Source organism: Rhipicephalus microplus, chromosome 1, assembly GCF_043290135.1.
Source record: "Rhipicephalus microplus isolate Deutch F79 chromosome 1, USDA_Rmic, whole genome shotgun sequence".
NCBI lineage: Eukaryota > Metazoa > Arthropoda > Arachnida > Ixodida > Ixodidae > Rhipicephalus > Rhipicephalus microplus.
This window is the reverse complement of record NC_134700.1, coordinates 134,564,704-134,682,009: the sequence shown is the minus strand read 5'-3', so window position 1 is coordinate 134,682,009 and position 117,306 is coordinate 134,564,704. Positions and strand designations below refer to the sequence as shown.

At 46.6% G+C, this 117,306-nt stretch overlaps 1 protein-coding gene across 2 annotated transcripts; it reads left to right on the top strand.

Moving 5' to 3' along the window:
- The first annotated feature begins 37,277 nt into the window (after positions 1-37,277).
- On the top strand, positions 37,278-111,441 carry LOC119178391 (chitotriosidase-1). 2 transcript variants are annotated; one of them, XM_075887391.1, is made up of 9 exons: positions 37,278-37,314; positions 42,328-42,523; positions 57,961-58,248; positions 62,368-62,477; positions 66,559-66,671; positions 87,323-87,452; positions 90,402-90,572; positions 101,842-101,961; positions 110,955-111,441. In XM_075887391.1, the coding sequence occupies exons 2-9, from the start codon at positions 42,457-42,459 to the stop codon at positions 111,102-111,104; spliced, it is 1,149 nt and encodes a 382-aa protein (XP_075743506.1). In that variant the 5' UTR covers positions 37,278-37,314; positions 42,328-42,456; the 3' UTR covers positions 111,105-111,441. The 2 variants fall into 2 exon arrangements, with proteins under 2 accessions (XP_075743506.1, XP_075743507.1); XM_075887392.1 differs by lacking the exon at positions 101,842-101,961.
- The last annotated feature ends 5,865 nt before the right edge of the window (positions 111,442-117,306 follow it).

Here is a 117,306-nt window from a genome sequence, read left to right as displayed (position 1 = left end):
TTCTGACGAAGCCTGCACCAGGTGATGATGGTTTACAAGGCGAGCTCGCTGAACAACGGGGCACAGATGGAAGGCACAGAGGCTTCGCAATTAAGCAACGCATTCTGAAGGCGTCGCGAACGCCACCGATGCTGGAAGAGCACATCAAATTAGTGATTCGCCCACGTGGTGGATTGAATTAAGACAAAGTCGGCTCTACAACCGTGGGCAAGACTATCGTCAAGGCGGCAGGCCTCACTACTGAGCAGATCAAAGAAGACGTTATTTGCCCCAGCTTCAGACAAAATATCTTGGTGACTACTACGCCAGAAAGGACCAACGGCGAATGGTATGCCAGACTCAGGTCAGTAAGAGTTACGGACAAGGATTTTCAGTTAGTGCATACAAGACTACCCCATACTCTATGTGTAAAGGGGTCATTTGCCATGTGGACGTTAGGGGTGGACCTGCTGCATTTGAGCGGAACATCGTAAATGAACGTAATTCACTTGCACTGGCCATCAGATGATTGAGGAATACCGGCTTGGTAATCATTGTTTTCGATGGATTAAGAGTTCCAAGTTTGTAATGTATGGGCCAACTTTGGTCCGTAATTACTTGTACCGCAAGCAAGTCGACGTATGCTAAATGTGTGGGAAGCTTGGTGTCATAAACGTCGTGTGTGTTGTTACCGTGTTTTTTCAAAGTCCGTTTCTCCTCACACGACACGCAAAACAACCGTTGACACGGCTGGAACGGCTGGAACGGCTGACGGCACACGGATGCGCTACCGTGTGCAACGCCGTTGAGTCGGACGTCGCGCCCAACCCAGCAGTCAGGGTCGCAACTCCTGAGGTCCAGGATCGGGCCACGGCTCACGAGGACCGCACCCGGTAGGCCTCGCCCACGAACCTGCTCCCGGCCACTGCACCCAAGCAGGAGCCGTTCAGCAGGCCCCGTCCTTGGACCTTGTACAGGTCGACGGGCTCGACCTCGAACAGACACACCGGAGCTCGACCTGGCCGAAACGTACGGGTCCCACGTCCGGCTCAAGAACGCTGCCAGGAACTCGTCCTCTCGAGCGGCGCACCGCTTCGTCTGCCTTCGTGGCCTCCCCGTCGAGCCTTTTTTCACCAACTGTGCTGAGGGCCAGATCGGCGGTACGACAGACACCGATGAGGTGCAGGGCAGGAGGCAGTGGAAAGGGGCTGTAGAATGCGCTCACTTGCCGATGTGCGAGGCTCTGGCGACGACGGCATTTGACGGCGTGGGTGCAACTACAGAGCAGTCAACCAGCATCGGCGACGCGGTGCTCTATGCGTGTAAATGGCCAGCCCGTCCAGCGAACAGCTTGCGGCGAGACGCGATGATCGGCGCAACCGTGACCATTAGCCAGGTCACGTACATTGCTGTGCCGAACGTCAGACCACGGAGACGCCTCGCCGAGATCCGCGATGCCCTCGGCAAGGAAAAGAACAGCAGGCCAGGCCGCGCCCCGAGATGCAGTACTCGTGCCGGCAATGCCGCCCCAGCTGGTGGTTGGACGGCAGCAGCGTGGACGGCCGCGTTCCCTGGCCGGAACCTGGATCGCCTGCGTCCAACTCTTCAGCCCACTGTCTTCCGTCTACCGCTGCTTCGGCTCGTCCCCAGCCACAAAGCCTACCGCCACGTGAAGATCATACGTGGCCCACTCGTGGCACGCCACCTCTATGGGCCACCACAGGTCGTCAGCTGATTGGCGCACAGTTGCCTCGAAATCGCACGTGCCTTGTTCCACACCTTTGTTGTTGTCGTTTTTTCTCGAATCCTCACAATAACCCCCCACACAAGAAATTTGTTTCCATAAAACAACTTTTCTCACACAAGCTCAGTGACAGGGCCCACTTGTCGGTTGGCCAGCCTTGGCTGGTGGCAACCCTCTCAAATCTCTGGATGTACGCATCCTGTTCGTCCGTACTCTCACTATAAGGCGGAATCTTTTTCTGTGGGCTGCGGAAACTCTGACCACCACCCATACTATCGTCCGCAGAACTCGTGCTTGGACGCTGCGCTTCTGCGACACGACGTCGCTCCTCGAGCAGGAGCCTTTCAGCCTCCATGCGAGCTATTTCACGCTCATGCTCCACCTGTGCTGCTAGACGTGCCTCCTCTCAATCTTTCGCTCTCTGGTCCCTCATTTCTTTTTCCTCAGCGCTCACCTATGCCAGCAAAGCCTCTCCACTCAGCCCCATTTCCTTCCCTAGCTCAACTAGCTTTCTCTTGTCGTTCATTCTCGTCTGCCACACGCAAACAACGTGAGGCTCTCAGATGTAACGCGAGAGCTTAATCCTGGAAGGCTCGCCATAATATTGTAATGAAAAATATTCTTTATCGATGCCGAGGCTCTTCAACGGTTGTTTTGCGTGTCGTGTGAGGAGAAACGGACTTTGAGAAAACGTGGTAACAACACACCCAACGTTTATGACAGAGCACGAAAGATAAAAATAGAACATAAAACCAGAAAAAACCACGAAGGCGAATAAATAACTGACTGTCTGATCGAAGGAGAAAACTACAGAACGCTAGTTCAAGGCGGAAAGTTCTAAAACCTCACGATGAGATAGGGGGCCCGACGAACGCCGAGGTGCAGGGCAGCAGGCGTTGACAGTCGATCGCAAGAGGGTGCGCCTCGATATGCGACGCTATGGTGACGGTGACGCTTGGCGGAGTGGGGGCATGGGTGCGACTACGAAGCAGTCAACCCGCATCGGAGACGCGATGCTCCATGCGGGGAAATGGGCCAGCCTGTCCAGCGAAGAGCGTGCGTCGAGAGGTGATGCTCGGCGCAACCATGACCATTAGCCAGGCCACGTACATTGCTGTGCCGAACGTCAGACCACGGAGACGCCTCGCCGAGATCTGTGATGCCCTCGGCGAGGAAGAGAACAGCAGGCCAGGCCGCGCCCCGAGATGCAGTACTCGCGCCGGCAATGCCGCCCCAGCTGGTGGTTCGACCGCAGCAGCGTTGACGGCCGCGTTCCCTGGCCGGAACCTGGATCGCCTGCGTCCGACGCTTCGGCCCACTGTCTCCCGTCTAGATGGGTGATGCTATGGTGATGGTGACGGTTGGTGGAGTGGGGGCGTGGGTACGACTACGGAGCAGTCAACCCGCATCGGAGACGCGATGCTCCATGCGTGTAAATGGCCAGCCCGTCCAGCGAACAGCTTGCGTCGAGACGCGATGCTCGGCGCAACCGTGAACATTAGCCAGGCCACCTACGTCGCTGTGCCGAACGGCTGACCGTGGAGACGCCTCGCCGAGATCCGCGATGCCCTCGGCAAGGAAAAGAACAGCAGGCCAGGCCACGCCCCGAGATGCACTACTCGTGCCGGCAATGCCACCCCAGCTGGTGGTTGGACGGCAGCAACGTGGACGGCCGCGTTTCCTGGCCGAAACCGGGATCGCCTGCGTCCGACGCTTCAGCCCGCTGTCTTCCGTCTAGCGCTGCTTCGGCTCGTCCCCTCCCCGCTCCTTCGGCTCGCGACGTGAAGATCATACGTGGCCCAATGTGGCACGCCATCTCTATGGGCCACCACAAGTCATGAGCTGATTGGCGCACAGTTGCCTCGAAATCGCACGTGCCTTGTCCCGCACCTTCGTCGTTGTCGTTTTTTCTCGAATCCTCACACTTGGACTCCGGTTAGATGCTGTCCTACGCCCAATTGCCTTGAATGCCGAGAATGCGGTGCTCCGAATTCTGCAGAGAACAATAACTGTGAGCGATGTTGCAAGCTTTGTAGAGGTCGACACCTGACTGCGGAGAAACAATGCAGACAACGGTACCAGGTTTCCTACGTCGTGCGTGTTCGCCGACAGGAATGAGCCAAGGTGGAAATAGCAGCGGAACAAGATGTAGTAAAGGCGGCGCAGGTGGCAAGAGCCTCTCAACGCTCTGGGAGGCGCTTGCGCTCTCGGAGCCATTCGAAGTCGGGACGACGGTATCGTATGGGAGTTCAGCCTCAAGGAACTGTTCTGCGTTTATTGATGGAAACAGCAGTGCAGCAGGAAGGGGGATCACCTGGGCTGACAAGGTCAAGGGCAGACCCATCACTGGCCAAACACGTGAGCAGAGCCAAGAACATGTGGGTTGTAATCGAGATAAGGACAGGATTGCACAGTTGGAGAAAAAAGCTTAGCTTAAAAACAGCCATTGTAGGGCTTGTAAAAGAGATAACTAAACTTAAGAGAAGTTTACAGTCTGGTAACGGCACTAGTCAGTGTAGCATACCTGATAGCCCGGTTGAAGTACCAAGGTCTGTGTAGGTTGCTAAAGAGAACGTGGCTGAGGAGGAGGCACCGGCTCCGAAAAAGAAGACGCTCTTGATTGCGCGGCCCAGGTCAAGGTTGGTTCTGAGCTCAAAGAAATGTTAGTGACATTGCAGGAAAGTATGAATCTGATAATTATTAGATTGAAGTGGATAGCAGAGAGCGAAGCTATCACGGATCAGAGATTAGGTATTATTGAAATATATCTTGACCAGAGGGTGGTTCCTGTTATAGAGCGGGAGTGCTCTCAGCCGCTGGCCCAGCAGGACAAGCTTCCTAGTGGGATTAAACCCAGCATGAGTAAACTGAACCAAAAAGCCAGTATGGCGGCAAACTAAATTGTTTATTTAGTATTTGGCAGTGGAATTACAGGTGGTTCAATCATAAGAAGGCATGCCTGCAGCAGTTTGTTAGAACGGGCGTTGTGAAACCTCAGGTTATCACGTTGCAGGAAAGTCTGTCTTCTCGCGTAACCTCAACCGGCTCTAAAGCGGAGGTTAAAGATAATGAGAAGTGCTGAGGGCTTGCAACACTCATCAGTAGAAGGTTAGCGCATGTTAGGCATTATCTTCACAAGGCGGATTGCAGGATCGAATATATTTTGGGCGGGGTGATTTTAGGTCGGCAAGGAGCATGTCAGAGGCGCGTTTACCTGCTGGACTTGTACAGCAGTCATCATCATCATCATCATCAGCCTGACTACGTCCACTGCAGGACAAAGGCCTCTCCCATGTTCCGCCAGTTAACCCGGTCCTGTGCTTGCTGCTGCCAATTTATACCCGCAAACTTCTTAATCTTATCTGCCCACCTAACCTTCTGTCTCCCCCTAACCCGCTTCCCTTTTCTGGGAATCCAGTTAGTTACCCTTAATGACCAGTGGTGATCCTGTCTACGCACTACATGCCCGGCCCATGTTCATTTCCTCTTCCTTATTTCGACTATGGTATCCTTAACCCCCGTTTGTCCCCTAATCCACTCTGCACTCTTCTTGTCTCTTAAGGTTACACCTACCACTTTTCTTTCCATTGCTCGCTGCGTCGTCCTCAATTTAGGCTGAGCCCTCTTTGTAAGTCTCCAGGTTTCTGCTCCGTAGCTAAGTACCGGGAAGATACAGCTGTTATATACCTTCCTCTTGAGGGATAGTGGCAATCAACCTGTTATAATTTGAGAGTGCTTGCCGAATGTGCTCCACCCCATTCTTATCCTTCTAGTTACTTCAATCTCGTGGTTCGGCTCTGCGGCTATTACCTGCCCTAAGTAGACACAGTCTTTTACAACTTCCTGTGCACTATTACCTATCTCGAAGCGCTGCTCCTTTCCGAGGTTGTTGTACATTACTATCGTTTTCTGCAGACTAATTTTAAGACCCACCTTTCTGCTCTCCTTGTCTAACTCCGTAATCATGAGTTGCAATTCGTCCCCTGAGTTACTTAGCAATGCAATATCATCGGCGAAGCGCAGGTTACTAAGGTATTCTCCATTAACTCTTATCCCTAACTGTTCCCATTCTAGGCTTCTGAAAAGCTCCTGTAAGCACGCGGTAAATAGCATTGGGGAGATTGTGTCCTCCTGCCTTACACCCTTCTTGATTGGTATTCTGTTGCTTTCTTTATGAAGCACTATGGTAGCAATTGACCCCCTGTAGAGTTCTTCCAGAATATTTATATATACTTCATCTACGCCCTGATTCCGCTTTGGTTATACTCTGAGCATTTCTCTATTACCTGATTGATAGTATAAATGTGGTCAATTGTTGAGTAGCCTGTTCGAAATCCTGTGTGTTCCTTTGGTTGATTGAATTCTAATGTTTTCTTCACTCTCTTATCAATTACCTTTGTAAATAGCTTGTATATTATCACGGGCTAAGTAGATGCCTGAGGATGACGACGACGAAGTTCTGAACGGGAACGTGCTCGGACTGCAGCAGCGTCGTACGCATTAGCTCGCCAGTATATTCGCCAGTACGAATTTGCTCACCAGTGTATACTTTATTCCCAGTAACATCATTGGTGGAAGGTGCGGGGTACCACTCGCTATACAGCCCAACGAGCTGGATCTTCGCAGCGGACGGCGCATTGCAGCTACCACGATGACTGACCAGGCTACTCAATGTCAACAAGATCCGTCAGCCCCGCAGCCGATCGTTGTGGTGCAACCTCGTGACCCAGGTCCATTCAACGGCACAAGTGGCATAGACATCGATGACTGGCTGGTTCAATATGAGCGCGTCAGCAGCAGCAACTATTGGGGTCTGACGCTTATGTTGGCGAACATCATCTTCTACTTGCATGGCACGGCAAAACTCTGGTATGAGACACATCAAGAAGAGTTGACTAGCTGGGACGTCTGTAAGCAGAAATTGCGCTATCTATTTGGGCAACCCATCGGAGGTCGAGTGGCCGCAAAGAAAGAGCTTGCGACTCGTGCCCAGACATCCACAGAGCCGTACCTCGCCTACATCCAGGACGTGTTGGCTTTGTGCCGCAAGGTCGACAAGGACATGCTCGACGAGGAAAAAGTCGGACACATCCTGAAAGGAATTGCGGATGACGCCTTCAATTTTCTCCTGTGCAAGGACTGCTCGACTGTGGAGTCGGTCATCGAAGCATGTCGTCGCTTCGAACAGGCAAAAAGTAGGCGCATAGTTCACCGATTTGACCGCCTTCCCAACATGGCGGCTACGTCCTCTTGCGAAGATTTGCCCACACTACACCAACCACCAGCGCCAGATAACGTAACCAGAATAGTCCGTCGGGAACTCGAGGCTATGGCTCCCGCTATGTCTAGCGTCAGCGCGCCAGGACACAACCTCGATGCTGTTTCAAAGATACAGGCCGTGGTTCGCCAAGAGATCGCGAATATGGGCATTTCGCCACCTCATCGAATTGCCCCTGCTACTTCCAGCTCGGCTCCAGTCGTTGCGGCTGCCACTCCGAACCGCACGTTCGCACCACGACGAAACCCAGCTGAATGGCGCACTCATGATGATCGGCCCATATGTTTCACGTGCCATCGGATAGGACACATCGCTCGCCATTGCCGCAGTCGTTGGACCTCATCACCTCGACCGAGCTTCTATGACTGGCGGCCTCGCTCTGAACGTGCACCTTATGCCTCGTCCTACTGTGCTGAGACAGGTGCAGAGCATAATCCAGAACGTCGGACCAACCGCTCGCCATCGCCCGTGCGTCGTCAGTCACGCTCGCCCCAACCCCGCCGTTTTCGGTCTCCCTACGACCGTCGCTCGGAAAACTAGCCGGTTCAGCCCCCGGAGGTGACGCTGCATACACGACTCGGACTTCAAATCCTCTGATTACTCCCGACCAGCGGTGCAACCTCCTTACAATTCTCGTTGATGGTTTACCTATAACTACTCTTATTGATACCGGTGCACAAATATCTGTGATGAGCTCAGACCTCCACCGCCGCCTCCAAAAAGTTCTGACGCCTGCGATTGCACCTATCGTTCGTACAGCGGATGGGAGTACTCCTGCTGTGCTTGGAATGTGCACTGCGCGATTAACAATTTCTGAGCATCAAACTTCAGTTCTGTTCGCTGTACTGGAAAATTGCCCTCATTACCTCATCCTTGGACTCGACTTTCTGACTTCACACGCTGCGCTCATTGACTGTTCCAAAGGTCTTCTTCGGCTCGAACTACCATCCTTTTCGGAGACCGTCTCTACCAGCCCACATCATCTACGCTCTGTCGATTTCCTTAGACTTCCGCCGCAAGCCGCAGTCCAAGTCCAACTCTCGCCATATCCTGCAGTACCCGATGGTGATTATGTTGCTGCCCCAATTTCTGACGTCGCCATGACACGCAACGTTGCACTCCCCAACACGGTGGTTACCGTTAAGGACAACCGAACTTCGTTTGCCGTCCTCAAATTCGGCCTCTCAGCGCAAGTTATTCCTGGCGGCATGTCACTTGCGCATCTTACACCACTGGTCGACCACACAGTTTCGGCTCTAACCACCGATTCACCACCCAATTTTTCAACAACGTCGTTCTCGTCACGTTCCTGTTCTGACCTTTTCAAGTCAATGCTATCTGACGAGCTCACCTTTGAACAAGTGTCTGCTTTCTGCCGTGTGCTTGCTTCTTATCAGGACATCTTTGACTTAGGCGACCGTAGTTTGGGCCAGACATCTGTGGTAACCCATCGCATCGACACCGGTGTCGCTCGACCCATTTGCCGATGACCCTACCGTGTGTCAGCCCCGGAGCGTGCTATTATACAGCGAGAAGTCGATAAAATGCTTGATAAGGGCATAATCGAACCCTCATCTAGTCCCTGGTCCTCACCCGTTGTACTTGGTAAAAAGAAGGACAATAGCTGGAGATTCTGTGTTGATTACCTCCATCTCAACCATAATACCAAGAAAGATGTCTATCCCCTACCGCGCATAGATGATGCACTCGATTGCTTGCACGGTGCCAAATACTTTTCTTCAATAGACCTTCGCTCAGGCTACTGGCAGATCGCTGTGGATGACAAAGACAGAGAGGAGACGGCCTTCGTGACTCCTGATGGCCTTTATCAGTTCAAGATGATGCCTTTTGGATTATGCAATGCCCCCGCGACATTTGAGCGCATGATGGACTCCTTCGAGGCATGAAGTGGACCATCTGCCTCTGCTATCTTGACGACGTTATTGTTTTTTCGACTACTTTCGACGACCATCTTACCCGTCTGTCCGCAGTGCTTGATGTTTTTCGACGTGCCAACTTGCAACTTAACTCGTCCAAATGCGGCTTGGGGCAACGCCAAATCTACGTACTCGGCCATCTTGTTAACGCTGCGGGCGTTCAACTAGACCCTGCGAAAGTCCGAGCAGTTCGCGACTTCCCCACACCCCGCTCAGCCAAGGACGTCCGAAGTTTTCTGGGACTGTGCTCCTATTTCCGTCGTTTTGTCGAGAAGTTTGCTGAAGTAGCCGGTCCTCTAACCTGCCTTTTCAAAACGGATGTCACATTCACCTGGGGCCAACAGCAAGCAAACGCCTTCTCGTCGCTCGTTGACATTCTCACCAATCCACCAGTCCTAGCACACTTCGACCCATCTGCCGCCACGGAGCTTCGTACTGACGCCAGTGGCCACGGCATAGGCGCCGTGCTCGCGCAGCGGCAACAAGGCATGCACCGCGTCGTCGCGTATGCAACCCGACTGTTGTCGGGCTCGGAACAAAATTATTCCATCACAGAACGCGAGTGCTTAGCTCTCGTCTGGGCCATTGCGAAATTTGACCGTACCTGTATGGCCGACCAGTCTCAGTTATTACCGACCACCATGCGCTTTGCTGGCTCTCCTCACTCAAGGACCCTACGGGACGCCTTGGTCGCTGGGCACTGCGCTAACAAGAGTACACTTTTTCCGTATCCTATAAATCCGAACAACTTCACAAGGATGTCGACTGCTTGTCCCGTTACCCAGTCGATCCTCCTGACACGAGGGAAGAGGAGCAAGAGGCCCTCGTTCTTTCAATTACCGACTTCACCAACATAGCTGCTGAACAACGCCGCGACCCCTCTTTGCGTGCTATTATCAATGGTCTGCACTCTCCCCACCCTGACCACTCCTTACAACTGTTCGTTCTTCATAACGACATCTTGCACCGCTACAACACCCGCCCTGCTGGTGCTGAGCTTTTACTCGTTGTTCCTGTGCATCTTCGCTCAGACGTTTTGGCCCAGCTGCATGATGCACCCTCCGCTAGACACCGAGGGGTGTCACGTACGTATGACCACATTCGCCGCCGATTCTTTTGGCCTGGCCTCTACCGTTGTGTGCGACAGTACGTTGCAGCATGCGACCTCTGCCAGTGCCGCACGACACCTGCTCTGAGACCTGCTGGTACCCTCCAGCCCATTGAAGTACCAGAAGAGCCATTTTCCCGAGTCGGCCTCTATCTTCTTGGACCCTTTCCCGTGTCGGCCACCGGTAATAAGTGGATTGCTATTGCTACCGACTACACAACGCGGTATGCCGTTACACGCGCCCTCCCCACCAGCTGCGCTACTGATGTAGCCGATTTCCTTCTTCATGACATCATTCTGCGTCATGGTGCTCCTCGTCAGTTGATCACCGACCGCGGCAGCTGTTTTCTATCTAAAGTAGTCGACGAGCTCCTGCGATCCTGCTCTACCCACCACAAGTTCACTACAGCGTACCATCCGCAAACCAACGGCCTCACAGAACGCCTCAACCGTACCTTGACGAATATGTTAGCGATGTACGTCTTCAAGGATCACAAAGATTGGGACATCCACTTACCTTTCGTCACCTTCGCATACAATAGTTCACGTCATGATACAGCTGGATTTTCCCCTTTTTACCTACTGTTCGGTTATGACCCACCTTTGCCCATGGACACCATGCTCCAATCTGACGCCCCCTCATCGACTGCTTATGCTCGTGATGCCGTGGCCCGAGCTGACATCGCCCGCAAGTCGCCCGGGATCGTTTATATGCCTCGCAGCTTAACCAAAAGAGTGCTTACGATCGCCGGCACCGCGACGTACAGTACTCTCCGGGATCACTCGTCTTGCTGTGGTTACCATCACGTCGTGTTGGTCTGAGCGAAAAACTAATGTCTCGTTACGTTGGCCCCTACCGCGTCATACGCAAGGTCACCAGCGTGACCTATGAGATAGCTCCACTCCATACCACGTCAGTACCAGCTTCAGTCCCGACCGATATAGTGCACGTCTCACGGCTTAAGCCATACTTCTCACGCCACGAGAATTGATCGCACCGGGACGGTGCTTCTGCCGCCGGCGGGTAATGTCACGGGCTAAGTAGGTGCCTGAGGATGACGACGACGAAGTTCTGAACGGGAACATGCTCGTACTGCAGCAGCGTCGTACGCATTAGCTCGCCAGTATATTCGCCAGTACGAATTTGCTCACCAGTGTATACTTTATTCCCCGTAACAATATTACAGAGAGCAAGCTGATTGGCCTGTAATTCTTCAAGTCCTTGTCATCTCCTTTCTTAGGTATTAAGATGATGTTAGCGTTCTTCCAAGACTCTGGTACCCTTCCCGTCAGGAGGCACCTCGTAAACAGGATGGCTAGTTTTTCTAACACAGTCTGTCCTCCATCGTTCAGCAGATCTGATGTTACCTGATCCTCACCAGCAGCTTTGCCTCTTTGCATGCTCTGCAAAACTTTTTTGACTTCTTCTATCATTATTGGTGGGGTGTAATCTGGGTTACTGCTAGTTCTTATAATATTAAGGTCTTGGTTGTCTCGGCTACTGTACAGATTTCTGTAAAAATCTTCCGCTATTTTAACTATCCTATCCATATTGGTAGTTATTTTGCCTTCTTTGTCCCTTAGTGCATACATCCGACTTTAGCCTATCCCAAGTTTTCTCTTCACTGCTTTGACGCTTCCTCCATTTTTCAGAGCATGTTCAATTCTCTTCATGTTATACCTTCTTACATCGCATACCTTACGTCTATTAATCAACTTCGAAAGTTCTGCCAGTTCTATTTTGTCTGTTGTACTTGACACTTTCATGATTTGACGCTTCTTAATTAGGTTCTTCGTTTCCTGGGAAAGCTTGCCAGTGTCCCTTCTAACTACCCTGCCTCCAACTTCCACTGCACACTCCGTAATGATACTCGTCAGATTATCATTCATTGTATCTACGCTAAGGTTGGTTTCCTCACTAAGAGCCGGGTACCTGTTCTGCAGCGACACTCTGAATTCCTGTACTTTCCCTCTCAGTGCTAGCTCATTGATTGGCTTGTTGCGTATCAGTGTCTGTCGTTCCTTCTTCAAGTCTAGGCGAATTCGAGACCGTACCAATCTATGGTCACTGCATCGTACCTTGCCAACCACTTCCACATCCTGCACGATTCCTGGGTGTGCCCTCATTAAAAAGTCTATTTCGTTCTTATTTTCGCCATTGGGGCTCCTCCATGTCCACTTGCGGTTTTCTCGTTTTCGGTAGAAGGTATTCAAAATCCGTAAATTATTGCGTTCTGCGAATTCTACCAGTAGCTCTCCTCTGGCGTTTCTAGTACCGATGCCATAATCTCCTACTGCCTGGTCTCCAGCCTGCTTCTTTCCTACCTTTGCATTAAAGTCGCCCATCACTATAGTATACTGTGTTTTTACCTTACTCATTGCCGATTCCACATCTTCATAGAAGCTTTCAACTGAAGCGTCATCATGGCTGGATGTAGGCGCGTAAGCCTGTACTACCTTCATCTTGTATGTTTTATTCTGTTTAATTACAATACCTACCACCCTTTCAATAATGCTATAGTATTCCTCTATGTTGCCAGCTATGTTTCTGTGAATTAAGAACCCCACTCCCAGTTCTCTTCTGTCTGCCGAGCCCCGATAGCAAAGGACGTGCCCATTCTGTACCACAGTATAGGCCTCATCTGTCCTCATAACCTCACTAAGCCCTATTATATCCCATTTAACAACCTCTAGCTCCTCGAATAGTACAGCTAGACTTCCCTCACTAGATAAGGTTCTAGCGTTAAACGTTGCCAAGTTCAGGTTCCAATAGCGGCCTGTCCGGATCCAGAGATTCTTAGCACCTTCTGCTGCACTGCAGATCTGACCGCCGCCGTGGTCAGTTGCTTCGCAGCTGCTGGGGACTGAGGGCCGTGAGTTATTTGACGTATGCATGTGAGGGTAGTGGCCAGATACTGCACCAGGGTGGCCAATCCTTCTCTGGTGAGGGAGTGCCTTCCCGGCGGTGGTTACCGGTGAGGCCGCACCCCAGGCCTCTTATTGCAGTTACATACACACGCGGATTTTTTTTAATCCGGTTGGGAACTGCGCGGCACCGCGATTTGAACCACGGACCTCTTGCATGCGAGGCGGATGCTCTAACCACTACGCCATCGCCGCTTGCCGCGATATCGTATTAGCGTTTCTCTTTAAATGCTATCTAACTGCATACCATCTAATTGGCTAAAGCTATCGAAATACTTTTTTCACAAGAACAAGCGGATTGTTATGTTCTAAAGGTAGGTTTCAGTGGTGTATCAGTCAAGGTTGTGGTTTTTTATAAAAATGTTTTAATGAAATTAGATTTCTTCTGATTACCCCCTTAATTAAGGGCCTAGAGAGTACGGAGTTGGGCCTCCGGTTAACGTACGGGGTGCTGTTTATTAATATATTAAGGGGACAAAATTTATATTCGTTTGTGAGGTGATGTTACCAAGTTAATATTTTTAGTGTTTAGGCTTAATTTTGGTTACAAAATAGTTCCGGTACTATTACTCCTATCTTGAAGAAACTTAAGCAGCGACAGGTCTACAATTAGGGCTTTGGAGTGTATGAGTTAGAAGTTTTCCGGTTAGGTTAATACTAAAGTTATAAGCGATCGTAAGAGAAAAAAAAGCACGTGGTTCAAGACTTTGATCTGAAGGGCGTACCTCTCTCCCGAGCAGTGAGCCACCCTCCTCCTCTGAGCAAGGGTTAGAGAAGACGCGGGCACCGCACATTTTTTAGCAGTTCTCGTTAAATTCTTTCTAACTCTGTATCTTCCGGTTACCTTAAGCTATCAAAATTATTTTTACACGGAAAAAACTGGGCTGTTGTGTTCTAAAAGAGGGTATTAGCTACTTTTTCGGTGGCGTTTGTAGCTCCTTTTGAAAAATTGTTTTAATGAAATGAGCATTTTGCTGATTACCACCTTAATGAAGGGCCTAGAGTGTACAGAATTGGGCCGCCTGGTAGCCTATGGGGTGCTGTTTATTATTATATAAGCGGACAAAATTTGAATGCGTTTGCGAGGTGAAATTACCAATTTATTCTTTTTAGTGATTAGGCTAAACTTTGATTGCGGAATAACTCTGGAACTATTAAACCTAGCCTGATCAAACTACAGCAGCGTAAGGTCTACCCTAAGAACTTTCAATTTTATGAGTAAGAAGTTTCCCAGTAGAATATTAACGAATCTACAAGCAATCGTAAAAAACACGTGGTCCGACTGTAGTTGTTTTCACAGATTCTCACTGTTTTGTGCTCCTAAAATTCAATTTTTGTTTGTAATAGCAGTATTTGTAGCGGTTGAACTCCTTGTATCTTCACGAACAAATAGACACCACTCTGACCCTCCTAGAACCCAAATTGCTAAAGTTATAGGTAGATATGTGCAGAGCTCACCTACAATGTGACCCCTAAAATTACTTAACTTAGGTTTTTCTTAACACTGATATTTATTCTATGCCATCGTTGGGTCGATGCTACTGATGTCAGGTTTTTCTTAACGCTTACGCGTTGAAATTGCCCACGTGTGTTCTTACGTTCCCAGGCAGATACTCAGTGCCAATCACCTGTGGCACATACCCGCATACCAGCGGCACATACCAGCGCGTGAGTGTGTGCGGCTTTCTGACGGGAAGTGTTTGAGGACGTGCAGGTCTGGATTGTCAGATTTTTCATGTCTTGACCAGCGCATGATGTTCGTCAAACCATTTTACTCTCCCATGCTAATTTTCGTTCACGTCACGTAAAGGGGGTGACCACGAGGGCACCCAAACGTAAGCAGCTGATAGATAGATAGGTGGGTAGGTGGGTAGGTAGGTAGGTAGGTAGGTAGAGGTAGGTAGGTAGGTAGGTAGGTAGGTCGCTGAAGTTCGCTGAGAAATGCTTCGCATTTAAAATAAAAAAAAGTGTTTAAGGCAACGAGGTTCGTGACGGTTTTCTGCGGCCCTGCCATCACTCCCTGCTTAGCTTCTAGCACTTTCGTCGAGACGAAAGAATGCAATTGCAGTATGAGACAATCTTTTGTAACTCCACTCGCACTGGATGGATTCTTAAACATTTTGCGGCGTTGAATTCGTGAGGCAATAAGCTTTTCCAGTGAATTCATTTTGGTTTACTTGAAAAAGCGTTTCAGAGCCCCTTTAAGGGCTCCATAAGCGCTCACTTGCGCACACTCCCTCTCGCACTCTGACCATGGATACACGTAACTCGCCATAAACGAACACGAGGCTCGACAGCAAGCACTGAGGGCTCGCAATTGGAAAGCGGAGCAAAGGCGTCTGCCAGCTGACCCAGAGCTGTGAGCTCGCGAAGCCGTGGCGCAACGGCAACGAAGGCAAACGGAACCAGAGGTGGTGAGAAAGGAGCAAGCAGCGGCGAAACGACAACAAAAATGCAAGCGTATCCAGAGTTGAGAGCTTGAGAAACTAAGGTGAAACACTAGAATCGTGCACTACCTGGTTTAAATAGCGCTGACACCCGCTTCATGCGCGAATTTCTAAACCAAAGCTTTGGACACAATTGCAGGGTGTGTGATCGTTTGTTGTATGATAATATCACCAGGACCACAAATATTCTGACTCATTATATGATGTAGAGTGGGCAATGTATGGGCACTCACGGTTATTTGATGATCCCCAGTGCCCACTCGTCCACAAACAGACAAATGTACAGACAGACAGATAGACAGACAGACAGGCTAAAATTTATTTTTCGTCAAAGGTCCCCAAGAATGACTATCGTTCTTAAAACGGTGCCCCACTATGGAAAAGTAGCTCAGACCATGTGCACTCAAGCCTTGGTGACACTTGGGTACGTGGGCACAGAAGAATGCAACAACGTGGGTGTTCTGAGAGTGTCGCACCCGGGAAAAAAAACATTTCTGCCGTAAGCAGCCATAACCACCCAAGGGAGAGCATCCCAAGAACAAAGAAGTGCGAGGAACAACAGCCCTCGCCGGGAGCCAGTCGTGGTTTTGCGCGTGCCACGTGTATGTTCTGGGACATTAAAAATACGTACTCATTCTTTTCATGAAACATCACATGAGGCAATATTAGAGGCAATGTCACAAGGTTCTGAAAACTCAGATGAGCACTCATGCTTTAAAACAAAAGTAAAATATCTTAAAGGCAAGCAATGTTTGCTAGCCATAATTGGTCAGAATGCAGGACTATCGAACAAGCTCCTGGAGTTTCCAATTATCAGTACTAGATATCAGTGAAATTCGCTGAGTACACCCATTTGCAGGTTTCCATCATTCGTCCCCAATTCAGGCTGAAGAGATATGCAAATTTTTCACAAATGAATTTTAAAGATTACCAAGCCTCTCCCAACTGGCTTCCAACAAACTACTGGCCACATTGCGAGTGTGTGTCCCAGCACTTACATCAAAGCGACGGAACTGAGGAGCCACTACATCGTCCGCTGTGCACAAGGCAATGATAGGGTGAGTGGCCTGCTAGCGATGGGTGGAAGGTGGTGTTGTGTTGTGATTGTACACGATTCCCTGTATAATTACCTGAACATTATGAAACACTCAGAGGCTACGATTACCCATCGTCTCGATATTATGTATTGTTTTAGCTAGCAGTGCCAGCCCCCTTCACAGAAACTTGATGCCGTACCGACAGAAGAGGGTCAAATGCGTGAACATTACGGTAGCGTTCTAAGCGAGCACATAACCGCATGGAAACCCTTTATATAATGAATATAGGGCGCACCCTGATCGGGCCTAGAATGTCCTGCGAAAGCGGGTGCATACTTGGCCCAAATTAATTTTCCTCAGCCCTGCCAGCTCAATTTTAAACTCAGCTATGATATATGCATTCTTCCTATAGATATATTGAGAAGCTCCAGTTAGTCCGCAAACTTTTCAGCAATAGCATTTTACCGATCACAGCCCCACAAACTTGAGCGGCCTGGACAGGTGGCGCCATCTGACAGTGGAATACACAACCAGCAATCGCCATTCCTCTCCGTCGAGTTTACTTGGCCTTCACATGCGTCGAAATCTCAGCTGTTATTTTTCGACAGCTCTGAGGAGCTTGTGCACATAGCACAGTCAGTAACAGACATAGTGCAGCTGTTGGGATGGAGTCACCTTCCCCCTGAGCATCTGCTATTGGCCACTGCGCACTGGCGAGACCAGCTTGCTTTGCACGATTTTCGGTTTGCATGGTTTTTACCAACGCTTACATCACATGAAGATACTGCTGCGGTCGGGTTTCAGTGTTGCACTTTTTTGCTTATTTAAAATTATTCTAACTTTGCCAAGTATTTTTGCTATCAGGCCCACAACAAGAGCATCTGAGGAACATAAAAGCACCATTACGCTGACATGGTCAAAAAGTCGCCGCAGTTGACCCACAAGAAATTTCGAATACAAGCTTGATGAGATAAAAACAAACCCCTCGTTTAAGAATTTTTCGCTATCTTTTCAAGCTCGTTGTGCGTCATGTGGGCATTGTGTAAAGAAAAGGTTCCAAGGATGTAGCATGGAAAAAGGAGGCCTTCTCAAGTTGCTAGACCATAATTATGGAGCTTTCACCCCCAGTAACTGTTAAGTGACAAACAATTTGACACAATTCCCTGGTTCGCTGAATACCGAAGCATCACTAAACCATTACAGACGAAACAGACAGAAAAAAAAATTGCCCGCAGCTTCCCTCGGGGGAACACTGAGGAGGATGCGGACCATATAATTGGTTAACGGGGTGTTAAAGTGCGACTTACTTGGGTCGATGGCTAAATTGGTTAACGTGGTTGTGAAATGGGGTGTTAAATTGCGACTTACTTGGGTCGATGGCTAAATTGGTTAACGTGGTTGTAGGAGGGGGTGTTAAATGAGTGAACACGTACACACGTATGCGAAAGGGCGGCGCTGGTCGAAGGGACGTCGATCATTGTGTTTGTGGATTCGTTGGAATTCATTTCACCGCGACCTTGGACGTCGACGCGCCGTACAAACCAACCGACGAGCAGCAACTGAGCGAGCGAGCGCCGACCTTGAGTATATATACAGCACGACGGCGCATGCACTGTCAGCTGTTGAATGTTCTCGAAGCGCGACGCCACATGCGCGTCCACTGGAGAATCCAGGAGAATTGTAGATGTCGAACGCGGTGTGTAGAGGAGGAAGGGTGCACAGATGGTGGAGGAGTGAAGCGCGCGCGGTGTGTAGAGGAGGAAGGGATGCACAGATGGTGGAAGAGTGGGCGACGGCGCGACGGCGCATGCGCGCGCGTCAGCTGTCGAATGTTCGAGAAGCGGCGCGGACGGCGCACTACAAGGCGTGAGTATAAGATGCTCCGCATCTAAAAAGGCCTCTAGATGACCCACCTTCATTGAAAAAGGGTGCTGCAGTAATATTAAGCAATAATGAACTTGTTCAAATAATAAGCAGGCTGTGTTCAGATACGTTCAGATAAAAACGTCAGTGCATGTCCACCGACCACCTTTTTTCGCAAATAATATATTTTGTTTTCCGAATTCCCATGACCAAGAAACCACTTTCTGCTTCTTAAAAAAATCAGAGGTGTTCAGTAAGCTGCAACCACCCCAGATTTGGTGCAAGTGACATTTCGATGAAACCTCAAACAAGATAAAAAAAACTGTTGTAGTTGTACAAACTGTGGGTCTGAGAATTTTTTTCAGCTGAAAGAACACCCCTCAAAAGTAATAACTGTTCATTTAAAAAAACAATTATCAGTATGTGGCCGAAACTATTCTGGCCTACAGCTACAACAGTTATTTTGCGGGATCTCATCGAAATATCACCCTCACAAAATTCGAAGTAACCGTTGCAGCACAGTGGACACCAGCAAATTTTTCCAAGGCGACAAATTTTTTTTCTGTAAACGAAATGTGCTCTTCTGGTCCTGGAAACTCTGAAAACAATATATATATATATATATATATATATATATATATATATATATATATATATATATTATAATGAGGCGTTTTAGAGTTGCACTCTTTTATAAAACAGGAGAGCGGTCACGACACGTCAAGTGGTAATGGCGGAACCAGCCTGAGTCCCCAGCCAACCAAACGTCGTCTTCTTCACCGACTGAGTCATACCCCCTGCCCTTCTGAGTAGCATTCATCTTCTTCACTACATTTTCCTCCCCTCCGGAAAAGAGCCATCCTGGCGACTCATGGGCAGGAGACAATAGAGGGATCGTAATACGGTCTTAGGCGGTCTATGTGGACGGTCTCACGTCCACGGCGTCGTTGATCATGGGGCTGTTCAAGCGGCTCCACGATGTAATTGACGGGTGAAGTTTGTTTAACCACACGGTAAGGTCCGTCATACTTGTACATCAGTTTCGTTGAGAGACCAGGGCTGGTTGAAGGGATGCGAAGCCAGACAAGTTCATCCGATGCATAAGAAGCCGGAGGTGTCGGGCTATCGCGGTGGTGTCTCTGGCGTTGCTGTTCAGCACTTGTGAAGGAGCGGGCAAGCTGACGACACTCTTCCGCGTATTTAGCAGCTTGTGACATCGTCGTCGACTCAGCAACATCCGGGTGGTAAGGAAAGATGGTGTCTAGCGTGCAAGAGGGCTCGCGACCATAAAGGAGGAAATATGGCGAGAAACCAGTGATTGTCTGGACAGCAGTATTATGCGCGTAGGTTACAAAAGGGAGAATACTGTCCCAATTGGTGTGATCGGTTGCGACGTACATCGACAGCATATCTCCTAATGTACGGTTGAATCTTTCTGTAATGCCATTTGTTTGAAGATGATACGCGGTGGTGGTGCGATGAATGACTTGGCATTCCTTGAGAAGCGATTCGACAGCGTCCGACAAAAACACACGCCCTCGGTCACTCAGGAGTTCACGTGGTGCACCGTGACGTAAAATGATCTGATGCAGTATGAAACGACCGACGTCGCTGGCTGACGCAGAAGAGAGTGGTGAAGTTTCTGCGTAGCGCGTAAGGTGATCGATAGCGACGATTACCCAGCGATTTCCAGCCGGTGTAATCGGAAGAGGTCCATACAGATCAATACCAACACGGTCAAACGGTCGGGCAGGACAAGGTAAGGGTTGTAGTGGAGCTGGAGAAGTTGGAGTGGTATTCTTCCGGCGTTGACAAGCGAGACAGGAACGTACGTAGCGACGGACGAAGCGATACATTCCACGCCAGTAGTAGCGGTGGGACAGGCGGGTGTAGGTTTTTAACACTCCAGCATGGGCGCATTGTGGGTCGGCATGAAAGGAGGCGCATATGTCTGAGCGGAGACTTCTGGGAATGACTAGAAGCCATTGGCGTCCTTCGGAGAGATAATTACGTCTGTATAGCAAACCATCTCTGATAACGAAGTGCTGTTTTTGACGGCGCATACCTCTAGGGATATTTTGCGAGGGAGTTCGATTCAACAAGTTGATAAGTGAAGCGATCCAAGGATCTTTTCGTTGCTCCTGTCGCATGTCACTGACACTAAGTGCAGATACGTCGGGGGCAGGCGAAGACGGCGGCTTGTCACTACATCGTAGAGGTGATCGGGACAACGCGTCTGCGTCGGAATGTTTTCGGCCAGATCGGTAAACGACGTGGATGTCGTACTCTTGTAGCCGAAGCGCCCAACGGGCAAGCCGGCTGGTGGGATCTTTTAACGAGGAGAGCCAGCATAATGCATGATGATCTGTAACCACGCTGAATGGGCGCCCGTAAAGATATGGTCGAAACTTGCCTATGGCCCATATGATGGCTAGACACTCTTTTTCGGTGACTGAATAGTTGGCTTCTGCTTTTGTGAGTGCACGGCTGGCGTAAGAGACGACGTACTCATCAAATCCAGGTTTACACTGGGCGAGCACAGCACCGAGGCCAACTCCGCTAGCATCCGTGTGTATTTCCGTCGGGGCAAGAGGATCAAAATGTCGCAGTATAGGAGGTGACGTAAGAACGTGGCGGAGTGTGGCAAATGCATCATCACAAGCTGACGACCAACTAGAAAGGTCTTTGTTGCCGGCAAGAAGGTCAGTCAAGGGCGATATGATGGAGGCGAAGTTGCGAATAAAACGACGAAAATATGAACATAAACCGAGGAAGCTGCGAAGTTCTTTTAAGGTCTTCGGCTTGGGAAATTCGGCAACGGCACGGAGTTTCGTCGGATCCGGAAGAATGCCATCTCTAGATACAACATGGCCCAAAATTAGGAGTTGTCGAGCGCCGAAGCAGCACTTCTTCAAGTTGAGCTGTAGACCAGTGGCGGTGAGGCAAGTAAGCACTGTCTCGAGCCGCTGAAGATGCGTTGAAAAGTCGCTTGAAAATATTACAACATCGTCTAAATAGCACAGACATGTCTGCCATTTCAGGCCACGGAGGATGTTGTCGATCATGCGCTCGAAAGTGGCAGGCGCATTGCAGAGCCCAAATGGCATGACGTTAAATTCATATAAGCCATCAGGGGTAACAAAAGCAGTCTTGGGGCGATCAGTCTCAGCCATGGGAACCTGCCAATAACCTGAACGCAGATCTAGTGACGAGAAGAACTCCGCGCCTTGTAAGCAGTCAAGGGCATCGTCTATGCGAGGTAGCGGGTAAACATCTTTGCGCGTGATCTTATTCAACCGGCGGTAGTCGACGCAGAATTTTATTGAGCCATCCTTTTTCTTGACTAGAACAACTGGGGAGGCCCACGGGCTGTTAGAGGGCTCAATAACACCTCGCTTCAACATGTCGTCAACTTGTTCCGCGATTATGCGACGCTCAGATGCCGATACCCGATACGGACGCTGACGTAAAGGAGCGTGAAGGCCAGTGTCGATTTCGTGAGATACAGTGGAAGCACGGCCCAAAGTCAGTTGCTGGTGGTTGAAGCTGGCACGGAAGCGCTCGAGGAGGGCAATGATGTCGGTGCGCTGCTGGGCCGTAAGGTTGGGGTCGATGCAGCGCGAAATTGCGTCGGTGAATGATGGGGAAGAGGATGACGCGCAGCAATCAACAGCATCAATAGGTAGCGTAGTCGAGTGGTCAGGAACTACACGTGCACTCGAGGGATCAATGTCATCGGCAAAGCCCAGGCACTCTCCGCACAGTAACTTGGAAGGCGAGGGAAACGGATTTGATACATAAATTGCACTTGATCCATCGTGAATATTAAGAACGGCGAAAGGAATCAGGAAGCACTTGCGGCGAACAGCGGTTACAGAAGGCGTAAAAAGAACAGTTGAGCCACTAGAGACGTCACAGGAAAGCGGAACTAGGGCGGACGAGAACAAGGGTATCGAAGTGTCGGCGGCAACGAAAACTTTTGCAGCTGAAAGGGACGAGTCGAGTGAAGCAGCGTCGCATAACGGCGCGAACTCCACTTCCGCGCGAGCACAGTCGATGGCGGCATGATGAGTGCAGAGAAAGTCCCAGCCTAATATAATGTCATGGGAACACTGCGGGAGCACTACGAACTCGACGACATATATATTGTCAGCAATAACGACACGTGCTGTGCATGCAGCAAAAGGGCGAATTCGTTGCTCGCTCGCAGTGCTTAAAACGAAGTCGTGTAGAGGCATTGTGACTTTTTTTAGTCGACGGCAAAGTTTTTCAGTCATTGCAGACACTGCGGTGCCAGTATCGACCAATGCAAAAACAGGTATACCTTCAACGGAGACAGCAACGACGTTGGACGGCGAAAAACAAGGTCTTGTGGAGTTCGAAAGATCCGCAGTTCTTGCCCCCGGAACCGCGGCTCCTAGTTTTCCTCAGGAACAGGGCGAGGCCGACGGAGCATAGGCGAAAGGGAATGGCGTTGAGGTGAAGGTGACCGGTGTGTGTTGAAGTTCCGGCGAGGTGAAAATATGTCCATGGTGGTAGTCTCGCCATATACAGCCGGCTCCGGTCGTGGGGGTAAATCATAATTGTTGGGCCTGACGTCGTCACGCCGGAAAAACTCACGCCGTCGACAAAATCGTGCCACGTGACCCGCAATTCCACAGGCGAAGCATATGGGGCGGTTGTCTTGAGTGCGCCAAGGGTTCTGAAAGCGTGGAGGTGGTGGTCGGGAGAACGGACGGGCAGCCTGGTACATAGGCTCAGTCTGTACGACAAAGGGACGCGTGGACGTAGGCGTTCGCGACAAAGAAACGTGGCCGTTCGCGACAGGTGGACGTCGGGTTCCGTTCAGTGCTTCGGCATAGGTTAAGGGAGCAGCCACAGGAGGTGCGTGAGCTGTTGGTAGCGCCTCGGACACTTGCTCCTGGATTACTCGCTGTATTGATGGCGCTAAAGTAGATGGGGCACTTTCGGAGGTATAAGGCACGAGGGACAACTGGCGTGCGACCTCTTCTCGTACAAATTGCTTGATCTCGAGAAGCAAAGTGGTGTGATCTATAGAGCCAGCCGACGTTAAAGCGGAGATGGTTGGACATGGCGCGGTAGCACGACGAGTGGTGTCACGCTGTTTCCAGAGCTCATCATAGCTCTGACACAGTTGGATCACTTCCGCTACCGTTTGCGGGCTTTTGGCGACAAGCATCTGAAATGCGTCGTCAGTCACGCCTTTCAAGATGTGTTTGATCTTCTCGGCTTCTGTCATGGCCGAGTGGACATGCCGGCAAAGGTCGACCACATCTTCGATATAACTGGTGTAATGCTCACCATTCTGCTGAGCCCTGGTACGCAAGCGCTGTTCGGCCCGTAGTTTGCGAAGTGCTGGACGGCCAAACAAGTCCGCAAACGCCGTTCGGAAGGCCGACCAGGTGGGGAGGTCTCTCTCGTGATTGCGGTACCACAGATTGGCGACGTCGGTCAAATAAAATTGGACGACAGTAAGCTTGTGTGCATCGTCCCACTTGTTGTGCTTGCTCACCCGGTCGTATTCGTCGAGCCAGTCTTCCGCGTCTTTGTCATCGGTTCCACTGAAGGTAGGTGGATCGCGTTGCCGAAAGGAGCCAAGACAGACAGGAGCTGCAGTAGTTGGAGCCGAGGCGGCCGCCTGCTGATCCTCGTCCGTGGACATCGTAGCAACTGGAGGCAACGTACGGTTTCGCAGTTCCAGGATTAGGCGTTACTCAGCACCTCCACCAATTATAATGAGGCGTTTTAGAGTTGCACTCTTTTATAAAACAGGAGAGTGGTCACGACACGTCAAGTGGTAATGGCGGAACCAGCCTGAGTCCCCAGCCAACCAAACGTCGTCTTCTTCACCGACTGAGTCATACCCCCTGCCCTTCTGAGTAGCATTCATCTTCTTCACTACAATATATATATATATATATATATATATATATATATATATATATATATATATATATATATATATATATCAATATATATATTTATATATATATATATATATATATATATATATATATATATATATATATATATATATATATATATATAGGATATGGCACAACGGGAGCGCTGTCAACAAGGACAAACACATCTATCTCCCAACAGCCTCGGGAGGGGTCCTCCCTTCATCAGGGGATAACTCATCCCCTGATGAAGGGAGGTCCCCTCCCGAAACTGACAACGCTCCTGCTGTGCCACATCCCATACCTTCACGAAGACTAACTGGCCCATTGAATAATTGCTCCCACTATATATATATATATATATATATATATATATATTTGTGTGCAAAATTAGAGAGGGTTGGCAGACATGCGCTAATGTTTTTATCTGAACACAGCCAGCAAGAAACAATTCCACAAGAAGTGAGAGTACTAAAGGTTCTTAAAACTGCTATTGTATGCAAAATGCACGTGAAGTCTTATAAATAAAAGCATGGTTACTCAAATAACTGAAGCCACACACACACACGGAACTAATACATATAAAGTGTGCATGAGCATGCAACAATTTTCATAAAGCATTTCTTCAATGATAGCTAGCGCATATATTCACGGCAGAAAAGAAAAAGCACGCCCCATCATAGTTATTTCATTATCTAGCCTCGCATGTCACTGGGATGGTTCACTGACTTGAACTAGAGCCTCTTGTTGTATCTAGAAAAGGCAGTGCTCACTAAATGACCCCAGACTGAAATTTTTGTTTAAGATCTTTTGATGCAATTTGTAACTTTGTGTCTTTTAATGGAGAAATTGAATTGTAAATGCTACAATATATCGTATGATGAAAAATAGCATCATTATTTGCAATAACTTTTAGCATCACTTTAAACTGCCGGCCTGAAATCGTAAGAAAAAAAATTGGCCCAAATCTGCAAGTTTCATTGCAAATGTCGTAGAAAGACGATTGTCTTGTGCCTGAAGAGAATGAACAAAACGTTTTCTCGATTTTATGCGCGAGAAAATCGGAGAATTGTATTCTGAAGGCGCTGCGTTAGAGCGCCTTGAGCGTGTAGCGGAGACGAACGAGCGCATCGAAGCACGTTAGACACGAGCGCCATCTGACAGTTATCTTTGAAAACGAAGGCGTGCGCACCCGCGGAGAAAGGTTCGCGCAGTCTCTGAGGTGATAAGGTGTAGAACGCAAAGCGACGGGCAGGTGCCGCCACCGTGTCATCGTAGCAAAGCGTTGGAAACACTTACCTTTTTCAACATCGCATTGCACTGTCAGCGCAGCGCGATAAACGCTACAGTCCTTAGAATTACTTGTCTGTGCCTTCTCTAGTATAAAGGCAGACATACAAAACATCGACGCGTTGTTATAGTGTCACAGATAAGTGTAATTATTGCTTTTTAATAGACAATCGCACAACAATGAACGCTAAACCTTGAGCAATATTGGTGGGCGCTGTGGTTGGGGTTGGCCGTTTAGTGCTGTTTGAAGAATCGAATAGGGCGGACAAACAGACAACTGTACAGACAGACAGACATCATCGTACAGCAGTCACAGCAACACAAAACAGAGTTGAAAAGTTCTCTTGAACAAAGCAGCCAATCTCGCTAAAGAGGCAGCGTTACTCCATGGAGAGAACTTTAATGCTCCCTATAATGTATGGAAGAAAGCTCATTGCAACACCAAAGACAAGAGACTACGACAACAGGTCCTAGACTCAGATTTATCTCTCATTACAGACCCTTAGTATCCACCTCGTTGCGGCACGTCGAAACGTAGAGAATCGACACCAGATTTTACTTTCGTTCATGGGGTGATGAATTCGTCCTGGTGAAATTCTAATATAGATTTCAGCAGCGATCATTGCATACTTATAATTACCTTAGAGGTGGTTCCTGAAAAGGAGCCACCTTTAAGCTTGTTGACTGAGATGCAATTAGAAAGTGGAACCAACAGAGAACCGAAGGTCGGGGGAATCAGTTGACCTTAGAACGGTGGACTAGTCAGCTGAAAAGTGAAGTTGAGGCAACCACAAATGAAGAGAAAGAAAGTTTAGGTGGAAAGACAGGGAGGTTAGCTAGTTCTTAGACCGGCTGGCTACCCTGTGCTGGGGAAAGGGGTGAGGGGAATGAAAGATGTTAAAAAGAAATGTTGCGAAGAGAAACAGAAATCACAAAAAAAATTGCGGCAGAGGAAAGGCAACATCAAAGAGTATAAGACACTAAAATCTGTCTCTGAGGCCATTTGTCCGCAAAAAGCGCAGCAAAGCTTTCAAAGCCTTCTGGGCTGAGGATGGGCTCAGCCAATGACCCAGAATCCTTTGTTCCGACAAAGGCCGATCGTCTGGTCTATCCAGAGCTGCAGTGAGTTCTTGTCTTTGCGCGTTGAAATGGGTGCCCTAACACAGAAGGTGCGCGAAGGTTTCTTCGCAACTATAGTAAGTGCATGTAGGAGAGCTGGCCATCCCAATGAGATAAGAGTATGCGTTCGTGAAGGCCACTCCAAGCCACAGGCGGCATAGAAGAGTCTCCTCAGCTCGAGATATCCTTGGGGGAAGACGAAGCTGCAGATTGGGATCCAAGTTATGCAGCCGCGCGTTTGTGAAGTCTGTTGAGTTCCACTGTAGAAGTGTGATGCCACGTGCAAGTGAACGAAGTCTTGTAGCTGCGTCGATTCTTGAGAACGGGATGGCTGTGTATTGGGTACCATCGTGTGCAGATATAGCGGCCTCATCTGCGCGGTCATTGCCATATATACCGCAATGACCTGGTATCCACTGATGCACTATGCTGCGCTGTTTTTCGATTGCTTGGTAATGAAAAAGCCTTATTTCTGCTACTAACTGTTCATTAGGTCCATAGCGAAAGGGTGACATAAGACATTGAAGAGATGCCTTCGAGTCCGAGAAGATAGACCAAATTCCCGAAGGTTCTTTCACTATAAGCTCCAGAGCTGCACGTATGGCCGCAAGTTCTGCAGCTGTCAACGACGTCAAATGCGATGTCATGAAATTAATTGCGATGTGCCTCGTGGGAATAACCACCGCCCCTGCAGAGCTTACTGAAAACACCGAGCCATCCGTGTAAATGTGAAGGCGTCCATTGTGCTTCCCTTGCAGGAAAAGTAATGTGGCCTGTTTCAAGGCTAGATGCGACGACTTTTTCTTATTTTGGATGCCAGGAATTGTAAGAAGGGCTTTGAGTGGGTGTAGGCACCATAATGGTATCGGCAGCTGTGCTGCATGCGTGAAGTGCAATGAAAGCACTGCGCAATTCTGAGCTACAGTTGCGCTGAACGCTGAGTGGGGCCTGGAAGTTCGAAGTGAGGCGAGGTGATGAGATGGAAGCCGAGCGAAATGTCTCATGTGCATTCTCAAAGCGTCTACGCGGATGTATGCGTTGACTAGATAATCACGCGCAATGATGACTGTCGCTGCTGTAGGCGCGCATCTCGGGAGACCAAGGCATATTCTCATGGCTTGGGCTTGGATCGAATGGAGGACGCGCAAGTTTGTTCTTCGGATCCCGCAAAGCACGGGTAAGTCGTATCGCATATAACCGAGGAACAGAACAGTGTAGAGTTGGAACATTGCGCGTACCGATGCACCCCACGTTTTTCCAGCAAGAAACCTCAGTACGTGGGTGATCATGGTGAGTTTAGTTTTCATGTGGGCGATGTGAGGGCTCCAGGAGAGGTCGCGATCAATTATGACTCCGAGGAATTGGCGGGTCTTTACGTACTTGATTGTGTGTCCATTGATTTTAATAACATATGGGCTAATAGCCTTATGCGTGAATGCTATAAGGGAGCATTTCTCTGACGACAGCTCTAGTCCCTGTTCTTCCAGGTACTTTGTCGCTGATGTAGCCGCTCTCTGAAGCCGGGCACGCAAATGAAGGCGTGTTACGCCTGACGCCCAGATGCAGATGTCATCTGCATATATTGATAGATGGACAGATTCTGGAAGTGCGTCAACCAGGCCGAGTAGCGCTAGATTGAAAAGTGTGGGGCTAAGAACACCGCCTTGCGGCACACCACGACGGTTGCAATGGTGCGTTGTTGTGCCAATCTCCGTCTGGACAAAAAAAGTTCTGCCTTTCAGATAGCCGTGGATCTATTGGTAAACCCGACTCCCTAATCCAACATTTTCCATGACATCCAGAATGGCTTCATGTGGTACGTTATTGTATGCACCTTTCACGTCCAAGAACAACGCAGATAAACGTTTCAGTCTTTTTTGATGCTGAACAGATGAGACCAGGTCTATAACGTTATCAATTGCGGACCGTCCACGCCGAAAGCCCGTTATCGCATGAGGGTATACCTCGTGGTGCTCGAAGTACCACTCTAGGCGAGTCAAAATCATCCTCTCCATTACTTTTCCGAAAGAGCTGGTAAGCGCGATGGGGCGATAAGAGGTCAAGTGCAGAGGAGATTTACCTGGTTTAAGCACAGGGACGAGGCGGCTGGATTTCCATGAATGAGGTATAAATCCGCTGCTCCACGAGTCGTACATGGATAGAAGGGCCCGTCGAGCTGCTTCTCCGAGGTTGCAAAGAGCCATGTACGTGATCCCATCCGGACCAGGCGATGAAGATCGTTTGCATGCCGTCAAGGCCGCTTGTAGTTCCTATAGAGAGAAAAAGGTGTCCATTCTTGAATCTCTGGAAACTGGAGCGTTTTCTAGGTGGCGCGTGGTGAACGCGGACGCATGACCGGCAACTTTCATGCAGAAATCATGTGCTACTTCAATTTCGGTGCGGCCTTGATGGAGAGAAAGACACTTGAAGGGGCGATGTTGATGTGGCGATGTTCGTAGGCCACGGACAATCCTCCATGACTGCGTCAAAGGCTTGTGTGGATCCAAAGATTCGCACAGATGTTTCCAGCGAAAGGGTTGAAGTGAAATAATTCGCCGCTGAATTTTTTTCTGTAGACGCCTTACCTCCCTCAAGTCGTGAATGGACTTTGTGCGCCTATACCTTCTTTCTGCGCGACGATGCATCGCTCTGAGCCGTTCCAATTCCGCTTGATATTGACAATATTCTGAAGTATGTTGTATATGATAGGTTGCTTCTTGAGTAGCACCTCTAATCATATCCTCGAGGGTGTCAAGAGGAGGCGCTTTATTTTCTTGACACCTCTTTTCCGTCAGTAACCTGAACTTTGTCCAGTCTATGCGAGTCGAAGTGTCGTAGTTTGGCAATTTTTCCAGGCCCTTGATCTTCAAATAAGTTGGTATGTGGTCGCTTCCATGAGTTTCATGGTCTGCGAACCACTTGACCTTTCCATTTTGGCTTCGTGGCACAAATGTCAGGTCAAGGCAGCTGCTTTATGTCGTTCCCCGTTGAAACGTTGGGCTTCCGTCGTTTACACAAAGCAGCTGCTGCTCTAGAGCAAAGGAGAATACTTGCCTTCCGCGACTGTCTGTCTTCTGACTTCACCATAGTGGGTGGAGAGCGTTGAAATCTCCGGTGATGATCCATGGTCCAGGTGTGGCTGTTAACAGTGCCCGTAGTCTTTCAGGTTCAAAACGGTTTGAAGGTGATACATATGCGCCTACAAGCGTGATATTGAGGTCTATGCGTTTAACTGTCAAGCAGACATACTGGTTGTCATCGTGAGGTGCTACACGGTGCTCGATATAGGTAAGGTCGCATCTCATATATACAATGATTTTACCCCGTTCGTTGCAGGTAGCGGACTTGAAGGCTTCGTACCTGAATAGTCGTATTGCATTGTGTAGCCTTGGCTCACAGTTAACAATAATTAGAAACTGGTTCTTAAACACAAATTGTCGGATATCGGAAATGCGGGGCTTGAGGCTTCGGGCATTCCACTGAAATATCGAAGCTCCTTTGACTTCTTTACGAAAGGCAACCACTAAGGAATGTAAAACAGATATGGACACAAATCAAACGGATAGTCACCTGGCATATTTGTTGGAAGCGAAGCAGTCACTGTTGGTGAGATGGAAGGGTCAGCGGTTGAACAAAAGGCTTAGAAAGCGTATAGAAATAATTAGTAAGGAAATTGAAGATCACTGTCGGGCATTGTGCAAGCAGCAATTGGAAGAGGTATGCAATTCTGCGGATGGTGGTATTAAAAGGGAGGATGCCTGGAATTTACTCAGACATTTACTGGTTGAGACAAATTCTACGTCTATTGAGAGGACGGTTGTAGGTAAGCTAGTCGATGAGGCGTCCCGAAACTCATCAGAGGATGAGGTGCTGCTGAACTTGGCTGAGAGATACCTTCCACTTGCATTATCTTAATAGTTTATCAGCATCAGGGCCGGAACGTATTTCTAGGCAAATGTTAAAAAATTTATACGAGGCGCCGATTGAGTTCCTTACACGGGAGATAAATAGCTGATGGAAGGAAGGATCTTTCCCAGAAGAGTGGAAACTTGCGACTACTGCTCTCATACCAAAACCGGGCCATATCTTAGGGCTTCAAACTCTGAGACCAACTTCGCTAACATCATGTTTCGAAAAATTCGCTGGGCATGTCATTTTAAATAGGCTAATGCGTTATGTGGAGAACAATGGGATTTTTTCGCACTCGATGATAGGTTTTTGGCCTGGCCTCTGGACTCAAGATGCTATGCTCAAGATTAACCATCACCTACTTGATCGGCGGACAAGAGACACTAAAGTAAACACTTGGACTTCATGTTGAAAAAGATTTCGAGAATTTCCGACACTCCTTCATTTTACAGATTCTGACAGACTTGAATCTGGGGCAACGGCTTTTAGGGGAGAAGCGCCTTAAAGCGGCACGCGTTCGTCCCTCGTCGTAGTCGTAGTGCGTAACAAGTCTCACGGTTTGAACTGCAAGGTGGTCCCGGTGGGAGATTTCTCCTGTGCATTGTTGAACATGAAAAAGGTTTGCAGCGTGCGCGTTAACTAAAAGCCGAATTCTCCTGTCTCTCATTTCCAATTAGCAGCCATTGGCATGTACATTCAGTACTATCTGACAAGAAAGGGTTGCTAGGTTATACTCGCTGGGCGTAATCTCCTTCGTTTTAGAAAGGTTTAGCGAGAGTTGGGCCTGTTCTGACTCTCGTCAGTAGGCGCCATGCTGTCGCTGAGAAACGTAGCCGGGCAGCGCTCCCACGCCCGGAACCGCAGTTTCTCGGATCCAGCGGCGGGGAGCGACTAAGGGAGTAGAAGATGGTCCGAGAGCCAATGTCTCTACAAGCAATTCCTACGGGCCAGCTTGTTGAGCAAGACGGCGAGTCAGACCGACCACACAGGTCATGTCTCTGCGATTCAAATATTTACTCCTTGGCTGCTCTTCCAGGGAAAGGAAAAAGAAGTAACCTAACCATCAAATTGTTCCGGGAGAGAACCTCATTCCCCCTCTTCTCAGAGGATTGAGTTGGGAGATGAAATAACCATTCAGCGGGCCGTGTGTTATTGAGTGGGGCCTTTGGGTGGTGTTTTGTGTGCGTGATTGGTGTTCCGATCAAGGAGGAGGAACCTGACAGCGCTTAAAATGACTGGGTAAGAAAACCAAATAATGGTATTGAGAGTGATCTCCTTAACCTGCAACAGTTTGTAAGCAGGATCGCTAATAACTCCCCTCAAGAAGGCTTTAATAGCAGAGCGATAGTCGCTAAATACTACAGTTCTTCCCGAATCATTGAGTGCTAGGGCTACAGCCACCTGCTCGGTGACCCACGGATCATTTATATAAATGGAAGCGGCATTTCTATCGCTTCCTTTGCCATCTACCACCACAACCGAGTAAGCACCTTTCCCTTTAATTCATGCTGCGTCAACAAACGCACACTCTTCCTCCTGATCCTTTGTCTCGCGCAACAAAGCCCTAGCTCTCGCCATTCGCCTCTCTACATTATGCACAGGGTGCACATTTCGCGGAAACGGACGAACCATGAATTAGCCCTGATGTTCACTGTTAAATTGTATAGGCGCGTAACATCCCTAGTCACTACCAGTTCTCCCGTTGACTGTAAGATATACCTACCAGCAGGCGCACCCAGCAACAGTTCTGCCTGTGCTGTACGCTGAGCATCGTTAATTTCATCAAGAGTATCATGCAAACCCAGCCGCAACAACATAACATTTACGTACCCGCAAAGACACAGAGCGCCCCTTTACGGCTTTTCTAATAAAGCTTCCAATTTGTATTTCCCCTCTTTTAGCAGCTACGCACAAAAAATGGCTCAAAATAAATTCGTGAAACCAGTGCATCGCACCTTCTTTTCCTAATCCTCTATGTCTGTTAGAGATCCTTCGGATAAATGTTATGGCCTCCTTGGTCTTCTTGGTAATACGCTGAAGAGTTATATTCGATTCATTTGCTTCAATTACAAAACAAAGGACCTTCATCGCATTCACTTTTAGTACGAATGACATATTGCTAATAACAACTTTGATGGAATTCTCAATTTCCGGTACCCAGTTCTTCGGTCTACGACATAACTTCTTAAATTTCAAGTTTAACAACTCCGTCTTTTAGAAGAGCACTGAGTCCCATAGGAGCCAAACAGTTTTCCGTATGCGTTACCACCTCCTGTAGCCGAGCCTCATGCCCTCCGCAACTACCACCGACACTCTATACAATGACGTCGTCCACGTAGATAGTATAGCCAATACCCTCGACAGCGTGCAGTACGTTATCTAATTCTGACATCGCCAGATTAAACAACGCTGGCGAGAGTACGGATCCTTGTGGGGTACCATGACAACCCAATTTAATGACTGTGGCCCAACATGAGGTGTGTCCTTCTATTCTCAAGGGAAGCCTTAACAAAGAGAAAAAATGGCAGCATATTCACGGGGTGAATGATGGAGAGTGGGGCGAAGCATTCGTCCCACTCTCACTGTAGTCCGTTCATTCGTTCTTGCTTCCGTCCGTTCATGCGTCCGTCTGTGTGATCGTTCATGCGTCCATCCGCCCGGCCGTGCGTGCGTCTGTTCGTGCGTCCGCGTGCCCATTCGTGCGTCCGTCCATGAATCTGTCTGTGCGTCTGTTCGTTCATCTAGTGAACACTCAAAGTACCACGATCTCGCCTTTTTTCCTCACATATTTCGCATAAAGAAGCGCCGCCATCCAGCGCACGTGCCAAGGACTGAACGAGAGGAGGCATACGCACACTTTCTTACGGCTTGCGCTTCGTGTCTACTTCCCACCTTTAACCACCTCGAGTACATGGTATATACTACTTCACTGTATTCATGGCACTGCTGCCCAACACTCGCTAAACCTTTCTAAAACCAAGGAGGTTACTTCCAGCGAGTGTAATGTAGCAACCCTTTCTTGTCAGGTAGTGCTCAACGTACATGCCAATGGCTGCTAAGGGGAATAAGAGACAAGAGAATTTGGCTTTTAGTTAACGCACACGCTGCGATTTTTTTTATTGTTCAACAACGCACAGAATAAATCTCCCACCGGCACCACCTTTGAGGTCAAAATCACACACTACGACTACTACTACTATAAGGGACGAACGGGTGCCGCTTTAATGAGCTTCGCCCCTAAAAGTGAGTTGCGGAATAGCCCACCAAATTACCACGCCCCTGGAGAGGGAAGGCACGAGGCCCACTGCTTTTGCCTGAGGTCGGGCAGGGGTGTTCAATAAGCACAACATTTGATAAGTAGTCCACCTTACCCCAAGTTCGGCGTCCAGTCAGTCATGCTCTGTGGCTGTCGCCATGCTTTCTCAGGTTCTGCTGCTGAGGCTACCGCGAATATCCATGACCACAAGGGTTTGGTTAACCGTTGATGATGGATGTTAGATGTCGGGATGAAGATGTATGACTGAGCGTAACTGTGGTGCATCTACGTGAAGCGGTGGTAAAATGAAATCAACAATAGGCGTTGGAAAATCTTTCTTATATCAATGTACACTAGACTATAAACCAGTTCTGCAAGGGCACGTTTTACCTTCGTGATTTACCGATTCCTATAAAGGTTGGATGAATGATGTTTTTTTATTCTTTGTGATGAAGCCTGAAAAAAGAACAAACCTTCGAAGAAGTACTGAAATAGAAAACACGCACAGCACTGACTTTTTGCAATGCTTAATGGCAAAGCGAAGAATTCAATCTCTCTATCTATCTATGCCAGGATACCATCCAGCCCAGGCGGGTTTTCGCCCTAACATCGGCACCAATGACTGCCTTTGGCTGCTACGGCGCGTTATCAATCGTACCTCAAGGAAGATGTTACCTGACTACTTGCTGGCCATCGGCATGCACAAAGCGTTTGATAATGTTCACCAATACTGCATTCTTGAAGGACTAGCTAAGCGCTACCCAAGTCAGCGTGCACAGACATGGATTCGAAGTTACCTTGCAGCTTGGCCCATTCGCTTAAGCGGTGCATCACCTGAATGCAGCCCAAAAACTTACTACTTGGACAGAGGTGTTCAACAGGGATCTACTTTTTGGGCCAACGCTGTTTAATCTGGCCATGAGCAGGGTAGCAGAAAACCTTGAACGGGACACCATGGCTACAGTCGCCATCTACGCCGTCGATATTACCATATGGAGAGAGGCAGAGGATTATTCTGACAAAGAATCAATGCAGACCGACCTGCAGGCAGCCCTACTTAGTTTAGAGTCAACTCTTCAGGAGGTAGGCCTGCAGCTGGCTCCACATAAGACAGAACTTATAAGCATGGACGGCAAGAATCGCACAAACCCGAAAATGCTCATCTCACTCCAAATCAAATCACACGCTATACAATAAAAAACGTACAAATCAAAGTTTTAGGTTTGCCAATAGCCAGCTGCAATAGCCCACAAAAGTGGGTACGTGGACTGTGGCAGGCATGGCCCGCCACGTTACATATGATACGTCGTCTGTCAAATACGGAGGTGCACGACAACAAGGCTGTAGCACTCTCGCAAGAGCTGCAGCTGTTCGAATTATTTTGTACAGCGCACCCATATACACGTTCTCTCCAACGGACATCCAAAATTTGTAACACCTTCATTGGGCTACCCTCCGTACCATCACGCGGCTCCCTAATGTTCACGGGGCTCCCTAATCACGGGGCTCCCTAATGTTCGCCCTTGAAAGCGCAGGGGGATTGCCCCCTCTGCAAAATGCAAGACGTCATCCGCGAAGCCAACACTCGACACCACATCTGCCTGGAAAACACGCCGCAAGGTCGTCGCCTTCTGGCCTGGGATTGTCAGCGGCATGAGGATGCACCTCTCCTTAATCAGTTCTTACCCCCATTGGAAACTCCAATAGCCTCTCGACTGTTCCGTCGCCCCATATTTCGTCACAATAATACTGCCTGCCAGTTTCGTGCCACGCGATAACTCAGGGAAGCGAGCTTAGATACCATCGACATAAACAAGGACGCTGCCATTTCCGATGACGAAGCTAGTATAGAATGGATCTGCGCGCAGACCACTGAGTACATTGGGGCCAACAGGTGGGGCCTTCTGCCGAACGGTACACCTATGTATGCCGAACTACTTGCCATATGGGAAGCGACTGCAAGCCTCTCATGCACTATACAGAAGCCCCTACGTGTCTTTACCGACTCGCACGCTGCCTACTCGAAATTATTTCGCTCAGCGTCAGAGGATGCTACAGCTGCTGCTATTCAAAGCATCAATCGTAGGCATGAAAAAGCCGACAGGCCAATAGAAATTATCTGGACACCGGGGCATACGGATGTGCCCGGGGACAATATGGCGGCACACGCCGCTGCTGCTTCCGCAGGTGGGTCGACCATGCTTTCTCTGCCCCCACGCCACAGTGTGAACCTGTATGAGCTCCTAAGTCAAATAACTCCCTCGGTAGCCACGATGCACTACGTACACACGTCCCTGCGTCAATCTAGTGAAAAACGCATTGCGCAAATTACCCTACGAATCCTATTTTCCAGCAATTGTCCGCTTTCATGCTCCCAAGAAGTCTTCATTATTAAACTCTGCGCAAATTCTTCATGCATACCATACTCTCAGCAAAATGGCTACAACCGGACATTGCGACAGTGATGTGCAATCACTGCTGGCTGCGCTGCCGCGCAGACCTTCACCACTTACTGCGGCAGTGTTCCGCATTTCAAAAAGGGCGAATGGCCATACAAGCTTTGCAAACCACAAAATATCGTGAAGCACTCCATACGGACCCGCAAACTCAGTTATTATTTGCCCATTATGGAAGTCAGAGCGGCCTGACCAGAGTGGTTTAGGGGGTCCGACAAACCACAGTATTGACCCTTTACCGCCTCAGTACCAGTGATGGTGAATACAATAGGTGTCAAACCCGTGACACTGTGAACTAGTAGCGTAGTTAGAAAGTCCTGCTTATCCCCACAGAGCTACTGTGCCTTGTTTTTTTTCAATAAAGGACTTTCCATCTCTCTCTCTCTCTTTCTAAATATATATATATATATATATATATATATATATATATATATATATATATATATATATATATATGTGTGTGTGTGTGTGTGTGTGTGTGTGTGTGTGTGTGTGTGTGAAGCTCTATTAAGAAGCAAGCGTACTTGGCAAGAGAAGAGATAACCTTTGTGGTTGTGTTGATTTTAAATTTTTTCGACGCTTACCATCACTGAACTGGCCTTCGTCAAGGTATATATATATATATATATATATATATATATATATATATATATATATATATATATATATATATATATATATATATATATATATGCCATTTAAATAAATAAATAAATAATAAAGCAAACCTAGCTTGGAGCTACGACTCAGCTAATAAGTTGTACGCTGGAGATTGTAATGTTCAGTGCAATCAGCGGAAAAATGTTCCGCATAGCTGACCTTTATCTGGTGGAATTTTTTCTCTTTGCAAAAAGTTCCGCTTACTTGCTGGAACATATCTGAAACTAAATTAGGAGTGTACGTGACATGCGCCAATTCTGACCCTAGCGCTTAGTCACGCGCCTGTGGCCTATCATCGTAGCTCGTTATCTCATGATATATATATGTGAGTTTTTCTGTCGTTCCCGCGGCGCGCACATCTCTTTGCCATGCTGTGACACAGGTATTGTGATCTTGTGTGTTTTTTCACGCCTTGTTTTGAAGAGCCTACTTGATGTTGTTCTTTTATTACTTTACATGTATGAGGCACTGCGCCGTGCTCTCCACCGGCTTGCAGAGTTTAGGTGCCTTTTCTCATCTTCTAACCACTACCACCACCTTTACATGCATGTACCTATATCCTACATGCTTTGATTACTTGCATGTAGGTATATATATATATATATATATATATATATATATATATATATATATATATATATATATATATATATATATATATATATATATATACATATATATATTCAGCATCCTAATTCGAATTGACTGCGGTGGAAATGAATCACAAATCGTACTCGGCTGTTATGATAGTTGGTGCATTTTCTTACAAACGCATTGGTGAGGGTCACGCTTGTTTGGACACTAGTAACATAAAACATAGGCTGTTGGCGGCCGCCAGATCTTCCATCTACTTATAGTAAAGGGGCATCCTGAACCTCATAAAAAGATTAGTCGAAGAGTTTGAACACCTGGTTACGTGTAGATTCTGGATAAGACTATCGATAAGTGGCACTTAGAATGCATTTGATAAGGGCTGTTTGCGCTACACAGTGACAGCAGCATTGAATCGGCGGTGATTTGACCGAACGCTAACAGTGAGATCAGTCATAAATTAGTGTAGTTTCAGACATTTAGTTTCATATACAAAGTAAATATCACAAGCGTTGTTTGAGTCCTAAGACGCTGAATGGCTGATCACTTCTCGGACTTTTGGCTTTTGCAAAAAAACTAAAGCTAGAAATTATTTTAATGCTCTAATGAAAGTTAAATCGTGCGGTCAGTCTATTGTATCGCACTTTCTTGTTTTTTGTTGAAGTCTAATTTGTAATTCGCGTGTCTAGAGAGAAACTCTACTCCACCATGGTGGCTCTGTTTTTGGGGTATAAACCCTGAGGCCGCGGTTTGAGTTTGGCAACGCTAGTCACATTTTGATGAAAAAAAATTAGCGGAAAGACAGGGAGGTGAGTCAGATATGCTACCTGTCTATATCATCTGTGGTTTCAGTGCACAAACTCAGGTGATCAAAATACTCCGGAGCCCTTAACAGCGGTGTCTGTCATGTACTGAGTCGTTTTGCCATGTTCAACCGCATAGGCAATGCTAAGCCCCATGACAGATGTTCATTCAAGTTATGCTGAGAGCCGTTGCGGCAGGCATTCTATCTTGCTTCTGGCATCACTGCGCTATTGTTGTCTTTTATAGGAGGTAAAGAAATGGTCATTCACTTTATCATAAATTGACAAGCTAAAGGAGTTTAGTGATATATGTACAGGCCTGTCCATGTTTGTGTACACTGTGTGAGCAGCCAACCTTGGTCTTCGAAGTGACACCTCGCGAGGGTTTAGGGTTGGACATGGTTTTTCAGGACTATGCGCAGCTTAATATCGATGCCGACCTGCAATTAACGACTGGTAACCTTGTAGAGTGGCCTAGTTTGACCACATATGCACAAGACCTGAGGGCGATTGTGGCCTCACGGCGCCAAATATTGACGCATTCAGGCCAATAACATTAGCCCAGCCCTCTCAGAACAAACACTGCGTCATTTCTGGCTGTTCCGAGATACGGTCACATAAAAAAGGTATAAAGTATAGCTTTATGCACCGAGCTGCCCATGGACACAAATGTTCTTACCTGCACCATTTTTCGTTTGAAAGAAAATGCTGTGTATAAATACAAACCCCTATGATTGCTGTTTTTAAAGACGATAGTCTTTCTTGGGGACCTTCGACGCAAAAATTTTGGTCTGTCTGTCGGTCTGTACATTTGTCTGTTTGTCCTTTTTTAACGACGCCGAGTACCTGAAATGGCCGACCCCATCCGCAGCACCCACCAATGTTGCTCAAGCTTTAGCGTTCATACTTGTGCGATTGTCAATTAAAAAGCAATTATTCGCACGTCTGCGGTTCCAAAACAACACGTATATAGTCTGCATATGCGTCTTTTACTAGAAAATACATACGTAAGTAAATTTGAGAACCGTAGCGCTTATCACGCTGCGCTGACCATGCAACGCTTGCACGAAAAAGGGAGAAATTCCAACGCTTTGCTAAGACGCAACGGTGGTGGCCCCTACCCGTCACCTTGCGTTCTACACCTTATCACCTCTGAAACGAGCGCACACACCCGTCTCAGAGTCATGCGCTTTGTTTTCCAAGAAAACTGCCAGATGGCGTTCATGTCTCACGTGTGACGTGACTTAATGTGCTCGTTCGCCTCCGCTGCACACTCAAAGCACTCTAACGCAGCGCCTCCAGAATACCATTCACCGATTTTCTTGCGCAGAACATCAAAGAAATGTTTTGTTCACTGACTCCAGACGCGAGACTATCGTCTTTCGACGACATTTGAGGATCAACATGCAGATGCGGGGCCAGTTTTTTACGCCGGCACAGCACATCAGCAGTGGTGGGGAAGATAAACCTTTGGTGACTAGCCGATTATCAATAGACACTTTTCTCTGCATGTTTAGTCAAACACCACACCCCTAAAAACCGACTCTTCTACATTAGACACAACATTACTTCGAGCCAACAGACAAGAAAGCCACGACAAGTAAAGGGGATGTTTTTAGTATAGTAAATGTGACGTAAATGTGAACAAAGAAAACAGGACGAAAACATATATGATGGCTGGCACTGAGCAAATTTGCGAACTTTAAATAACACGTCCGATGCTTTACCTAATTGAGCTACAGTGCTAGATATTTGAGCTACAGTGGCAGTTATCCCCCTCGCCTTCTTTATGTGGTGTAGAAGAGCATTTAAACGTGGAAGTGTCAGTCTGCTCTGTTAGTAGCCATAACTGTGAATATCTGACACGAACGAGTGAGAGAGATAATTTATAGGCAAAACGGTAGAGAAGTCCGCGGAAGCTACAGTTTGCTCCGTCGTGATACTCTACACAAGATTGACGAACGATGATGGTAAGGTAAGACGAGAATGTAATCTTGTTACGCTGGGTGACTCTAAAGACGTGAATGCAGCCCGGTGGCTTCTGAGAATGTTACGATGGCTCCCGTTATCAGATTGTGGTGCTGGCGTGACACCAAGGACTTAACACTACCACATCAGATAATAGTGGGGACTCTTTTTCTGCGTGTTGGCGTCTCGTAGTACGTGATCTAATTACGTGCTCACCGCTGATCATTCACCACCTGTTAATGCCACATGCCTGCGCAAAGTAATCTCACCCTGCATTTTTCTACCCCCCCTCTCTTCCTCATAAGATTATTACTACTCACTACTACTATACTACTTCTACTACTACAACTACCAATACTACAAATAATATTAATATTATAATAAAGTCCGTAATACATTCCTTGTGTCACTGTCTATAGGCTCTCACCATTACTGTGTCTAACAACAAAAAATGAGCGCCCAAGTTTCCACTTTTCTTGATTATTTTTTTTGTTATACACAAAATAAGAGAAATTCTTGAAGTCAACGTTTCCCGCTTTTTCTCTAAAACATGAAAAGAGACATTCCAGTACTCTGGGAAAGCTTAAAAACATCGTTTCCCTATATTTGTTTAGGAGAGATAAACAAAGTTACCGGAAGCTTCTTGGGGTACGAGACTTGCTGCTAGTATAGCAATCTTGGAAAGGCGACTGTACCTTGTGCTGCGCACTCTATGTCGCACTTGGCAAGATCTGCAAGCTGTCGCCCCGCAAAACAAAGCTGGTTGCTAGCGCGCTCTACACAAACGCGGATGACACTGTACGTACGCTAGTTGTAGAGCTTTCAATGTTCTTCCTTATTGGTTTCTTTCGCATAAAAAGCGGAGACTTTTTCATCATGTTCGTGCATTTAGATATATACCAATATTGGGACATCTTATATTTTAAGAAATCAGCTTGACTACCTGACATCCTACACAGTTTGCATAATGTTATTGTTTACTATGGATCCAAGCGTGCTCACGGGTTTCAATGTAGCCTTAAGTAGCTATTGTTTCATGCTGATCCTGTACACTCACAGAGCTCCAGAACACAGCTGTACTTCACATAACGGTAAAAGCACAGAACTGATCTAACCCAGTGTCGTTCCTTCTCGTAATTTTGTCTAATTGTAAGCAGTATAAAGCTAAACCATTACCTAGCAACCATTGGCACGACTTGTTCATTCGCTTCATAGAAATTATTCGTCGCGATATCAACGCAAGTTCAAGCATCATAGGAATTATGATAGCCCACCATTTCTCTTTCGCCAGAGTGTCTGCTACAGCACCCTGATTGCGTGCAAATTTATGCTCAGCTCCCTAATTTAGCCCGAAAGTGGCTATATAATCTAACCCAATTATGTCATAATGATTTTAGAAATGCCACAAATAATTGTGGTAGGTGAGATGACGAACCGATTTGCTCGTTTCTTTTTCTTACATTTGAATACAATACGGCAGGCGCAGCTCATTAAAGTGCCTCCAGCCTATCTTTGGTTCTCTTGCTCACTTTAAGCGAGAGAAAAAAAAAGTTGCTAATCATTATTTATAGCACTGCCCCACCATCAACGAACGTGAATGTGTGACATAGCTTACTTGGGATACCGGTATGGTAAGTAAACAGCATTGTCTCGTCGCTAAACGGTTGCCTAGGCTGTGGCATCCAAAATTTACCCCTGTTATGTCATCTTTCGCTTTAAGACGTTATTTTTGAGAATGCAGAAAAAGTATAGTTACACCTCGTAGTGGTCTGGCTGTTAAGGTGCCTGAACGCTGAACTACAGGTCATGGGATTGATTCTCGACCGGGGCGATGGAGGCGAAAGTGCTTGAGGTCTGTATGCTTAGATTTGGTGCCTGTAAAGAACCAAATTGGTCATGTATTCTGTAGCCCTCTACTACGGTGTCTCGTAATCTTATCGTGGCTTTGGGACGGTAAACCACAACATTTATTGCTATAAAAGAAGGCTAGATAAGGATGTCGAAATAATAATTGACTGCATTGCTTCTTGCAGGTGGTCTGCTATTTCTGACGGTCAAGCACAGCAATAAGACTCTTCAAAGAACAAAATTCTAAAGTGCTCACTTCCAACTCACAGCACTTGCAGATCTCGTCAAATCACCTTACAAGAAAAGGCTTGACTATGAAGCAGGCATGGCTGCAAGTCTGCACTTTTGTTCTCATGTTCCAGTATTTCTGGACTGCTGCTGGTCAGTACTATTGTTACGTCTTAGATAAACTATCTAAATTTATGAAAAGCTATAGACTTTTATATAAAGCTCTGTCATTATGTATTATCTAGCCGACCAAAGTATTCACACTTTGAGCGTGCTGCAAATTAGTTCAAAAGTAGTAAGGAGCAGTCATCTTTCGCATCAAATATACTCAACTTTGTGTTACAAAACATCTTAGGCAAACCGGAATTACATGGTAAATACAGTAAGAAGTGCGCTGCGACTTAATAGCACGAAACAATCGATTCAATAACAGCCTGTGCATCTTCATGGAATAGGATTGCATAGCACTTATTTACTCGTGGCTTTTTATTGTAGCTTCAAACCTTTGATGCACATATACAAAGAGAGTTTGCAAAAACAACACGCACAGGATCACCCATGTAAATTATAATACAATCATATGCATCCTCAAGACACTATGCTTAAGAAACACGCAAAACATAACGAATAACTGCGGAGGACACGTATCTGTGAATTAAAAAGACACTGATTGTCAATTAAGATGTTTCCATGCGTATTGTAAAAGCGTACGAAAACACTAAGGAACTGTTGACAGCTATCTTCAAAATGCAATGCAGAAAAGGCGAGAGAATGCAACAAAAAGTTTTAATCGTTTCATGCCGCCGGGATCTCCCTGCACAATTTTGGACAGCAGGGCTGTTCCTAAATTTACAGCATAACAAAAATAGACGGCCGTTTGCCTCTTTTTTTAGAGTACTGGTTAGCCGCGAGCACAACTCTCTTTAAAGACACATGTTATACGTCACTATCTGGTCGAATGAATATCCGATGACTCTATTATGGTCCCTCAAAATAGCTCACGTGTCTAATAAACTAAGTAGTACACTTGGCAAGGCGGAAATCACAAAAAAAGAGTAAAACATACATAGCCTATACTTTTTCTTAGAGCAAAGCTATGTCTTTCTACGACCATTTCAGTGGCCAAAAACATTAAACAGAGATGTTTGGCAAGGAATATTTTGGTTTTGCTACAGCCGCAGCGGTAGTTCGGTGTTTATGGTTCAGAGCTGCTGAACAAACAGAGGCGGGTTTTATCCTGGCTGTGGTGGTCGCATTTCAATAGCGGAGGAACGTATGAGTTCCATGCAAGCTTTCAATGCATGATAAAAAGCCACAGGCGGGGAAAATTATCTATAGAGTCCTCCATCATAACGCATTTTACAGCTCGAGGTGCTTTGTGGTGTCAAACCCTAGTACACCATCCAACGAACCAAAACATTTATGATGGATCCTCTTGAAAAATAAATGCGCCAGGGCTTCTGCATTTATAATATAAAGAATATGTTACAAGAAGTGCAACATTGCAGAAGGTTATTTTGCGATAAGGAATGCTCCAAAGCAGCAACATTTGTTCCGTGGTGGCAGGAGTTATGAATCCAGCAGCTCCATCATAAAGGCCTTTTACATAATTAACAGCTATCCTGCTATCACGCTCTCACGGTCTGGCGGCGTGCTCTATAAACTGTCCACGCTTTAGCTGCTTCCTGCATTTCCTCGACATCAAACTTTGCACCACAAATTTCTCTCTTTGAAAAGCCAAATACAACAACGGGGTTTTAAGTAATGTATTCAGAGCGCTTGTTCAGCTGAACCTGGCTGAAGTATAAAACTATGAATATTCCGCTGTGTTTACCGTTGTAACTGACGGAAATTAACATGTATATTGCGTCTGCTAAACGATTCTTCGTTGACATACGCCACTTTATAACCATTCGCCAATAGCAAGGTACTATAAAGCCGTTTAGGCTGCTTGTGCCTATGCACAGAACAAAATGATTGGGTTACAGCCTATCTATTCGTTTGATATTTATCCAAACGTCAATTACAAATATTAAAAATAACAGTTAGTTCTGAAGCGATGGCTGCAGGACGCTTCGCGTTACCGGGCACAATAATTATAAGACTTTTATGTACGAGTTTTTTCGTCTCAAATATTAAAATGATACTGAACTCTAAACCACATTTTACCAGCCTATTACGCACGTATTACCAGCAAGTAATCTCAAACATTAGAAAAAGGGGCAGATCGCACGTACAATGGGAATCGATGATATGCGAAGAACGAATGAGAAATGTTGATATGTCACTGTATCATCGCACAACATTACGAGGTGGAGGTAAATGATGGCGTACATGACTTCCGTGTCATGATTACCATGTTTGGATGTGTCGTTTACCTTCATCATTCATTCACGTCACGTGATACTAAATTTAGTATATGTAGAGGTAGCGAAACGGTCGCGAGCACGCTGTGAGCGTGTTATGTTGTCATGTTCCTATATGCACACGTGTCAGGGTTATTATGTTTGCACCATTCATATATCTCGTCATCCATTGACGTTACGTAACACCAAATTTGTTACAGCTGGAGCTAGCGAAATGGTCGCGAGCGCATCAAGAAGGGCCCTATAAACTCCTATGTAGCGTTGATGCGCGCGAACGCTGGGCACAGCAACGCTACGTTGGCAAAACGCGAGCACTCTACAGTCTGACGCCAGGTGCGACCTGCATTCGTCGGCGCAGCCGACGGCAACCGGCGTGAAACGAAACATGCTGCATTTCGCGCCGGTTGCCGTCGAGGCGCCCTTCAGTGTGGATGGCACGGCTGCCGACGCCGAAGGGTGAATCGTGCGACTAAAATGTGCTCTGCATTTGAAACAACCTGCCGCGAACGTATTGGCACACCCTCGCAGCTGCGCCAGTCACAAATGTATCAGTTCTGCTCTCGCTGTTGAAGGTTTCTCGGCGATCAGCTGTTTCTGATAAGGCATCCGATGTTTTGTCGCCGTTATCAAGGCAGCTTGTCATTTCACGTTGCAACCCTATCTGGTTTCAAGATGTGAACAGCGCATCATACAAAGACTCACGAAGATAACAGACACCGCGCTGACTTTCACCACTGATAGCAGACAGCACTGCTCACATATCCTAGTATAGCTTACCAACTTGCCTAAATTTCCGCGCTTCATAACTTCCTGCTTGTCATCAAATGAATGCATGAGTGTCGTTATCGCCTGCGTAAACAAAAGTGCTGCACAGCCAAGCATGTGGGCGACGGTCGTATTTGATTGATTGATTTGTGGGGTTTAACGTCCCAAAACCACCATTTGATTATGAGAGACGCCGTAGTGGAGGGCTCCGGAAATTTTGACCACCTGGGGTTCTTTAACGTGCACCCAAATCTGAGTACACGGGCCTACAACATTTCCGCCTCCATCGGAAATGCAGCCGCCGCAGCCGGGAATCGAACCCGCGACCTGCCGGTCAGCAGCCGAGTACCTTAGCCACTAGACCACCGCGGCGGGGCACGGTCGTATTTGCGACATACAGAAAGGAAGCACTTAGGAGAGATTATTTTGTAATGGGACTGAAATAAATCAATAAAATCAACAAAACAACAACAACAACAATATTATAATAACATTAATATTATTATAAAGAATTATATTCAAATATAGTAGTACATGGTGCTTGAGCTGCCAAAGCCGATCGGTGGCTTCTGGGGCAGAACTTGGAAGCCAGCAAAACACACAGAACGCCTAACGTGGCTAAACTTTATGACATTAAAAAAGACGATAGGACAAAAGCAACAAAAAAAACAACGCGCATTTTGAATTAAAAACACAGAGGCATCCAGGATGTAGATACTACCATTATAATGTAGCTACAACACAATATACTGATAAAAAATCGATATATAGTGATGTTCGTTAAGGAAAGTAGCACATCGTATGATTGATCAGCGACATAGTGGCAGATAAGGGCTAATGAAATAACACCAGACTTGAAATATCTTTATAGATAAATATGCCGTAGTGGTTTTGTTATATTTTAATTAGTTTTTATGCGAACAAATGGGGAGGGGACAGGTAATACATGAAAATACGGGGAAAAAAAGAAGTTACAACTAAGGGCTCATTGCCTTCGTTCGACAAAATATTATTGGAATCTAACACACTTACATGCCAATGAAAATATAGGAGGTGATATATGAAGCAATCATAACGTAACTGTGAAGAAAGAAAACTGTGTGAAAAGTAACGTGCCTTGGACTGTGACCGAACCCACGAATTGTGTACAACGCGTTTGATGATCTACCAAGTGAGATACCGCGCTTGCTTTTCCCCCATCCACTTTCTATCCCCCCTCCACTCAAAGATTGCAGGTTCGGTCCCCACACATGGCAACTTCTCTTTTCATCCACTCTTCCTTCTTCACGTTTACGATAAAATACCCTCATATTAGATTTCGTATATTTCTTTGTCATGGCTGTTTGTTAGATATCACTGTTATTTGTCTAACAAAGAAAACAAGCCCTTGAGTGTGCACTTCTTTACTTATTAATGGTGAGGGTCTTGTTCTGGCAGACTTGAAGCCTTAAAAAGGGATTCAAGAGAAAAAAATAATTTAGTTGCACGTCCGTGGCAGCCGTACGGACGCAGCATGCCAGCCAATCGCAATAGAAGTGTGTGCCCGTAAGGCAGCAATCAACGCGCAACTAAATCTGTCTATTATTGGCCAGTAGTCATCTCGTAATAAAATTAGGAACTACGTGATGTTAAGCTGGCAAGAACAGTGTTCCACACTAGCCGCCATGGAAAGAGCTGGTGCCGACTGGTGCTGCCCCGTTTAATTCACATATATAGGGTGTCTCACGTAACTTCGGCCAGAGTTTAAAAATATGCCAAAACACCTAATCATGACGCGACCGATTGCATGTTGCTCACCGCTGCCTGGACTTAAACGATTTTTTTGTGTTCTCAAATATTGTATAGTTTGATATGTTTAATTAACTAACTTTTGAAAAAACAAAGAAAAAAATAAATGAGAAAGTTGTAGATCAGTTTGCGAAACGTCCCATTAGACAGTGCTGAGCGTTATATCTCTTAGGTATTAGTGTTTTTTGGCTAAATAAATATGCCAACGAAATACAAAAAATACCATGTTACAAACCTGTGAGTACGCGTTCAGCATAAGGATGGCCGACACCACCACCTGTGCAAACTGCGGAGATGAAGAGCCAATTCGACACGCCCTATGTGACTGCCCGGAGTATGACCTAGAAAGAAAATACATTTCTAATACACTAAACACAATAGATGACCAGTCACTGTGAGAAGAAAGTATACTGCCCCATCATCATGACTCATCATCACAGAAGAAGGTGATGCTAGTGCCACTGGGCTTCTTGCGGACTGCTGGCCTATCGGAACGCCTATGCTTGGTCTAATTTGTCTGTGAGGGTGTATCCTTGTCTTGCTCGTATTAAATGCGAAACATTTCTTAGCGAACTTCGGTGACCATGAGCGTATCTATCTATCTATCTATCTATCTATCTATCTATCTATCTATCTATCTATCTATCTATCTATCTATCTATCTATCTATCTATCTATCTATCTATCTATCTATCAATCTATCTATCTATCTATCTATCTATCTATCTATCTATCTATCTATCTATCTATCTATCTATCTATCTATCTATCTATCTATCTATCTAGCCGCCTACGACATTTAGCTATCCTGGCAGCTTCGATAATGGTATCGATACCAAACTTGGCATGGCATAACATGACTGTATAAAGAACATATTTGTCTAGTCATAGCATGAAAATTATCACAATTCTATCATGAATTACATTTCATGGTTCTGCAGCTCTTGCGGTGGTTTTGTTCACATGGCATGTTTCAAAACTGGTATGGCATAACTTGATTGCATGGTGCACACAAGCGACAGACCCTAACACAAAAATCAGGACATGCGTGTCATGTAACAACATGACTACATGCCATGCTCATGGTGTGCTGGCGGCTAGCTGGCGGCTAGTTTACCCCGCACCTGGCGGCTAGTTTACCTGCTAGTTTACCCGCAGGTTAGCGGCTAGTTTACATGGCGGCTAGTTTACCCTGCACCTGGCGGCTAGTTTACCCCGCCAGCGGCTAGCTGGCGGCTAGCCGCTGGTGGCTAGTTTCACTAGCTTCTCTTATAAAAATTTGGTATTACGGAATGTGAATGGATAACGAAGTTATAATACTTGTGCAGACATGATAAACATGAGACGCAAGCCTTGTAACAACATGGCTACATGCTACGCTCATGATGAGTTCGCAGCCTTTTCGCTAGTTTGACATGTACCAAACTCAGTATTACGTGACGCGAACAGACGACATAGATAAAGGACACATCGAAACATGATAATCATGAAGTGGGTGTTATGTAACAACTTGACTACATGCCGCACTCATGATGCGCTCGGGGCCGTTTCGCTATATTCATATATGCCAAATTTGGTATCACGGTTTGTGAATGGCTGACGACAGTATATAACTGGTGCAAACATGATAATTATGAGATGCATGTCGTGTGAGCATGACTACATGCTGCACTCAAGACGCCAATACACTTAGACTTGACACGGCGCATATGTGCTCCATCGTTTGTTTCGTCGCGTCTTGCTGGCGATATTACCACACCAGGTGCCGATCTGCCTGGCATATACTCGGAGGCACGCGCCACACTGCGTTGCTTTTACGCATGCGCGTTTGAGCACGCACGGCATCCCTCCGTCCCGAAGACAGGCAGACGCAACGCATTCTGGGTAACATCGTCGGTGCGAAATGCAGCATGTCGCATGTCGTGCCGGTTGCCGCCGGGCCACACTGACAGACGCTGCTCACGTCTGGCGTCATATTATATAGTGTTCGTGTTTTGCTACTCTAGTGTCGCTGCGCCCAGCGTGCGCGCGTCAACGTTACGTCACAGTATAATCGGGCCCTTCACGATACTCTCCCCACCGTTGCGCTAGCTTCACATATGCCAAGTTTGCACGTGAATGGACGACGAAGGTAGGTGACTGGTGCAAACACGATAATCACAAAATGCCTGTCATGTAACAACACGACCACACGCCACGCTCATGATGCACTTGCGGTCGTTTCTCTAGCTTCATATATACTAATTTTTTTCCATGACGACAATAGACGACGAATATATATCACACGTCTGAACCTGATAATCATTATATGCATGTCTTGTAAAACATGACTACATTCTACGCTCATAGCGTGCTCGCGGCCGTTTTGCTAGTTTCCCATATACCTAATTTGGTATTACGTGACGTGAATGAATGACGAATGTAAAGGACACGTCCAAACGTGATAATGATGGCATGCGTGTCACGTTAAGCTGGACAACATGCTACGGTCGTAGAACGTTCGCGGCCGTTTCGCTAGCTCCATATATACCAAATTTAAGATTAGGCAGAGCAAATAGAGGATTAAGGTAAATTACACACCCAAGCATGATATTGCTACGGTATGAGCCGGGCTGTAGTATGTGCCGTGTAGGTAAAAGAGGGAGACGACGTTGTCTGGTGCGGCCTGAGGACTCCATTTTTACCGCGACTGCCGAACTTCATCCTCACCCTGCACATAAATCCACCTATCCTTTATTTCAACTGTAACAGTTTTGTGGTGGAGGTGCGGGGTAATCAACGAAGCAACACGATGCTTCAAGCGCCTGATCTACGATGAAGCCGCCGCCTTGCTGGACTGCGCCCGTTACCACTGGCAGCTGAGATGTCTCACGGTGAAGAAGGAAACCGGATACCCGCAGCTGCAGACCTTCTACCAGTCCCAGCAGCACCGCTAGTACCAGGTTCTCGTGCGGCTGGTCCCCGGTTGCGTCAGAATCTGATAGTGCCTCGCACATTCGGTGGCGAATCTGGCTAGGACGTGGATGCCTGGCTCACACACTACAAACGGGTGAGCAAATACTACCAGTGAGACGCGGCGACCCAGCTGAGCAATGTAGTATTTTTCTTAACGGACACAGCACTCGTGTGTTACGAGAACCACGAAGATGCCCTCACGTCATGGGATGGCTGCGTTTCCGAAATAAGAGCGTGCTTCGGAGACTCCGTAGCTCAGAGGAAGCAGGCGGAACAAACGTTACTGCAGAGAGCTCCGATCCCAGGAGAGACGTGCACGACCTATGTAGAGGCAATCTTGAAGCTCTGCAAGATTGTCAATTCTTCGATGTCAGAGGAAGGCAAAGTTGGCCACCTGTCGAAGGGCATTGACGTAGACGTGTATCAGTTCCTCATCAGCAAAGACAGCCTTGCTACAGTAACCGACGTTATAAGCCACTGTCGCACGTTCGAGACCCTGAAGATGCCCAATTTCGCTCGCCTACCGAATGTAACCACCGTGGCAAGTGTTGACAAATACACGCCGCTTGATCTCGCGTCGACAATACGCCAGATCGTTCGAGAAGAGCTCACTCGACATGCTCGCCCGACGCCGTACAAAGCTACACCCGCACCGCCTCCCTCTCGCCCTTCCATGTCAATAGCCGCAGCAGGCAACGATGACTGCAACTACAGGCCACTTTCACCACCAAGGTCAGAGCGCAATAAATACCCGCTGCCGAGGTATGAAGACCACTTCAGTAACCCCCATCAGCCAACCAACACCTATTACGACCCGAACGAAGATGTACCCGTACCACCACCACGTCAGCGCAATGCCTTCCAGGAGTACAATGCATACCGCCAAGCCCCTGTGTGCTACCGTTTCGGTATCGACGGGCATATAGCTCGGTTCTGTCGTCGACAGAGAGAGCTGATATCCTGATATCGTTCCTCATCAAAGTTTCCGTCAGCGGGCACTGGTCACAACAACGGTCATTGGCCCACCAATTCCAGGAAAACCTCACGGCGGGGAAATCACCGTGGCAGTTCTCCCGCTTCTGACCGTAGTTTGGCGTCTCCATATCGCCGACTGCATCGTTGCCCTTCGCCGGGACGACGCCTGTCATCACCGCCGCCGCCGGAAAACTAGCCAGCGCGACCGATGGAGATCAGGTCGCACAACAGGATTTGCCTCAGATGCCTCCGCCAGTTATAATGTCCAAGAACAAGATACGTGTGGAAATAGATGGCTTTTGTACAAGTGCTTTGGTGGACACTGGTGCTACGATATCAGTTATGAGTCTTTCTTTCAAAAGTCGCATTGGCCGCAAAGTTGTTTTCTTGGGGCGAATCAACAAGGTTTCATGGTGCTGGTGGGGAAGTACTTCATCCTGTCGGGGTTTGTTCCATCAATGTCTCATTGGCAGGAAAGGTGTTCCCAACAGAGTTTCTTGTGCTGCAGCGGTGTACCCACGATGTGTTTCTTGGTCTTGACTTTCTCCGAGGATGTGGTCCTTTCGTCGACTGTAGAAGCGGTGAACTTTCCGTCAGCGGTGACATTGTTCCTGCCCTCGTCGATGAGGCGCCGCAGGCCGCGAATTGGGCTCTGATTGTTTCCGATGAGCTGACAGTGCTGCCATGGTCAATGAAGTCAGTTGCGGTGTTCGCCCCAGAATCTGCCACATCTTTTGACGCCATCGTTGAACCTGCCATCGTTCAATGCGCTAAGAATGGCATACTCGTCCCTCGTTGCTTGGTATCTGTTAATGAAGGAGCAACCTTTCTGTGGGCACTGAACTGTTCGCCAATGCTGGTTGTGCTCCCTCGAGGAATGAAGCTTGGCGTCTTCGATGATTCCACTGAAAGTTCTGTAGCGGTCGTTAACAACAATGAAAGCGAGAAAGGTACAGTCTCTGGCAAGCGCAATTGCTTTTACGAGTCGCGGATCCCATGCATGATTAGCGCCACTTTGCGGTCACACGAGCAGCAGACGTTACGCCATCTGTTGAGGCGACATGCTTATGTGTTTGACTTTTGCCAAGAGGAGAAGCCACTACCTTTACCATGTTCTCACGCTCACCATAGGATTGACACCTGCACTGCCCATCCGATCCGACAAAAGCCTTACCGAGTGCCGTCATCAGAACGAAAAGTTATTGCCGACCAGGTTCAGGAAATGCTGAAGTATGGTATTATTGAAGAGTCGTGTAGTCCGTGGGCAGCACTGGTCATCTTGGTTAAGAAGAAAGATGGTGCCTGGTGGTTCTGCGTTGATTACTGAAGACCCAACGCCATGACCAAAATAGATGTATATCCGCTGCCTACGATTGACGATGTTATTGACTGCTTACACTCGGCTTTGTACTTTTCTTCAATAGACCTGCCATCAGGATATTGGCAGATACTTATGCACCCTTCAGACAAGGAGAACACCGCATTCGTGTTGCCTGATTGACTGTACCAATTCAATGTGATGCCGTTTGGCTTTGAAACGCCCCCGCCACTTTTGAAAGGTTTAAGGACTCTGTCCTTCGTGGTCTTAAATGGGAGGTGTGCTTATGCTACCTGGATGACGTCGTCATTTTTGGGCGTACCTTCGAAGAGCACAACGCCCGTTCAAGCCTTGTTTTAGACTGTGTCAAAAAGGCTGGCTTGATTCTGAACTCTAAGAAGTGCCGGTTTGGTGAACGACAAGCTTCAGTCCTCGGTCACCTTGTTGACGAAGATGGTGTCAGGCCGGATCCCTATGAAATCAAAGCAGTCGGCACATCCAAACTACCCCAGACACTGGAGAAACTTCGCAGCTTCTTGGGCCTATGTTCCTACTTTCGCTGCTTTGTGCCCCGATTCATGGACGTAGTACACCCACTGACGAGATTGTTGCGAAAAGACACCCCATTCGAATGGACACCTGATTGTGATGCCGCATTTTCTGAACTGAAATTTCTACTAACATCTGAGCCTATTCTTCGTCATTTCGATCCTTCTGCTCCTACAGAAGTGCACAGTGACGCAAGTGGAATTGGCATCAGAGGTGTGCTTGTTCAGCGCCATGATAATGCAGAGCATGTTGTTGCTTATACGAGTCGATCTCTAAGCAAGGCTTAAATAATTATACGGTGACAGAGCAAGAATGTTTAGCGGCTGTATTCGCCATTCAGAAGTTTTGATGTTACCTCTACGGTCGTCCATTCACGATTGTGACAGACCATCATTCATTATGTTGTCTTGTTACCCTCCGAGACCCTTCTGGCCTCCTTGCTTGATGGGCTTTACGCCTTCAAGAATTTGACTTCAGCATTTCGTACAGAAAAGGACGACTTCATTCGGACGCTGATTGCCTTTCTCTCCTACCTATGACCACGACGGAGGACAGTGCAGATACCCTTGACATCTGTTTTGCTGCGGTCTCTCACACTTTTCTTGACGCCAATATCTTCAAATGAGAACAATTGAATGATTTATTTTTAGACCTTTTGGTTTTTGACGCTCGGAATCTCAAAGGCAGTGGTCGCTTTCGCATTCGTGATGAACTGATGTGCAAAACAAATTACTTAGCAACCGGCGCACGTTATTTACTGGTTGTACCTCAAAGTCTTCGATGCGACGTTCTCCGTCCTATGCAAGATGATCCAACGTCAGGACACCTTGGTTTCTGTCGCACCCTGCATCGAGTGCAGCAGCGTTTTTACTGGCCCCGAATGCGAGATTTTACGAAACAATACGTCTCGAGCTGCGAGAATTGCCAGCGCCACAAATAACCTACCAGTGCACCGCACGGCCTTCTTCATCCCGTAAAACCACCTACTACGCCTTTCGAGCAAGTGGGCATCGACCTATTGGGCCCGTTTCCGCGATCTTCGAACAACAACCGTGTGGTTGTGGGCCCCCCAACGAAAACCAAGTGTGCGTCGACCACCTTACCAGATACGCCGAAACCGCTGCGATACCATCTTCTACAGCTGATGGCGTCGCTGCCTTTTTGTTACGCTCCGTTGTTCTTCGCCATGAACCACCTCAAGTAATCGTCAGTGACCGTGGTCTCCAATTCATCGCCGACGCTGTGGAAGAATTGCTTCGCCTCTGCATTTCACAGTTCAGACATTCGACACCATACCATTCCCAGACGAATGGTCTTGTAGAACATACCAATCGAACTCTTACTAACAAGCTCGCAATGTACGTCGCGTCCAATCACAAAAACTGGGATGAGATCTCACCATTCATTACTTTTGCATACAATACAGCGAAGCACGAGACCACGGACTTCGCGCCCTTCTACCTGCTGTACGCTCGATTACCGCGCAGCTTCCTTGATACAATCCCCTCATTTAAGCTCTATACCGATGATTCCGTGGCCGAAACATTGTGCCGGGCTGAAGAAGCCCGCCAAATTGCTCGCTTGCGCACACTGGCATCAGAAGATTGCCCCAAGCAACGGTACGATCAACGCCATGATGCCATTTCGTTCCGCAAAGGTGAATTCGTGTGGTTGTGGGCCCCCCAACGAAAACCTGGTTTGTGACAGAAGTTTTTACCACAGTACACAGGCCCCTACGTCATTTGTAGATCGCTTGACTTACTTGAGGTACGTTGTGGCACGCTTGACGACACCTTCTCGTCGGTCAAATTGAACGCAGTTGGTGCACGTGGCTCACCTCAAGAAGTTTCATCCCTCCAATGACAAAAACTTGCCCAGCGGGCTTCGTCTGTGAACCGGAGATTGCTACAGTATGAGCCGGGCTGTAGTATGTGCAGGGTAGGTAGAAGAGGAAGACGACGTTGTATGGTGCGGCCTGAGGACTCCATCTTTATCGCGACTGCCGAACGTCATCCTCACCCTGTAAATAGATCCGCCTATCCTTTATTTCAACCGTAACAATGTTTATAACATGGAAGCCATGTAAGACATATTTCACCTCCGTCTCGTAACTTCGTGCTGATTTTAAACTGACATGCATATGAACCTTCCTCATTTGTGCTTCGCATATCTCGATTTCCACTGTACGTGGATTCTGCCATTTTTTTACTTTCTATCTCTTTCAACTCCCTTTTCCCCAGTCCTAGTGGAGGGTAGCATACCAGATACCGGCATCTGTTTAACCTTTTGCCATTTTTTTTCTCTTTTCTCTATGTGTATTTCTACTACCCTTGGCATAATTGTCTGTAAGGTCTCGTTATTATTGTGTCTTACAAAGAAAACGAGCCCTTATTTGTACACTTCTTTCTTTCATTCTTAGCGAGGGCGTTGTTCTGGAAGACTTGAAGCCTTAGGAACGTGGACGAGGGATTATTGGTCAGCTGCCATCTCGTAATAGGGTCACGAATTACGTGACGCGAAGCAGCAAAGAAGAGTGCTGCACACTTGCACCATGAGAGCAGGTGGCACTCACTGACGCTCCCACGTTTATCTCACATATACACACAATAGAGAGGATGGAGGCGAGATAGCTGCCACAGTAGCTCAGTCAGTAGAATATTAGCCGCGTTATTAGAAGGTCGCTGGATTACTCCCTGCGTCATGGCAAGGTATCTTTTCATGCACTTTACTTTTTTCAAATTACATTAAAGTCACCCTCATAACGTCCCCTATACTTTCCTTGGCAAGATTGCCTGTTAAATCTGATCAATTTTGAATTACGTTGGAACATGGTGGGCTTGTGTTCTGGTTCCATACTTAGGTAAAAATAGTGGCCTTCAGTAGTGAAGATTGGGCTTTAAGGAATGGGAAGTCACATACGAAACAAGAATCGATTAGACAAGAAAGATTTAGAGACAACTGAGCTCATTTGCATCAACAAAAAAGAAAAGAAAACATACATCAAGCACGCATGCACCAACCTTCTGGTGGTACTCTCCTGTCGATAAACCAAGGTCTTCAAATATTTTCCACAACGCGCAGTAGAAACGTAAGATAGAAGCAACGTCAAAAGCACGCGTGTGTATGTGGTGGTATATATAATGACCAATATATTACGAACCCTGAGATGCCTCGTCAATTGCTAAAATGGAGCGCCAGCAGTGTCAACGCGAGAGACACTATCCATCATATTCACGTGATGACGTGATTGATGTGTCGCTTAACATGACACCAAGATCAGGCGACATCGCGTGATAGCTTCGTGGATTCACACCATCGCTTGGTGTGAGGTACGCCGATTATAAAAGCTGTGCAAAACCATGCAAAGTGCAGAGAAAGAGGCAAAGGAAAGCTGGGTGGGTTACCAAGTGGCATAAAGTTTGGTTACCCTTGATGGAGAACGAAATGTGGAGAAAAAAAGTGGGGAGAAGGAAAGATAGGATAACTATTATGCTCGCTTGCAACTTCTCTTACATATGTTTACTTCGATGTGGTGCAGATAATAATGCCTCTGCACTCATTGTTCTTGACTCTTTTTGTGCATTATTATTTTTTACTACATATTATATCTGCTAGGCAAGATGAGGTAGCCGATTGCAATACTGTAAACGTAGACAAATTACGAAACGTTGATCAGATCCTGACCACCCCTAATAAGTCACTTGTGTCCCTAAAGCACTTTTGTTTTCCACTCCCTATGCAATGAATAATTGACTTTCTTGTGCAGGAGTGCAGAGCTATAACAACCTAGGCTCATGATTAGCCCTTAATTATTTATTATTTCATTGTTCTTTATTTAGGGTAAGCGTAGAGATGTATATTTGAACTTTATGAGCATGCAACTCTTATATCGTCTCATTCTGCTTTTATTTTTATCTTCATGTAATGTGACCTTGCTGTACTTGTGTATTTTGATATTTCTTAGTATAGTTGCTCTTTTTTGTACTAAAGCTATGGTACTGGTTAAATTAATAAATATTATTACTTTTTTCTTCTAGGACTATTTAATTTATCCCATGCTTCCTATGAGATCCTCAAAATTCTTCAAAGTGTCCTTGACAACTTTTGACTAATGAACTCCCAACAATTTTTCGTAGTAAATGAAGTTCAGAGTTCAAGTTCAGGAAGGTAACAGCCTCTCTGGATGGATATCAACGTTCCCCGCGCATATCCAAAAGGCTTCGAACTGCAAGCTGTTTCCTAGTCAGGTTCAACTTCGACTACCTGAGATGAAGTAGACTGCTATTCATGATGTTAATGAGGGCTCACAATGACTGGCTGCAAAGTATTCACGGTATTCAAAACTAGTCACACACTTCGAGCTGTTTGGATTATCACTCCGGTGAGGTGAGTGTGTCGTGTGCTTAACAACCACCTGAGCAAGCTGAACACAGTGATGACACGTAGCTTTTTTGGGAGGAGGTCAGTAGTGAAACATGGTTTTAGGTACATATGTGTGCACTGCAGTGGTTTTGACGGCCATGCAACATCAACTACTACTTTCTTCACCATGGAATGCCTTTTATCTTTCATGCAGGGCATAATTATGTTAGGACAGGAATGGTTCACAGGTGACCGTTGAAGGATCTACATTTCGAATGAGAAAAAAAAAAGGTTTTACACTTCCCGTCGTTTCAGGCGAGTGCCTAAGGGACCCTGGGGGATTTTCGTTCTTGTTGTATAAGAAAAAGTTTTAGTGAAATTGTAGGGTCGAATTCCTGTTATGAAGTAAAGAAAAACGGTACATGTAGATGTGGTTGTAGTGGCTCAATGGTAAACGTGATCTTATTCGTTAAATGCCGAGATTTAGAGATTGAATTTTGGTCCCTTCGCAGACTCCTTCAGCCACGTTTGCTATATGGAGTCTCCGATGAAGTCACCAGATGCATTGCCTTTCGCAAAGGTGGATGTGGATCTGTGTAGCCACATCATTATGGGCTTTGCTACCGTTGGAAACGACTACAGCGTCGACCTCAACCCTATCGGTGGCTACGAGGCACTCACCTCCTTTGCTGAGTTGCGCAAGAAAAGGCCCTCGTTGAAACTCATGGTATCAGTTGGAGGCGGAGGAGGTGACAAAAATTTTAAAGAAATGACATCTACTGAGTCCAACCGCCAGAGGTAAACCTGTTCAAAGTTTGCTAGATGCTTTTATTTCCTAATGCACAAATTGAGAACTGTGCTCAAATAACAAGTTGCAAATTTGGAAACAAAGTGTTGCTCAGCGGCTGAAGGTAATAGATGACTTTCTAATGTGGCATATGAGACAAGCCATGTTTCATCAAGTGCTCGTTAGTGGCTTGGGTCAGCAAAGCAACCATGGCCGTATCGCACAAGCTATTTCCAGTAGGATGTACATTATTCAAATACTGGGCAACAAAATGTTCTAGATATGCGGGCCTTAAAGTTAGCATATGCATTTCTTTGACATGTATTGCCCCCCTGTGTTATGTCTGATGTTTTTTTATAGTTCGGACTTACATCGTACCACGAGTATCTGTATTCGAAAATCAATGACAGCACCCATGCGTGTGCGACCACCCGATTCACACTGAACTCGCGCTTGCTCCTCACCACTGCCCAGGCAGCAATGAATGATTGGAAAAAATCATCTATAGCATCGTGTTATGTCATGCTGACAGAAATCATGCTGTTTGTGATATGAGGTTTGTTCAGGTTCTCTGCTAAGTATTGTCGGCGAATGTTTGGTAGTTATTCTTGAAATTAGTACAAAGTAGAGGCGAATACACTGCTCTAGAAATTTCAGAATTGAAATTTCAGACTCACGGGTCACAGAGCGCACGGTGACCACGTGCTATTTCCAGCCCTTAAGGCACCCACTTTCACAGGTGCTGCGACTTTTGTTTTTTTTTTTACGGGGCTGCTGTGTACTCGCGTGCGCACACGCGCTGAGATATCAGAAAGTTTTAGTACTGCGGAGTGGTGCTACGTACGCATCACGCAAGCGCGTTGCGTCACGTGGCGTCCTTTGCCACTAATCGGCTTTTAGTACGCCGTAGTACCCGCGTACGTAACGAGCGTGAAGCGTGTTGCGTCATCTGGTAGATCAAAATAGAATTACGTGTTGTTGACAGCCAATGTGAGCCAATCCAAGTGTTATAGCCAGATTATGGCCATATTTTGAGCCACAGAGCCGGTCGGTGTTTGCCTTCGATGCCGCCATTTTGCAAAACGAAGTCTCGCGCTGTCCCGAACTTGTTCGAGAGCGGCGCGATCACCTCATACGTACACACGCACGCATCTCATGCATGCGTACGTAGCGTCTGCGTTCGTAACGCGATGCGTGCGCGTTGCGGTCTGCGCATGCGCACTACGCAGAACGTGGCGTCCTTACGTACGCAACGCTGCCACGTACGCAGCGTACGCAATACTAAAACTCTCTAATAACGAGTGCGAGAAGCGCTGCGGATGAACACATATTGAGTAGCGCTGCACACACCCACGTTTTGTGGGATTCAATTACACAATGTATATGGTGTCATTTCATTTTATTTGAACAATCTCGCCGTGACAAATTGTCAGTACAACAAGAAAATCTCCCAACCATTTCCCCGAGGGTGAACATGGTTAAGTGCGAATACACGGGGTGATGCTATGAGGGGTATTTATTAATTCGCACTATTATATTTATTATTCACACTATGGTGCCTTTATGGTGTAATGGTTCCTGGGAATCGCAATTTGATCACACGGGGGAGTTTACGTTAACTCACTGGCGAATGCCAACAGATTTTAACTTTACTCCCCCTTACGACCCGCTCTCGACGGGAGACTGAGAGAGAAGGTGGGCGCGTGAGAGAGAGGGGTGCGCGTGCAGCTGCAGCGAGCGAGGAGAGCGGAGGAGCGAGCGAAGGGGGAGGAGGTATAAGGCGCCGTGGCTTATTCGGTAGAGCGCCGCGCTGCGGCCCGCCAAGTCCTCTTTCTTTTAAAGATAGAGAGAAGACTGCGGATGCCGCCGACGGCGGTGGATGGTTTGGGGTCGCTTATAAAGTGTATTCAAACTTAAAAAGTGATACGAGCCTAAAAATGCTTAGTTTTAAATTGCAGAAGCTGTAAAAATTGAGCGATGTGTACGACTGTGAATCGCGCAGTCTATGCTGTGGTCGTATACGCCCCATACGTTTTTTTGTTGCCGCAATATAATATTTACATTCAATATACATCTTTGCACAGTTTAGATAAATTTCAATTCAGATGTGTTGTTTGAAATTGCGCTGTTGTTGAAGATTGAGGATGACACATATTTATTGCACGACTTGAAAATTAATTTTAAAAATTTGTGGGACCCACAGCTTTTCTTTAGGCATCCGACAGTGCGGTCACACGCCATCGCGCGTGCCCACAGTTGGCTAAGAAGTTTCTAGCCCATAAAAAAAGAAAAGTCTGATAAAGTTACAAAAAATGAACACACTTTAGTCTATTACAGTATTTTTTGCATTATATGACTTCATACTGTATGAGGACCTTTTATGCAGGTTGTTTTCGTTTATTTTAATATTATATAGGTGCCCAGTACAGTGGCAGTGTCCCATAATTGATATCAGCCGGCTGAAAAGACAGCTCAATGAAAATCTCTCGTCATAAGTCCTATTCCCATTATCTCGTAGTCAAAAAAACAGACAGCTTGGTGAATACAGTGTCGGAGACAAACACGATTGAGCGAACCTTGCTGTGTAAACAGCATGGCGGTGTCACACAAGGGCACGAACCCTCCAAGGAGGTCACTAATTCAAAAAATACCCTACTAGCTTTAGCTAGGCGCTTCATTTGAGATACGCTGAAGTTTTTCCAGTGTTTGAACTCTGAACATGTTAACAGCACAGCAGTTTTTTAGGGTACTCTTTGCTTTTTTTTGTCGGCAAGAGTTGCATCGTGCATAAGTCATGCGTACGCGCTACGTTCTCTCGGCTACTTAGATTTGATGTGGTCTTTTAAGCTATTAACGTAGACTACTTACGCTTCTACCCAGACTGTTTTGTTTCAGTTCACCAATGTTCAAGAAGTCTAATGGCTTGTTGTGAAACAAACAGAGCATCTAAGCAGGGTCCACATTGAGGGAAATGTCTAGTGATAAAACTTTTCTAGAGAACTTTTAGGATGTTCACTATGCGGGGCACATCACTAGGAACGCTTGCGGACTAATAGAAAAAAAAGCATTATGAAAAAGAATTTTCGTGAATTACATGGCGGTTCAGCTCAATATCATCCTGTCTAAACATGCGACCCTCTAGCACGTTGCATTCAGTCGTTGGTAGTAAGTTTGAGTGTATAACAGTAATAATAGTATTAATTTTAAGTATTATCTCTCTAAACCAGGATGTGACTGTGACAACGTCTTATAAAACAGAGTCATATAATACGACACTTTTCGAAACGTAGTGTGCTCTAAGTAGTTCAAAAATGTTGGGACGTAACATAAAAAGAAGTTATTGCTATAATCCTCTACAAGGGCGAAGAACTTTTGTATTCGATATTTTGTACAATAAAGGTTCGAACTTTTACTGATAAGCTATAGTAATTTGTACACTAATACCAATACGTTGTCTGGTTAAGCATTTCGAAATTGCGGTGGTTATTTGTTCTCCAAGCTAAGAGCAAATGATAAGCGCTGAAAAACAGCATCGTAACGTGCACACGGGCAGACTCTTGTTACATTTCGTCACGCAGGCTTTGAAGACGTTATCTCGAACTTCATGCATCAGGCTGCTTGATGCAGCAAGCAAGCGAGTGATAAGGAGACTGAGCATGTATTACCTACTGCATAGTACAGTCAGGGCAGAAAGTTATCAGATGGTTCTCCTGGTTTTAACCATCGCCTAGAGCACATGTGAAATCATTGGGAAAAGTCAACACTGAACAGCAATGATTTTACATGAAAGTACTCGATCGGGTGACTGTACAACGTGTGTGACCTAGACGACAAGAGCAGTGTACTTGTACAAGTGCGGTCGTCTGGTGGCTAAGGTACTAGGCTGCTGACCCGCAGTTCGTGGGATTGAATCCCAGTAGTAGTGGCTGCCTTTTCAATGGAGGCAAAACTTGTGTAGGCCCGTGTGCTGAGATTTGGGTGCACGTGAACGAACACCAGGTGGTCTGAATTTCCAGAGCCGTCTGCTACGGCTTCTCTCATCATCATATGATAGTTTTTCGACGTGTACATTCACATCCTATGGTTGTGATAACACACCACACGTATGCCTCCCTCGTTTCCCTATACCGGTTCATCAACTCGACTGCGTGGGCACTGCGCACAAATAACATTGATGGGCTTGACTTGGATTGGGAGTTTCCTGAAGTGTCTGATGCAGCGAATTTCGTCAGTCTTCTCGAGGTATGAGAAAGTTTACGCAATACTTTTTTTTCATTTCTAGCCTTGCAATTCAACTACAGAAAGATACAAAACATAAAAAAATGACACTCGTTACGCTGTTAAGCAACAGCGGTATTCTGTACACTACTACAACGCACCGCAGCGAATTCATGTACATGAATTAGCCACATATGAAGCGAATTTTGGCGTATACAACAAATAAATCAACTGAATTAGTATCAGAAATGTGGTAGTGCTATGCGTGCGAATTACGGAGCGCGTGCGACAGTAATAATAAAAATGTAGTGCATGTTTTAAACGTAACGTAATTTGATACAGTTATTGAAACGTACCGCCAAGGAAGTTTTACGCTGGTAAGAAAGGCGAAGTACAATGAAGTTCGCTTGAATTCGTAGTGAACTGCCCACTTTAATAAAATTTATTGGTAGCTGTATAAGACAAGAAATGACATGACATGGCCGCATCAATAATGTGCCGACAAAAAGCACGAACCCTTGGAACACGAGAAGAAAAGAGCGAATAAAGCCTGACTTGTTGCACTTGTTTGCATTGAAGAAGCATAGCTTGGCTTAGTAATACGCAAAGGTACCAACCGCATGAAGGTGAAATCACTTGGCAGTATATAAACATGTTATGTGGAGAATACGTATACCATCCTTATGAATAGACGTGTACGCTTCATTATCGAATTCAGTTTTCCCTTCAAGTTATACAATACGTCATTCAAAACAAACAGATTGGTTTGTTACGCCTCCCAGAACTAACGCGACGGGCCACTCACCACAATTTTCGCATCGTAAAATGTCGGCTGTGATAAGCATCTTTTGCGGTGCGCAGAAAGATGGGCACCATCAATTCCATTTAAGTTTTGCACATTCTCTCATAAGCGGAGAATAAAGTGGTGGCCTTTTTGCCCTATGGTTGAGTACTGTATGTGGGGAAACGTCACACAAAAAGCACATCATATCCGCAGAGTGAATGATGATTAGTGGGGTGAAACGTCCATCAGTACGTCCGTGCGCACGTCCTTCCGTGCGACCATCCCTGCTTCCGTGCACGCATCCGTCCGTGCATGCATCTGTCTGTATGCCTGCCTGTCTGTTAGTCCGTTCGTGCTTCTGTCTGTCTGTCTGTCTTTACGTCCGTCAGTGCGTCTGTCTATCTGTCCATCTGGCCATTCGGCCATGCGTGCGTGCAACTGAGTGTCCGTGCTTTCGGCTGTATGTCTGTTTGTCTGTCTGTCTGTCTGTCTGTCTGTCTGTCTGTCTGTCTGTCTGTCTGTCTGTCTGTCTGTCTGTCTGTCCGTCTATCTGTATATCTACCTATTCGTCCATCTATTACACACTCGAAGTACCGTCATCACGCGCCTTTTCATCACATATTCATCATGTACAAGTACCACCATCCAGCGGACATTCCAAAGTGAACAAAAAGTGGCTACATTGATTCTGCTGCTGCTGCTACTACTACTACTACTACTACTACTACCACTACTACTACGACTACTACTACTACTACTAACTACAGCGTGGACGCATGACCCACGACGTAAAGAGATACGCCCCTAAAAATTTACCACCTAAGTACTTCGCACAAGTGGTTAACTAGAAAATTTGAAATGTGTGGCCCTAGTGTTTAGCAGTGGCTCCAACCCGACGCTGCACAGAAGACTTTCAGATTTATGGACTATATGTTTGTGCTTCCTAATGAGGTCAGACACACGTTTGGCTTGTGTTTACCCCACTCTTTATTTCGAATTCCGCCCAATGCGTCTCACCTGATCACGGTCATGGAGGAATAAAACGAGTTGTTAAATGTGTTTCGCAATACGTTATTCACTGTGACTATTGTCGAACCGCAGGTGGTCACAGACGTCGCAGGCGAAGCCAAACCGTCGCTGTCGAAGCTCACGCCCCAGCGAATGCGCTCTCGCAATACTCACGTTGACGCTGTTGTGCCCGCAAGCGTTTCACATCGCGAATTAAGTTGGAGGTGTGGTTTGCAGGATACGTCCACCACTGGGACTAGCGTTCCCGTTCGCGATTCAACTCAGTGATGTGGTTTTCAGGATCAGTCCACCGGTGGTGCTTGCATTCCCGTTCGCAATTAGCGCGGCTTGGAAGGCTGCCCTATGGTCGATACGCAGTTACTGCCGGCACTCGGCCTCCCAGGCTTGCTTTCGTGCCCGCACTGCACCATCGGCCCGGCGAATGCGAGCTCTTTCACGTTAACACTCTACGTGCTCTTATAGAGTTGAACGTGGCATACCCACGTGGAAATTTCTGGAGAAATTGCCACGTGCATGCTCGGTGCCACGACTGCGACAGAATAGGCGAAGTCTTTCATAACGTAGCCAGGGGCGCCTGTGCTTAGGTACAATGCTTCGAAAGGCGTAAATGATAACCCAGCCACTGGGTAACTCGTGACAACGCTGCTGGACGGCTTTTCGTTCCTGCTAGCATTATACAACTTTCGCAATAATATCAACTCTGCCTCAGTGCACGCAAATCTTTGTATATATGCCTGAGATCAGTGTCTTTGGGTAATTATATTTATGCAACGTTACTATTGCTTGATAAGTATTATTGTGTAGATGTAGGTTCCTTGGTGTCGTAAACGTAACCGGTGCCACTGCAGTCAAGCGAAAAAAAAAGAAGTCAGTAGTGCTAACATCATAATCTCAAGTATTTACCTACACACTTGGTCATTATTTCAAAAGGCTCACATTGAAACAAATTTGATTGCCACGTGACGATGCACTGTAACTGCACTCCGGGTCTAGCTTCCTATTTTTACATGCATTCAGATGAGCCATAAGCACCATGCGCGACAATCCGAGTGTCCTTTTAAAGTTAGCTTGTTCAAATAAAGCAAACGGCCATAGGCATTGCGCATTTACCAAGAATAGACCCTTGTAATGAGGTACAAGAAGGCAGATGCGATGGCTTTGGTCGCAGTTGCTCTAACTGCATTGCAGAACAAAAGTATTTTAGGATTATCCTCTAAGGAGACTAGACAAGGTACCTAACTGGTGATGTGCTATGGGCAACCAGACTCATGAACCTCCATTTGAAACAGCTTCATTGCTTCTTGTCACGTTCTCAACAGGCATATTATGTAAACTCAGATATTGAAAATTATTTCAGATATTGTGGTATTGCTTCCGATCACTACTACAACTATAGTGATACTTCAGGGTCAGTGCAAAAGTGTAGCAGGGTATTACCAATGTGACCAAAATGTTCAACCTATCGGGAAAATAATTTCATATTGCAATGAGTGGCGACAGAAAGATGCACAGGACAAAGTAAATTGCTAATTGTGTGGATCCCAGTTTGTATTCAGGATGTTTAAAAATTGCTTTGCTGCTTCTATTGCCCATATATCAGCAAATGACCTAGACTTTGTTTCTTTTACCGTGATGTTCGTTACAACAGTCTAGTTCTAAAACAATAAGTTTTCGCGGCTCACGTCTCTCAGTAAAAGTGACAGAAGAGCCGGAGAATCGCTGAATTGATTCCCACTTGAATCAAAAAAAGTGTTATTGAAGCTCCAGAATGACGTTTTTGTTTCTGAGGAGTTTTCCAAGCCGGTAGCGAGGCTTTCTGACAAGCACACTCAGTGATTACTGTGTCTGAGCCGCAGACAACAGCATAAGAAATTCTCAACTGCACATTACTGGTGCGTATTTTTCCCTATAACTTTCTATATTAGTTTTGCACTAGACAGCCTTGCTAAATTTTCTAATCAACCATGTAATGTGTATTGAATGAATATGTCATTAAAAATAATTTATAAATAAATGAGCAATTTTTCTCCATAGTGGTGGCTTGGGCTTGTTGGATATTCATGCCGGTTTACTTACTATCAGCGCCAGGACACACGGGCAGTCTGGGGTCCTCGTTTTTGTCCGTGTGTCTTCGCGCTGGTATATCCTCATTCTTTACTTAACATACTGGCAAATTAAATCTACCAGCTGTCTATTTTGTTGATGCCAAACTTGTAATGATTTGCTTTGCTCTAAAAGGGCTGACTACATCACTTTACTGTGGTAAGTCTGGTATGTTTTCATCCTTCTTAGGAAGCCTCTGTTGAACTCAAGAGAGAACCACTGCACCCTCTTCTTCTCTCTGTGGCTGTCCCCGCTCCAGTAACACTAGTTCTCAACCGATACCACATTCCCGACATCTCTAAGTGAGTATGATTACTTTATTTTACTAGGATAAGAGAGGATTTCGCTAGAATAGGTTATGACCCAATGACACAATTTCACGTGCTGGAATTGATTCTGTCTCACTTCCCCCATAACAACGAAAAGCTGGTCATGCGCACCTCGAGCATGATGTTTAGTACACTACTTTACTAACTGCATATGCCACTATATCATCTCAAAATTTTAAGTGCGAAGCATTCTTCTGCGCACTGCAAGCGCTTTTGCCTTCTGTCTGCGTATACATCTATCTATCTAGCCGCTTACATTCTGGTTGCTTGCGCGATCAGCCCCTTATTTAGGCGTGAACAAAAATTTGTACGGGAGGGCAAGATGTCTGAAAGTTATGAGGCGCTGGTCATAAAATGAATAATGTCACAACCTCGTCACGTACGTCGTCGAACACTTCCCCTCAGGGCAGTGGCACGTATCAGAGGGCGGCTATGTGCCACTGGTATGTGGGCATGTGTCACACGCGTGATTGACACTTAGTATCTACGTATCTAACCAAGAACCATGAGAGCACACTGAGACAAATCTAACGCATGAGCGTTAATGAAAACTGACATCAGCTGGGTTTATCCATATAGTGCAATAATAAATGTTAGGTTTCCAGCAGGAATCGCGGCTATCAAACACTATACCACAGAGCCACGCCATGTTTTGGAGTAACTTTTCAAATAGACTCTAGTGTTCTTGAAACGTCAATTGTGGTTGCTGTGACGGCTGTTCAGTTTTCTTTAAGAATTGCAAATGTACTCCTATGATGCAGCCGTGACATACGGTTAACATCAGTTTTAGATAAGTGCCACGCGCTGAAGTGGATTTATGTCGCAGTGTACAGGGCTACCATCCTCGCGACCACCAGCGCTTCCTCTCATCTTGTGCCTTTGGGTGTTGCTAATGCGCATGTTTCTTTTGGCATCATTGCGTAAGTGCGAACAACTGGTTATATTAGCATCTGTAACTCTTCAATATGTGTCTGTGCGTGCCACGTTTATACATATATTTAACGCTATTTCTCATAACGTGCCGTACAATGAAAAATATACACCATCATCCTGATAGGAAACCTGATGGGATGCGAAGCAGCAGCGGTGCGCACGGTGTTGACCCGGTTGAAACGGGCATCAACGCGGGTGCTTTAGAAACGGTTTGAAGCGAAACTAGGTGTACCGTTTACTCGAGTAAATGTTTGTTCAAAATAGAAAGACACGGGATGCGGGTTTAGTTTCGTTTAAGCTTCATCGCAGGTAAACGAGCCGACAGAGTAGAGATATTTAGTCACGTGTCCGCAGCTGCCCTACTGACGTACCTTGAAGCTCGACGTGCAGTCGAGCGTTGCGGGCAGAGGAGATGGCGAACGAGAGAGAAATGTGTTGCGAGCAGGCGTAGAAGTCAGCAGCTGCAGTGGGTGAGGGAGAGAGTGACGTCAACGCACAGCTGTGACTCGAAGTACTTAGCACGGCTTCAACACCTGCGGTGAGGGTGTTGTGCAGAGAGCAGGGACAGCGTTACAGATCTGGTCAGAGAGCTGCTTCGCATCTAAATAATACCAACACGGTCACCTTCTCTCCGAATGCTTGGTTGATTCCCAAAGTACGTAGAATCAGGCAATTTTTTCCCTTCTTGAAGGAACACATAAGCATGAGCTTGCGACAACAATAAAGGTAGCCTGTTTCTTTACACTGAAACCACAAAATCATTTCAGGAACATTTTTATAAAGCATCCTATACTCTTGGCCTGCATAAATTTACAAATGATTTCCTAAGTACCATCAACAGTACTTCTTTATTTCTGAGTGCTCATCTTCAATTAGCTACCGCTAATTTGATCATATGGTCCCTGTTGACTGTTTTTTTTGTGTGCCCCAAGGCACCGTTCTTGCGCGGTTCCCCGTTTTCACAAATGTTGTGCGACTTTTTTTTGTGCATGACCACGTAATGAACCAAAAAATAGTGAAAACATCTAGGCCCCTTCGCCCTTCTGGAAGAATTCCTCTAAATCCAGATATAGACCAACAAATGGTGCATGTGTTTCAACGTCAGTAAATCATGCCGCGTATTGTTTCTTCATCATAACAATGAAGCAGTACCTTCTTCTTCCCAAAAAACTGCAATTGATCTCAATGTGGGGCATTCGCATGGCTGGAAAAGTGTACCAATGGCGCACACCGGAATCATAGGCCGGCATGCCCAGGATTCTCTACCTCAGTGGGGAGGTGAGAGGGCCGGAAGGGAGGAAGTTGTGCGAAAGCAGCCGGGATCCAATCTACGTCTTCTGATTCAACAGCCGAGCACCATTACCGCCGTACCGTCGTGGCGGCTCCAAATAGGGATAATATCTAAGAGCAGTATTTGAGGGGTAATTTTCTACTCATATGGCTGCACCATCTTTCTTTAAATGTCTCGCTAGAGTTGTCATTTTACCCTTTTAACTAAGTTGTTTACAAATGTGAGATGCTGGAGAACTGAGAATTTCAAGCAGAAAAAAACTGAGGCAAATTTAGAATAAATTTATTTTGGTGAGATAAACTGGACACTTAAGCTATATTGGGAACGGTATACGTAAGAAATTCAGAAGTCATTATTCAATTTCTTCCTGCTTCCTCAAGCGCAAGTCATATTGATGTTGTCGGGAGTCTCCCCACCGTTTCCGAGCCAGCCAAGCTCAGGGAAAAGTCGAGCAGAGGAGCCGAGGCTAATAATCGGAATTGTTATTTGCAGTGTTTATGTACTGATTGTAGCGTTATATTACATGACTTACAGTAGCATGCTCCACATGAAGATAACTTCATGGATGCTCTTAATGGAAGCTTGATGTGAGCTTCTGGGAGCTCTCGTTTGGAAGCCTGGGTCTTCCCAAGGTTTCCTTCAGGAAAAAAAAAGTTTAGAATATTCCATTGATGAGCTAGTCTTCATCTCCAGCCCCGAATGGGAATGTCGAACACTACCTCCTTCTGAAACCAGGTCAGAGAGAAGAGGCACACCCAGTTCATCGCACGGCGAGGGAGAAGCACTACGCAATGCACAATGCGATGATACGCACAACATAGCACAATGCAATGACGTTGTGTCACATATTGAGATCAACTGTGTAATACTGTGCAGTGTTGGCTCATGGGTAAGGTTTGTGGTGGCGGGCAGGCCACGGATTGCGGGAAACGAAGACATTATAGCACCACAGGCTGGGATGTGTAGCTGAAAATGAATTTCACACGCTAAGGTAATTGTTCAGCACGTTTCCTAGCACGTCGAATAAACAAGCAGCCTTGACTGGCAACAACTCTATTTACCATGTCAGTCAGCCAAAGAGTTTTTGACGAGAGTAGCCGAAAGCCCTGGAGAATTTGAAGTACGACCGATGTGTTGTCGCCACTTCTTTTGCACCTCAGGAAGTGTTGATCCAGAACAAATCAACGTAGACTTAGTTGCAAACATCCCACGCGTACAAGTAGGAACAAGCCTTAGAGGCCGATCAAAACATCATGTATATGCTCGCGTATTACGAGCAAGTATACAATCTGCAACAGTGGGATTGTAGGTAACATTATTAGTGATTGGGGGGTTTGACGTCCGCAAATCCTTAAATTATTATAAAGGACACCATAGTAAATTCTCCAGCATTTTCGATAATATAATGCTTTTTGACGTGTACGCAAACCTAGGTACAGTATCGTCCACTAATAAAGAAAACACTCTAGAGAGCATCTGTCATATTACGGGTGCAATAACTGCAAGTACACGCCAATACATTGTTCGGTCACGACACTATTCTATCAAAAGGAGTCAGAACAGTCAACCAGCAGTAGTATTATGTAAATCTAGATCACTATATGCTTTCTTCAGAGAGTGAAATCCGGACATTGTGCGCATGAAAGTGTTGTCTTAAGCTGTCAACCCCCCTGTACATGGGCTTTTTTGCATTTCAGATGCATCGAAGTGCACCCACTGGTGTCGGGTAATAAACCAACTTTCTCGAAATAAACAGAGTGGCACCTTATGTGTAAAGCTCCCCGACGGGTGCATTACAGGCAAAGTCGACTATACTATTAAGCCCGTTTCTTGCTTTAATCTTACGTATTCGAGGTTGACCTGTGATTGACGTTACAAACTTTTCGTGAATTTCCGCGATTGTCTGAGATTATGACCATGTGACAATTCCCAACTAGATTGAATTGAATTATCCTCTATCTGGGAATATATTTGTACACAAGAATACTTCAAATTTTAGAGAATCAATGGCGTCATCGAACTAACAAGGCCGGAAGATTTCATACATCGATTATCGGGCTGTATTGAATGCCACCGAAATTTTGCTTTTCCCTCGCGCATTTAGAGAAGTTACTGGTTTGGTTGAAGGAGTGTTAGGTGAAGTGAGTAGGAACTACCACTTGCTATCGCGTGATTTCTGATTGATTGATTTGTGGGTTTAACGTCCCAAAACCACTATATCATTATGAGAGACGCCGTAGTGGAGGGCTCCGGAAATTTCGACCACCTGGGGTTCTTTAACGTGCACCCAAATCTGAGTACACGGGCCTACAACATTTCCGCCTCAATTGGAAATGCAGCCGCCACAGCCGGGATTTGATCCCGCGACCTGCGGGTCAGCAGCCGAGTACCTTAGCCACTAGACCACCGTGGCGGGGCATAGCGTGATTTCTCGCTGCCGCGCCTACCGGTACCTTGTGTTTGCTTCTCGTAATCCTTTCGTTCTTTTTTAACTTGATGAATGCCGTGAAGCGAACAACCTGTTATTTTTCGAAAGCTAGTGACCAACAAAATAGCCTGCGCCCACACCTGCTAGCATGAATCCCCTGTTTCTTTAGGAATGACAGTGCACAATGCTGCACTCGCAGCATTGTGTAACACTGATTCTGAAATGTTTGCACAAGTGACGTCAAATAAACTACCATTTTCAATCTGAGCGTTCAGTCAATCAAACAATCAGGGTTTATTTTCAGCTTCAAAGACAATCTATGGAGCTTGGTGGGTACAAAAAAAAAAGCCATAGATCAGGATTGACAGGGTCCGTACCGCCGGCCTTGGCAAACATTCCATACACAGTATATAGAAAGGCAAAAAAATGGACACATGGCAGTGGTGCTGGCAGGCTTGTTGTCTGAAACGTTGATTATTGCGAACCAACAAACACATCACCCGCACACCATTGAAACAATGTTCCCGATTGCATAAAAAACTGACAATGCTGTTTTTTCAGTGTACGAGAGCATTTTATCGGATTCATCATTTTGTACTGTGTTCTATCCACGACCAGGCTAACTGTAGCTCCAGTATAAATCAAAATATGAAAATACGCTGCAGCAATTCATGACTCTATTGAATTTAGACGCGGAGTATCTCGCGAGCGAGCTTGATCTATTGGCGTCCACGCTCCACTGCGCACGCGCCTACCTTCTCTTCCCCTCTCCTTTCCTACACTCTGCTCTCTCACCTCACAACGCCAACGCAGACAGCATCTGCTAGCCAGTTTCTCATGAATTGAAAAAACCGACTGCTCGCTCTACACTTAAGTTCACTGGCCACTACCTATATAGAAGGTGTTTTTAAGAAATGTGTTCAATTGTTTTGTAAAAATTAGGAAAAGGCGCTATTTGCTTGCTGTCTTCAAAGTTGTTCTATATAGTGGCAGACGAGGGTTTAAAATGTTATTTAGAACTGTACTTAGGAAAGCTTGAAGAATTAAAATTTAATTTGTGGAATAAGGCAATTAGGGAAATAGTGCATTTTAAGTCCTTCATGCCAAACAACCGATGCTGCTTGGAGATTTCGGAATGGTGGCCTGTAGTAATAACTGCGAAGTAATGAAATTCTTCTCAAGTCGGCGGCAAAACCGAAACCGAAACATAATATAGCGCAACTGAATTGAGGGATCGAGAGTTGTTATCTCAACCATCAACCGAATTTTTCGTCAGCTCGTGTGGGCTGCGTTCGCAATTAAAGCGAATATGAGACACATACGCTATCGAATAGGGAAGAACTTCCACCCTGTAACCGCTTTTTTGAACAGTGACGTCATTGTAGTCATCTGCTTGTCGCGTCCTTCAGTCTGTTGGTTTTCGTTTCGCCGCCAAATTCAGGAGAATTTCATCAATTTGTGGTTATTACTAGAGGCCACTTTTCCTTAACCGCAAAGCAGCAATGGCTTTTTTGCATAAAAAATTTAAACTCTCCTGCGTGACTTCACTGCCAAACTCCACTGATCGAAAAATCCCAGAATATCTATGGAGTGAATCATGTCGAGTGGGACGAAACATCCATCCGTCTGTGAATGCGTTCATGCGCCCAATTGCGTTTTAGAATGCAGACGGTATGCAGATAACACCGACGAGACGTGAGCTAAGAAAGCCGAGCGCTGGCGTCTTTAACGGGCCCAACGCTCTGCTTCGTGTATGCCCCACCAACGATCCACAGCGTACAGCGACTATCCAGGAAACGTAGAGAGGCAATCATTCTTTGAGTATCCAGGCGCAGCTCGTGCAGAAGACAATCGGAGATTAGCAATACAGCGCAATCTAGAATTACCTCGCTCAATCGGAGTTTGTATGTACTTTCCTAGCATTTCATAGTCGTACAATGCCTCGCTTCAGCATCAGTGGTGGCTCCACCCACACCGCTACCGCGCGTGCTCGTGTCTTGAACCAGCCTGAAAAAATAATGGCAGATACAGTGTACAGTAGAAATCTATGATGTGCGAAGCACGATTGAAAATGGTTCATATGTCATTTTGAAATCAGCACACCATTACGAGGTGGAAGTAAATGATGCCGTACGTGACTTCCATGTCATGCTTATCGTGCTTGCGTGTGCCGTTTACCTTGGCCATCTCTTCATGTCACGTGATAGCAAATTAGGTATATGTGAAGCTAGCGAAACGACCGCAAACACGCAATGAGCGTGGTATGCTGTCATGTTCTTACATGACACGCGTGTCGGGATTATCATGTTTGCATCATTCATATACTTTCGTCAATCATTGATGTCACTTAACACCAATTTCGGTGCATGTGGAGCTTACAAAACGGCCGCGATCACATCATGAAAGGCCAAATATACTCCAATGTAGCGTAGACACGCGCGAACGCTGGACACAGCAACGCTACGTTAGCAAAACACGAGCACTCTATAGTTTGACGCTAGGCGTGACCGGCGCGACCAGCATGCATCGGCGCGGCCAGACGGTAACCGGTGCGACATTCAACATGCTGGTTTTTGCACCGATGCGTCACCCAGAAAACACTGCGTCCCCCTCTTTTCGTCACAGAGGGATGCTGGACGCGCTGAAACGCGCATGCGTCAAGCAACGCAGCACGCCTGCGAGTACAAAGAAAGACCAGCGCCTGACGTCACAACGCCTGTGTGACGCATCGAAATGAACGCCGCTCAACACGCCCACCGCGTCACGTTGAAATGTATTGGCGCTTTCACTGTGCGAAGTAGTCATGTTCTCACATGACACACATCTCTTGATTATAATGCTGGCACCAGTCACATACCTTCGTCATCCATTTACGTCAAGTAATACCAAAGTTGGGATGGGTGAAGCTAGCGAAACGGCCACGAGCGCATCATGAGCGTAGCATGTAGTCATGTTGTTACATGACACGCATCTCATGTTTATCCTGTTTGCACCAGTATCGTACCTTCGTCATCCATTCACGTCACGTAATACCAAATTTGGTATGAATGAACCTAGCGAAATGGTCGCCAGCGCATCATTAACGCGGCATGTAGTCATGTTGTTACATGACACGCATCTCATGATTATCATTTTTACACCAGTCACATACCTTCCTACTCCATTCGCGTGCCGTAATGCCGAATTTGGTATATGTGACGCTTGCGAAACAGCCACGAGCACATGATGAGATTTGCAAGTAGTCATGTTGTTACATGAAACACATGCAATAATTTTCATTTTAGGGTCTGTCACTTGTGTTCGCCGTGCGATCATGTCATACCATGCCAGTTTAGACACACACCATTTGAACAAAACCACCGCATGAGCTGCAGGACCATGAAGTATAAATCAACATATTCATGAAATCTGTATCACAATTTTCATGTTATGACTAGTAAAAAATGTTTTTCATACACTCATGTAATGCCATACCAAGTTAAGTGTTGATACCATCATCAAAACGGCCAGGAGAGCTGAAAGTCGTAGGTGGCTAGATAGACAGATAGATACGGTGAAATTCGCTAAGTTCGCCAAGGAAGGCTTCGGGTTTAAAACACACGCAATATTGTTGCTCTGCTCCCCTTCTCTCACCTCCGGCAGCTTGTGCTAGCACACACCGGCAGCGTGTGCTAGTAAAAAGAAAAAAAAATTTGCAGAGGCCACATACAGTGGGAACCGATGATATATATGCGAAACACATATGAGAAAGGTTGATATATCACTTCAAAATCAGCACAACGTTACGAGGCACAGGTAAATTATGCCGTACATGATTTCCTTGTCATAATGATCATATTCGCACATTTAATTTACCTTTGTCATCTATTAACGTCACTTGATAATAAAGTTGGTATATGTGGAGCTATCGAAAGGCCCTGAGCGCTCTATGACCGTAGCATGTAGTCATTTTTACATGACACGCATATCATTATTATCATGTTTGGACATGTCATTTACAATCTTCGTTCATTCACGAGACGTAATAGCAAATTTGGCTTATGTGGAGCTAGTGAAATGGCCACGAGCATGCCATGATCATAGCATGTAGTCATACTTTACATGACGCGCATATCATGATTATCACGTTAAAATGAGTCATTTACCTTCGTCGTCTATTCACGCATGTGGTATCAAATTTGGTATATGTGGAGCTAGGGAAACAGCTGCGAGCACATCATGAGCGTGGTATGTTGTCATGTTCTTACATTGCACGCGTGTTATGATTTTCATGCTTGAACCAGTCATATACTTTCCTCATTCATTGATGTGACGTAACACTACACTTGCTATATGTGGAGCTAGCGAAACGGCGGCGAGCGCATTATGAAGTGCTTAATGCATTTTGTCCAAACGTTGACGCTAGCAAAACGGACGCCAAGCGCAACCAGCGTCCGTCGGCGTGGCACGACGGGAAATGGCACGAAATGCAACATGCTGCGTTTCGCGCCTTCAACGTTACCGAGATCTTTCCAAACAGCACTGCGTCTGCCTTTCTTCCTTATGGAGGGACGGTGGGCGCGCTCAAATGCGAATGTGCGGGAGCAACGCAGCGCGGCGCACGTCTGCAAGTAAGATAGGCGCCCGGCATGACATCACTGGCGTGACGCGACGACACTAACGCTGGCCCGCACGCCCGCCGGGTTACATCGAAGTGTATTGGTGGCTTAAGTGTAGCATGTAGTCATGCTGTCACAAGACACGCATCTCATGACTATCATGTTTGCACCAGTCACATAGCTTCGTGATCCTTTCACGTGACGAAATATCAAATTTGGTATATGTGAAGCTAGCGAAATGGCTGCAGCGCATCAATAGTGTGGCTTGTAGTCATGTTTTTACATTACAGGAATGTCATGGTTATCATGTTTAAACGTGTCCTTAACCCACGTCGTCCATTCGCGTCAAGTAATACCCAAATTAGGTACAAGTAAAGCTAGCGAAACGGCCACGAACGCATCATGAGCGTGTAATGTAGTCATGTTGTTACATGACACGCACCTGCACTGATGATTATCATGTTTGCTCCAGTTACACAGCTTCGACATCATTCACGTCCCGTAATACGAAACGTGGTATATGTGACACTAGAGAAACGAGAGAGAGAGTAAAACTTTATTGAAGGGGAAAGGGAGAGGGGCGTTTTAGAGCCTTTATGGTTGGGGCCCTACGTCCAGGGCTCCACTGGCCTTAGCCGCCCGCCGGACTTGATCCAGTAGTGCGAGCTGCACTCCTGGGTCCGAGCTAGCGAGGTGTGCCTCCCACTGCTCCATACTAGGTGTTAAAGGTTCGCCGAGAAAATTGGTTATGTCACTTGGTTTACGATCGCACCCCCACGATATGTGGTAGAGAGTCGGTCTTCCGCCGCACCACGGACATACAGCCGGGTAAAGAGTTGGATGTATCGCGTGTAACTTCAGTAGGTGCGGAAATACATCCGTTTGAATTTTTCTAAGGTCAGTGGCCTCTTCCCCATTAAGGGATCTGTGAGGTGTTCCACATTTTTGACGCGTGAAGCGCTGGTGAGCTAGAATCTCCCTAGGTAAAATTGGCATGGTCAATGAAAGAGATGGATTCTCCGCTCGGTTACAAAACGCACGAGCTAGAGCGTCCGCCCTTTCATTGCCTTCGAGACCTGCGTGTCCCGGGCACCAGATCAAGCGATGGTGGTGAGTGAGTTTGGATCCTAGCAACCTCAGCCCCATTGCTGGAAGGCGGCCCCTTAAAAAGAGCCGGCAGGCTTCCTGGGAGTCGGATAAAATAACTGATGGCTCCCCTCTACGCTCCTGAAACCTTAAGGCTAAGGCTATGGCCATCGTCTCCGCCTTTGTAGCCGAGGTCGTGCGTACGGAGGCACTCGTTAGCAGCGTCATGTTGTTGTCGACAACAGTAATTATGTGTCTCTGCCAATCGAAACTGGCCGCATCGACGTACGCGACATTTGAAGCTGAGCCGAATTGCTTTCGAAGCCAGTTTACCCTCGCAGTACGTCGCTCAGCGTGAAAGTCGTGATGCATATTTTTGGGCACCGGTGCGATTGAGATTCGCCTGCGGACCTCTTGGGCTACGTCGACCAGCTCCTCATCAATGTGCTGTGGGTGGGGCGAAATTCCTATTCTAGTGAGTATCGCCCTGCCTGCTGAAGTTTCACTTAGACGATTCCTCTGAGACATGAGGACTGCGGCACTGAGCTCAGCATAAGTGTTATGTATACCGAGAGCTAGGAGCCGCTCGGTCGGTGTGCTGGTGGGTAGACCAAGTGCTGCCTTAAAAGCGCTTCTAATGAGCACATCCACCTGGCTCTCCTCACTTCTGTCGAGTGAGTGGTACGGTAGGCCATACGTCACTCTGCTCAAAACTAAGGCCTGGACAAGCCGGAGAGTATCCTTTTCTTTCATGCCTTTTTTATGATAAGTGATGCGACGGATCATTCTAGCTATCTGTTTAACCGTAGTCTTTAAGGTGGTTATCGTGTGACTGGCTTTGCCATTGCTTTGGACCCAGAAGCCAAGTATACGGGCCTGAGTAACCTCGGCTATGGCATGGCCGTCTACCTGTAAGTTTATGGCACCGTTACTTTTGTAATACTTACTGTGTATTCTTATGAGTTCAGATTTTTCAGGCGCACAGCTCAGCCCACTATTTCTTGCGAACTCTGCCACAGCTGTCGCAGCAGCCTGGAGGGTCTGCTCTTTCAGCGCCAGTGAACCCTTCGTAGCCCAGAGTGTGATGTCGTCCGCATACAATGTATATCCAAGGTGCGGGATTGCTTCGAGCTCGTGAGCAAGTCTGCGCATAGCTATGTTAAAGAGCAAGGGGGAGATGACTGCCCCTTGCGGTGTGCCTTTATTTGGCATCGAGAACGGCACCGACCTCGTGTCGCCTATCCCAATAGTTGCCGTCCGCCCAGAGAGGAAGGATTTAATGTAGTTAAATGTACGCTTTCCGCAGCCGATTGTGTTGAGTTCAGAGAGAATGGCCTCGTGCGAAACATTATCAAAGGCCCCTTTGAGGTCGAGGGCCAAGACCAAATGTTCGCCTCCCCTGGGTACGCAACTCATGACCTCTTCTTTTAAAAGGAGGAAGGCATCCTGGGTTGAGAGTCCGGAGCGAAAACCAATCATGGTAGCGGGAAACAGATTTTCTTTTTCAATGTAATTTTGAAGCCGTGTCTGTACTACTCGCTCGTAGAGCTTGCCCATGCACGAAGTAAGCGAAATGGGCCGCAGGGCTCCGAGCGATGGTGCTTTACCGGGCTTTGGTATAGTTATTATTTTGGCTTCCTTCCACTCCGGAGGAACGTGACCTTGGGACCAGCAGTGGTCGTTAAGAAATTGCGTTATCTGCTCAAGAACCTCAGTGCTGAGGTTTCTTATCATAGCGTTTGTTATACCATCCGACCCCGGCGCAGAGTTCCGATTGGCTGCCTGGGCTGCCGCGAAAACCTCTTCTTTCGTGATTGCGGCGTCTAATGTGGCATTCTCGCTGCCGATGTACTCTAATGTACATGGCGGAACCACATCAGTACCGATATAACGGTCTTTAAGCGCCTGGATCAACTCTCCGTCGGTGCCGGGGTAGCTGTGTACTATTCTTTGAAGAATGCGGTTCATGGAGGACTTAGATTTGTCCGGCTCCAGCATGGACCTCAGTATCGCCCACGTCTGGCTAGTCCCTAGTGTACCGCGGAGAGAACCGCAAAACTGCACCCAACCATCGGTGGCAAGTTTCGTTGCGTATTCATTCGCTTCCTCCGACAGAGCAGCGATTCGCCTGTAGAGGCAGCGGTTGAGGCGTTGTTTTTTCCATCTCTTGATCAGGCGTCGCCTACTATCCCACATGTGCAATAGGTGCCGGTCTATCGCAGGCGCCTCAACTGTGCGCGCTATTTTCTTAGAGGTGGCATCATGCGTTTCTCGAATGAAAGCAACCCACCCACTGACATCACAGGGCGTTTGCTCCGGCAGAGGGCGCTTTCGAAAGGTCACCCAGTCTGTCATCACAACGTCACCAGCGACACGACGAACTTTTGGTGATGCTATAGAGGTGCTAAGAATATAATGGTCACTACCAAGGTTTTCATCGAGGTTTGACCACGTGGCATTTTTAATGTTGAAGGTGAAGGTCAAATCAGGGTACGTGTCCCTGCTAATGCTATTACCAAGCCTGGTGGGTGCTGTTGGCAGAGTGATAAGGGTAAAACCTAATTTAGACGTGGTGTTCTCTAATAACACTCCCTTGGGTGAATCCCGGACGTAGCCCCAAGCGGTGCTCGGAGCATTAAAGTCGCCCACCACCACTAATTGATCTCTGGTGCCAACGGCTCGAACTGCCTCGTTTAGGAGTGGGCCGAAGTCGTCATTCCGGTTTTTGGGAGGACTGTATATGTTTAAAATTTTCGTTCGTACTTTTCCTCGTTTTTGTGGGAAGACATCGATAATTTGGTGATTAATGTCAGTCTGATCGTAATGGTCTAGCGCAACTGTCATGAAGTTACTCACCAGCGCTGCAACGCGGGGGTATTTTGGATCGTATAATGTGTAATATCCCTGCAATTTGACGGGACGGTTCCCAACTTCTTGCAGGCATATTACATCAGGTGGGATTAGTGCCGAATGGATGTAATTCTGCAATGCCGCCGCTCGTTTGTGGAACGTGCGACAATTCCACTGCCAGATTTCTAGGTGGTCGGAGTTTTGCGTGGAATTAGTTCGCGCCATGGTGACTACTGCCTTTATTGGGGGGTGTCTGCTTTCTCCGTGATTCGACGGTCCTTCGGTAGTGGACTGCTCGCGGAGGTAACACTGACCCGCTTGTTGATGGCACGCTGAATGCCTACAACAGAGTCATTAACGTATCGTCTTTGTTGTTCCGTTTCTGCTGCAAACTCTTTCCTGTACTCCGAAAACATTTGATGCATTTGCTGCATCATCTGCTCTCGGAGTTCAGACGCTGCTCGTTGCTGTTGTGATTGGAGTTCTCGCATTAAGTTTCGCAAGCTCTGCAACTGTTCCCCCATCTGTAACTGGCTAACGTGGGCCTCCTCGCTAAACCTCTGAGGTATGTCTACTTTCGCCGTTCCTCCCTCCAAAGAGTGGGCTACGGTTGCCCTGGAGATAGCATGAGTGGCGTTGTTGTTCGCCTCTAAGGCGTTAAGCCTGGCTTCAAGTTTGGTTTCTAAAGATGATATGATTTTGTGGAACTCCCGGCGTTCCTCCTTAATCTGGCATCGAAGTTTCTCGTTTTCTAAAGCAAGCTGCTTATTCTCGGCAACCATTTTCTGATATTCGGGATTCTCAATTAAGGGAGCAGATGGAGACACAATCCTCGTCCAGCTCACCGTGTTTGCTGGCTGGCAGGCGGCTGCCTCCGTCCCCTCTTTGGGCGGCGTCAAGATTTGTACCAGCGCTTTCTTCTTCTGCTGCTGATGCTGCTGCTGTTGCTGCTGCTGCTGTTGCTGTTGCTGTTGCTGCTGTTGCTGCTGCTGCTGCTGTTGTTGTTGCTGCTGCTGTTGCTGCTGTTGGTGCTGCTGCTGATGCGGCTGTTTGTTGAGTCGTTTTCTGGACGCAGACTGGGCTCGACCCTTTGAGGAAGCCCGTGACTTGGATCTTGAACGTGAGCGTGATTCCACTGACGAGTCCCGCTCGGAGCTGAACCAGCGTGGATGGTGCCTCCGTTTTGGCTGATCCACTCGGGACCTCCTAGGCGGAACGTGTTTAAGCTTCTTCTTGCACATTTTGTCACCTGTCATATGGTCCTCACCACATATCACGCACTTAGGGGTACACGCGTGTCCTTGTGCGGGTTCACGTGTTCCACACGTGGAGCATACATTGGCGTCGGGCGTTGGGCACACGTCAGTTCGATGCCCTGTGGAGTGGCATACCTTGCAAGCCTGCCTCGTAGGCTTGTGGGGATAACAGATGGCTTCCGCTCCCATGAAATAGACGCACCTAGGCAGTGTGCTGCCCGTGAAGGTAATGATGGCGGTCTTCGTAGATCCGAGCATGCGTGCCCGCTCAATCTTGACCCCCTGTGTTCTCACACGGAGATTCGCCATGAGTTCTGCTTGAGAAGTCCCCGACGGAATACCATGGACTATGCCTCGTAGGACGTCCTCAGGATCCGCCACATACGAGTTGAATGAGTGCACTCGTCCCCTTATATTCAGATGCGTGATCTCTCGCAGCTCTTTGGCTACATGCTCGTGGGGCGTCGATACGATGATAATATTCGAGCCCGGGTGGACGCGCAGCATGAAGCTACCACCGTCGAAGTGTCGGTGGCAAGCGTCTATCACAGCGGTGGAAAGTTCATAGCCGAGTATGTCTTTTACGGCGAGGCCTTTGTGAGGCCTAAGGATGATCTTTATGTCGTCCTTTGGCAGGGGCGGGAGCGGACGGCGACTTCTCGTACGACGTCGGCGCTTCACCTGACTTCCCTGCTTCGGTGGGCTGCTTGACGAGGCGTTGCACTCCACAGCTTCTGACGCGTTTTTCTGGTTTTTCTTCTGGTTCTTCTTTTGTCGGCGTGTCAAAACCGTGTGCCAGCCATCCTCCGTCCATGCGGCACCATCGTGGCGTTCCCCTGCAGACACATTGTCGACTTCTTCGGACGAACCCTGCGGTAACCAGGTCTGAACGTCCATTTGAGTGGTTTCTGTAGCAGACTCCTCATCTGTGTGAACCAGTGGCTGCTCCTGAGGAGACCTCGGTGTTTCCTGAAGAGCGTCCATCCGCCGACGCTTGAGACGCGACCACGACGCAGACGCCGCTATGCAGCGGTGCGTCTGGCCGGGCGCGACGGTCGCTGCCTCGAAGTTTTCAGCTTGCAGAGAACCGAAAAACAGCCACTCACCGCTGAAATTCGACGTTCACTGTTCGCTGTACTTTCACGAATCCGATGCACTTCAAACAACCAGAAATCGCCGAAAAACCATAGAAAATCTGCGGAGCCGATGCGACGCGCGTCCGCACACCGTGGCCCCCTAGCGGCCGATCCCTAGAGAAACGAACGCGAGCCCATCATGAGCTTGGCATGTTGTGATGTTGTTACATGACACGCACCTGTACTCATGATTATTATGTTTGCGCCAATCACATACCCTCGTCATTCATTCACGTCCCTTACTACCAAATTTGGTAAATGCGGAGCTAGTGAAACGGCCGTGAGTGCACCTTGAGCGTGGCGAGTAGTCATGACTAATCATAACATGAAAACCATGATATCCATTTCATGATTTCCACGTTAGGGTCAGTCATTTATGTTCGTTATGCAGTCATTTCATACCATGCCAGTTTTTCAGCATGTCTTGTGAACAAAACCACCGCAAGAGCAGCTACACCATGAAATGTAGATAATGACATTTATGACGCACATGTCATAATTTTCATGTTATGACTAGTCACTTATGCTCGCTATACAGCCGTGTTATGGCACACCAAGTTTGGGATTATTACCATTATCGAAACGGCCAGGAGAGCTAAAAGTCGTATGCGGCTAGACAGATAGCTAGATAGATTGATGCGCTCAAGGTTGCCGAAGGTCGCTAAGGAATGCTTCTCATTTAAAACGACTGCTCGCACTGCACAACTGCGTTAATCCGCATCATCCCATTGTCCCTTTTGGGAAGACTTCTTTTTTCTACTTTCCCTGTAACTTGAGAGACTCATAGAGTCAAGAAAATATTGAGGTCGTTCTGAACGTTGCAAAGGCAACATCTGTTGTTTGAGTCAGCGCCGCAATCTTCAGCGCTTTTTGAGAATGCTATGGTATTGAGACAGCTAATTGGTCTCTTATAAAAGTGCCCCATGTACTCTAAATCATTGAACATTTGTTCTAAACACAACAGATCCAAATCTTCACCTCAGCAGAGCTTCCGGCTGCTGCCGCTCAGCGGTGCCATGGAACCTATACTTTGTTTTAGAACTTCCTTTCAGCATTGTGGAGGTTACAGGCTCCTCAGCCAACAGAAAGGGCATTAAGCCCCCACACGTGTATTTTTTCGCACACTGTCATCTGCCCGCCGTATTCAAGCCGTAAATCCATCGAATTGTTGTTATTATGGCTTGTTTATTACCTGAAACAACAGTGAAGCTAACAATTAAACAACTACATCGGGACCTTGAAAAAGCGTGAATTGGTTGGTCTGTTGAAGATTGGTATATTCTCATGCCGGCGGGAAACTTCATTTTATAGCTGCTTCTCACCAATGCTGTTTGTGGCTCTCGTATCTATTTCTCTGTCGACACGTTCTTTTGCGTCTCCTGTTGCTACTCTTCTTTCTCTATTTTTTTTTTCCACCGAAAGAGAATCCATTGCGCAAAATACGGTGTATCAGGTAGCATATACGATATATGGAGATGCAGTCTTGGTCTGACGACGCAGCCTGAACATGTCCTCGGCACGTTAGGATTAGCAGGTGAGGCTAAGGAAGTAGCATATCTCGCTGGTTACAACAAATCCTACCTGATGCTTTATTTCCAGAGTGAGATTAAACAAATCGGTGGCTTAAAGAAGGAAATAGGAGGAAAAGAACGGCAGGGAGGTTAACCAGCCTATAGGCAGCCGGTTTGCTACTCTGCGTGTGGTAGGGGGATGGGGAGATGAAAGGTAGAGAGCAGAGAGGGAGGAGAGATAAACACAGCACATTCAGCAGCACACGCGCGCACAGTCAGTCTATGTCCAGTCTTGTCTTTCGTGGTGTGTGACATTGCTGTTACAGCCGCTTGTAATTGGTGAATGCTTTCACTATTTGTTTACTGCTATCAGCGCAGTGGGTGTGTTACAAGAGCAAGTCTAGATAGAAGCGGGCGACCGCTTCTGCAAGGATGCTGCCTAGTTGATTTGTGGACACAGTTACCATTTGTAACTGACACACATATATGAATGCGTTCAAAATAAATTCAAGGAAGAAAAATTCGGCAGGAAGTAGCATATCTACTAGTTACACAAAAGCAGAAAGTAGCATATCTCGCTAGTTACAACAGAACCTACCTGATGCTTTATTTCCAGAGTGAGATTAAACAAATCGATGGCTGATTTCACTATTTGTTTACTGATGTCAGCGCAGTGGTGTGTAACAAGAAGAAGTCCAAATAAAGGGGGCGGCTGCTTTTGCAAGGGCGCTGCCGTGTTGATTTGTACACACAGTTATCAGTGGTAACTGACACACACATTTGAATGCGTGCAAAGTAAATCGGAAAAAGAAAAACACGAAAGATTCCACGTACCTTGCAGTGGACGTTATGCGAAGAATGCGGATGAAATGTTACCGTGTAGCAATTCTTTTATTGAGCAACACGTCATAAAATTACGCTGAATATATGTAAAAATGCTGGACGCACAGACATAATGCCGCGCCTATGTGCCACTGGCGGCGACAACGAAGCAGCGCGAATGTCCGCGGCCTAGGGCAGAGACCAAGAAAACGTTGCAGTCTTTTTTCTGTGATCGATGAAGCGTATTTGTTCTAGGTGCTTTGTGTGCTCGTCGATCCCCCATTGTCACAATAAGTTCAAGAGTTCCAGATGTTCATATAACCAGTTCTTTGCATTTTCGCCTCGATATCAACTGGAGCATGCATATTAGCAGCACTAGAAGCTGATATGAAGCACTGATGCTCGCGAAGATGCTCACCCTGGACACTGCTACATGTATGAAATTCAGTGCATGGCCACTAACGACAATTCACATTAACCCGACGTGACGGCTGTATCAGAGAAATACTTATGTAATAATCTTTATGTAACGTTTATATAATATCAGCGTCTAAGTGTAAAGTTGTTCCGAGACGTGGCGCAGCTCTGTGGTAAAATGCTTGACTGCCACGCAGAATGACGCGGTTCGATTCCTGCTGGGATCCAGAAATTTGTTATTTGCATTCATCGGGGGTTAACACAGCCTATGTCAGGTGTTTCTTAACACTGGCCTTTATTCTATGCCTTCGTTGTGTCCACGTTACTGATGTCGTTTATTGCTTAACGGTCACGCGTTAAAATTGCCGATGTGTGTTCTCGCCGTTTCTGGATAGATACTGTCAATCAGCTGTGGCACAAATCCTCATACCAGCGACACATACCCACCCATGGGTATGTGCAGCCACACGAGCATTTGCGAGCCCGTTCGTAACTTCCTTCAGGAGACGAGAAGAATTGAACTCTAAGTTCACAGTTAAGAAAAAGTTATCAAGACAAAGCATATGCTTTGAAGATTTAAGATTTTGAAATTATTAACATTTCCTTTTCAATAGCAAGGCACCTTTAGTTTCATAGCCGATCCCCCAAAGTAAGTTGCGCTAGGCTAAAAGGGACAAACAAACACTCTCTGACGGGAAGTGTGTGATGACGCAAGCGACGCGACTGTGACATTATTTAGACTTGATCAGCACGTCATACTCGTCAAGCCATATTACCCTCCTATGCTAATTTTGGTTCACGCCAAGTTACGTGGGTGACCACGAGAGCACCAAAGCATAAAAGGCTAGATAGATAGATAGATAGATAGATAGATATATAGATAGATAGATAGATAGATAGATAGATAGATAAATTAAAGTCGCTGAAGTTCGCTTATATATGCTTCGCGGTTAATAAACTTATGATATAAAGGTTTTGCATACAACACACCAAAAAAAAACGTCATTTGTATTCAACCTTGTCAGTTTTTAGAGGACCTACGTTTTCTTGCGCAAACATATGGCTTTTTTACACCCCGCAGGTTTGGAAGTGCTGAACTAAAGGGGGGAAACTGGGTACAAACGCTGCAAATAGATCGACTAAGACGAAAGAGAGTGGAGGCAGGGGGTGGCAGAGTATGAAAGATGGCGATAGTTTGGAAACTGCGAAGAGGAAACAACATCGGCTAGATGACACGTTCCGCGACGGCCAGCCACGGCGCCGCAGCCTTGTGCCGTCATATGGTCACTGATGACGTCATGAACAGTGTATGTGTCGAGAAGTGTCCGCTGATACCATAAAAAGAAAGCATTGCATGAATGTCTGCCAAAGCTGCTGTGCAATTTTCGGCAACATTATTTTTCTTTTCATAGCAAGAGAGAAAAACATTAAAAGCGCGTTCACACTTGGCCTCGAAGAGAGCGATACCGGCAAAACTCTGCGCAAACTGATTAGTTTCGCCGCCCAAGTGGCCGGAAAACCGCGCCGCGCAGCCGGCGCGTAAAAATCGGTCCAAGCGCGATTTTCCCGCCACGGGACACCGGCTACAGTTTCCGCTTCACAGCCTTGGCTGCGCTAGATCAAACCACGTGACCTAAACAGCTGGCCGCAGATTCAACATGGCGGCACAGGTGTCGGGGGTGGCTCGCATCGACTCAAATCGAAAACTACCTGTGAAACACGACGAAACTTGATGGCCTCAACGTGGACGCGCTGATTTAGAGCCTGACTTGGATTACGATCGTCGAGAACTCTGGAAGTAGACGGTGCAGCGGCAGCGAGTCGGCATGCCCCAACGTGTCTCGCGTTTGTGAACAGCCAGCTGAATGCGCCACCACTGCTGCCGGAGAATTCGCTCGCGTCGTTTCTCCCGAAACAACGTTTGAAAAGGTGCGAGCTAGTATTTCTTTTCACTACTATGCGTGAATAACTAGAATTTGGTACGAACTTTAGTTCTCAGAAAGCAGGCGAAATCGTATTAGTTTTCAAAGTATCAACGGCAGCGGCGGTGACATGGAGCAGAAATTATATAAACATCCTCGACGCGCGTGGTTGGAGTGTTCCGGCCTCTCTGGCGTTTTTGTTTTTCTTCAACTCTAAAGTGTGAACTCTAAAGTGTGAACTCTAAAGTGTTTGTTTTTCTTCAACTCTAAAGTGTGATAAGCGCTAAACTCAATGTAAATAGAAAGCTTCTTGTATAATGAACACGTGCCAAATGATAATACTGCAGGAAAGTTACGCTCAATTTTCAACGCAGGTCCGTGGATTTTGTCAACCTAATGACCTATGACCTGCACGTTTATCAGTGGTATCTGCCATTTGTTGACCATAACAGCCCCCTATTTCCGAGAGCTGGAGAACTTCCCGTGCTGAACATGCTCAACCTGGTAAATAGTTCTTTTCATCTGTGCACGTCTGAACCTTGTGAATTTATGCACTTCAGTTTTGCTTATATATTATAAATTTGTATATGTAACACAAATTGTGGGCGCCCGTACAAAACCTAATAGAATGCATTTATTCTTATTAGCGACCACTGACTGGAGCCTAGCTGACGGGTACAGTCCTTACATTTATATATATTCTCATGAAGAAGTAATTAGAAAAAAAGAAGAAACCAGAAAAATGGCCAACAACAACAGCAAGAAAAAGAGAAGTGTAAGCGAAGTCAAGTATTTGGCTTGATAGATTTTCAATATTAGAAACTGCGTGGCAGATACTTCAAAACACGTATTCGTAGAAGCGACATAAAACGAAGTGGACAGCATTTCGTCTCGTGTGTTCTCCCTGACTTTGTATTCCGCAATAAATAAATACCTACATACTGTCTGTGACTCACACAAGCACCACCTGCTGAGTGAGTCATAAAACTAGGTTGTTAAGAACAGCTCACATACATAGACGAACAGACCCACGAATATAGCAGCTTCGCCCCTGAAAGGCTCCTAAAGGCCGCTCTTTCAGCTTTCGCTGTGACTGTGCTGCGCGTTTACCGCAGGTCTGGCAGCTTTTTTAGGGGCGAAGCTTTTTTACGCCGTTGGTCATACTTCCCGTGTCGCCGGTGTAGCCACACCCTCTTTAGTCCTTACAATGTCCGCTGGATGGTGCTACTTGTTTATGATGCATAATGATGAAAAGATGAGAGATGGCATTACTTGGAGTGTTGACTAGATCGACGGATTGACGGACAGATAGACGAGCGCAGGAACAGACAGATAGACAGACATACAGACAAGTGGACGAATGTTCAGATACAGACAGACATATGGATGGATGGAAGAACGCACGGACGAACGGGTGTACGGAAAGGCGCACGGATCTATGGATGAACGCAAAAACGAAAGTATGGACGTACGTACAGACGCTTCGCGCTAATCATAATCATTCACTCTGTGTATATGTGTAGTTTTTTATTTAGGCTATATAACTTGGTACAACATACCATGCTATAACTGAATGCGAACAATAAACGTATTACATCACAATATGAAGTAATATACACCAAAAAAGGTCAATTTTATTCAACCCGGTTATTTTTAAGGCACTAAATTTGTCTGAGACTATGATTTTTTGCTCAACTGTGTGACTTTCTTACACCCCGTAGCTTTGATAGTGCTGAACCAAAAGGATTCGGGTCTTGGGTCAGCACGAACGCAAGAGTCGAAGATTACCTTAGGTTCTGCGCAAGCGCCTTAACATGTCGCAAGCTTCTTGGGTCCAAAGCTCCTTGGAGCCTCAATTTTCAAACTCTTTATTGTGGATGTTTTTAGGGGCGAAGCTCCTTAAGCCGTAGGTCTTGCGTCCAGGATGTATGTATACATGGCGACAGCTTTTCTTGGCAGTGGAGCGAAGGCTGTAGAGTAAAACTGCGTGAACCATACCACTAGTGTATTTATTTTCACAATAGCGCTCGTATTTTCAACGTGTGAAACATAAAATTGCTATTTTAATTTTTACATGGAGCTTTTCGAGACAAAAAAACAGCTCGCACCGTTAAGACAATTTATTCATTCTGGCTTTAAGTTTTTGACCAAGTGAAAAAGTCCAGCCTCTTTACGTGCAGCGCTAACGCTAAGAAGCGTCTATGTCTACATGAAACGCTCATGATGCTCCCCCGTCACTTTTCACAGCTTCACAAGACGGTCGTCAAAATGAACTACTTTACGTAGTGCTACATCTACAGAACTTCAGCCTCCATAGCTTTCTGTTCAGCGCCGAGAAACGTTGTCGCCGAGTATAGTAGTGGTTGTTGTCGTCATCACAGAATAGGTAGCCACCTTCATGGCCGGGTTGGACAAGCGGCACGCGCGAACTCTTTTGAATTAAGGAGAAAACTTACGCACGTTACTTATATATTAAAAGAGAGTTGTTTTTGATGAAATAAACTATGGAGACGAGCATCGCTGACTTAAATCTGAAATAAATTTTGCCTTGAATTTGATGTTCTATAAAACAAGAACTAGTAATAGAAGGACGCACTTTGAGCACTATTTAATCAGAAGATTGTCACGTGGAACTCGCTGGGGTAAGCTTCTTGGTTTTAGCAACGTTTACGGAAGGTTGGGCGGCAGTGCCATGAACTAGTGGCGATAAAAGGTGGGAACTAGACACAAAGCGCAGGCTGTAAGAGTGTGCGCGCGTGCTGCTCCTTCAGTCAGGCCATGTCACCCCTCGTTTAGGCCTTGGAATGTCCGCTAGATGTAGGTACTTCTATATGATGAAAATATTACGAAAAGATTTGATATGGAGGTACTTGGAGTATTCACTAGAAAGACGGACCGATGGACAGACGCACAAAAGGACAGACAGAGAGAAGCACAGCAGGACGGATGGACAGGTGCACAGATGGACCATATGATTAGGTGCACGAACGAATGCATGGACGGGCGGAGGCACGAATAAATGACCAAATAAATGAATGCACAGATGGACGCATGGACGAAAGGACGGCTGCACAGGACGCATGGAAGGACGAATGAACGCATGGAGGGACGTACGGAAGGACACGCGAACACACGTACGGCGCACGCACCAACAGACGGATGGATGAATGGGCGGAAGCAAGAACGACTGGATGGAGCGTAGCGCGGATGGACTGACGGATGCTTCACTCCACTCATCATCAGGCACTCTGTGGATATACTGTGACTTTTTTATTGTAACGACAGGCGTTAGATATCGCCTTCGTGTATGTATAAGCCGCGTTTTCCGAACGCTCGATGTTTGTCGTGCTTTTGCGAGTAAGTCTCACGTTACGACGGAGCAGCGCCTTCATGAAAAATCATGGGGAGGTTTTCAAGCACTCTCAATTTATTGATCCATGTTGTCCCTCACAGGCTTCTAGCGCCAACTTGTGGGCCGAATTGGGCATGCCGAAATCAAAAATCATGGTCGGAATACCAACATACGGCCTTTCTTGGGTGCTCGCAAATCCTTCTAACTGGAAGGTTGGGTCCTTGGCAACCGGACGTGGCAAGCATGGCGACGGCTTTGTATCTTTTGCGGAGGTAAATGTCCTTTTTCTTGTTTTAACACTGAAGTAGCTCCCGTTCCAAGTGATGACAACTTGGGCATCTGTTAATTGTGTTATTTTGCTGCATCTGCGTTCATCCTGTTTGTCTAATCAATGTAATCTCATGAGGTAACGTGGCCATGTGCTTTACCTTCACACTTTGTCAAAAAAATCTATGAAACTGTATATAGGGGAACATCAATTAGAAAATGCATGATGTGTATTATTTTTCATACAGTTTTCTTTTACAATTGAATAATGCAATTCACTCCCGTTTTCTGTGTTATTTTTTACTTAAATCACAAAATTTTGTTGTGCAGAATCCTAATTATTTGTAATAATGTGATTTAATTTTATGCTATCTGTATTCCGCTCACGACATATTATTTGATATGAATTTGTGTGACACATTTTGTATTGGCATTTGCACCGCTGATGCTGAGTACAAACAGGAGCGTGAGCCCTTTGTCAGTCCTTTATAGCTTTTTCCTCCAGCCACTTCTGTAATAAAAGCGAATAAACTTCCAACTTCAAACTTCAAAATACTGAGTTAATTGGTCTACCATGGTACTGTGGCTGAAGTGGCGTACGTGATTCTACAAGAAATTACAGGTAGGCAGAGCGAGAAAGTATATTACTATGCAACAAATACCAGCTAATAAAGTAACAAGTGCCAATATTCTTTTCCTCAACTATTGTTATCACGCCGTTACACTGCGTTCAGCGCAAATCTCGCTTACGATGTTCCAAAAGCTTAGAGGCTGTATCAGATCATTTTGCTAAGATTACGCCCACTTCGTGAACACTACAGAATATTCTGGAACCTACAGCACCGCAAGCGATAACGCTAGAACATTCCCCGGCAAGTGTTTAAATGCCGACTTTCTTCACCGCTTGTCAGTTTATTGAAGGCCGACGCTCTGCTCGCCGCTATCAGTGCCAGTGTTTTGCATGTTATTTGAATTTCCTTTTCTGTGGCCGCAAGTTAGGCCTCAATAAACAGTTTATTGTCCGACCATCCAGTCTCCTGCCTTCAGCCACGTCACAACACCGTACGATCTCTTGGAGGTGCACCTCCGTTCATGTACCGTACACCCCCGTCAAGCCGTGAACCCAGCCCACGTTGCGGAGAAGACACCAACGCCAACAAAGGGCAGTGAACAAGCCGCCAGCGGCAAGGTGTACCACCGGAGTACGGGCCTCTACAAGACAAGGTGCGGAAGACGAAGGCCATGACCTCGACTGTGGTGACAATGACAACCACTGCGTTACAGCCCGCGATCATCATGCATCAACCGAGGAAACCACCAACTTTCTGTGAATCATCGTTCGAAGACCCAGAGAACTGGCTAGAGACATACAACTGCGGCGCCGCCCTCAACCACTGGGACACTGAAGAAAAGCTCCATCGCGAGTACTTGTATCTGGAAGACACCGCAAGAACCTGGCTTGAAAATCGAGAGTCTGCGCTCCAAATATGGGATGTCTTCTGCTTGCGCAATACTGCAAACGTTCGCGAGGGTCGCTCACAAAGAGAGGGCCGCTGCTTTGCTAGAGACCCTGGTTCAGCTACCAAGTGAAAATGTTGCCATTTCACATAAGAAATGACCCGCCTATTTCGTCACATTGACTAGGCATGCCTGAGGAGGAGAAAGTTCGTTTCTTCACGCGAGTCGTCAAACAAGACCTATTCGCGGGATTGATGAGAAACCCAACGAAGACCGTCCTAGAATTCTTCACAAAAGCGACAACTATTGAAAACAAAAACCTTCGTAGTGCGCACACGACAGTTCAACCACCGCTCCACTCCAGGCTACGCAGATATACAATTACTATGTTCTGACGGTCTGTGTGGGACGATAATGGTCGTTGTGCGCGAAGAACTTCGCCGAATGTTCCTGTCATGCCAGCCACAAGTTTCGCTGATCGCAGACATTGTCAAAGAAGAAATCTAGCAATTAATGGTACCCATGAGACATGGCAACCACACCGTCAAGCCTTGAGCTACACTGCTGCTGCTCGACGCTGTACTCCACGTCCACGTCAAGAGGCCGCACTGCCGCATCTGCGTCGTCAGACACCGCCACCGGCAACGCCACACCATCCACCTGCCAGCCAGCGCAATGCTCTAAGAAAAACCGACGTGTAGCGCGCCCCCGACCACCGGCCTCTCGGCTACCGCTTCGGGGAAGCTGGCCCCACCTACCGCTGCTGCCAGTACTGCCGAATGACACTACTTGGTTTCACCATCAAAGCACCACGTCCACAGTGCGGTGAAAGACCACGTGACATCGCCGACTATCTCGCCGGAACGCAGAGAACAACTCGAGGATATTCTCGTTCACCTTCGACTGGCTGCTACATGTCACCGCACTGTCGTCAGTGTACTGGCCTAAGTCGGGGCCAGTCGTCTAGCTCGTATCAGGAAAACTAAGTGCCCCAACTGATGGAGGTTAGGTTGCTGCACTAGAAACTGCCAAAGATCCTCCGCCACTGATGATACAGTCACGATGAAACTTCAAGAATCTGTCGTCACCTCAACGTAGCCCGACGTTAAAACTCGAGTTCCAAAGAAGTCCTCATTATGCAACGTCGAAACAGTGGTGCAAACCGACGTAGCCGTGATCCGACAGCGCGACCCAACCACGACGCCAGGTGACGAGCTAGCGACCTCGACATTTTCATCGACGGCCACAGCATCATAGCCGTCGTCGACACCAGAGCCGACTATTCTGTCTTCAGGTCTTCAGTGGGACTTTCACTGCGAAGTTGAAGGAAGTTAAGATTGCTTAGGAAGGCCCTGAAATCCGTACAGCTGGAGGTCACCTATGTGACACCGGCGGGAGTCTGCGCAGCTAGAGAGACCATTACCAGCCGCGTGTATCCCGCAAGCATCGACGTACTGTAGCATTCCTCGAGCGATGTCATTCTTGGAAAGAACTGCTTGAGCCCTCACGGTGTGGCCATCGACCTGAGAACAAAGTCGAAAACACTATTCCCAGAAAAAGCACTGCCATCATACACGTCGTCAAGAAGGCACACCTTGAATCTGCTGGAAGATCAAGTCACCATTCCTTCTCGCTTCAGCGTCAGCATTTTCGTCGGCACTCAAGAATCAACAGACATGTAAGGCGTCGTTGAAGGCGACCAACACCAGTTGATAAACTGCGATAGTTGCGTCGCTAGAAGAATGTCCAAGCTGCGAGAAGTGAACGCAAGAGTGATGCTCACGAACTTTAGCAACGAGTACAAGCACGTCAGTGAAGGCACGATGGTTGCCTACAATGAAGAGATACTGTAATCCAGCAACGCTTTCGCCCTCAACTATTCTGCCAAATCTGCTCTGACGACTGAAACCCTCCACCGAATTTTGGACGTTAACCCGAGCCTTCCAACGCATAAAGAAGAGCAGCTCGAAAACGTGCTCCCGAAATGCAAGAACAGCTCTTCGTCGTCATCAAGAATTTGATAGACACCTGTCGCGAAACATCGAATCGTAATACAAGAAAATGCCAGGCCACTCCGTCAGAGTCCGTGCAAAGTTTCGACACGAGAACGCGAGACCATAATGAAATAAGTCGACGAAATGCTCCATGACGACATTATCAAGCCTTCAAAGAGTCCATGGCGTCAGTGGTGGTGCTAGTGAAGAAAAACGATGGAATACTACGCTTCTGCGTTGACTATCACTGACTCAACAAGATAACGCTGAGAGACTTATACTTTGTCCGCCAAATGATCGATCCTTGATCGACTCCAAAACGCAAAATACTTTTCATCGATGGACCTCGAGACAGACTATTTACAGATCGTTGCAGACGAGAGAGACCAAGAAAAGAGTGCGTTTATAACACCAGACAGCTTTGTGGAGTTTAAGGTCATGGCCTTCAGTCCTTGCTCAGCACCTGCGACTTTTCAACGTGTTATGGACACAGTGCTGGCAGGATTAAAGTGGTAGGCTTGTCTAGTTTACTCGGACGACGTCATAGTGTTTGCGTCAAGCTTCGACAATATTTTTAGGCCCAGTCAAGCTGTACTTCAAGTTATCAAGATTTCTGGGTTCATCCTGAAGCCAGAAAGTACCGCTTCGCGTTCGAGGAACTCTTCTTCTCAGGCCACATAATAAGCAAGTCCGAAGTCAGACCTGATTCTCAGAAGACAGCTGCCATCGCTGCCTTTCCGCCACAAGTTGACAAAACGGCTGTGCGCCAATTACAGGCACTTCGTCAAAAACTTTGCCCGCATCGCCGAGCCACCCACTACACTCTTAAAAAAAATGGAGTGACGTACTCTCCATTTAGGGAGGAACGGCGATGTCCCCAATGTTCGTCTTCAAATAGAGAAACGTTGCTCCCTCATCCACGGAGAAACACGTTTCTCCTTATGAAAATCAACATGGCTGCCCCCCGGCAAAGCGAGTAGGCTTAGCAAATGCAACGATTCTCGACTGGTAAGGAGTACACGGCACTGAAAGTTACAAAAAACGGTCCCGCTGAGCTTGATATTGAACGAAATTGTTATAAAAACAAGCAGACGAACCTGTGGCGGTGAACACATCGCGAAAGAGAACGATGGATCAAGTACGTTTCGTTCGGTCAGCGAAGCCACGTTCACTCCGAAAGACACGGTTTCTGCAGAGCCCTCACCTGAAGAGTGCATGCTAGGCTTGCTGTATTTATTTCTCGCAGATTCACATAGTGTAGCGACGTTATCCATGCGCTTACGGGTCCGCAGGTTACGAGATGTGCCTCCAAACCGTACACTCGATCGCAGCGAAACCATTCCGAGTCCGTAGTGCAGCTTTGATAGATAGATGTTCAACGATACATAAATGGCTGGAGGTGTGAGAGCGTCAAAGCAATGAAGTAGGTGGTAGGTGGCGCCATCTGGAGGGATTGATCAAAAAAAAAAGTTGACTGCCGCGACGTTTGTTGTTATTACCCACTATCTCGGCTATCTTGCGGATATTTTACGCATCAACCCATTCAAGACCACTTACGGACACCGAAAGCCTATTATGTGCTGATGCAATCAATATAGCTACACATGCACACATGGTCACATAGTACACAAATAGTACGCAACAAGTACACTAGCGTATACGCTAACAAGTACGCAACAGGAGCACAATCAACCATTCAAAACCAACGGCTCACACCTCGACGTGTTTACTCACACTCTACTGTGAAAGCGCGCCAGCTTATATAGCGATGAATTTCAACTGACCTGAGTGGCACAGGTTACAAGGAGGTTTTCTTACACTTTTTTTTCACGTTTTTTATCAATACCACAACATGCGCACACGTAAATATATTGTATCTGATGCTTAGGTAAACCTTAGTTAATCAATGGTTGCACAGTAATGAACGGAATAATTACTAGAGCTTATCAGGTTTTCACGAAGGCGGATGCCCCAAGCCGTGCTTAGAATGCCCACGGCAATTCGAACGCTGCGCCATCTGTCGACCACTGCCACAGTTACTTTTTTTTTTCTTGAAGCCTCTGAGAGTGCAAACACTTGCCACGCGTTAGCCATTTCGGAGGTCACGTTTTTTTTTTTTTCTTCTTACTTGGAGAAGGCGCAGCATGCAGACCAAACTTTGTCTCCGTCGTGGTAGGTGTTCTGTGGTCACGTCGACCTCGTTTAGTTGTTTCGTCTTAACGTTTGCTTATATTCTTTTTACGTGCGTACCACAAGTGTGGCCGTTAGCCATGGATATAGTACACCACTAGCCCTTCAATGACAATGTTTTAATGCGGTAACGACCGTCCTAGCAGTGTATACGTACGTTACAACGCGGGTCTTGCGAGATAAATAAGCGATTACCTCGCAACCGACGGTATTTTTTCGTGAGCCATGACAGTGGCTGTTGGCGTCACGGCAGCTCTCATACTTGAGTGGAGGAACTATCGCTGCAGGGCGCAAGTTTACTATAACTTTATAGAATGTTGTGCCTGCATACTTTTCTGCTTCAGATGCCTCTCGCGATTCGCCTCGCGTGTCAACTTGCAATCATAGTGCGTGCCATAATTTTGTTGTTATCGCTGTGGCTGTGGTGGTTATTACTCTGGATTCGGAATACTCTTTTCACAAAGGTGAGTGAGCGTTAGTACTTACTTGCTGTGCACAGCTGCTACTAGAAGTGCATTTTGTGTTGAGTTTCTCACGACAAAGGAGAATCATGGACGAGAAAGACATACTGCTCGCGTGCATAATTCCATACTTCTCAGTGCTGGCATGGGCAATTCAAAACGAATGCGGTTGAGAATTTGGTTTAACCTACAGAAGTCATTGGTTCACTTTTCACAAACATTTAGTTATGATGATGTTTAAAATGTTTCTGATGGTTTTAATCTAGTCTGGCGAATAAACGCTCGGTGAAACTTCGCAGCCTGTTTCCCTTTGTGCTTTCACCTGCCGGGGTAGCATAGCCTTATTGGGTGTCGTGTGACTATGCTGATGGACGCAGGTACGACTTCCGCCCACGGCGGCCGTATTCGAATGGGGGTAAACTGCAAAGAACATCCATATGGTGGTAGTGGCACGTATAACTCTATCAATTGTATATGATCGTACTTTCACGCATGGACTGTAGAGTGGTATCAGGTTTCCTACACTATTGAAAAAATAAGTGTGATGCTTTTTTACGCGCCTCGTTGAATTCATGAGTGCTGTTGGTGCCGTGCGAAACTAAAAATGCGTGGGCTTACCAAGTATGTCGACACCGAAAAAAATCATTATTTTTTTTACACTCTAAGGTAATCGATAAAGCAAGACTGCTTGGGAAGCAGAGCTCCTTGTATTCGTGACAAATTGGTAGTATGAAACAACACGAGACACACATGGAAGTGTGCGGAGCATCGTGCGAGTGCCTGACGATTAAAAAAAAAAAGAGAGAGGCATTTACTCTATACTAATAAAACAAAAGAAAACGTCATTCCTGCATTGCTTACAACAATCTTAGGTTAAAGCAATCGCTCGCGACTGGCCGCGGGCGGCTATAGGCTTGGCGTGCGCATGCGCGCGAGCAAGACCCCCGTGATTGAGGAGTAACTTGAACGCTGAAGGAGAAACGTTGCTCCTTTGGTCCTTGCCGCGAGAGGGCGCGACAGGTAAAGCGCCCGAAAGGGAGAAAGTCGCTGCGCCGAAGGAGGAACGGAGCCCGTTTCTCCATTCTCGCTCCCTTTTTTTTTAGAGTGTAACGTTACGAAGTCTAACGTTGAGTTCAAGTGCCAAACTCCACAGGAGGAAGCATTAAGAAACTAAAACGGCCCTTACAAATGCATGCTTTATTCGCTCTTTTGACAAAAACGCCGTAGCAGAAGTGTACACTGATGCAAGTAGCGCAAGACTTGGCGCCATCCTTGTGCAGAAAGCTGACGGACTGGAAAGGGTTATTACTTACGCTATGCGGTCACTTTTAAAAAAAGAAAGCAATTATTCCACAAGAGAAAAGCAGTTCTTTGCCATCATCTGGGCCTCGTCAAATTTTCGTTCCTACCTTTGCGACAGGCCATTCAAAGTTGTGAGTGACAACCTCGCCTTGTGTTGGCTAGCTAACTGAAGGACTCTTCAGGTCGTCTCGCCCGATTGAGCCTGAAAGTTCAAAAATGCAACATTACCGTCATCTACATGTCCGGCAGAAAACACTCGGATGCCTACTGCCTGTCGCAAGCCCCCGTCGACCCACAACCACTTGAAGGCCTGAATTACGACTGCTTCTTGGGAACAATAACTGCCGACGACTTCGCTGAATGCCACCTGGCCTACCCGGAACTTAGGAGGCTAATAGAATACCTCGAGGGCAAGACCTTCGTTATTCCGAAAGTAGTCGAGCTAGCTCTTACGTTATTTTCGCTGCGAAACGGCCTTCTCGAAAAGAACTTCTCGCCGCTTTCAACCAAGTACCTTCTTGTGGTGCCTTAAGGTCTGCGACCACAACTTTTCTAGGCCCTGCACGATGATTCCACTGCCAGAGACTTTGGTGCTTCCCGCACGCTCGCGGGGACACAAGAAAGTTAATACTGGTCACGCCTTACCGCCGACGTCACTCGTTACACGAGGACATGCTGAGACTTTTGGCGACGAATGGCACCGCTGACAAGGCCAGCATGGTTACTTCAGGTGATTAAACCACCTCATTGACCATTCTAACAAATCAGCTGGACCTGTTCGGGCCTTTTTCAACGTCCAATTCGGGAAATTAACAGATCGTCGTAGCTACTGATTACCTCACCCGCTACGCCATAATTACCTCACCCGCTACGCTATGCGCGACCAGTGTCCGTCGGCGTGGCCCGACGGACACTGGTCGCGCATGGAAATGGGACGGAAATGGGACATGCTCCATTTCACGCAGATGCGTTTCCTAGACAACACTGCATCTCCATATTTTCGTTACGGAGGGACGCCGGAAACGCTAAAGAGCGCATACGTCAAAGAAACGCAGCGCGGCGCACGCCTGTGAGTAGGTGGCAGGACCGGCACATGGCGTGGCAACGCCGGCGTGACACGAAGAAATGAATGCCGGCGAGCACGCGCACTGCGTCACGTCGAAATGTATTGGCGCCTTGACTGTGGTGTGTAGTTATGTTCTCACATGACACGCATCTCATAATTATCATGTTTGCACTAGTCACATACATTTGTCATCCATTGGCATCACGTAATACCAAACGGCCGCAAGCGCATCATGAGTGTGGCATATTGTCATGTTGTTACATGACACGCATGTTGTGATTATAATGTTTGCGTATGTGATTTACCTATGTCATTCGTTCGCGTCGCATAATAGCGAGTTCGGTACATGTGAAGCTAGCGAAATGGCCGTGAGCGCATCATGAGCGTAGTATGTAGTCACGTTGTTACATGAAACGCATCTCTTGTATAGCATGTTCGCACCAGTATCATACCTTCGTCATCCGTTAACGTCCCGTACTACCCAATTTGGCATAAGTGAAGCTAGGGAAATGGCCACGAGCGCATTATGAGGGTGGTATGTAGTCATCCTGTTACATGACACGCATCTCATGATTATCAGGTTTGCACCCGTCACATACCTGCATCATCCATTATGTACCGTGATACCAAATTCGGTATAAGTGACGCTAGCAAAACAACCGCGAGTGCATCATGAGCCTGGCATAGAGTCATGTTGTTACATGACATGCATGTCATGATTTTCATGTTAGGGTCTGTCGCTTGTATTCGCCATGCAATCATATCATGCCATACCAGTTTTGCAACATGACATGTGAACGAAATCATCAGAAGAGCTGCAAGACAATGAAATGTAAATCATAAATTTCATGACACACATGTCATAACTATCATGTAATGACTAGACAAACATGTTCCTCATATAGTCATGCTTGGGCATACCAATTTTGGTATCGATACCATCATCGAAACGGCCAGGAGAGCTGAAAGTCGTAGGCGGGTAGATAGATAGATAGATAGATAGAAATAGATAGATAGATAGGTAGATAGATAGATAGATAGGTAGATAGATAGATAGATAGATAGATAGATACGCTGAAAGTCGTCGAAGTTCGCAAAGAAGTGTTTCCCATTTAAAAAGCGACTCGTAAGTACCAAATGTTCAGTAACAGTACATTTCAGCGCATCTATTCATTTTTTGCTATAGGTGAGGCAAATAATTCCCCACCATCCCGTATGCGTTTCTCGCCTATTGCGATGGTTTTTTCGCGTATATTTGGCGCTGCTTGCTTAAACACCGCTTCCCCTCCATGTCCTTGCTTCCATGGCTGCTTTCTATGGCTTCCTAATAACATTATTTTAGCTGTCACTATCAGCTGCATTCCTTATTTATAGTTCATTATCATATTTTGGGGCGCAAATTGCTCCCTTCGTCATTCCACTATTTGCGATAACAATCCTAATGACTCCGCGAAACCGACAGAGCAAGCTCTGAAGGACCGTGGACGGCTGCGCTTTTACACGGGGCTACATATGGCTATGATTCATCACACACAAAACAGCAAAGCCGCTGTGATACCTATGCCTAATATAATCACCTTCATTACCTCTTTTTTCCAGAATTACTTGGCTTAGTGCAAGTACCTTCCGCATATATTTATCAATCTATCTATCTATCTATCTATCTATCTATCTATCTAACTGTCTATCTGTCTGTCTGTCTATCTGTCTGTGTCTGTCTGTCTGTCTGTCTGTCTGTCTGTCTGTCTGTCTGTCTGTCTGTCTGTCTTTCTGCGTCTGTCTGTTTGTCTATCTATCTATCTATTTATCTATCTATTTATCCTCCGCTTACGTCAGGGTGCTTTCGTAATCGTTTGGGTGCACGTTGAAGAACCCCAGGTGGTCAATAGTTTCGAAGCCCTCCACTACGGCGCCTGTCATAATCATATGGTCGTTCTGGAACGCTAAACTCCACATATAAATCATCATCATCAGTTTTCGTGATCATTCCATCAACTTTTCAGATTGACCCTAATATTTGCAAAACGTCAATTTTGATTGCAATGCTGCCTATCCGATTTCATAAATATTATATCTGTACTCCTGTGATACAGCCGCCACGTTAGGTCAAAGTCAATTTCAGTTAGATGCCGTATACGTTGAAGCTGATTATTGTAGCAGCGTGCTTGTATACCATTCTTGCGAGCTAAAGCACTTTGTATCACCTTATGATTTCTGGTGTTGCTAATACTCATGTCAGTGTTGGCATCGTTGCGCATGTTCAAACAACTTGTTACAGAAACAAATGTGACTGTTCGAATTAAGCCTTTGTGGGTAACATTTGTACGCCTAGTTTCTTTCACTTCACAACGTGTCGCTCAAAAAAAAAAATAAAACGCGGTCACTTTCCCTTCACATGCTTCACATAACCGCGATTCGCAACGTACGTGGGATCTAAAAATTTTTTATACTCGAAAATATACTTTAATTGAATTCTATTTGACATTGCTAGATAAACACGGCTACCTCAATGTTCTCTTAACGATGTAGTTCATTTTTAGTTTGTATGATATAAAAATGGGTTTCGGTTGTCTCAGCAACAGCTGGCGTTCTCTTATATTCGCCGTTTTTATTGCTGCCCAAGATTTGCCTTGAGTTTGAATTCTAGTGAACTACATACAATGTTTTATCCATAACTTCTTCTTGTTGAAGTACAATAATGTACAGCTAGGTGTGCAGGATGCGTGCGCTTCATGCGTCCTTTTACTCTGGCCACGTGATCTGTGAATGACGATGCCCTCAATGTAATACAATTTATTTTCAGGTGTGTGCACTACTAAAGGCTGGTGCACAGAGAGAATATGACGCCGAATCAAAAGTACCATACCTCCACGAAGAAAAACTGTGGGTGAGCTACGATGACCAAGAGAGCGTCACACTCAAGGTTAGTCGCTGGCTAGAAAGCTAACAGGCTTATTCACACCGAGGACAGCGCGGCAAGGCAGCTAAACGGGGTTTTCGAAGCGCCGAGCCAGCGAATGCGTGTAACTGTTCAGACCGCATGCATCCTTCGGCTGTCATCGTGGCAGAAGAGGTGGGCATCACTAGCTTTTGCCCATATGTCGAATCCACGTGGCAGTGCTTCTCCGAAAGGGACACCGCTACGCCTCCACCAAGAGACACTATGAATAAGTACGGCAAAGTGTTATGCTTCAGCGGGCGCAAAAAAAAGAAATAGTCGGGGAGCGATCGACTTTGCCCCCTTGTTTTCCTCCCGCTTTCGCTGCCTGAAGAGGCGGTCTTTCCAGCTTTCCACGTTGCCGTCTCGCCGGTTTGGTCACATCGCCTTCGGTGTGAACGAGCCTTAAGCTTTCTCTCTGAGTCATGTTCATTGAACGTTTAGCTCTAAGGCTGTGTTTCACTGTTATATTTTAATTGAGCAACCACTCACGCACAAAAGACCGATGCTCCAGAGCCCACTTGCGAAGGCTATTGAAGCAGCTAGCTAAAAATGCGTTGCGATTCATCCCGTTATTTCTCAGGGCTGCAAAAAAAAATCAATATGATAACACAAATCCTGCTGCGATTACTACTCGTTGATGAACGGAACTTCATTACTCGATGTATGAACATGTTTTCGGAGGGCTTAACTTTACAGTTGTTCTCTAAGCTTTAAAATCGACTTTCGTAGCAAAAGTTCTACTACCTGCACAGCAGCCACATGACGTCATAGTTGGGACAAGACAATGAGTACATGCATGCTATAGTGACGAATGTTTGAAGTACGCTAGGCCAGTGACAGTACCTTTTTCAAAAGATACCTGAGCATGCATGCAAGAGGAGACTATTGTAGCACTTGCAAATATGTTTTCTAATGAACACAATTTGCTGGCTTCATGTTCCTTGTGTATACCTTGTGATCCTTGCTTACTTACGTGCCCCGCCATGGTGGCCTAGTGGCTAAGTACTCGGCTGCTGACCCGCAGGTCGCGGGCTCAAATCCCGGCTGTGGCAGCTGCATTTCCGATGAAGGCGGAAATGTTGTAGGCCCGATTACTCAAACTTGGGTGCACGTTAATGAACCCTACGTGGTCTAAATTTCCGGAGCCCTCCACTACGGCGTCTCTCATAATCCTATGGTGGTTTTGAGACGTTAAATCCCATAAATCAATCAATCAATCACTTTTACGCATTGTTTTGGGCTGATTATTGTTCTATGAAATCAACATGGCAGAGTAGAAGACATCAAGATCTTCATTTGGATAACTAAAAAAACCGCTTTCATACAGTTTAGTACATCTTTGGGCCACAATTTCTCATTTCGTTTTTAAACATCCATCAAGACATCAGGCACTACTCAGTCAGGTGGGTGCAAGAAATCGTAGCGTTACCGCTCTCGGTCAAGCTGGCATGGTCGTTCACCATGTCGCTGTATGAGGTGTCACATCTGGGGAGTGGACCTACTCAGCCACATAAGTTGTCAAAAACTTGCTGTAGTACCTCCTTCGTATTCTGCTTGCACATGACCAACGCGTGGTGAAGGCGCGTTCTAAAACACGACTAAATTGAAACACTTTCTGAAATACACGTTTTAGTAAACTATTTGCCTTGAGGAGACCTACTGCTCATATCGGAAATCGACATTTCGACTGAGTTCTGTTCAACTGAGACGAAAATTTATAAGGACCACCAACCATTTTTATGCTACCTATTTTTCGTTAGCGCGAAGAAAATCTTACGCGTCTCTGAGTCTGGTCCGGGATTGCTGAAGCGGAAAATGCCTCGAAACAATTGTGATGAGAGGTTTGCTATCTGCAACTAATATGAAGTCGCATGCTCACATGCTGCAAACAGTGAGCGCATGGGTAGTTCGTTTACAAACACGGCTGTTTATTGCGCATGCAAGCACTGCGCGCGCATGCGCAATGGCTTGGTCCACTGGCGTTTGGTACGGCAGCACCGCTTTTCACAATGCTGCTTTTCTAACGTCGTAGGCAGTGCAGAATCGAGCGGGGCTGAATAATAATATACATACTCTAGTTTTGAGGGCTTCCACGCGCACTACAGCATCAGACTAGCGAGAACGCTCGACAAAGTGATCGACTCCATAATTCATACGTCCAGCTTCAAGGCTGTTCTGCCAGGCTGTGCCACAAGCTCGTTTTCGATAACATTAGGCATGTAATAAATATACCAATCTCGGTCCCAACGCTCAAAGAATGCTGAAAGATGTCACTATATTTCGTGCTATTATGACTGAATCGCACGTTTTGGCTAGTTGTCAGCCCTTTAAAAGAGCCCTGCAGCACTTTTTGATCATGTTCAGAAAACGAAGACAATAGGTAGTCGAGGCTTCCGAGAACACACGTGCGGAATATTATAGCACAGCCCAGGGCCTTGAATACACAACCAATTCTCAAAGTCAGCCAATTATCAAAAGTCAAACCTATTTTCAAATTTGAAATCACTGTCTTATCTCTCGACAAATCAAGCTACTGGCTCAAAATCACTACATCTAAGGCCCAGTGTCCGCTATTGGCCGATTTGATCATCAGGCACTCACTCTATAGTGGGGCCTAGTATAGGAAACCATGGGAAGTCGCGAGATGTCTACACGTGCGCGATCATACTGAGAAGCCGCGCATTAGAAAAAAAGAAACAAAACAGAGAATAGCTACTCAAGCTCACGAGGCACACATGACGCATTTTCTTCCCCATGCTATGGCTCCCAGCATAGATTCCGGCAGTTTCGTTGGGACAAAAAGATTGTGATCGTAGCCTACGACAAACCTTTTTAACTTCACTTGTACTGAGCAGATTCAGGAAAATTTTGGGGGTTGTGAATTTGTCAGACAATAATGTGATTAAGTGAAATCACTTTATTGCCACCTGAAAAAGCTTTGCCGGACCCTTTTAAGAGGCTGAAATGGCCGCAGCCAAGTTTGTAGAGAGCCCGACGTTCCGGGACTGATTCGGGCCCTTCCTGAGAACGTGGTTGACTGCTACAATGGTCATAGAGGCATTTCCCTGTTTTGTTCGGGAATATGCGTGAAACACCTCTTTTCTTTGCATATTAGACAAAATGACTTCTAATAAACACCATATGTTTTTTTGTGCGATATTTAAGATTTACGCGTGCATAACACCAAACAATAAATTAAGACAGCTTCGCGTTAGCAGTGACAAGCCTAAAGCAAATTCGTAGCTTGGCAGCCTTTTTTTTCAACGTAAAATAAACTGGCTGAGGTTCAGCAGCTTCGCATGACTTACGGTGAGTAGTTCTGCGCAAGCGCGAGGAGAAGTGACGTCACACGGCGTGCAGCTTGCGTGCCGCAGAAGACCTGGAAGCTCCTGCGGTGACCTGTCACCAGTGGGCTAGCGCTTGATACGCGCGAGATTGATCACTTCTTAATTCATTCGTCCGTCCGTCCGTGGCTCGTCTGTCCATTCATTCGTTTTTGTCCCTCCATCCATCCCTGATTCATTCATCCGTGATTCGGCCGTCCATCCGTCCAGATCTCACTGTACAATATCCTGGCATAAGGGAGCTAATGTACTGCCCGTTTTTCTTTCATACTTTTTCTTTCCTCCTCTCTTTGTTTACTTTTCTGTCTTCGATTTTTCTTATTGTTTCTGTTTGTTTCTTCCTATTTACTTTTGGATTTCTATTTCTTCGTGTTCTTTTTGTATTCATGTTATTCTTTTTTTAATTTTTTATTGGTGCTAGTATGCCCTACGGCAGCAGTTTAATAAAAAGGAAACGTTCTGTTTCCTGTATGAAGGCCAGAAGTGGTCGATGCAATGTACCACAGTGCGTCCATGCGAGCCTAGTGAAGGCCCAGACAGGTTCCCAACAGGGGATCGAGCGTTGACTCTGTGGCTGGGGCAACACAGAATCGGTATGTCATAGGGCGAGGCTGTGCACCAGTTGACCATGCAACCCGGATGGCAGGAGTCAAGGCGGCGCCCACACGAATCCTCCTGAGCGCAACCTCTTCTCGGCGAGTTCAGCTACCGGGAAGGTATGATCCACGTGGAGGAATGAGTGCACGCGGGGAGCACCGGAGAGTTTTTTTGTGCACAAGCAAACTGTTCTTTGGGGACAAAAGAAGTAGAGGCAGCGGATGTTGAATAGCCGCTCGATAGCAAGCGGCATTTGCTTTCAATTCAGCCGGTGCAGACCAGCGATCCCACAATACGTGGACAGGACAGGCGAATGAGTGAATCAATCGGTGCATTTGCCACTCAAATGAACAGGAGAGGGCGCTGCGGAGTTGCAGCATGACCGATTCACAGAGGTCACCACGTCCGCGGTCACTAACACAAACATTGAGCTTTCTGCAGTGTGATTGCAGTTCTTGCTGTTTTGTAGACGGAGGACGCGTAGTTGTAGACGGAGGACGCGTGATTTTCATAAACAAGGCGAGGTTGTAGGATTGATCGCATCAACGCACAGGCCATTCGAGAACAGGCATCTCCGGTCTTTCGAGAAATGCAACAAATTAGATAAAAGGTATTAGCACTTGCCGACGAGCAGAGCGATCCCACGCATTCGCAGAGCCAGATGCCTCCAGTTTGACCCCGAGCACACGGATTGTGGATGCAGGAGTGAGAGTTTGGCCAATTAGGCTAAAACAAATTGACGTCTGCAGGAGGCGACGGTGACCTTGTGTGTTGTTGATACAAATGAATGCAGTCCTTGTGGCAGATAGTGTCAGTTCTATGCACGCAAACCAGTCCAACGCCTTGTCCAGAGCTCCTGCTCGTGTTGCAGATCTGCATGTTGTGTCCACGCAGTCAAATCATCCGCATACAGGAGGAAGAAGGCATCTCGAATGCGTGTTAGTTTCCATGCGAGGGGCGACAGGGCAAGATTGAAGAGTATCGGGGCCAGCACCGAGCACTACGCTACACACCACTTCATTACAAAGTGTCCCATCCGTTGCTTACCTACTCGGATGCAGAACGTACCGAAAGCCAGAAAATACACCACAAAGTCCCAGACGCGAGGCGGAAGTTGAATCTATTGCATTATGGAATTGATCGCAGAGTGACTGGCGTTGTCGTAAGCCTTCTCACCGTCCGTGGCGAGAAAGGTTCGAATGCTGCTTGATCATCCCACAAGCACCACGGACGACATATTATGTAGGCAATCTTCCATGCCCAGATGTGGTCAAAAACCATTCTGGGCCGGATGATACGAGGCGTGCTTTTCCAGCCACCAGGAGATGCGCGACGCCAACATGCGTTCAAGAAGCTTACACAACGTACATGTTAGAGAAATCGGCCGAAGATTAGAGAGGTTGCTCGGGTGCTTTCCCGGCTTTGGTTTTGGCACAACTTCGAAATGCTTACACGATTGAGGCAGCTCTCCGGTCTTTTAGACTGTGTTAAGCGTGTCCAGCAGCCACTGCAGTTGAGGGCCATAGATGTTATTGAACAGCTTTTAGGAGATCCCATCTGCTCCTGACGCCTTGCGTACATTTGCCTGGTCAATTGCTTCTTGAAGCCCCACCATCGTGTACGGCTTTGGCATGCCTTCGATGTTTGACGGGCTGGGAGTCACGCCAACCTGGGGAAGCAGGTTACATGGAAAGTCATATTGTTCTGGGTGAGGTTGTAGGCTTGGAAGAACGTCTTGACTATTTCTGAAGCGAACTAGCTTGGCGTGCATTCATACGACAGACACGCACTGGCCACTGGGTCCGGCATACGAGTGCCTAATACCATGCCGAGCAAAGTTCGCCATAATGAGACGGATGACGACGATGGACTGAGTGACGACACACACCAGTCCATCCATTGTTCCCGGGCGAGACACATCTCGCAGCGACGCGCTGCAGCGGTCAGTCTATTGAGGTTATCACGAAGCTCAGCGGTCATCGGATTTCAGTATAAGGGTAGCTCTGCACAACGGTTCGCTGCCCACAGAGGCAGAAGATGTAAAGTTGGAGGTGATTTGTTCTCCTCTACACAGTTTGTCTGCGTGGCGGCTTGTACAGCAGTAGTTAACACCTGCAATGAATTAGACTATGTATCAGCAATCGAGGCGTTCGGTTCCTTGCGAATTAAGTCCCAGTTGTTTGTGTAGCATCAACGTCAGAGGCGGCGCTGGTTACACGCGGCCCCACCGATTATCAATGGATGGTGATCACTTCCCCGGCAGCCTGGTTCTGGGTCGCACGAAACGTCACACATGCCTAACCAGCACGAGAGATCAGGCTCATACGGTGGAGCACAGGGATGGTCCCACTGACGTGTAGAAGTGGCCAGAGCATTCAGAAGGACAAAGTGGGCGTCTGTAAATGTGTCTACCAGGACCTTTCCTCTAGCACTTGAAGAAGGCCCACGACAGATGCGGTGCATTGAATTATCCCCCAACTAGCACTGGGAACCTAAGGTAGGTTTGTCGCAGGTAAGCCAACCACTCCAAATGCGATCGAGGAGCGCTGCCACTATACAGACGCACGTAAACTGAAACCAAAATCATGTCGGTACACGGAATATAAAGAGAACTGCCACCACTTCTTACCACTGGTTACACCACGGCAGCAGGGAAACTTGCGTTTCAGGACATGTAGGCACAACATACACTACCGCCTTGCGGGAGGACCCAGCTCATTGGTGCAGCGTCAACCAGGGATGGTTGGGGTAGCATACGCAACGAATGCAGGGATGCGTGGAAGTGAGTTCATATCCTGTAGAAGCAAGCCCGAAGTAGGGAGCTTCCCCAGCGCAAGGCGATAGCGAAGCTCACCAACTTTATTTGCAAGTTCATGGCAGTTCCACTGCAGGACACAGTGGTGGCGCGTTGCTTTTGAAGGAGTGGTCATTGCAGTGGGAGGTTGGCAAGGAACATTTTTGACAGCTCTTACAGTTGCCGGGCATCAAATTGGAGAATCTCTGCCGGAGTCATCTTGACTGGTGCGAACGCACTTGCGGAAAATGATTCAGTAACAGATGCAGCACACTGCACGTCTGTACCGCACATCGAAGTTGGTACAGTGGATTGGGCGAGATGGGTTCTGCGTTGAGCCAGGCGCTCGGCTTTGATTTGGAGCTGCGCTATCTGTTGGTCAGGTTTCGCAAGATCGTCTGTCGTCGTAACACACAAATTAGGAGTGCTCGCCAGAGTGCTCAACAAGTTTTTGCCACCGCTTGACAGCGTCGCTGTACGTGGGGGCTTCATAGCAAGCATTGTCAGGTTCTACTACTGCTGGTTTGTCCTCTTCGGAGGGGTACAACAGTTCAGTTCGATTGCTAGTCGGAATGTCAGCGTCCCTTTCTTTTTGTGTCACTGAACTCTGGCACCACTTGCTTTGGCGATGGGCTTTGAGAGCCTTCTGTTTAACTAGGCAGTCTATGGATGTTATGCCATGATCTTCCAATTGGCAGAGCCCGCATTTGTACGTGTGCGTCTTGGTGGTTCCATGGAAAAGTCTGTGGGTTGGGGGAAAAATTTTCACATGTCTTTGGAACGAAAACACCGATAGCACTTTACCACACCGGGCTTGTACACATAAAATTGCTGGATGCATCTATCGTTCGTAATGCGGCTTGGTAGCGTTCGAGGACATGGGAGAGTGACCAGGCGTGTGCGTTTATGACCAATATAACGAGCTGTTATGATTTTGTGAGTGGAGCAGGTCAAGGCAGCGACAAGGCCCTCCCGCGATTCCCCTAGGTCAACTCCAGAAACCACACACAGACGCAGGTACGAGCCAAAACTCATGTACGCTTGCACTTGCTTGGTACAATCAGCTGCGAATGGTAGAGTTTGCAGTTGGGTTGGGCGGTCAACATTCGCTTGCGAACGCAGCCATACGGATGCGCTGTTGGTGGGATGGTGAATAAAGAAACCTCTAAAAGCGGCGGTTTTGAGGCAGGCGTCGAACGCTGACTGAGGGAGGTGATTTGAGATTTTCGATACGTCGAAGCACTCACGTGGTTTTACGATGCCCTTGTACTTAGACTCGGTGCCAGGCGAGGCAACAGCTGCCAGAGAGGGGCATTCCCACTTGCGTTCTCGTTTGGTGGCAGCTGACAAATCATCTGCATATGTTTTTGAGTCAGCCACGCGTTTCGCACTGCGTTTCGGAGGAGAGGCTGGTTGTGATGGCTTCATCAGGATCTCCGCTGCAGCCGTCGACACTGATTCTCATGAAAAACGCGCGATTATTCCCGCCGCCAGATGCAACCAGCGAGACGCCGGAACTGTCCTGGTGAGCATCCTACGCACAACGTTGAAGCGAACGGCGTCAAGGGTGGTTAGTTCAGGTCTTCGATGATGTCCGGTAGAAAAGAACCTGGGGGCAAACCGACGGCTTCATCTAAGGCGTCTGGCAAGTCTGTCTTTAGCCAGTGGGGCCAGACAGCTGGGCGTCGTTGCGTTGAGCCAGGGCGCAGACAGTGCAGGATCGCCGGTGGGGCGATGGTCGCGCGAGCCGATGCTATTAGCCGATATTCACGCAACTTCAAAACGCGTCCGTTCTAGTCGGCAGCTCAGCAGCGTTTCCCCTCATGTAGTTTCCTCTCTCTTTCTACTTCGTGCTTTCTTCATATTCTTTCTATTTTTATACATGGTTTTGAAGTGTTTCTTCTCTTCAAAATCAATGCGCTTGTAGAAAAGAGAGGAGGCGTCTTGGCGCGAGCGCGAGTGGAGATAGCTATGTTATATATGGTTTTGTCAGCCTTTCCCCTAGTAACGACCACGGCATATGATCACAGCATTCGACAGCGTATGACAGACTAGTCCCCATTTAGGGTTTTCTCTGCTTCACCCTTGAAAAAAAACCACTTAGTTTCACTGTTTCGGTGGCGCAATACAAATTGCACGAGTTGTTGTGAAGAGCGTCGTACGTGGTAGTTTTGTTTGACAGCTGAATTAAGGCTGAAGCGTAAATTAAATGGTAGTTTCTTTTTCATTCTTTCCAACAGGCCCTGTGGATTATGAGCAATGAATACGGAGGCACAATGACTTTCAGCTTGAACGCTGACGACTGGCAAAGGAAATGCGGCAACGACACGTTTCCCCTCCAGAAGGCAATTGCGAATATAAGCGATGGCAGCAGCGCACAGGGCTTTTAATTCCACCCTTGAAGTTATAACAACCCTGCACTTCTATGGATGCTAAGAAGATCCACTTGGTGCAAGCTTCAATTTGGCAGCTCGGCATTTTTTCCCCTGTTGTTCTTGAGGTACACCAACGCTGGAAGTTTAGACATTAGGCGCTATATTAAAATTATTAATTCCTTGCGTGCAAATATCTTAGATGCTTAAAGACAAAGCACGCCCTAGAATTGAACTTATGAGTACAGAAAACCAAAAAGCAATGCTTTGTGACGGTATATCTTCCATTCTGATTACTTTTCTATGCCTATGAAACAAAATAAGCAATTTAAATAAATTTTTGACTCTGAAAAAAGGGTACTGTGTTCATTTTTTGTTTCTTACGTATGCGAAATTATTCTTTTAGGAACCATAGCGAGTAAACAGCATTCAACAGGATCAAGAAGCACGAAGACCGTCAAGCAATGTTTGGTTTTCACAATATGAGTCTAAAGCGTATCGCTCGCAATACGGTACAAATTCTCGACACAGATCAGATGCGCATGCTTCTATTAAAAAGACAAACAACAGCACCAACAGTATACTGACAAGTTAAGTGTTAAATTTCAGTCTACTGTTGCCGTTCCTAGAGGAATCATTTGTGGGTTTTATACCAATTATACGTGATCACATTACACAAGCGTCAATGCCTTTTGATATGCGAACGCCAGACTGCGTTTTTTGCCCAAGGTAAAACGTAAAACGGGACTGCGTTTTTTGCCCAAGGTCTTTCTTCCTACAAACGTTCTCCGTACGTGCATTCCAAATTCACAACTTGCACATCAGAAAAAAAGGCAAGGTGAGTAAGTTACAAAAATATTCATTAAATGTAGAAATTTGTTCGCTTGTTGTCCGGAGAAAAGTCCGGAGATATCAACACGTGATAAGAAGGGTCCTCCAGAGCACTAAGCTGGTGTGAGCTCGCAAGGTGAGAAGTTTGAAGCCATGCCATTTTAGGAGCGAAGCTCCTTAATGCGGCACCCATTCGTCCCTCGTAGTCATAGTCGTCGTGTGCAACAAGTGTTACATTTTGTCCTGCAAGGTGGAGCCGGTGGGAGATTTCTCCTGTGCTTTGTTGAACAATAAAAGGTTCGCGGCGTGCGCGTTCACTAAAAGCCGAATGCTCCTGTTTCTCATTCCCCATTAGCAACCAGTACAATATTTCAGTAGGAAACGTTAGAAGAAGTAGATGTGTTAAAAGCCGAATTCTGCTGTCTCTTATTCCCAGTAGCAGCCATTGTTTACCTCCAAGGTAGTGCCTGGTGCGATTTCTCCTGTGGTTGATTAAACAATAAAAATTTTTGTTCAAAACGCCGGTGATTGATAAAATAAACCAATTAAAGACGCCAGATGATTTCTAAAAGCAAAAATAAAAGACGCCAGATGTTTCTAAAGCAAAACAAAGAGAAGACGCCAGCTGCTTGACGAAAGACGCCAGGTGTTTTCTAAAGCAATGGTTTTATAATCAAAACCATATCAATACAGGTTTGTAGTTGCCGATGCTCGTTGCCGTCGGCTTGGGCTCGTATGGTACATTGAGCACTATCTGCCAGGAAAAGGTTGCTACGTCATACTCGCTGGGCGTAACTTCCTTGGTTTTAAAGGTTAACGAGCGTTGGGTCGCAGTGCCATGAATACAGTGAACTAGTATATACCATGAACTCGAGGTGGTTAAAGGTGGGAAGTAGACCCCAAGCGCAAGCCGTAAGAAAGTGTGCGCGTCCCACCTCTCGTTTAAATGTCTGCTGGATGGTGGTGCTTCTATATAGGGAATATATGATGAGAAGATGCGAGATGGTGGTACTCGGAGTGTTGATTAGATGAACGAACGGACACAAGGAAAGATGCATGATGGACGCATGAACAGACTGAGGGGCGGATGCATGTACGAACGCAGGGACGGACTCACGAACAGACGTACGTACGGACGCGCAGATGGACGCATGGACGGTCCAACAGACGGACGCATGGACGGACGCAAGCAAGAACGAATGGACGGACGAATACTTCACCCCACTCTCCATCATTCACTCCGTGAATGTGCTGCCATTTTTTGTGCAGTATGTAGTTTCTGACAGTTACGAAAAAGCCAGGCGAGCTACGAGTATTGCGAAGTTGAGAGCTGAGAGACGGCCAGGTGGTATTTGAATATGCTAAATAAGAGGAACAGCACCCTCTAATAGAGATAGCACAGCAGCCTTGCATGCAATGACAGAATTTTGTTTGAATGCCAATATCGCACATTTCTCAATCGTGTAATTTCTTGAAACACTTGATGAAGGACCTGTTTGAGGAATAAAAAAAAATGACAGCGCATCTATGGAGTGACAGATGATGAGTGGGTCGAAGCATTCACCAGCACATTCTTGCTTCCGTCTGTCCGCCGACCATCCGTGCGTACATTCATGCGTCTGTCTGTCTGTCCATCCGTCCGTCAGTGAGTCCATCCATTCATTTGTCCTTCTGTTCGTACATCCGCGCGTCCGTCCATCTGTTCTCCATCTGCCTGTCCGTCCATTTATGCATCCATCAAGTGAACACTCCAAGTACCACCATCTCCCATCTCGCATTCCCTGTGGCACACACCCGCTCTACAGCGGCCATCTGCCACCGGTGGCTACGTATATCAGAGGATGTACTTACCTACGCTTTAAGGAGCTTCGCCCCTAAAACACAAGATATGAGGTGCAGCCTTACTATCAACCACATGCAGTAGTGCACTCTATAACCAGAGCAGGATCGCTCACCCTGGTGTAGTTCTTTGCCACTACGTCCCTTATGTACGAATGGCCCTCGGCACCCAGTCACCAGCGGCTTCGAAGCAACTGTCCAAGGTGATGGTCGAACTCGAAATGCGGCGGAGGCTGCTAAGAATCTTTGCTCCTCCATGAGAATCTGATCTTGGCTATGTTTAACGCATGAAAGCTATCTTGTGAGGGTAGTCTAGGCGTGTTATTTGAGGAATTAGGGAGTGTTTACGGGACGTAACCATGCTCAGTGAAGTTGGGAGGACACGCGAAGCTTATAGAGTGCTCAAGAACGGACACGTTCAATGCCAACGTGAATTAGTTGCAGAAGAGAACTAGCCGTAGCTTTCTTTATGCACAAGAATATCACTGGCAACATAAAGGAATACTGCAGCATTAGTGAGGGGGTGGCAAGTATTATAACTAAGTTTTACCAATATGTGCATGATGAAGGTGGTACAGGCCTGCGTGCCTATATCGAGCCATGACGATCATTTGGCTTTCATGCTTTTACGAAGGAAAAGAGTGAGCAGTTAGTCAAGTCAAGACACCGCATCTTGCACTAATGGGAAATTTATTGCCAAGGTAGGCAAGAAAGAAGCCGAAGACAATGCAGTGAAAGAATATAGCTTCGGCTTTATAAATGCCGAAGTGAAGTTATTGGTAGAGTTCTCGGAGCGTAATAATTTTGGATCTTGAGTAACTTCTACAGAAAATGGGCTAACCGTAAGTGGACAACGTGAAGTCCCCGAGGGGAATGTAACACTTATATATTATTTATTCGGTATGCACAGCCAGGCATTAGACAGGATGTAGAAGTAGATGGCGAGATCCGATGCAGTGACCATACAGAGTAAGAGCTCGTATTCACCTTTACTTTTTCATTATTTACTTACAGTATACTGCAGTCAAAAGACCAAAAAGGGGGGCATAATAAAAGAAACTTTTTCCCAGTTTTACTGTGATGCGAGGAAATTTCAAGCAATAAAAACAAGGTATTACAGTTGAACACAAAACAAAAAGTTAAGATGACAACCAGACAATCTAAATAACAAGTAAAAACTGTAAATAAAGTGCACTGTAAAACAGACAAGAGCTTGTGTTTTAGTAATAAAAAGAAAGATACATATTTATTACCATCCCAGAAATCATTATCAGAAAAAAATTCAAAAGGTAACTCGTTTTACTCATTGATAGTCCGAAAAAAAAAGGATTCATCAAAAAAAATTTGTACGTGCGAAGTGTGGCTCAATAGTTTAAGCATGTGTGTGCTTAGATGGTTCTGACATTTGATTTCTTTTGTGAGTTGAAGGACTAATCCTAAATTTACGAAAATAAAGCGTGTGTAGATATTTCAGACGGGCAACTGCCCTTCGATGTTATAAAGTAGGGATGTAATTGATGGTCATGATCGTTGCTGGTTAGTTATTTCAGTGGAAAGAATTAAAGATAAAGCGAAGCGATTAACGCTGCATGATTTCTCAAGTTTCCTAATATTTTTTTTCAGATGTGGGTCCCAAACAACGCTACCTTAGCCCAACTTCAGTCTCATAAAAGCATTGTCGGCCAACAGTTTTATTTCTGATGGTCTTGTTTTTAGATTATGTCTCAAAAACACAAGCTTTCTAAAAGCTGATGGGCATGTTTTAATAATGTTTTTAACCATGGTAAGTGGTTGGTAAGTGGGACAACTAAGTATTTATATTCTCTAAACTCAATCAAGGGATAGATGCCAAGTTGATACATATACATAAAACAATGTTTCTTATTTGTTATGTACATGACAACTGACTTGTCACTATTCACTTTCATTGACCATTCTTCACATCACTTATAAATAACACACAAGTTGAATTGCAGGCATATCTGGTCTGCTGGAGTAGGAACAGCTTCAAAATGTACGCAGTCATCGCAAAAAGCTTTATGTGTACTTGCGATCTGTCTACTGTTTTAGCAATATTATTTATGTGAACTACAAAGAGAACAGTTCCCAAAACACTGCCTGTGGGGACACCAGACGATACTGGTAGAATTGAAGACATGCAGTCATTTACTTGAACATACTGCTTGTGATTATGAAGCTAAGAACAGATTCAAACAATCGTGTTCACAGGTAGGCATAGATTATGCAATTTAGGAATAAGTTTGCTATGTGTGACAAGATCATATGCTTTACTGAAGTATAAAAAGAGCATCAATTTGATTTACCATATCAAGCCACGATGTGAGTTCATAAATTGTTGTGACTGATTGCATTGTGGTCAATCAATTTCTTAATCCGTGCGTTGATGGCGACCCTCGAGCTATTTTTCTCATAAAATTAGGTATCATCATGTGTTATTATGTGTTCTAATAGCTTACATGACGTACGCGTTAAGAAAATAGGCCTGTAGTTTGCTACGTTCAGACTATCCCCTTTCTTAAACACCGGGTCTACACGTTCCATACGCCGTTCAAGAGGAACGACAAAATTTTTAAAGGAGATGCAAAAAATGTTTGTTAAAATGTGCGCAGTGGGTTCAGAATACTTGCGCGAGAGTCTGTTAGGGATATTATCTGGACCAGCTGATGATTTCGTTTTCAGGTTCAGCAGCAAAAAAATACATCCTCGTAAGTTGTGAAATCAGAACATATTTCTGGAAGAACATTTTCATGTGATTATTCATGCTGCGGAGCAGAAAATACGGCGCAGATGTGCGTGTAGAAAAAGTTGCTAACTATTGAGAGTACGATATACTCTACTACGGGAGAGCAGAAATCCGTCTCGTGGGCCTCTCCCCAAGAAGCTAGCAGAAAGAGGAAGTCCTTTGTCAAGTATCTGTTAAAGTGATGAGCGACACTTGGCGCAAATTGGCGCATCTCCATGATGAAACCACCAACGGTTATTTTACTGGGCGCAGCAATCATTTGTTCTCAATATCGCCAGCATTTTTTATGACTTTTTTCAAGAATGCAAGAAATTATTCAGTGAAATGCCTAAGTTTGGCGTCAGAGAGTTTGGCATCGAGGCGGACTTTTACTTAAGATAATACAATAATAAGTTTTTTTATGTTTCTGGCTACTTTTGGCTTACGGTGTAGATTAATGATTTCTCTTGTTATCCATGGGTCTTTTTTGTTATTGTGAATATCTTTCGAAAGGACAAAGCTTTCAATGCAAAAAAATTGTCCTTCAGAGCATTTCGGAATGTCAAGGCGCAGCCTAGCATGTTATCATAAAGATCCCCCATTCGGTCAAGTATTGCGTGGTAATCAGCTTCAGCTAAATTTTTAATCAATTTTCTCCTTGTTTTTATGCTGCTTTGTATCACCAAGCGTGAAAGAAAAGCACAACGCCTCATGCTCCAAAGCTCCATCAGCCACAACTGCAGAGTATGTAAATATGTCATTACTAATAAAACTTACTTTATTGCTGAGCGGGCAATTCCTGCTTCT

Bases quoted from the DNA above. Each gene is read 5' to 3' on its own strand.
- LOC119178391 (XM_075887391.1), top strand. From the start codon at position 42,457: ATGAAGCAGGCATGGCTGCAAGTCTGCACTTTTGTTCTCATGTTCCAG. The intron at 58,249-62,367 runs AAACCTGTTCAA...CCCTATACCGGT, and splicing joins TGAGTCCAACCGCCAGAGGT to TCATCAACTCGACTGCGTGG. The intron at 62,478-66,558 runs GTATGAGAAAGT...CATCCTTCTTAG, and splicing joins ATTTCGTCAGTCTTCTCGAG to GAAGCCTCTGTTGAACTCAA.